The 144,179-nt window shown below is 38.9% G+C and overlaps 2 protein-coding genes, 1 long non-coding RNA gene and 1 pseudogene across 7 annotated transcripts; 3 read left to right on the top strand and 1 right to left on the bottom strand.

Moving 5' to 3' along the window:
* Positions 1-9,194: 9,194 nt before the first annotated feature.
* LOC139030194 (uncharacterized) lies at positions 9,195-18,703 on the bottom strand. The gene is made up of 2 exons (XR_011482476.1): positions 18,585-18,703; positions 9,195-9,484 (listed from the first exon to the last, which is right to left on the bottom strand). It is a non-coding gene; the product is annotated as an uncharacterized lncRNA (long non-coding RNA).
* Positions 17,981-36,804, top strand: TMEM33 (transmembrane protein 33). The gene is made up of 7 exons (XM_070451960.1): positions 17,981-18,359; positions 20,635-20,729; positions 21,254-21,441; positions 25,093-25,160; positions 26,073-26,206; positions 30,071-30,154; positions 31,368-36,804. Exons 1-7 carry the CDS (start codon positions 18,315-18,317, stop codon positions 31,495-31,497), a joined length of 744 nt encoding a protein of 247 aa, XP_070308061.1. The 5' UTR covers positions 17,981-18,314; the 3' UTR covers positions 31,498-36,804.
* A 17,787-nt stretch (positions 36,805-54,591) lies between these two features.
* Positions 54,592-128,809, top strand: SLC30A9 (solute carrier family 30 member 9). 5 transcript variants are annotated; one of them, XM_070451959.1, is made up of 19 exons: positions 54,592-54,841; positions 64,909-65,061; positions 77,457-77,519; positions 79,650-79,749; positions 81,415-81,507; positions 82,169-82,251; positions 84,821-84,879; positions 88,426-88,493; positions 90,812-90,914; positions 98,372-98,427; positions 100,695-100,830; positions 103,915-103,954; positions 104,941-105,012; positions 105,553-105,660; positions 108,104-108,269; positions 114,651-114,780; positions 117,046-117,159; positions 117,266-117,306; positions 125,608-128,809. In XM_070451959.1, exons 1-18 carry the CDS (start codon positions 54,730-54,732, stop codon positions 117,266-117,268), a joined length of 1,659 nt encoding a protein of 552 aa, XP_070308060.1. In that variant the 5' UTR covers positions 54,592-54,729; the 3' UTR covers positions 117,269-117,306; positions 125,608-128,809. The 5 variants fall into 5 exon arrangements, with proteins under 5 accessions (XP_070308060.1, XP_070308058.1, XP_020743915.1 ...); XM_070451957.1 differs by lacking the exon at positions 117,266-117,306 and having other exon boundaries at positions 77,460-77,519; XM_020888256.2 differs by lacking the exon at positions 117,266-117,306.
* Positions 128,810-134,446: 5,637 nt separating this feature from the next.
* Positions 134,447-134,931, top strand: LOC110133995 (large ribosomal subunit protein uL14 pseudogene; annotated as a pseudogene).
* Positions 134,932-144,179: the final 9,248 nt, after the last annotated feature.

The raw sequence follows: 144,179 nt of genomic DNA, 5'->3' as shown, positions 1-144,179 counted from the left end.
CAAGCAGGGTCACGCAGTGTTTGTCTCTCTCTTACTTCGTTCTGTATGACAATCTCTCGGCCCAGCTGTGTCGCTGCAAATAGCATGATTTCATTCTTTTTTATGGCCGAGTAATAGCCAAATGTGTATATGCACCACATCTTCTTTATCCATTCCTTTGTCAATGGACATGTAGGTTGCTTCCGTGCCCTGGCAGTTGTAAACAGTGCTGCAACGAACATCAGAGTATGTGCATCCTTTGAATTATGGTTTTCTCTGAATATATGCCCAGGAGTGGGATTGCTGGGTCATACGGTAGCTCTATTTTTAGCTTTTAGATAATCTCTATATTGTTCTCCATAGTGGCTGTATCAACAGGATTCCTTTTATATAAGGTACATGTGCGTGCGCTCAAATGAGTCTGACTCTTTGTGACCCCATGGACTGTGGCCCACCAAGCTCCTCTGTCCACAGGATTTTCCTGGCAAGAACACTGCAGTGGGGTGCCGTCTCCTCCTTCAGGGGATCTTACCAGCCCGGGGATTGAATCCGGGTCTCCTACATCTCCTGCTTTGCTGGTGGATTTTTAACTGCTGCGCCACCGGGGAAGCCCCATTTAAGACACACAGAACAGTCAAAAGCATAGAGACAGAGAGGAATGATGGTTGCCAGTGGCTGAGGAGGAGGAATAGAGAGTTGTTTAGTGGGCACAGAGTTTCAGTTTGGGAAGGTGAAGAATTTTTGGAGATGGACGGTGGTAATGGTTATACAACAATGTGAATGTATTTAATGCCACTGAAGTGTATACTTTTAAATGGTAAATTTTATGTCATCTTTTTTAACACAAAAACATTTTTTTCTTAGGAAGAATCACCGAGACAGGAACTAGGATACAGTCTGTCTGACTCATACCCTTCGCCTTCAGGGGGAGAGTTCACTTGAGCAATCCTTAAAATCAAGGGTTTTTCTGGTTCATGAAAATTTGCCAGATGAGGATCTGTTGGCTTTGTTAACCCAGGATATTCTTCTAGAGAGCTAACTTAAACCTTTACAAACCGTTTCCTTTATTTCTTCTTTCCTTTTCCTTCCTTTCGAAAAGTGTTACTGAGGACCTCTGCTGTGTAGGGCGCTGTTTGGGAGAGATCACGGAGGCAAAAACGACATACAGGTAGCAAATACACAGGCTCTGGATTTCAGTGCCAGTTTTACCACCCACCGTCATTATCTAATGGGCACATTACTATGGATACATCAGTTCCCACCCCCTGGAGAAGGGAATGGCAATCCACTTCAGTATTCTTGCCTGGAAAATCCCATGGACAGAGGAGCCTGACAGGCTACAGTCCATGGGATTATAGGGTGTCAGACATGACTGAGCGACTAACACTTTCAGTTCCCACATCTGTAAAATGGGCACAATAATAGTGCCCATTTCACAGGGTTTGTGCTGAAAAGCTTTTGTTTGTCCCCCCAGATCCACTCTACTCTTCTCTGCTCAATTCCTGGACATGGGAATCTGACTACAGGAACTGCATCAACGATCACCCCCGCTCCCTAGCTTCAGTTTAGATTTGAGTAATCCAAATCCCTGGTAGGAGATCAGTGGGAAGTAGGAACGAGTCTTTTTTGTATTTTTTTAATCCCTGGCTTTCTCCCTGTGGGGTTGCTGCAGAATGGCTTCCTCTTAGACCAAAAGTTACAGCTGCTGCTAAGACAGTCTCTCCACATGTCTTTCTTTTCCTGAGCTTCCATAAACACTCCCTCCCTTTATAACGTCAAGCCCAGCAGTAGGAGTGGTCATGTTCATATTAACTAGCTGCCACAGAGGACACGAGTGCCAAGAAAGCGGCAGTGTCTTTTGAATAACTCAGCACAGTGTTCTGATTCTTCATCATTAGCAGCCAGATCCCAGAGGGCACGGAATATACCATGACAAGTGGTTTGAAGACGACCCAGCCAGCCCTAGAATGAAAGCCACAGAGGAGAGGGCCCTCATCTCTTAATATTAACTATTCCTATATGGAATTTAGAAAGATGGTAATGATAACCCTATATGCAAAACAGAAAAAGAGACACAGATCTACAGAACAGAATTTTGGACTCCGTGGGAGAAGGCGAGGGTGGGATGTTTTGAGAGAACAGCATCTAAACATGTATATTATCAAGGGTGAAACAGATCACCAGCCCAGGTTGGATGCATGAGACAAGTGCCTGGGCCTGGTGCACTGGGAAGACCCAGAGGGATGGGATGGGGAGGGAGGTGGGAGGGGGGATCGGGATGGGGAATACATGTAAATCCATGGCTGATTCATGTCAATGTATGGCAAAAACCACTACAATATTGTAAAGTAATTAGCCTCCAATGAATAAAAATAAATGGGGAAAAAAATTAAAAAATAAAAGCTAAAAAAAAATTTATTCTTTCTCCAATGTCTGGTACCTATTTACTGACCCTTCAGTATTTAATGAATAAATGAATGAATATTGAAAAAACAGCTCTGAATAAAATAGAAGGGACTGGTGCTTAACACTGACTTCCATTTTATTTTTGTATTGTGTGTTTACTGCCTACATTTACAAGCTGTTCTTACTAAGCTTATGGCCAGTGACTGCTATATGTCTATTATTATACAATATGTGTAACAATGACACCAGTGCCAAAGAGGAGAATTTCTTATTGTCTTGAAAACTGTAGATGAGTTCATGAACAAATAGTCTAGTGATTTGTGTTGAGTTTTAAAGGTTTTTTTTTTAAAGGTTCTGTTGGAGAATTTTTTAAATAAAAAATCTAAATTTTCTATTTTGAAAATGTAAACTACTGAATTTTGTTCTTCATAAAACTTTATTAATTATTTAATAATAAATAGTAATAAAACAGTGATAGAAAGTGAATAAATATCTTTTCAGCCACCTAAACAGTCAAATTCCTATTACAGCTGTAAAGATAACAAATATACCAATAATACCTAAACTATGGAATAAATAACTGGTGAAATACTATGTAGCCAATAAAACTTAAGTAACAATGACATGGACTGCTTATTATATTATGTGAAAAGAGTAATATAAAAAATTTTTATAGGGATGAATTTTACAATGTAAGAAAAAAGTCCAACAAAAACTTAGGCATTAATGAAAGCCAGCGGTGGTCTAGATGGCTGTTCTGTGAATAACTTTTCCTCTTACTTTAAAAATTCTTTTCCAAATTTTCTAATATAATTACATACTATTTTCATAATGAAAAATATTAAAGCATAATAAGTCCATCATCTAACATAACAAATTATTTTCTTCATTAATGAAGAGACAATATGTAGATTATAAAGAAATAAGTACAAAAATTATTATTCCTTTAGACGCTGATCAAAAGGATAAATACACTTAAATGCCATTTAGAACCCAAACTGATTTTTTCAGGTTTCTAACATGCATACAAATTCCATATTACTATCATTATCATTGTTTATTACTCATTTTTATTTTGCTAAAAATGTGTTATAATTAGACCACAGTTCCTCCATTGTAAGTGTCAAATGAAAAGGATTCGGAGTGATAATGTTAGCCTAAAACAATAAAACAGTCAGTTATTTCACCAGCAAAATGGGTTTATGCAGGAGCAGCAAAGAATTGTTACTGGGGACATGCAACTATGGTGAACCGCATGCAAGCCCTTTAAAACAAAGGAAGGGGAAACTCAAAGAGAAGGAGAGGTTGGGAGGGGCTGTTATGAACAAAAAGTCCATTGTGGGAAACTGAGAGTTGGAGGCACAGTGTCCTTTCACTGACTGAGTTGAGACAGTCCCTCACTGGCTGAGCTATTGCCAGGCAAGGAGAATATCTTTCTTCCTCTGAATGATGGTGGCAAAGCAGCGTCACATTCTGCTGGAGATGGAAAGTACATCGCTTCCTACTGGGGCATCCTGTTGAGTGGAGTGTGTATGAGAGCTCCCCCTTCTGGACTCACTTCCATTTCAGTGACGTTTCCTTTTATTAATTTTCAGATGGATAAAGATACATTGAATGTACTGTCTTGTATTTTCCTTGTTTCTTCTAGACTACTGGAAATTTTGATCTATTGAGATGCTGTGCTTCAATAGGTAGGGTAAAATTTAGAGTAACTTACCATGTCAAGGTGAGTTTAGGTGCTTGAGATGAAAGAAAACAGAGCTAGGGTAATTGCAGAACAGAGAACTCCCCAACATCCTGTGAAGAGTAATGGATATTTTACAGTCCTATGTAGAAATGTTTAAAATTTTCATCTAGTCTTGCCCAAAACATTATTTGTGGCTCAATGACTAGAGGTAGGGTGGTTAGCTAATTATCAATTTTCTCTTTAAGATGTAGACTGTAAAACTTCTGGGATCCAGCTAGGGTAATGAGCAGATAATCTGAAACAATTCTCTTGATTTGACTGTGATACAAATATGATTTTCAAATGTAGGGGTAAGTAACCTGATCTTTGACTTTGAACTAATACTGTCCCAGCCGGGTCCATCTCCTGCCGTGTTGAAATTGATAAACGACAGAAGAGAGTGGTAGACATCCTCATTTTCTAAAGCCCTTGAGTATATGTGTGATCAGACCACCCAAGATGGCTCTCCTCTTGCTTTCGATGCATCCCGGGCTTGCCCAGTGCCTGCTTCACCTACACCCTGCTCACCTGACTGACCTCCCTACATGCTTGCCTCAGGCCCCAGCAAAGGATTCTTCTAAGTTTAGCTACCAAGCTACCACATCAAAAGGATGGTGAAGGGTGTTCCTCTCTGCTAGTTTCCCTGGTAACGATGAACCAAGCTAAGCCAAGCTAAGCTAAGTCATTCAAGTCGTGTCCAACTCTGTACAACCCCATAAATGTCAGCCCACCAGGGTCCCCCGCCCCTGGGATTCTCCAGGCAAGAACACTGGAGTGGGTGGCCATTTCCTTTTCCAATGCATGAAAGAGAAAAGTGAAAGGGAAGTCGATCAGTCGTGTCCAACTCTTAGCGACCCCATGGACTGCAGCCCACTAGGCTTCTCCATCCATGGGATTTTCCAGGCAAGAGTACTGGAGTGGGGTGCCATTGCCTTCTACGACCAATAAACCAACCTAATGTCAACTCCCACCATGACAGGGAACAGCCCCACCCCACAACCCCCCACCCCCTGCCCATCGTCGGTGATGGGGGTCTTGCTCCAGCACCTCGTTTCCAACATGTAAAATCCCCCTTCTGTTAAAGCATTGATGTCTCCGTCACTGACTCCTGGCTACTCCTCAGTCATGAAGCTGGGCAAGTGCAGGGCTTGCAAGCCTGAGGGGGTGCAGCCCAGCAGTATGTAAGACGCAGGAGGAAGCGGGCAGAGCACAACCTATAAAAGAATAACTTAGCCCAAGGACACAGCACAAACTGATTGGAACCGAATAGGTCCAAGATGGTAGGCCTTGAGCCTCAGTAAACTCTTTGTTACACATTAGCAAGCTACACCCACAGGTGCCATGACAGCTTCAAGACTGACCGTTGAAGTTCAAAAAGTGGGCAGTGACCTAATTCCTGGAAATCCCCGCCCCTTCCCCAAAATAGCTGGAATACTCCTCCCACCTATTAGCCTATGGAATTACCCACCCTTGTAAGAGCTGACAACCCCATGCCCTGGGGCCGCTCTCCTCTTCTGAGATGGCCCACATTCTATCTGTGAAGGGTGTTTCTCTCTAAGTAAATGTCGGTCCTATCTATCACATTGTCTCTCACTGAATTCTTTCTGCAGTGAGATATGAAGAACCTAGTCTCATTAAGTCCTGAGACCAGGTGTGTGATTTTAGTTAAAAGAATATGGGTTTAAGTCGCAGTGTGGGTTTTGGCTGGATTGGAGTCCCAGTTTGAGCTGCATAGTTTCATATATAGGTTGCTGTTCAGTCACTCAGTCATGTCTGACTCTTTGTGACCCCACGGACTGCAGCACACCAGGCTTCCATGTCCATCACCAACTCCTGGAACTTGCTCAAACTCACGTCCACTGAGCCAGTGATGCCATCCAGCCATCTCATCCTCTGTCATCCCCTTCTCCTCCTGCCTTCAATCTCTCTCAGCATCAGAGTCTTTTCTAAGGAGTCAGTTCTTCGCATCAGGTGGCCAAGGTATTGGAGCTTCAGCTTCAGTATCAGTCCTTCCAATGCATATTCAGAACTGATTTCCTTTAGGATGGACTGGTTTGGTCTCCTTGTAGTCCAGGGGATTCTCAAGAGTCTTCTCCAACACCACAGTTCAAAAGCATCAATTCTTCGGTGCTCAGCTTTCTTTATGGTCCGACTCTCACATCTATACATGACCACTGGAAAAACCATAGCTTTGACAATACAGACCTTTGTTGGCATGTAGAGAAGACAATTCCATCTCCACCAGGCAAAATTATTTATGTGTTTGAGGATGTGAAAGGTACAATATTATGCTTTCTTCCCCCTACCTCCAAGATGTCCACAGAGCCACAGATGTCCTTCGAACGTGTAAATGGGTACAGTGGTGAAGTGGAATTAAGTTTGCAGACAGAATTAAGATTGCTAACCAGCTGACTTTAGTACAGAGAGAGTATCCTGGATTATCCAAGTAGGCCCAGTGTAATCACAAGGGTTCTTAAAAGTGGAAGAGGGTAAGCAAAACAGTCCGAAAGAAAGTGAAAGTAGCTCAATTATGTCCGACTCTTTGTGGCCCCATGGTCTATACAGTCCCTGGAATTCTCTAGGCCAGAATACTGGAGGGGGTAGCCTTGGGGGCACTGTTAACCACAGAAAGATGCTCAGAAAAACTGCAACATTGGTGCTGGCTTTAAAGGTGGGAAAAAGAAGATCAAGAAGCCAAAAATAGAGTGGGCTTTAAACTAGGAAAACCGAGGAAATAAATTCCCCCCTACAGCCTCCATAAAGGAATAAAGCCTTACAGATATCTTCATTTTGGCCCAGAGAAACCTATGTGGGATTTCTCTAGAACTGTATGACGGTAAATTTGCAATGTTTAAGGAACCATAGCAGTGGAAATTTCTTAAAGCAATAATAGAAAACTAAAGAATAAGTATTGCTGACTGCATTACTTATCAACTATCTACAATTTACAGAGCTTAAAAATAGCTTAGTCAAAGATGAAGACAGGCACATACACACAGACACACAGACACACACACACACACACACACACAAATTAAGACCTGATACTCACACTATAACTGCAGGGCTTATGGAACTACTTTGGGGCAGCAAGTAAAAGTAGGAATATATTTCTAATGAGATAAATGACTCAGCACTTAGCAACTGCAAAAATGCCCTATGCAACCACAGGATCATTAATCACTGATGGTAGCAGAAATGAGCAAATTGATGACTTGATGGTTCAGTAGACTCCCCCTTGAAAACTGGGGAGAGCCAAATCATCAATAATTCTGGAATCAATTCTTGCTCCATCAGCCAATTTCTAGCCAAAAGGAGTAATGGCCTCTTGGTAGCCAACTGCTTCAGCTATAGAGTTTGTTTTACAGCAGAATTTTCTTTTTCTCAATTAAAGTAAGCTGGGTAACACTTAGGACTTGACCCTCATCCCATGGAAAATTCTTATCAAGTAGAAACTGATTGAAAGGGATTTGGAAAAAATATATATATATGTACATAAAGCATCAGCTAAAAAAATTATGATTGAAGCAAATCATATTGTTTTTGCTTTCTTGGCATCCATACATCATTCTTTTCTTAGCAACACACTTAGGGTTTAAGATGAGGCTGAATCCACACATATTCCTCTTACCACTCCATTTAAACATGTGTGGGTGAATGACCCAAGCCTGGCCTTTCTGTCTTGCCAATTGGCTTAAGAATTTATGGGACCGGACTTGACCCATTGAGAATCAAGTTTGGACCATTATTTGAAAGTACCAGGCAAGAAGCACTTTCTATGGGCTGGTTTTGCTAACCTGGTGGAATATGAATAGGAGTTAAGAAAGGATCAGTTTGGCAAAGAAGTCAACTCAGAGGGAAGCAGAAACCAGAACATTTGTACTCTTAAGTCCTATCATGCCTGTTATAAGATCATTTACCTCTGGTCTCTTCAAAGTAGCCTTTTTGTCTCTTTTCCCCTTGAAACCTGTTTGGGTTTAATTTCTGTTACTTGCAATCAAGACAGCCCTGACTAAGAAAACCATGTAGATTTGGGAAGCTAACTCACTACTGAGGTACACTGAAAATGTTAACAGTGTATTTGAGCAAAAGTCAATTATAATCACTACCAAACCAGAATTAGTAGGAGTTCCACTAACGAGTTAGGGGAAAGGCTTTTATAGAGAAAAAAAGGCAGAAGCAAAGCAATAAAGCTATTTTGTTGGCTATAGCTTAAATATTTGCCTTATCTGGAAAAGTTCAGTTGGCTGTTTGTAATTGGTTGTCCTTAGGTTTTGATTTCTTAACCTTGAGGTATTAATAGGCTTAGGTTTTGGTTTACTTAGTAGGTTAATAAGGTATTAGAACCACCTTGGTCTCATGGCCTTCTTATTTAATTAACTTAACATTATGAAACAGACTAATCAAAGAAGAAAGTAAATGAATACACTAGGGGAAAAAGGGCTTCCCTGATAGCTCAGGTGGTTAAGAATCCATGTGCAATGCAGGAGATCCCAATTTGATTCCTGAGTCGGGAAGTTCCCCTGGAGAAGGGACAGGCTCCCCACTCCAGTTTTCTTGGGTTTCCCTGGTGGCTCAGAGAGTAAAGAATCCGCCTGCAATGTGGGAGACCTGGATCCGATCCCTAGGTTGGGAAGATCCCCTGGAGGAGGGCATGGCAACCCACTCCAGCATTCTTGCCTAGAGAATCCCATGGACAGAGGAGTCTGGCGGGCTACAGTCCATGGGGTCGCAGAATCAGACACAACTCAGGGATTAAACACAGCATAGCACTATAAGGGGAAAAGACAATCTCCAATTGTTAGAAAACAGAAACAGGACTTCCCTGGTGATCCTTCAATTAGGAGTCCACCTGCCAATGCAGGGGACCTGGGTTCGGTTCTTCGCGTGGGAAGGTGCCACGTGCTGCGGGGCAATGCAGCCCTGTGTCATGAGCAGTGAGTCCGCGCACTCCGGCAACCATGCACCGCAGGCAGAGCAAGCCTGTGCAGCCATGCAGAGCCAGAGTAGCCTCCCCCAAAAAAAGTAATTAAAAAAACAAAGGGGTTAACTAGCATTCATACATTAAACATAACACCAATCATAAGACTATTCACAACAGCTTTATTTCCACAGCTTTCTTCCCACAGAGGAAAAATGATAGATGTCATGGCATTCCACAGTCAACACTAACCACCGAAGCTCTTACACAAACCAAATGTCTTGACAAAGTGGCTTCAACTTCTCCCGTTACAGCCTCAGTACATTTTATGCTGTCCCTGAAGCTCCTCAAACACTGTCCTGGGATCCACGTCAGCATCTATACTTTGTGTGAAGTCTGGAGAAAGACACAGGAATGGAGAAAATACACTCTGTCTTTCAGAGGCTTATGCTCTAGGGACAGGCAACACAAAAAGAAAATCTACTGTCACTAACAGTGAGCAGCATTTGTGAGAAAGGCAGTTACCCCCTTATTTTTATGTATTCAAAACACTTTAGTTCTTCTTCGAAATCTTTCTAGAACCTCCCTTGTAGGCCTACGTCTGCAGTCCTTTTTAGTCTATTTTTAGCACATCTGAGAGTGCAGAAGAAGCAAAGAGATTGAAATCAAAATAGCTCAGTTCTCAGAATAATATGACTAAGTTGATTCAGTCAGGAAAACAAAGTCAACCTATAGAAAGAGTGTTGATGGGGAATATCATCTTTCATAAATCAACAAGATTTGGAAAGCAACCTGGTGTGTGCTCCTTTTTCATTTATCTTAAGTGAGCAGCTTCACAGACCCAAGCCTGGCAGTCTCTAGCTCAGCTTGGGGTCTAGGATTGTGGGACAGCCTGTTTCTCCATCTGTGCCCAATGTATTCACTTAATATTTTGATTCAGCTTTAAAAGGGAGCAGAAAACTTCCAACTCATAACAAAGGACTACTTAACAAAACATAATTTTAACATTTACACATGTGTTTTCAAAATTCAAACAATAAATAATAATGACTATTAATAAAAACAATAGAGTACAAAATGCAGTACTTGGATGCAATCTCAAAAATGACAGAATGATCTCTGTTTGTTTCCAAGGCAAACCATTCAATATCACAGTAATCTAAGCCTATGCCCCGACCAGTAATGCTGAAGAAGCTGAAGTTGAACGGGTCTATGAAGACCTACAAGACCTTCTAGAACTAACACAAAAAAAGATGTCCTCTCCATTATAGGGGAGTGGAATGCAAAAGTAGGAAGTCAAGTGATACTTGGAGTAACAGGCAAATTTGGCCTTGGAGTACAAAGCAAAGCAGATCAAAGACTAACAGAGTTTTGCCAAGAGAACTCACTGGTCACAGCAAACACCCTTTTCCAACAACACAAAAGAAAACTCTACACATGGACATCACCAGATGGTCAATACCGAAATCAGATTGATTATATTCTTTGCAGCCAAAGATGGAGAAGCTCTATACAGTCAGCAAAAACAAGATGGGGAGCTGACTGTGGTTCAGATCATGAACACCTCATTGCCAAATTCAGACTTAAATTTGAGAAAGTAGGGGAAACTACTAGACCATTTAGGTATGACCTAAATCAAATTCCTCATGATTATACAGTGAAAGTGACAAATAGGTTCAAGGGGTTAGATCTGATAGAGTGCCTGAAGAACTATGGACGGAGGTTTGTGACATTGTACAGGAGGCAGTGATCAAGACCATCGCCAAGAAAAAGAAATGAAAAAGGCAAAATGGCTGTCTGGGGAGGCCTTACAAATAGCTGAGAAAAGAAGAGAAGCTACAGACAAAGGAGAAAAGGAAAAGTTTACCCATTTGAATGCAGAGTTCCAAAGAATAGCAAGGAGAAAAAAGAAAGCCTTCCTCAGTGATCAATGCAATGAAATAGAGGAAAACAACAGAATGGGAAAGACTGGAGATCTCTTCAAGAAAATTAGAGACACCAAGGGAACATTTCATGGAAAGATGGGCACAATAAAGGACAGAAATGGTATGGACCTAACAGAAGCAGATGATATTAAGAAGAGATGGCAAGAATACACAGAACTGTACAAAAAAGATCTTCATGACCCAGATAACCTAGAGCCAGACATCCTGGAATGCAAAGTCAAGTGGGCCTAGGGAGCATCACTATGAATAAAACTAGTGGAGGTGATGGAATTCCAGTTGAGCTATTTCAAATCCTAAAAGACGATGAGTGAAAGTGCTGCACTCAATACGCCAACAAATTTGGAAAACTCAGCAGTGGCCACAGGACTGGAAAAGGTCAGTTTTCATTCCAATCCCAAAGAAAGGCAATGCCAAATATGTTATTGTTCAAACTACTGCACAATTGCACCCATCTCACACCTTAGTAAAGTAATGCTCAAAATTCTCCAAGCCAGGCTTCAGCAACACATTAACCGAGAAACTTTCAGATGTTCAAGCTGGATTTAGAAAAGGCAGAGGAATCAGAGATCAAATTGCCAACATCCGTTGGATCATCGAAAAAGCAAGAGAGTTACAGAAAACATCTGCTTTTGCTTTATTGACTACACCAAAGCCTTTGACTGTGCGGATCACAACAAGCTGTGGAAAATTCTTAAAGAGCTGGGAATACCAGACCACCTGACCTGCCTCCTGAGAAATCTGTATGCAGGTCAGGAAGCAACAGATAGAACTGGACATGGAACAACAGACTGGTTCCAAATCAGGAAAGGAGTATGTCAAGGCTGTATATTGTCAGCCTGCTTATTTAACTTACATGCAGAGTACATCATGAGAAACGCTGGGCTGGATGAAGCACAAGCCAGAATCAAGATTGCCAGGACAAATATCAATAACCTCAGATGTGCAGATGACACCATCCCTACGGCAGAAAGTGAAGAAGAACTAAAGAGCCTCTTGATGAAAGTGAAAGAGGAGAGTGAACAAGTTGGCTTAAAGCTCAACATTCAGAAAACTAAGATCATGGCATCTGGTCCCATCACTTCATGGCAAATAGATGGGGAAACAATGGAAACAGTGAGATTCTATTTTGGGGGGCCCCAAAATCACTGCAGATGGTGATTTCAGCCATGAAAGTAAAAGACACTTACTCCTTGGAAGGAAAGTTATCACCTACCCAGACAGCATATTAAAAAACAGAGACATTACTTTACCAACAAGGTCCATCTAGGCAAAGCTATGGTTTTTCCAGGAGTCATATATGGATGTGAGAGTTGGACCATAAAGAAAGCTGAGCACCAAAGAATTGATGCTTTTGAACTGCAGTGTTGGAGAAGACTCTTGAGAATCCCTTGGACTGCAAGGAGATCCAACCAGTCCATTTTAAAGGAGATCAGTCCTGAATATTCACTGGAAGGACTGATGCTGAAACTCCAGTACTTTGGCCACCTCATTTGAAGATCTGACTCATTGGAAAATACCCTGATGCTGGGAAAGATTGAAGGCCAGAGGAGAAGGGGGCAACAGAGGATGAGAAGGTTGGATGGCATCACTGACGCAATGGACATGAGTAGGCGCCCAGAGTTGATGATGGACAGGGAAGCCTGGCATGCTGCAATCTATGGGGTCGCAAAGAGTCGGACACTACTGAGCAACTGAACTGAATTGATGAATAATAAAAGACAACACAATAGAAAGAGAGGCAAAAAAAAGAGAAGACTCCTGAATGGCCAATAAAGTTGTGAAAAGATGCTCAACCTCATGGCTACTTAGGAAAATGCAAATGATATGTAATGCAAAAAAGACAATGATATGCCATTTCACACATATAAGCTCAGTGAAAATTGAAAATAACAAGCGTTGCCAGGGATTAAGAATTTTCTCATATACTAAATACAGCCACCTGGGGGAGTAAATTTGCAACTATTTTAATGTGCAAGGTTGAATAAACCCTATGGCTTACCCATTCCACATCAAATATTTATTCTAGATACATGCTCAAAACTATTCACTATAGAATTGATTTTAAAAGTGAAAAACTAAATGTGCATCATTAAGATTAATTTTGGTAATTCAAAAATTTAAAAGTACTATAAGATATAGTACTTATCACTAGAATAAATAAACTGAGCCTAGGTATACTAACGTGCACATAGCTTAAACACTGAAAAAAGCAGGTTCCAAGAGGATTCATGAAGTATGGTACCATCTATTAAAAATGTTAAAGCTGTACTGTATATAGTTTATTCTCCATGTACCTAGGAAATAAGTATGTATGTAATAAAACAATAAAAACATGAACAGAAAGAATACAGTAACTTCCATGAAGAGGTAGCTCTGGGTAACTGGGATAATGGGTTAGGGATGATTTTCAACTGTATATATATTGCTTTATAAAGAAGAAAATATATAAAGTAAATATGGCAAGAGATTAATTTCTGTGACACATGGACTCCCGGAAGTAAAAAAAAAGGTTTTCTGAAAGATCTGCTGGCACTGATAATTTTAATGAAATTGACCAAACCATAAACTCCACTGCAGGTGGTGCCAGTTTGATCCTGGTCAGAAAACTAAGACCTGGCATGCCACCAGGTATGACCAAAAAAAAAGTTTAAAAATAAACAAACAGTAAATCATAAATAAGTGTACAAGGCTATTCACCAAAAGTCCTCCACCTTCTTCTACTTTCCATTTTCTCAAGTTTCCTTTCTCAAATGTAAGACCTTTGGTAAGGATATAAAAGTTATCTCTCTGAGAACCTGTCACACTAGTTCTTTCCCAACCTCTTTTTCTTTCTGTAAGAAAGGCATCTTACTCAATCTTCTGAGTCTTAGTAGCTGTCAAATTTTCTAGGGCACTGAACAAAGAGACAATTTAAAATACCAGGCTAGATGTTAGGAAAAAATTCGACTCAATAACCAATTGAGTTTACACAACTCCTTTTGCAACCTCAGTGTCTTTTGCACGGGAGGAAAAAAGTTTTCCCCTAACCCTTCTTAGTTTCACTGGCTGCGGTCCTGTAAACGAGACTGACAAAAAGAGTGACAAGAGAAAATCAAAGTGTATTAACCTGGAAAGTTTATAACGTGCATGATTCATACACGTGGGAGTAACCCACAGAGGGTGGTTAAAACTCTGGTGTATGCAGCATCTTAACAGAAGTGACAAGACAAAGGAAAAGGACTTTCGAGTTTCTAGAGTGGCAAACTGTGGGAAGGCAACTATACAGAGGAACCAATGGAAAATGAGGGCTGGTTAGGAAAGTTTGTTACATAGATTGCTTTGGTGCCACGTCTGTGCTGATGCGGGTAACCTTTGTTCTTCCCGATAGAGAGAGGAGGAGGCAGAACTTCACAAATTTATGTCCTGTTTTTAGGCAAATGGAGGGGAGAACGGATTCTCAATTGCTGCTTCTCAATTGCCTTCAGCCTAAAATAACCCTTATGCCAAAGTGACATATCCTGCTGCTGTTCGCTTTTAATTGTTTATTTTCAATACCACTGGAAAAACAAACTGAGTTGTCAGTTGATTGAATATTATATATAATACCTGATAATAAATTACCATATGATTTTGGGCATACTAAAACTCAGAAGGCATTACATTGCTGTAACAAAATTCCTTTTAGTTTCTTCCAAGCTTTTTAATGTGGAAAATTTTAACGCAGATGAAATCAGAGAATAATACAATATCTTTCATCTTGACTGAACAATTATTAACATTTTGTTGTATTTGCTTTTGCTCTATCTGTCCACCCATCTACTTAGGTTTTTTTTTTTTTTTTTTTTGCTGACACTGTTGAATATAAGTTGCAGACATCCTGAAACTTCACCTCTAAATCATATATCCCTCAAAAAAATTAACAACATGTCATCTAATATTCACTCTACAATCAAGTGTCCAAAATTTATAATTGTCCCCAAGTTTCTTTTATTACTCTCTCCCCACCCATAACCCAGACAATCAAACCATGCCCTTGGCTGTTACAACTTTGCATGTGTGTGTGCTCGAGTGTGCTCAGTTGTATCTGACTCTTCGTGACCCTGTGGACTGTGGTCCCCTAGGCTCCTCTGTCCATGGAATTTTCCAGGCAAGAACACTGGAGTGGGTTGCCATTTCCTGCTCCAGGGCATCTTCCGCACCCAGGGATCAAACCTGTGTCTCTTGCATCTCTTGCATGGCAGGCAGATTCTTTACCACTAGAGCCACCTGGGAAACCCTGCTATGGCTTTGGACACGCTTTTAATTTGGAACAATTCTTTCACCTTTTGTAATGATACTTATATTTTGAAGGATCCTGGCCAGTTATTTTGTAGAAATCAAAACTGCATTTTGATTTTTGTCTCATGCTGTTGTTTAAGTTGTTACTCTGTCTTGTTACATTTCCTGTAGCCTGGAAGTTAGGTCTAGATGGGCTGGATTGAATTTGGAGTAAATATTCTGCCAAGAATTTCTTTAGAGAATATTGTAAATATTATGTCACATCAGGAGACAGTGTCAGGATAACCCAGTTTATTTATGGTGCTAAATTTGATCTCTTGATTAAGGCTTAATTGGCATGTTTCTCCATGGAAAAGATTCATTTTTTTTTAAACTACAAATCTCTGGAGTGATACTTTAGAATTGTGTCAGTATTGTGCCATCAACATTTCTCTCAACGGTTTTAGCATTCACTGATGGGTCTTTCTATTATTAGTGGATATTAGTCCATTAGTGGACTAATTCCACATTAGTATTATTTTATGGCCATTTCTAATGTATTTATTTTTAATATAATCATACATACAGGGATTTCCCTGGCAGTCCAGTGGTTAAGAATCTGTGCTTTCACTGCAAGGGGGTCCCAGTTTGATCCCTGGTCAGAAAACTAAGATCCCACATCTCACCGGGTGGGGCCAAAAAAACCAATAATGTTTAAAAATAAATAAATAAATTATAAATACAGTGTATAAGGCCATTCACTGAAAGTCCTCTACCTTCTTCTACTTTCCATGTTCTCATGTTTCCTTTCTGAAATGTAAGACCTTTAATAAGAATATAGAATTATCAGGTTATAATACAAGAGAATCAAATAAATTCTCCAATCAAACAGGAATATATTGGGACTTCCCTGGCTGTCCAGTGGTTAGGACTCTGAGCTTTCACGACCACCGACATGGATTTGATCCCTGGTCAGGGAACTAAGGGCTTCCCAGTTGCCTACACTAGTAAAGAATCTTCCTGCCAATGCAGGAGACATAAGAGACGTAGGTTTGATCCTTGGGTTGGGAAGATCCCCTACAGTAGGAAATGGCAAGCTACTCCAGTATTCTTGCCTGGAAAATCCCACGGACAGAGGAGCCTGGTGGGCCACACTCCAAGGGGCAGCAGAGAGTTGGACACAACTGGAGCAGCAGGCCTGGCAAGGCAGGGAACGAAGATTCCACAAGCCAGGAAAAAAAAAAAGGAGTCATGCTTTTCAAGTGTGGTACCAGCTGCTTGTGTATCTCTAGTCAGCTTCCTCCTTCCAAAACCCTCAGGTTTTTATTCTCAGTCTCCAGATCTTCTAAGTCTTCCTTCTCTACAGCTCTTCTCTAGGTCTTGGAAGATGACCTTCCCTCTCCAGCCTACTCATACCTAGTCAGCCACCAATCTTGAATAGCCTCTTCAAGTCATCTTTCCTCCTCTCTTCCCCCACAACAGTGCTTTGGTTCAGAAACCCATCACTTTTCCCCTTGTATATGCAATGGCCTCCCTATAAAGCCCCTGGATTTGTGTGTGTGTGTGTGTGTGTTTATGTCTTTGGCTGTGCTGGATCTTATTTGAGGCATGCAGGATCATTATTTGTGGCATGAGAACTGTTAACTGTGGCCTGTGGGGTCTGGCTCTCCTACGAGGGATTGAACCCAGGCCTCCTGCACTTGAGCTCAGAGTCTTGGCCACTGGACCACCAGGGAAGTCCGCAAGTCCCTGGTGTTTTAAAATGTTTATTTATTTATTTATTTTTGGCTGTGCTGAGTCTTCATCGCTGCTGGCGGTATGGGCTTTCTCTAGTTGCGGTGAGCGGGGCCTACTCTGTAGCCGCGATTCACGTGCTTCTCATTGCAGTGGCTTCTCTTGTTGAGCACAGGTTTGAGGGCAGGAGGGCTTCCGTAGTTGCTGCGCTCCGGCTCAGGGGTTGCAAGGCACAGGCTTAGCTGCCCACTTGCTCCTGGGATCTTCTCAGGTCAGGGGTCAAACCTGCGTCCCCTGCATTGCAAGAAGGGCTCTTGACCACTGGACCACCAGGGAAGCCTGCCCCCGGGCTTATGGGTTTGCCCCCTCTGATCGTCCCCTTATCCTGTTTCCAGAGTGATCTTTGTGGTTATACTCAACTGTCCAGTTGCTTCATGCACGTTCTGTTGCTGTCTGCATTCCCCTTCCCCATTTAGCCAACTTCTCCTTGTACGTCAAAACTTTGCGCCAGAATTAGGTTTCCTGGGAACGCTTCCGGGACCCCTCTGATTCTGACCCCCACCTATATGCCGCCTGTGACTAACTCCGCCTCTGCACGCATTACAGAAAGCACTGGGCTCTGACTGCCGTTTCTCCTCTCTCTCCCGCAGCCTGTGTCATAACCATCTTTGAAATATTCCTTGCCAAGTACGGAGCCTGTCACATAGCAGCTCTCATTTAAGTGCTTGTTGAAATAACTCATTTTAGAGGTAGCATCAAAGAGCTTCGTGGGCTTCTGAAAGAAACCGGCAAAGAAAACATTTCCGAGGCTTCTGTGTCAGGGAGTAGAGAGCCTTTGCCGTTTGGCCACGGGTAGAGTGGACCAGTTGTGAGTGGACGATGAGAGAAAAGCTGCTTCGGCTGCCCGGCTTCTTTGCTTACAGAGCAATGGGCGCGCACAAACCGGGAAGGCAAAGCAAGAAAAACGACACTTCCCGTCATGCCTCGGGGCACCGCGCCGCAGTCCCTCCTGCGTCACCGTCTCTTCCCCACGGAAGCAAAGCGAGCACTTCCGGGTTCGGCAATAACCTGGAGCCGGTGGCGTTAGGTCGGTCCTGCTGGGCCCTGTTCCGAAGCTCCGCCTTCGTCTCGGTCTTTCTAGAAACCCAGCTTTGCTCTTGGCCCGTGCCAAGCGGCTATTTCCCGGCCGTTGCGGCTGCCCTTGGGACAGTCCGCTGCACTGAAGCGGCGAGAGCTTTGCTCTGTGGAGGTTCGGAAGCTCGCGCAAATAGGAAAGCCGGTTCCCGGAGTTGCGGCCCCGGCGCTGACCTTCCTTCTTTTTTCCCTTCCCGAGTGCAGCGTCTCAGACGCTAGTGTGAGCGCCCCCATGGCGGATACGGCCCCCAACGGCCCCCAAGGGGCGGGCGCAGTGGTAAGTGAGCGGACAGGATCGTTTGGCTTGATCTGCAAGTTAGGAAGGAGCTGGGAGTGTTGGAAGTTGGGTCCCGGGCGTTCCGCCGGCTTATTGCTTTCGGGACTGGGATTAGTGGCTGGGGTGGGGGTGGGGAGAGAGCCGATCGTGAGCTAAGACGTTAGACGGAGCTAAAGTTTCCCTTTCGGCAGCGACAACAGGCGGGCCTCCCCCAGTGGCCCTCACCTGTATGCCCACCTGCATGCTGAGGACGGAGGAGCGGGCCTTCTCGTCTCTTCCCACCCGTCGATCTCTGTCCTAGGTTCCACGGTTGAAGATGCGACCTGAGATTGTGCTGTGACACTCGCCTCATTCCGCACATGCGTGCTGGCAGAGAGCAGGCCTGCCCCTTTTTAAGCAAAAGAAAGAGCGGTTTTTTCTCTTTTCCCCCTTCGTCATTTTACGAAGAGAAATATTAAGCTTATGTAAACTTTTATTCTTAGGATGCATATCAGCTGCTTACTTTTTTTTTTTTTGTACCAGAAGCATAATTGTACTTAAACACTAGGCATGTGAATTCAGCGAATCACTTTTTTAAAAAAAATTTGCAGCATCTCTTCTCTGTGCACACCTTTTTATTTTGCTGAACCATTTCAGAGTTACATGCGTCATTATAATTAGTACTTATGTACTAATGTAATAATGTACCATAATGTAGTACTTAGTAGAATATTTTTGTGTAGACCACAATGCAGTTAATTCAAAAATTTTTATAGTTCATTTTGCAGATTTAACGTTGCTACTTGTTACCACCTAATATACAATTCATATTCAAATTTCCTCAATTGTCCTTTAAATTGCTTCTTTATCCAAACTCAGTCAAAAAGCTTGCAATGTGTTTACTGGCCTTTGGTCCCTTTTAGTCTGGAATAATACCCTTGTTCTTCTCTTACCATTTTTGTCTTACCAGAGTCCAGACCTGTTATTTTGCAGAATGCTCCTTAAATTGGAATTGTCTAATTTTTTGTCTCACCCCCTCTCCCCCACTAGATTCAGGTTAAATGCTTGGCAGAAATAGTAAATAAGAGATTTCATTCTTCTCAGGGCATTTCATATATATATCAGGAAGCATTTTATGTTGATTTATCCCATCACTGGAGTTTGGTCATTTGGTTTTGGTGGTGTCCACCAGATTTCTCTATTGTAAAGATAACTTACTCTCTTTGTGAATAAAAAGTATTGTGTCATGATACTTTAAGATTATGTGAATAACTTTTCACCTCAATATTTTTTTCACCCAAAGATCCATTGATATTTTTTGCCTGAATTATTTGTCATAGTTCACTCTTAAAATGTAAACCAATACATTTTCTTAGATCTTTTTTTTAACTGTGTAGTAAAAAATGCACATGCATAATGTTCTAAAATTAAATTTCAGACAGTTGCGTAGAGTCCGAATATTTGTAGATAAACTGAGCACTGTAAGCTGGATTCATCTTTCCACTTGACTTACTGGTGAACATTTAAATTTACAAGAGTAAACATGTAGTAGGTTTGGATAGAATAAACCCAGAGTCATATATCTGAAATTACCTGCATACTGTTAGAAAGCCTGCAGTAAAATTAAAAACATCCTTGAATTTTAAAATACACTTGTATTTTTTCCCCAAAGTTTTTTATATCTTCTTTTGAAAGAGAAAGTTAGATTGCTTCCAGCAGTGTTTGAGACTCCAGGTTAAAACCTATTAGGTTTGAAATCCTTTTTGTGTAAACATTGTTTCTAAAACATTAAATAGAACACAAAATAGCAGAATCCATCACACAGAGTAAAAGTAAGCTTGTTTTTGTGAAACTTGTTTTTGTTTTATATACTCACATGTTTATTTGGGTCTTGATGTAAAAATTGTTTATGTAGATTCTATCAAAAATGTAAAAGCCGCTTGAGGATTTGACTATGAAATGCAGTTTGAAAAAATCAGTTTTAAGTTACGGAGTTTGTGTGATGGACACATCTTTTAGCAAAATGCAGCAAAAGAAAAGATAGAATGAAGAAAAAGTGGAGAAGAAAGTGATACGTGGCTCGGGCCACAGAAATCGGTGAAAGACTTGGCAGGGAGCTTTCAGAAGGAAGAAACTCACTGATGAAGAACAATTGCGCTAAGAGTTATGCCTAGAAAAACAGTTGCTACAGGAGCATTGAGACATTTTGAATAGGGATAAAATTGCAAAATAGTCATCCTTTAGAACATAATTTGCAAGCTTCATTGACCTACAGTATTTTTCCTTTTAAATTCAGCAATTCATGATGGCCAACAAACTGGACACAGCGATGTGGCTTTCTCGCTTGTTCACAGTTTACTGCTCAGCTCTGTTCGTTCTGCCTCTGCTTGGGTGCGTATTACGGTGTTCCTGCTGTTGGTAGTCACCTGTTCAGTCATTTTTTTCTGGAATACCTTTTTAGATGTCACACTTTGTTAAATAGCCAGGGGGTTGATAAATAATAAAACAGATGTCTCACCCTTAAAGGTACTAATATTCTAGTAATAGTACCAACAGGAGGTATATTTTATGTGCTTTGTGAAAAGTAACACCACATTGAAAATCTGAGAGAAAATGAATGTGGGGATGAGGTCATGTTTTTTCGCTGTTTTGAGTGTTTAAGAGGAAGAGTGACTGCTTTGGAAAATGCAGTAGGATATTGTGCATCAGTTATACTTCAGTAGAAATGGATATTCAGTTGGGTATATGTATACAACGATGCTTCTGAAAAGCTTCAGTTGAATCACATACTTTTTTTTCTATGCTCAAGTCATAGATTTAGGTATTAGGTGTTGTGCAACTATGATGCAATTCACAAAGGAGGAAGAGGTATGGTAGCTGTTTACTCTCCTGATGAGCTCCCCTCTAATTCACAGGTTGCATGAAGCAGCGAGCTTTTACCAGCGTGCTTTGCTGGCAAATGCTCTCACCAGCGCTCTGAGGCTGCACCAGAGGCTGCCGCACTTCCAGCTAAGCAGAGCGTTCCTGGCCCAGGCTTTGTTGGAGGACAGCTGCCACTACCTGTTGTACTCACTCATCTTTGTCAATTCCTACCCTGTTACAAGTATCCTTTTGTACCGTTTTGATAGTGCAGTTGCCTACTGAATGTAGGGAGGTCACTTTTGATTATTTTTTGCTACTGGAAGGATTCAGCAATGAGGGTGTTCCATGAAGCCTGGGTTGGTTGGTTTGTTGGCACTTCATTTGAAAGAAGATAACGTTGAGTATAAGAGTTTCTGACTCCAAGTCCAAATTTTGAAAAGGTGATTGGGAATTTTAAACTTTTTATATTTGATCTTACAAACTTCTCTGTTAGCAATGGATGTTGCAAAATTCAGATTCAAAGCACAAGCCCATGGAGGACTTATTTTAATATGTAAGTTTTTTTCATTTAATTCACACCTTCTTTGGGAAGATGCCCAGATGTCTTGCTTTAAGAAAAGAGAAATCCTTAGCTCTATCTTTTAACTTTCAGTAAGCTAGAAACAAAAGGAAATTAATCAAGAAATACCTTATATTTAAGCCGAGAATGAGGTAATTAATAAAGTAAAAAGAAGTTAGTATTTGCTTTGACTAGCCTGTAGTGCAGGAGATGCTGGTTCGATTCCTGGGCTGGAACGATCCTCTGGAGAAGGGATAGGCCCCCCGATGGCTCAGATGGTAAAGAATCAGCCTTCAGTGCAGGGGACCTGAGTTTGATCCCTTGGTTGGGAAGATCCCCTGGAGGATGACATAGCAACCCACTCCAGCATTGTTGCCTGGAGAATCCCCATGGACAGAGGAGCCTGGCAGGCTGCAGTCCACGGGGTCAAAGAGAGTCAGACGCAACTGAGCCACTCAGCACAGCACAAAGTAGAAAATAAGGACAGACTCTGGATATTTGGAATTTGTATGTTTATACATTTCAGAAATGTGGGATAATAGGTATATTTTAAATGGAGGGGAAGAGATTCTGCAGTTTGTTTGGGAAGCAATAGGTTTAACATCGTTAAACAGATTTTTTACTGTGGGACCTTTGATATGGTAATGTGCATTGTGACACTAAGAGTTTCCAGTCTTTCCTAAACTTTCATTTTAATCGGTTGTCCACCCCCCTACCCAACTCCCCTTGAATCATCCCTCAGGAAAATATTCTGTACTTTAAGAAGTGCTGCTCTTAAGTGTTCTTGAATATTTATGATACAACTGTACATAATGGAAAGCAAATAAAATATGTCTCTAACACAAGTCTTAAGGAAAAGAGAATGGAAGGAAAATTTTTTTGAGCACCTACTTTGCCAGTGTATATGAACTTGACATATTTAATCCTTGCAACATTCTAAAGAAAACTATTATGAGCATTATGTTATTGATAAGTATACTGAGGCTCAAGGAGTTTAAAATAACCTGCCTGATATCACATTGGCAAGTGAATAGTAATGTAGGTAAAGCTCACTAGATAATCCTTGTACTACAGCCGTAAGCGATAAGCACATTTGTTGACATATCATTGGATTGACCTTTTATCAGCCACATTCATTGAGTTTCTCTACAATCAGCAATACTAAAATTCTTGCTTTTCTGAGATATAATGGAAAATTATTTAGAGATTCTTGTTTCTGCCCTTAGTAGTTTAAAGTTTCTTTGAAGAGAAGAATAGAAATAGTAGAAACTGTTTTTTCTAGATATTAATGTAGAGCAAATTGAACACATCAATTACGACCTCTGGGACAGTTTTACTGAGTGAATCTTGAGATGCTGTCAAATGACTCCTTGACAGTGAGGACAAACTCGCTGCCTTTTCTGTCCAGTTATTTGCTATGCCTTCTGTAGGGAATGTTGAAGATTAAGGATTTAGTGTTCTTTAAATTCTTAGTAGGAGGGGAGCATGTAGTGGGAATAACATAAGCTATTAATTGGCAAGAAATACTAATCTGATTCCTAAAGTAGTTCGATATTAACATTAGTAAAAGTGAGCCCAAAGTCATGTTGTGATCTTTGCTCTTAGAAAGGTGATATATTGTCCTTTTCCTGTTACACACTCTTTGTCCCTTGGAGAAGGCAATGGCACCCCACTCCAGTGCTCTTGCCTGGAAAATCCCATGGGCGGAGGAGCCTGGTAGGTTGCAGTCTGTGGGGTCACGAAGAGTCAGACACGACTGAGCGACTTCACTTTCACTTTTCACTTTCATGCATTGGAGAAGGAAATGGCGACCCACTCCAGTGCTCTTGCCTGGAGAATCCCAGGGACGGGGGAGCCTGGTGGGCTGCCGTCCATGGGGTCACACAGAGTCAGACACGACTGAAGCGACTTGCAGCAGCAGCAGCAGCTTTGTCCGTTGAATTTTCTAAATAGTTTAACAATGAATGCTAAGATTATGAATCTCTTATCAAGAATTTCTGAACTATAGAATGTTAGAGATGGGACATATTAGAAACCCCTAGCTTTGATCACTGCAAATTCGTACAACAGAAGATGGAACTTGGCCTAGGGAAATGAAGTTAGTGTCAGAGCCAAGAATGAGACCCAGATATCTTGACTCTGAATTTAGGATCCTGTTAAAAGTGTAAAGCTATTTTTATTTATGTATGGTCTCTTCTCAGGAAATTGACATTTTATTCTTATAAGTGACAGGGAAGATTTGGTCAGGATATTAATCAGAGAACTTTTATGTTAGAGAGTTAGAATTCTCACAGCACTCGGCTGTGGGCCAGTGTTTTACTCGCCAGTGGGAACCTAGGAACCTTTGGGTCCTGGATGATGAGTTTTGGTTATAATGAATTTAATACTCAGATTGTGTCGTAGTGGTCATCAGTTCCCTCACACCAAGCTTCCAGTTGGTGTAGAAAAATGTCATGGGCTATTTTTTAGAAATTACTACTGTTTTGAGGACAAGTGTTTTTGCCATTCATGATTAACAGTCTATATCATTTCATGGAATTAACTTGGACAAGTGGGGGTTTTTTGTGATCAACCTAGCAGAAGTTGGGATAAATAGAGTATTTTGAGCAATTTCCATTTTTTAAAAAAGCTAAAAGAAAATTGTATATAATAGCTATCACAAAAAGCCGAATAATGAAAGTTAACGATTCTTTGCTCATGTCTATAATTAAAACTGATGAGATTCTCAATTGAGTATATATATAAACCAGGTATACAATGTCTTTTTTATTTGTACAGATTGAGAATACCTTAACCATGAAAGCTTGACTTTATAGTCAAGCTTTTATAAGCTTGATTGAACAGTATCTCAAAATAATGAAGTCCTTGTAGGAAAAAATGAATTAAAGATCTATAGTTGAAGAAAATTTGGGAACTACTTTTTAAACCATTACGCTATATTAAGTTGATGAAAGCAGTACAAAGACTGTGTTGATACTTGATGGCTAAGGTATTCTGTCCAGAATAACCATTGTGGGGTTAAAAGCCATATTACTTATCACTTTGAGGTGGCCTAGATCTTAATTTAGCAAATGTTCACAATATTTTATATACTAGAAATAGGTGAAAAAACTTTTTCACTATTCATAAGAAGAACTATGGGTTTAAAAAAAATGACTTTCTTTACAGATTAAAAAAAAAACTTCATTTTATAAAGTATCAGTGAAACAGAAGCCATCACTGAACTCATTTTAGCAGATGCCATTTCAGATCTGTATACTTGAACATAATACATACCCTATTGTGCAAAGTACTTGATGAATTTGTAATGTTTTCCTTAATTATTTTCTTCAGTGAGTATTTTCCCAGTCTTGTTATTTTCTTTGCTTCATGCTGCCACGTACACAAAAAAGATCCTTGATGTAAGTAAAACATTGTTGGCCTTGCCTTTTGACTCCCGGATTTACATGTAGTTGACACAAATTTGAGTTCTAAGACACTTGGGCATGTCTCAGAAAGTTCCTATGTTCCTTACAGACTTACTCTGAATTAGTGATTTGAAAATTTTGGCATTTTTTATTGTTTCAATAAACTAGTACATTTTGTCTTAATGGATTCTATCTAGAATCACTGCCCAGTTCCTGGACGAGTTTCTGAAGTTTGAAATATATTTGATAAGTTGTCAGAAGTCTCTTGTTCTGTCAGTGAGTTTAACACACTAGATGAGTAGAGTGTACTGAATTTCTTTACACTGATGTTCAAAACTACTGCTTTTCTAAAACATTTTCTTATTCCTGAGTCAGAACATTTAACCTAATAACTTCCATGTGCCAGGCAGATTGACTGCATGTGCACTCAAGTTTAAATTAAAATACCCAGAAATTTGCCTTGTGTTGGCCTTTTTCTTTATCTCCATAGTTCTTGGGTTACAGCAGTAATTGAACTTTGTGATTTCTATCTTTAATTAACTAAGGAATCTCAGATACTTTATATTTCTGCATAGCCAGATTTTGTTATGGTTGAGAGAAATCACCACCACTTTTAGTGGAAAAATCTAATCTTTCTTAAGGAAAACAAAGCATCAGTGACTGAAAAGGGCTTTCATTAAAGTTCTCTATTTAATTCTTCAAAGATAGAAAATACAGTAAAGCAGGAAAATATGTTAACTTTTGTCCCTAAATGTATAGTTTGTAAATTTTTATATCATCATTTTCAAATAATTGTCTTTTGGTTGTTATTGCATGTTACATATGCCATTTATCTAAGGAAAGAAAATAATTGAGTGATCAAAAATGCTTTTATGACTTCTAATATTTGTTTTCTTATGTTTTAAGGCAAAGGGTTCAAATAGTTTACCCCTGCTGAGATCTCTCTTGGATAAATTAAGCGCTAATCAACAGAATATTCTTAAATTCATTGCATGTAATGAAATATTCTTGATGCCTGCTACAGTTTTTATGCTTTTCAGGTAAGAATAAAGATACATTTGTTTTAGGAGGCTGGTGTCTAAGTGAGTATAATAAGTGTATCAACTCAAATTTTATGCTGCCTAAATCTGCTGAAGTAAATCCTGACATGTAGAGCTAGGTGAATCTTAGCGGTCATCTTCTCACGTGATAGTATAGAGCTACCACGCTAGTCCTGCTACTGTAGTTGACTGTAGTAAACCTAGGAATTTGTCGTCTGTATTATTCCTTATGAGTTATTTAACATTTTGAAAAGGTGAAGTCGCTTAGTCGTGTCCGACTCTTTGTGACCTGTTTATTTTGACATTCACAGCTCCAGGTTTGGTTTGTTTAGTGGCTGTGGAGTATTCCATCATATTATCATGTCACATTTTATTATCCATTGCCCTGTTGATGGTCATTTGTTTTCAGATTTTTACTTTCCCAAATATTGCTGCAGTAAACATTTTTTTTACTTGTCTGCTTATACTTTTGTGTGAATCTATATATACTTTTACTGAGTCTAAGTTGGTTACATTTTATATTTAATAGACCAGGTACCAAATTGCCCTCTAATAGATTGGTATTACCTATTTTCCATAATCTCATTAGTTTGTAACAAACATTTTTGTCTATGAAATATTTTAATGTTCATTGCCTTGATTAACTAGTGAGGTTTTTATATACCAGCAGTTACTCCTTTCCTTAGCAGTTTCTTAAAGCTGGTAAGAGAATTTTCTAGATTTCCTCATAAATGCATCTGTACCATTGTTGTAAATGATATTTTCCTCTGAAAATTCCAGGATCACCACATGTTGTTAAGCTGTGGGGTTCCAAACTAGATAATATAATTTAAATAGGGTCCTAGAATGGCACAATGGAAAAACTTCTTAGTGAGTGTCAGGGAGCTGGATTCTGGTTGATTTGACCATTAACTAGGCCTTCTGGGCCTTGGTTTTCTACATTTAAAAAACTAATAGTAGTTGAAATTAGTAACTGCCAAAATCCTTCCAGTTGTAACATTCTGTGAATATTGAGTATGGAATTTGATGCAACTGTATTTGTCTGTTATTCAACTTTGGAATTTTCACCCTAGAAGTTAGTTCATCTTTTTTGTAATCTTCATCATACACTTAAACATTTTAATTGGTGAAGGGAACTTTTTGCCCTCTTACTTTCTTGCTCATTTTTCTGTTTTTTGGGTCACCTGGTCTTGGGTGTCCCCAGGTTCTGTGATTTGTTTTATGTACCTGAGTGAAAGTTAAAATGTAGCTACCAAAACTAACTCTACATGTGGAGATAACTGGTGTCTATTCAGGTTAATAAACAGAACAGTTTGTTCTCCTTTCAAGTAAGCTGAAAAGAGTTATTATGAAATGCTGAGATGCCAAGCTCACTTAAAAAAACGTCATTATTGGAACTGTAGGGAATTTTTTGTTGGCATACCAAGTTTTTACTATATTGGTATATTAAGTCAGTTGTGGTACTTAGTCCTTTATTTAAACACTTACAATGTACAAATTGATTTTAATTTTTAAGACTACTGTAAAGGAAATGAGAATTTACCAAAATATTAAAATAGAAGAATTGTGTTGTTATTTTAAAAAAGTAATATTTAAAAATAAAAATATTTTAATAAAGTATTATTCAATTCCCTAACAAGAGAAGCTATTAATGGTTTAAGTATGTCACTTTAATATAACACATTATAAAATTAAACATTTCAAGTCGTCATTCCTTAAATGCTACCTTTCATGGTAGAAGCACAGTCTAATATTAGAAGGCATTGTTATTAAGTTAAATTTGTAGCAATAGTGCATAAAACTGTGTATTTAGAAGTGAACAGTTTATGAGTTTATCTTATGTGGTCTGTGAGTTAGTTTATCTTACATAATACATACGCATGTGCAATGACAGATAAAAGGATGATCATTTTGGGTTTGTTCATTAGTAGAGAGCTTGTTAGTACATGCATAAAACGGAATATTTCAGGTTGTAAAGATAATTTGTGTGTTGTGGTAGAGGATGGTCGCTAAGATACAATAAATTTTAAATTGGTTGAGAACTGTGTAGGGTATTCCCCATGTGTGCTCTCCCTCCTGACGCTGCCCCCGCGTGCCCGCCCCAGCCCTCCCGGTCCTCACCAGCGCTGAGCTGAGCGGAGAGCTCCTGCCAGCCGTCCGTCTACACGTGGTGATGCGTCCATGTGTGCTCTCCCTCCTGACGCTGCCCCCGCGTGCCCGCCCCAGCCCTCCCGGTCCTCACCAGCGCTGAGCTGGGTCTCTGAGCCGAGCGGAGAGCTCCCGCCAGCGGTCACACGTGCTGGTGCGTGTCAGCGCTGCGCTCCGCTTGCTCCACCCTCTTCTCCCCGCCTGTGTTCACATGTCCGTCCTCTGCCTTCTCCATTCCTGCCCTGCGAGTACGTCCATCAGTACCATTGTTCTAGATAACGTATGTGTGCGTCAATAGGTGATACTTATTTTTCTCTTGCTGACTTATTCCCTCTGTATGACAGACTCTAGGTACATCCACAGGGTTCTTCATCTTTAAAATAGGAATGATAATACCACTTCCTTCCTAGAGTTAACTGGGTTCAGTGCATTTCAGAGTGAGCACTGCATGTTAGCCATTGTATACACTTATTTACATAAATTTCTGGAAGGATATATTAGAGACTGCTATAACTTTGAGGAAGGAACTAAGTTGGAGATGGAAATTTTGTGTTTCATTGAATATTCTTTTCTACTTAATGTGTTCTGTAATGCCTCTGTTTTTTAATTTACAGAGTTAAAGTTTTATCACATGATTTATTGGAGAGAGTAGATATATTTAGTTATAAATTTATAATCATGTAAATTTTTATTATGAAAGTAATACACTTGGGGGGCAGGGAGGCTAAAAAGGAGGATTGCCTGGCAGTCTCGTGGTTAGGACCCGGTGCTTTTGCTGCAGGGGGCTGGGATTTGATCCCTGCTCAGGGACCTGAGATCCCACAAGCTATGTGGCTCTGCCAGGGGTGAGTGGGGAGGCTTAAAAAATTTAACCTAAAAATCAAACCACATTCAGCATCTTGATGCATTCATTCTTCTCCAGATTTTTAAAATATAGTTGTAATAATATGTGTAGCTTTATATCCTGCTTTCTTCAGAGTCCCTGTATAGTTTTCAGTAGTCAAGATTTTAAGTAATTGCATACTGAATCCATCAAATATACATATCATTTACTTAGCCCTGCTACCCAACTGGGCTTCCCTGGTGCTTCAAATGGTGAAGAACCTGCCTGCAAGGCAGGAGACCAGGTTCAGTCCCTGGCTGCAGAAGAGCCGCTGCAGAAGGCTGCCCACTTCAGTATTCCTGCCTGGAGACTGCTAGTTTGTCGCTGTGTTTTATTTGTGGTGGTTTCAGTGAACATCTTAAGATAGTTCTTCCTAGGAAAGGATTCCAGACTTAGAATTTCATGAACATGTATATGACTCTTGGGGTATTATGATTGTGATTTTAACCAAGAAAAATAAATAGTGTAGGCTATGTTCAGCCTATACTCACATTTACTAGTGAGCCTATATGGTTTTATTAATTTTCTTATTTGTTTATATACCAAATAAACTACTTTTCATTTTAAATATTTTATTAAAAGTTTTAAAACTTGATTACCAATTATTAGTGGCAGTTTTTGAAGCATTTATATAACATTTTCTGATTTATTTAGTAGCTTTAAAAAATTTAACAATACCTACATGAATAACTTGGACTTAGATAAGATAGATATTATTATGATCATTTGATGAATGTAAACACATACATTGTCCAGTTAAGTTGCCTTTAAATTTTGAGTATACATATGAATTGATAGTGTGTATTTATTTCCCTTGTATTTGTTTATTTCAGTGGTCAAGGAAGTTTGTTCCAGCCTTTTATATACTATAGATTCCTTACTCTTCGATACTCCTCTCGAAGAAATCCATATTGTCGGTAAGCTTGTGATTGGTTTAAATCTGTTTTATTTATTAATTGTATTGTGAAATATACCATTTGTAACTTTTAAGACTTGTTTAACTTTTATGTTAGAATTTAGAAGCAAGCAATGGTTTTGTGAATCTTAAGTTCTAGGATTGATGAGGAGGTGCTTGCTTTTCAGCCATTAAGACTGACGTTTTCTTGACCACATCTAAAACAGTGCTAAAGTGTAAGGAATTTAAAACTGTGTGGGACAAAAGTCTCCCTCTCCTGGTACTGTCCTAGTTGAGGAAACACATCGCAGATAAGAAAGGAAACAGTAATGCAGGATGTGGTATTCACATGTTAACGTGTGGTGAATTGTCGTGGTTATTCTATCAGTACTGTAGTCCACGAGAGGGAGGAGATCATTGAGCCAGAAGAGAGAAGAGCCCAGGAAAGTTTCACAAAGTGTTTTAATTTGTTCTGGAAGGACTAAAGACTTCCAGTGGACAGTGAGAATAAGGAACAGCGTTTTAGGGAGAACAATAGGAGCACGAGTTCAGAGGCCCGTGTGTAAACCTGTTTGACCGTAAGGGAAATTCTGAGTGGTGAGTGGTTAGAGCAGAGATTTAAGAGGTGTATTGGAACCATATCGTAAAACTTCTTGAGCCTCAGGGTAAGAAGTTTGGAACTTAGTACTTTTTAGATGTAGAGGAGTGATGGTGGGCTGCCGCCCGTGGGGTCCAGTCTAGCACGACTCGGCAGCTGAACACCAGCAGCGTTTATAGAGCATCTTCTGTGTTGCCTCCTTGGAACGTCACTGTGACTCCAATAAGTACATATTCCCATCTTTCGGATGAGGAAAGCTCTCAGAGGCAGTATGTTCTTTTAAGGAAATGGTAGGAGGGATTGCTCATATTAGATAACTTTCACATTCTTGCTCTCTTTTTTTTAGACCTAGTTGAATTTGCCTAAGTCAGATGTGAAGATTATGTGACTCAACTGTGAAGGAAATACAAATCATCCCTAATCTCAGCCCTTAGAGAGCCATTTATTAAATGAGTATTTTCCCTAAAAAGGACACAGGTGTTGATTTGGGGAATTTTAATTCTGTATGTTGCCTGAAGTACATCCTGATTATTACTACTTCAGATTCTTTAGTGGGAAAGTCCTTTATCAGCATTTACTCTTGAATCACATTGCTTTTTCATTGAATTTCTTAAAGAAAAACTATTTTATGTTGCAGGACCTTGTTTAATGAACTGAGGATTGTTGTTGAGCACCTTATAATGAAGCCTGCTTGCCCACTCTTTGTGAGAAGACTCTGTCTCCAGAGCATCGCCTTTATAAGCAGACTGGCACCAACAGTTGCATAGTGTGACGTCTAGCTAAGTTACATATAATACAAATAAGCATTGTTAGCTGCTGGTACTTCTGCTAGGGATGGTTAATTCCAGGTGTAAAACTGACCTCAATGCAATTTACATAATTTACATAAATGCATCTCAAAAGTAATCATTTTCCTGGCATGTTAAATCAAGCCTTTCAAACACTTGCTGAGAAACTTTATTGTGATGTGTTAATAGTTAAGAAAGTTTGAATCTTGTGATAAATGTATCAAGAATTCTTTAGATGCTGCTGTGCCTTTATCATGAAGTACATTTGTCTGGTAAAAATAGCTCTAAAAGTTCGTTTTCATCTAATTGGTAACCTGAATTTACATCTGGCATGAGTTCGTTATGGTAATATTAACATGTAAATTCAGTATACTTTGAGACAGTATTCTTTTGCCATTCAGTAATTTTGGTTGATGGTTGTAACAAAAACACACCCCTCCTCCTGTGTTTAATTTCAAAGTGCTTGTATGTAGATTTTGGACTGCTTCATTAGGACACGTTTATTTTGGATTTCTTTATGTATCTTATACTATGACCTTCCAAAATTTTGTTTCATATTTACTTCTACTTGGTTTTTTTTTTTCTTAAAGGCCCAACTGAAAGGTCGTTAACCAGCTGGGTAAACACTTGGGGGTCACCGGAGCATTTTACATCAGGGAGCAGTAGTCTTGCAGTTTTCCTCTCAGAGTCAGGTTGGGTAACATTTCTCAGATAGTAAATCCTCCTTTCAGGATTGTGGATACAATTACTTCGATCAGATGCTTGACTGCCTGTTTTCTCCGTTTCTTAGACTTGAATTTTCATAGACAGTTGCACCAGTTCAGATGCCCTTTGAAAGGAATGTCAGTGAAGATTGAGCTGTGACTGAATTTTGTATCTATTCTGAAATAATAATGAAGATCATACATGCTTACCCATCAAATTTCATTTAAAAGATTAAATAGGAAGGTTTATAGGTAAGGTTATTGATTGGGAATGGGGCCAGAGGAGTTGTGGGGGAAATCGTGTGCATTTCAGTCTTGTGATGCATGGATAAATGTAGAGAAATTGGATGTATTATGCAACTGTGATTTGAGTTGTTTAACATGTGAAACAGGTTTGTTGAGCTTCCATCAACTCCTTTTTAAAATTCATTCTGGCCTTTATTTATTATTGCATGATTGGAAATGTTTAAAATGTTGCAAAATGTTAATACAGCGTAATGTAATGGTTTTTGTAACCAGTTTTCTTCTATGTGCATGTAATTTGGATTTCTCAAATATACTCAGTGACTTAGCAGTAACATCAGTTTTCTTTTTATGCAACTTTTTGATCTATAGAAATGTGATACCTACTTGATAGCTCAACTGTAACCAGCTATTTTTGTAATTTTGTAATATTATCTACAAAATTAGAGAAGCCTCATTAATACACAGTGGATTGTTGGGGGGCACTCTCATTATCACTATGTATGTAATCTGATGGTTTTAAAAACTAAATTTTCTAGAGCAATAAAGTAACTTTAATGTTAAGTAAACAATATATTATTTCTAATGATGTTTTTAAAAATTTGAATTATATCAAGAAATTATGGCAGCTGAAGGCATATTTATATTTTAAGTTACTAAGTTTCTTTGTTTTCTACAGTTTTTTTAATCTTGAGATAATTTTAGATTTGTAGAAAAGTTGTAAAAAATAGTAGAGTTTCTGTATATCCTTTACTTAGCTTCCCCTCATATTAACAGATTCTATAACTATACAAGATTTATCAGAACTAAGAAATTAACCCTGGGACAATACTATTAACTACTAAGATGTGGAGCTTACATTTTACCAGTTTTTCCATTTATTGATTTTCTTTTTCTGTGTTCTCTTTTAACCATGATTGTTTCTTTTAATGATATGTTAAGTATGCCTCTGTTTTTATTTTTTCTTCCTTTATTTTGAAAATTATTATTGATCAAAAAGATTTTCCTAAAGGAAATAATTTAGGTGGGTTTTAACAAAAAGAATTTAACATTAATACTATTAAAATTTAAAACTCTGTGCTTCAGAAGTTGAGGCTTTTATCATATAATGGGATTATACTTCTGATGTATTTTTTAAAGAAAAGTTTGGTTTATAAATAAGCTTCCCTGGTGGCTCAGAGGGTAATGAATCTGCCTGCAGTGCAGGAGACCCAAGTTCAGTCCCTGGGTCTGGAAGATACCCTGGAGAAGGAAATGGCAACCCACTCCATTGTTCTTGCCTGGAGTATTTCATGGACAGAAGGGCCTGGTGGGTTACAGTCCATGAGGTTGCGAAGAGTGGGACACAACTGAGCAACTAACACTTTCACTTTCCTCTCACTAAACTCCTGAAAAACTCTACAATTTGAGCATTACCAGATGTTTAGTTTGCGTGAACTTGTAGTTAGGAATTTTGCAGTATGAATATGTACAGTCAGCTAATTTGACATTTGAAAGTACAGTGTAACTTAATCAGGTTTAGATTAAGGAAATACAGGAACTTCCTTGGTAATCCAGTGGTTAAGACTCCACCTTTCCAATGCAGAGTGTGCGAGTTCAAGCCCCGGTCAGGGAACTAAGATCTCACATGCAAACGAGGTCAAAAAAAATAAAATTGTATGTCTTGGATGTCATTTACACAATGCAAAATGTTTAACGAAAAAGGAAATTATTATAATAGAGTATATAGAATGAGTGTACTAGGAAAAGTTACAGCTGCATAGCTGAATTTATTTTTATGTGTTTAAAAAAAGTTGATTTAATATCTAGAATATCTGATTGTTAGGAAGTTGTATAGTGCTGCTGTCCTAGCGCTTTTAAATATTAAATCTTGGACAGGTGTAGGCCTCATACAGAATCTACTTTATTCTAACAAAGATTCTGTATTCCTTTTGTATACTTGATTCCTCATGAATTTTAAATATTTAACATCAGTCCAAAGAGAATTTCTTAAATAAAGTTTTGAGATCAGAATGAATGAAACTTAATTTTGAGGGATGTGGTAAAGATCCTTATGTAATGCTAATGAATGTGTTTTACTTAACATAGGTCTGAAGCTCCTTGCCACCCCCTACCCAAAGCCCTTTTTGATCTGCTAGCTTAATGCTGTCACCCAAATTGAGGCTGATTTTCATTCTGTGATGAAAACCTCAAGGGAGAAAGTAACCGGTTATGCTGATGAGCAGTAGGTGGCGCTCTCCTCAAGTAGTCCATAGCTGTCTATCATGCCCTGTTGGAAGGTTAAATGCCACTAAATCCTGAGTCAGCCATGCAGCTAATAAGGACCTGAATTCCATGATTCTCTTTAATATGTAATTATTCAGCATTCAGTAAATATTTAGTAGGCATTTACTCGAGTACATTTTTAAATACAAAAATGTTCAAAAGCTGGAATAAGTCCCCTGTTAATACCTGCTTCCCAGGTAAATAGCATAGGCCGCAGTTGGTGGTGGTACTCAGATCATGGTCTCGCTGCTGTTTTTGTTTCCCTAAGTGCCTAAGTTACCTAAACACGTCATTATAAAATTGTTCTTTCACCTTCATTTTCAGGTATATAGGAAATGGTACTTAATTTTTTTCACGGTCATTTCTTTGGTAAACAAGGTACACCCAGTTCCACCTCTTAAAATTAAGACTTCACAGTAATACAAAAGCATGTCAGTAATTTTGGATGTTAGGAATGCTGCCTAGATTTGTAAATTCAGTTTGAGTTAGAGACAGCTAATTTCATTTAACACCTCACTGGAATTTTTCTAGAATTAAGAGAATTCTGAGAGGCTATAGATAGCATAGTTCAGTGGATTTAGTGTATACCAAAGGCACATATGTTTTGTAAATCCAGGAGTTATTTCCAGAAATTATTTTAATGAGCAGTCCTCTTCTAGTATTCTGGGTGGAAAGTTGTAATTGGATCTGGTATTAAGGATGGGAAAGAAGCTGCTCAATGTTTGGGAAGTTTCCTGGTGGTAGTTATTCGGTGATGTGTATCTTCTAAGCTGGTGTTCAGGAGGGTACTTAGAAGGAACACATCTCTGTGTGAGGGGTTAATTCTAGAGTAGTCTTTCTGCTCTTAGGCAGTGCACATAGGAAAACCGACCTGCATTGAATATGCGTTGATGTGACCAGAGATAAAGTACAGTATTTTTTTGGTCTATAACAGTTTTTTTTTCTTAGAAAATGATAGAAAAAAAAATTGTTGCTAGATATCTTTGCTAGAATCTGAAAATTAGCTTATATTCCAGGAGAAGGAAAGGCCCAAGAATCATTTTACTTTTTCCATCATAGTTTTCTGAAACTACTTTTTTTTAATACATATATATGCTCAGTACATTTGAACTAACTTTTTTTCCCTTGGTTCATAACAGTTTAAATTCCAAACTTTGACTATTTTCTTTTGTAATTTTAAGATAAATGCTTTTGACATGGATTTTTGCTTACGTTTTTATTTGTAAGTTGAGACCAAATGGGCAAAGTCTTAGGCAGGCAACATTTGTGATATGTATATATTGGAACAAATGTAAAAGGGCCACAAAGATTAGAGAGTCATAGAAAATTGCTTGATTATAATAAATGCATTGCTTCTGGTGCTCTATATAATGGGATATATTGAACTAAATTTGTATATACAGTATGTCAGCATTTCTTAGTAACTTCTCTTGAATCCATTTTTAATATCTAATATTATACAGGTTGGGGAGTTATATACTCTTCAGGCCAATACTATCCAGATTATATAAATTTATAAAATAAATTGAAAAATTCATCATTACTGTGTATTCAAGACCAAAGCACATAAATGCTAATGTAGGGCTCAGAGGGGAAATATACTGCTCCTGAATATTTGAGAAAATGTGAAGTCCTTTCAAGAAAATCTAATAAACATAATAATCATAGCCTGCTGACACTAAGGAAAAAGGACCTCATTCACTCTTTCTTTTATGCAGTGATTTACTGGTCCCCACTGATTTCCAAATTGGATCACTGTAGTAAATTATCTATGCTGGTACCTGTGAAAGTAAGCCCTGGGATCCATATTTGTTTTGTGTTCTGCTTAAATCAGCAAGAATGATAAATTTGATGGTGTGAAATTGGAAGTGTCAAGGGCTTTCTCTGGTGATTGAGCAAAATAATGTCTCCACTTATAACTTATTGTGACCTTTTTCCACTGTATGTGCTTTGTGTATCTCATATTTATTTCAATACAAATTAGATTGTTGTTCCTTCATCTGTATTGTTATATCTAAGATTTTATTGATGTAAAAATCAAATTGTGTAATAAAAAAAATCTCTCTGGGTTTAAGCTGATTTGAAAATGTTTTGTTGCAAAAAAACATTTACAATTAGAATTTAGTTTTCTATTGTGCTTCATGGCCTTGTTGTTAGAATAAGGTGAATTTGCACTCTTCTGTTTTCTTCAGCTCATCACAAATAAGAAGATGTATAATTTCATGATCTAGTATGAAACTGAAAAAAAAATGTGGCCTAAGGTGAGACTGGAAAAAAAAGAAAAATTATATCTCTTAGCCTATTGGCTTGCTCACTCCCCTGTACTTTTTTTATCAAGTGAAATTTATAGGCTAATGGATGAGTTATTTGTAACCCTAAAATGATTCACAGTATACAATATATTCAGAGTCATAAGTCAACACAGGATAACATAGAAGAACATATTCAATATTTCCCTTTGAGGGAAGTATTTAGAGTTGGCAGATATTTTCTGTGGCAATTTTAATAACTTACCAGCAAAACACTGCAAAGATGAGTTAAATCTTTGTCCACTTAGAGATTATAATCTAAGAGGCATAATGGAAATCAGCTGTATAAAGGTAATTTTGATAGGTAAATAGTTTTAGGAGAATTGATTTCCTCAAGATTTAGTGATATAAGGTCTTAGAAACGAAAACATTGTTAGTTCATGATGCTCTTTCCCTTAGCATATGGGAATATTTGCAACTGTTTAAGAATTTTGAGCTTTGGGAAGGGGAAGATCATCTCATTCCTCAAGCTTGGTTGAATGAAGAGACTCCTCAAAGAAATGGTCATCCAAGATCCTTGAGAGTCACCAGTCTATAAACAGATGATTTGTCAGCAAGATTTTGTCTTTTTTTTTTTTTTTTAACCTTTTATGGTGAGGTGTTTTTTTGTTCATTCTGGGGAGAGTTTTGGCCTTGCTTCAAGATGCATGGGGATCTTAGTTTCCCAACCGGGGATCAACCTGTGCCCCCCTGCAAGGAAGCTTGGAGACTTAACCAGTGGACCGGCAGGGAAGTAAGTCCCTGGTGAGTTTTGGACACACATAAAATTAGAACAGTGTGGTGAGCTTCCATATCATCGTCCAGCCCTCAGAGTCCTCTACCCTGGTCGTCCTTGTCTATTTTTACCTCTGTTTACTTTTTCTTCTAGTTTAAACAACTCACTATTCTTTTTCACTTAGTAAAAATTGTGTTTCTAAAAGATAAGGATCCTTTTAAAGATCAGTATTAAGTTAACAATAGTTAAATTAACATAGGTCTTTTCGACTGAGTGACTAGAAATGGTTGACTAACAGTAAGGCCTGGACATTTAAGGCTTAACAGTTTTATAACAATAAATGTAACATGACAGGAAGGGAAAGTTCTAGTGTCTTTCTGTAAAAGGAAGACTTTTCCCCCTGAATTGTCCTCAGAGAAAGAAAGACCACCACGGTTAAAGGAAAGTGGTAAGGAAGATTCTGCTTTCCCACTCCACTTTCCCTCCTAAAGGAGACCATGTATCCAAAGGTTTTTTCCTTGAACACAGAGTGTGGGGCTTTGGTGGGCTTCCTGGAAACGGGCTAGGTCAGCGCTTCAAATGAAGAGAGTACTGTTAACTGAATATGGAGGTAAATAACTTGGGATTAAATTCTTTCAATTTAGAACTCGAATCATTCCTAGACTTGCAAGAGTAACAGGCCATTTCATTAAAGTAATAAACCCTGAAGACAAAGACATGAAATGCATGCGTGCTCATTTCTAGATCTCATTCTAGGAATCACATATATACATATGTACATACATAATATGTAATTGATTATATAATTATGATTGTGTGTGTGCTCAGTAGCTCAGCTGTGTTTGACTCTTTACGACCCCGTGGACCGTAGCCCGCCAGGCTCCTCCATCCATGGAATTTCCCAGGCAAGGATACTGGAGTGCTTTGCCTTTTCCTTCTCCAAGGGATCTTCCCGACTTAGGGATCGAAACCGGAGATCGTCTCCTGCATCTCCTGCTTTGGCAGGCGGATTCTTTACCACTGAGCCACCTGCAAAGCCCCAAAACCTGTAGTGATCCATATAAAATGGTATCTTTTTTTTGTCATTAAAAAAATATAGTTGTATTACAGTTATATATGCAGGTTTCTCTGATCTGAAACAATTGACCCTGATGGCTGAGAATTATCAAGTTCATGTTTTACAATTCAGTTTAGTAATATCCAAAGTATATAGTTCATCTTTTGAAGTGTTTAGAAATTACCCTTTTTACCACTTTATCTGAAAAACTAAAGTTCCTTTTAGGACTTAAGCGTATTATTGGGCCTGTTTTGAACTGATGTTTATAATATGAACTTTATGTTTTCCTTTCTTGAGGACAGTCTTCAATTTAAAAATGAAAGCAGAACATTCCTTACAAAAATATTGGAATAGTTTTTAGAAAAATATTTTAATTTGGGCACTTGGAGGTAGTTTATAACTTTAGTTATACATTATATAAACTATAACTTTAGTTATATAGATATATTGCTGAGAGTAAAATATTCTTTCAAAGTGAGTAGTTAAACATTTACCCTTATAATTAGAACCCACCAGAGGACTTTCTTTCTTTGTTTCTTAATAGAAAAAATACTAACATCTTAAAGATTTCTATGCTCCATCTCTGTCACAGACCTTGTTCTGGCTCAGATGCCTTTTGTGCAAGAAAATACCTAAGTTTTAACCCCACAGTGCTTCAGTTTTAGTCATCCTCTCTTGCCAACAATTTTCAGTTTTTACCAGAGAGAGCAGAGGAAGGGAAAGGAAAGCAGGCATGTCTCAAGGAATGGGAATCCTCAGGTCCCTGCGGCCTAAGGCTTAGCTGCGTGGCTGCCTGGCAAACTTGCCCTCTGCTCTGAGGTGTTGAAAGGCAAGTCTCAAGGTTGACTTGAGAACCAGTCAGCATTAACAAGAGAAGGGTTCCCTTGGTGGTAGTTTCGTTCTGAAAAATCTGAAGGACCCAGAGCCTCCATCCCAGATAGATGGGAACTAAAGGATCCTTTATTGCCAATTCAAGATAACAGGAGGCAGGAGACAGGGAAAGACTTGGGAGAAGGGATGAATAGAGGGAAAGAGATGGTGGGGTGGTGGAATCTGTGATACAATAGGATAAATGACTCCATGGGAGAAGTAAATAAATGTTTTGCTGTATATTCTGGGCTCTTTTTTATAAAGGATTTCTCTTGGTTTTCTTTTTGGTGATGGATTCAGATGATATGCTAGCTCACGTTAAAATATGATCAAGGAGTTTTATACACATAACATCAGGAATCTTGTTAAAAAGTCCATAAACAGTAGTTCCAATCTTTATAGACATTCTTTTAATTTCCTTGGCCCCCAGTTTCCTCGTTTGTAGAATGTGGCCAGTTGAGAATTATTTTGAGGACTGTTCAACATATTTGTACACTGAAATTTTGTACAGATAGCTACATTTTATATTATGCTTCTCATTTTATTGTACCTTAGGAGATTCTGGGGCTCCTAGAAATAAAGAACTTCCTTCAAAATTCTACTTGATGGGTCAGTAATGGTTAAAACTTTTGTTGCCATGTTTTAAGTCAACACCTTTCAGGGCAAAAAAGATACTTGGGACCCTTTAAAAGAATGTTTTTCTTTTTCCCTTATTAAAGTACAAAGCCTTATGTATGTGACAGGTGGATTTTATAATTCTCGTAATTCTAGGGACATAAAGGTGCTATTACTTGGCAAAATCAGATCAGCCTCTCTAATTGCAAGAGCTCTCTCCAGAAGTACTTCTTCAAAATCAGTAAATGATTGAAAGTCCTCTCCAAAACATGCTCTATCCCAAATGAATTCATAAGAAGGATGCAAAAATAGCCTAAGAAATGCTCAGAACTAAATTTATCTGCAGTGTACAGAGACTGACACTCAGAATTAACAATTCTCTCTTGAGGGGGTCTGGCAGAAATTGGGTATGACCTGAGACATGTAGGGAGTAACAGGGACAAGATCACTGGGGGCTTCCCTGATGGTTCAGCGATAAGGAACCCACCTGCTCATGCAGGAGACATGAGTTCAGTCCCTGGGTTGGGAAGACCCCTGGAGAGGAGATGGCAACCCACTCTAATATTCTTGCCTGGGAAATCCCATGAACATAGGAGCCTGGCAGGCTACAGTCCATGGGGCCACAAAGAGTCGGACGTGACTTACCGACCAAACAACCCTAAATAAAGCTAAGCTCTGATTTATTTTCTATAACAACATCAACAAAAAATGTATATTAAAATTTTTTTTAAATATCATTAGAAGGCAGTAGAACACAGCCAGGTTCCTAGGACTCTGAAGTCTTAACAGACCTGGCTTCAGTCACTTCTGAGCTGTGTGATCTCTGCTTCTCCCTGTAAAATGGGGATAATAATACCCTATCAACTGTGAAATGATAAAATGAGCTCAAACATATAGAGTATTTAGCATAGTGCTTCACATAAAGGGCTCAAAACATTTTGGCTGTCATCATCTTCATCATCTATAATTTAGAACAATTCTATGGAGTGCTTATATTGAATAAATTGAGTAGTTGTTAACATAATTTACCAGTTATTTTTATCACAAATAGCCAGACAATAACTGTAATTATTTTTCAGGTACTCTTTAGTAATAATTGATGTTTGTAACAATGACCACCTCCCATTTTCTCCCCTACCCAGGTACTGTAAAATTTAGAATTGTCAAAGAAAGTTTAAATTTTGGAGATTACATGGTATTGTGATATAACAGAGAACAGAATAAGGATCAGAACCAGGTTTCAGTAATAACTGCTTCATACAGATCTGTGGCCTTGGGTAATCTGTTTAACCACTCCTCACATGTGTTCCTGTTTTGAAGAATAAAGAGTAATATCGGATCCATGGGACTTCCCTGGGGGTCCAATGATTAAGAATGTGCCTTCCGAAGCAGGGGATATGGGTTCAGTCCCTGGTTGGGCAAGTAGGCCTGTGGAGCAACCAGAGAGCCTGTTGCACCACAGCTAAGGAAAGTTCGAGTGCTGCGAGGAAGGCCCAGTGCAGCCAAACTTTTTTAAGAAAAAGAGTAATATAGGATCCAGATTGCTAATGTATGTATGATGGAATGGGGTTTTCTTCCCTACCACTTCTTTCCATTTTCTAGAATGTTGCACTCTAAAAGCTCCATTAATAGAAGGGTCAGGAGTTTTTTGTTAGTTTATTTTCCTAAATAAAATTCACCATTTCTTCTTCTATAAAAGGGTGTGTTTAAAACAATATTACTTAATACAGTGAAGGAGAAAAAGCATCAGTGCAATGAGGAAAGATCTAATTGCATTAGATATTCTATCTGGGGGTCAGACTCCCATGAGGAGTTTCCCCCCACTGCCTCAAGCATACTCAAGTTTTGAAACCTGCTCACTATCAAAAGTAGAACCAGTCGGAGCAGAGAAAGACTGACAGCATCATTTGGAAGCAAGACCCAGGAAGAACAGGCTGAGACTTTCCGGGAAGGAAAGAGTGTATCAAAAGGATGAAGGGACTGCATATGTCTATAGGGCAGCAATGTCCAACAGTAACATAATGTAAGGCACACGTGTGATCACATAATTTAAAATGTTCTGGTAGCTTGTTTAAAACAGCAAAAACAGGGACTTGCCTGTGGTCCAGTGCCTAAGACTCCAAGCTCCCAATGCAGGGGGCCCAGGTTCAATCCCCGGTCATATCCCACATGCCACAACTAAGAGCTCGCATTGTTGTTTAGTCGCTAAGTCGTGTCTGACTCTTTGCAAACTGTAGCCCGCCAGGCTCCTCTGTCCATGGGATTCTCCAGGCAAGAATACTGGAATGGACTGCTATTTCCTCCTCCAGGGGATTTTCCAGGCCCAGGGCTCAAACCCACATCTCCTGCATTGGCAGGCGGGTTCTATACTGCTGAGCTACAGGGAAGCCCCAAGAACTTGAAAGCTACAAATAAAAAAAGATTCCATATGCCGCAACTAAAAAATCCTGCATCCCGCAAGAAAGACGGAAGATCCCACATGCAGCAATAAGATCCAGTGCAGCCAGGTGAATAAATAAATATTTTTTAAAAAGCAAAAAGCAACAGGTGAAGTTAATTTTGGTAATATGTTTTATGTAACCCACTATCAATGTTTATTAACTATTAATAATTTTACATTCTTTTTTATATCAAGCCTTCAATATATATTTTATTCTTCCAGCACATCTCAATTCAGAATTGCCATATATCAAATGCTCACTCTTCACGTACGGTTAGTGGCTAATGTGTTGAACAACACAGATACGGAAGGTATGAAGGAGACTGTCTGAGAGTCTCTGGTGACACTGGCATTATCACATGCTGTTCCCCGGGCGTCTGGGACTAAGACTCCATGGCTGTGAATGGAGCTTAGAAGCAACTTGAATAGAATAAAATACTCTCCGCTGTCTGATGGACTTGTGGACTTCGTGTAGTTTGGATGACATGGCCTGAAAATGAAGCTGCAATTGAACATTCTTTGCAGTTTTGTATGTGTATTAAATTGTCTAACATTAAGACTGCTTTATTATAGAGTAAGGGCTTCTCAGGGGGCGCTAGTGGTAAAGAACCTGCCTGCAAATACAGGAGACTTATGAGACACAGGTTCAGTCCCTGGGTCGGAAAGATACCCTGAAGAAGGAAATGGCAACCCACTCCAGTATTCTTGCCTGGAGAATCCCATGGACCGAGGAGCCTGGTAGGCTACAGTCCATGGGGTTGCAAAGAGTCGGACATGACTGAAATGACTTATTGCACATGCTCACTGTATTATAAACCACCTTTTGCTTCTATTATATGGTGTATTATTCTGCTCAGGTTGCCATAACAAAATATTGTAAATTGGGTAACTTAAACAACAGGAATTTCATTTTCTCACAGTTCTGGAGGTTGAGAATTCTAAGGTCAAGATGCCAGCACAGTAGATTTCATTCTGAGGACTCTTGGCTTATAAGTAGTTGCCATCTCACTTTATGGTCAGGTGGCCTTTCTTTGAGGTGTGTACTTGGAGAGAGAGATTTCTCTCTTCCTCCTCTTATAAAACCACATATTGGCTTAGGACTCTACCCTATGACTTCATGTAACCTTAATTATCTCCCTATCTCCACAGTCACAGTAAGGGTAGGACTTTAATATAAAAATTTGAATACAATCCAGTCTAGTTAATTAAGCAGACAAGGACTTGGCTAACAACCATTAGCCTGGCTCAGAACACTTTTTAAAAGGTGGGAAGGTTCTGGCTTGGAAGCTCTGGGACAGAGACTGGAGCAGCTTCCTGTTGTCACTCCTGCTGGGACACTCTCCTGGACTCCTGTCCCTCCTGCCTCTGAGTTGGTGTATCTAGGTGTCACATCTCTTTCCTCGTCAAAATATGTTCCATGAGATGCCTTGCTTTTCCCATTCTTTTCTTGCACATTGAGGCCTTTCACGGATTTCTGATGGTTGATTGGAGCTCCTGTCGCATCTATGGGCCCTCACTGGAAAAGAGCCTGAGAATCAAGAAGGGTCAGTCTTCTACCTTGGGGAGATAAATCCACAAGGTGGGAGATTCTCCAGACACTGGAAGTATTCAAAATATGCTGGGCGGCCACAAAATATAAATGTCCTTCTCTGGCACTGAGTTCTATTACTGTTTGAGAAAAAAAAAATCCAGTTCAGGAGACATAAATTTAGCTCAAAAACAACTTTGTTTAATCTAGAATTTGTTTCCAAAAACAACTGTTAAACAGTCTGCCTGCTTTCAAATTTACTTTTCTTTATACCTTACCTTGCTTCTAACCTTTTCAGTTGCATCATATTTTTACATCCTGGTAAATAATAGCCAAGATCTACTGGCTGGAGTATGGTTGTATCAGGGACTTGTATTCCCTTGGCTGGGAGGTGGAGTGAGTGAACAATGATGCTTCACTTATGGCAAATGAATAAGGAATAAGTGTGACCCCATTATTGAAGAAACAGCACGGGTGTAAAACATTAGGCCACCTCGGGGCTCCTCACCTGTTCTTTGTGCACACAGAACTTTTACATACTGTTGTCGGAGTGTGTATTAGTACAACTACCACTTTGGGAAACTTCTAGGAACACCTAAAGCTGGAAGTTTGCATATCCTATAACCAAGTACTTTCAATCCTAGGAATATATCTATCAGAAATGCATACACATGTCCACATAATTTGTAATAGTCCCTAGCTGGAACCCAAATATTCAGCAGTGGAACGGATAAACTATGGATACTCACAGCAGTGGGATACTATATAGTGACAGGAATGAACACAGCAACATGGATGAATCCTACAAACATAATATTGAGATAAAGAAGCCAGACTCTTGCATACGTATCACGAAAGAGTCCATCATATACAATCCATGCATACAGAGTCCCCAAACAGTCAAAATTAACCTATGTTGTAATAAGGCAGGATTACACTTGATGACTTGATCACACTTGATCACACTTGATGGTTGGGAGGATCCTGATGAGAAGAGAGGTCTCCGGGAAGCCGCTCACGCTGGGTACTGGTTACCGTTTTGCTCACTGCTTAGAATTCTTAGAGCTGTGCCCTCAAGACTTGTGCTGTTTTCTGTGCACTATACTTCCATAGAAAGCTAAATTTTGAAAAACTTAAGGAGAATTCCTTTGGTGTCACCACTTGTGGCTTTGGGGAAGAAATGAACTCTTCATAAAGGCTGCTCTCCCCCAGAACATCACATCTACAGTCCACACGCTTTCGGCCCACAGCTTATTTCTCTCAAGGATACAAGTTCCACAGCTTATTTCTCTCAAGGATACAAGTTAACCACACATTTCATTCTCTGTTGCCCTCTGGAGTATTTGGTTGCTTGACTTTCCCTACTGTAATAACTGTAATCCCAATCTTGTTCACTGACCTCTCAGGAAAGGAGGTGGCGGGGTGGAATGTGTACCCGTCAATTCCACATTTCATTTCCTTCGCTTCGGCAGGATGGTTTTGCCAGGACACCCAATGCGTCTGTGCTCACCCACACTGCTTCTGACGTTGGTTGTACAGCAGGTGACGACACCCGTGGTGTGGCCCTTTTCTTTTTGAAGTGCTCAGGTGGGCAAGCTCTCTCCTTTTCTAATCCCACAGAGGAAAAGCAATGTGATGCCAACAAATATATCTGTGATCAAAATTAAATTTGTGTTCTTGGTAAGACTCATGATAAAGCCACCGACTATCCCATAAAAGATTATCTAAGTTCGTTTTTCAAATAAGCAGCCAAGTTTGTCTCGTGATCAGAATTACTATTTTCCCAAAGCTGAAACTGAAGAACAGTCAGTTCAACTACAGAGGCAAATTTCTGCAAGATGTCGAACTTCTTCAGAGTTATTGGAAAATGTGGCAGGAGTTGTGGTTAATGGTAATAATCACGACACTTTACCCGTTACCTACTTCTATTTCTATCTGTTTGACTTAATATTCCCTGTGTGCGCTTAGTCACTCAGTCGTGTCAGACTGTTTGCGACCCCATGGACTGTAGCCTGCCAGGATCGTCTGTCCATGGGGATTCTCCAGGCATGAATACTGGAGTGGGTTGCCATTCCCTTCTCCAGGGGATCTTCCCAACCTAGGGGTCGAACCCAGGTCTCCCACATTGCAGGCAGATTCTTTACCATTTGAGTCATAGGAGAAGCCCTAATATTCCCTTTATTTGGACATTTATTTATATAAAATTTTTTGGAGAATTTCTGGTGGTCCAGTGGTTAAGATTCCATGTTTTCAATCCAAGGGGAGTGGGTTCAATCCCTGGTCAGGGAACTAAAATCCCACAGGCTGAGCAGTGCAGCAAAAAAAAAAAAAAAAAAAAAAACCTCATGAAACAGACAAATTAATATCATGTTGCTCACACAAAATAGTGGGATATAAAATCTGGGGAAATGATCTCTTGACCTACATTTCAGAAAACAGTGGGAAGAAAAGAAGAAAATGAGATAATGATTTTTTTTAAAAAAGAAAGAAAACAGTGAAAGACCTTATATATTTCTTCCAAAGGACAAAGTGGTTGAGATATATTTGTGCCTCAGTTTCTTCATCTATAACTTGCTAAGGTATTACGAATGACATAATGTGCATAGAGGGCATGGCAATTAGTGTAAATAATCAGTATTACTACTATGACTATCATCATTTGAAATTATATGTGTTTATTTTTTAATTTTCTGTCTCCTCCAATAAAAAATAAGCTCCATGATGCTGGAATCTTACCTGTTTAGTACACACAGGCATCTGCTGAATGTATTTGAGCCATAAAGTAAAGGAAGGGTGAGATTTCTCAGAGAATTTAAGGTCAATGGAATTTTCCCCTAAGAAACACTAAAACTGATGCTGTGACCCCAAAACCGCGTTTGCTTCTTGGTGAGTGTCCACCCAAGAGATACAACCAAGCCAAAGAGGACAAGAGAGAAGGATTTTTTACCTGCAGCAAGTAAGGAGAACACCAGGGATCATTTCCAAAGCAGTGTCTCCCTGAACTGCAAAATTGGGGAATTGTTTTAGCTAATGGCACATGCATATTGGGAAGGGGCTTGAGCAGAGGAGAATTCAGCATTGAATTGGGGCAAAGGTCCACAGAGTCCAGACTTTAGTTGATTGAAGTTATGAGGGTCAGGAAAGTTCAACATCATCATCCCATCCTACATCTGGGTGGAGGCCTTTGTGCATGGAGAACTCAGATATGTATCAGGTTGCTGTGTATCTCCCTTGAGGGGGAACTAGGATTCTGTTTTATCACTGAACTACTGTTTTTTGATTACTTTTGTTTTGTTTCTGCATTTCCTCAAGATCATTCATTACAGAGACCTGTTCAAGTGAAAGAGGAGAGTGAAAAAGTTGGCTTAAAGCTCAACATTCAGAAAACTAAGATCATGGCATCCAGTCTCATCACTTCATGGGAAATAGATGGGGAGACAGTGAAAACAGTGTCAGACTTTATTTTTGGGGGCTCCAAAATTACTGCAGATGGTGACTGCAGCCATGAAATTAAAAGACGCTTACTCCTTGGAAGGAAAGTTATGACCAACCTAGACAGCATATTTAAAAGCAGAGACATTACTTCGCCAACAAAGGTCCCGTCTGGTCAAGGCTATGGTTTTTCCAGTGGTCATGTATGGATGTGAGAGTTGGACTATAAAGAAAGTTGAGCACCAAAAAATTGATGGTTTTGAACTGTGGCATTGGAGAAGACTCTTGAGAGTCCCTTGGACTGCAAGGAGATCCAACCAGTCCATCCTCAAGGAGATCAGTCCTGGGTGTTCATTGGAAGGACTGATGTTGAAGCTGAAACTCCAATATTTTGGCCACCTCATGTGAAGAGCTGACTCATTGGAAAAGACCCTGATTCTGGGAGGGATTGGGGGCAGGAGAGGAAGGAGACGACAGAGGATGAGATGGCTGGATGGCATCACTGACTCAGTGGACATGAGTTTAAGTAAACTCCGGGAGTTGGTGATTGGACAGGGAGGCCTGGCATGCTGCAATTCATGGGGTTGCAGAGTTGGACATGACTGAGCAACTGAACTGAACTGAACTGTTCAAGGGCATGCATTGTGGCCAGACTTAGAGCACAAGATGGCTTTAGGCCAAAAATAGCTTATCTTATATCAAGAAAGCCATGCCTGGCTCACTTTCTCTGAGGTGGGGGGTCTACCCTATGTGCTTACAACATTGCTTCAATTTTCAGCACTTGGGGAAATTTTGGAGCACATCCACCCACCAGGACAAATATATGATGACAATATAGGTATAAACACCAAGACAACTGCAGAAGTATTTTAACCCAAGTCCATGGAGAACTTATTATGTGATACAGCATTGTGAGGGTTAAAAAAGACAAAACAGCATGATTTATCTTATTTAAACTTTTAGGCAAGTCAAGGCTTTTGTAGGCTTATTAAAATTAATGCAGTGTCTAAGTCAATTTATACAGTGCTATGAAGTTTTGACTTGTTTTTAAATTTAATGATGGAAACTTTTAATTTTTTATTTATTTATTTTTTTAACTTTTTATTTTTTAAAATACTATTTTTGTTTATTTTTGGCTGTGTTGGATGTAAGATGTGGCATATGGGATCTTTGTTACAGTGTTTGGGTTCCAGAGCAAATCGGATCTTAGTTACCTGACCAGGGATCTAACCCATGTCCCTTGCATTTGAAGGCAGGTTCTTAACCACTGGACTTTGACCAGTCTTGATTAAAATGATGGTTGAAACTAGGGGTCAACTTTAAGAATCCAAAACATTTAAGTTAGCAGTATAATAAAGATTCATGAATATTTACGTGTAGTTACCAGAAAAATTAGAGTTAAATCTTTAGGTGTTTTAGATCATAAAGCTGGATTACTGCTAAAATCTATTTACACGGAAAGGATAAAAAACTTTACAGTAATATTCAGATTTCTGAGTAATCTTGAGGTTGTAAATATTTATGGAGCAGCATTTTTTAATGTTTAACCACTTAATGTTTTAATCTATATTTATCATAGGAAGTTAAATTTGCTTACTATTCTTATGATAATTTAATCACTATGACCTCACTAATTTGGTTGTACTTTCTCAATTAGCATAAAAGACTGTTGATTCTCTTAAAATTGGTAACATACTAATTTATTCCCCCTTGAATTAGTTATGTTGTAGTGAAACTGAGAACACTGTTGGGCCCTTCAGTATTCCCGTTTCTCATTTGTAGGAAAAAGGCTGCAGTGGGCTTAGTCACTCAGTCGTGTCTGCTCTTTGCAACCCCATGGACTGTAGCCCGCCAGGCTCCTCTGTCCATGGGGATTCTTCAGGCAAGAATGCTGGGTTGGGTTGCCATGCCCTCTCCAGGGAATCTTCCCAACGCAGGGATCAAACACAGTCTCCCATATTGCAGGCAGATTCTTTACATTCTGAGCCACCAGAGAAGCCCCGGAAAAAGGCTACAGCCTCTAAAACCTTCCCTGTACATGGGATTCTCCAGGCTAGATTACTAGAGTGGATTGCCATGGAATGGTTGCCATGCCCTCCTCCAGGGGATCTTCCTCACCCAGGGACTGAACCAGTGTCTCTTACTTGTCCTGCATTAACAGGTGAGTTATTTACCACTGGCACCGCCCTGGGAGCCCCAGGATACACATAACAATGTATCTCTTCAGATATTTACAATAGGACAAACATAACAATAGAGCTCTTTGTTCTTTTACAGGAATTAAGGCCTCCACCAGGCGAAGGAAGGTAACTGCAGGCTGGGCACAAGCTTGTGAACCCCAGACTGGTTGGAACTAAAAGGCTGATGATTGAGATTCAGGGAACATCACACTGTTTCCTTACCATCAACCAGTCAGAGAAAGGTCACAACCCTGTACTTTTCTCCAAATTTTGCCCATAAAAACTCTTCCTTGAAACCCTCCCGAGAGTTTGAGCTTACTGATCATGAACCCCCGGTTGCCCTTGTTTGGCCCTGCAATAAGTCTGCTCTGAACGCTGATGTTTTGGTTTGTTAGGACTCACAATGCATCAGGCACATGAACTTGGATTCAACAACAGTAGTGACCTCTGAGAGGTAGAGGTGATCAGTGACATGAAGCAAGATCTTAATTCCCTGCCCAGGAATTGAAGCTGGGTAGCCTGGATGAAAACACAGGAATCCTAGCCACCAGACTAGCAAGGGCTAGAGACTAGAAGCTGTTTTTCACTGGCTCTTACCCCCAGTGAAAAATTCATTTCTCACAGAGGCAAAAACTGTAAATGCAGGTACAAAGTTTATTATTAGAGCATTACGACAAGAGGGAGCACACACAAAGAAACAGTTTTTTAGTTAAGACAGGAGCAAGGCAGAGACGCACACTTGGAGAGGAAGGGTGTGGGCATCCCCCTGAGCGAGGAGAAGGGCAGTAAAGAGGCAGTTAAGTCATTTATATAGGATAGTTCTTCTTTGTTTTCCTTTGGCGAATTGTCTGGTTTCTTTTTCCACACCTGACCTGCCCTAGGACCCTCCCTAACATGCGTGTGCAACTTTCCAAGATGGGCTTCAGCCCAGAGGCCTATGGAATCACATGTTCTGGGGCTGTGCCCCTCCTTTCTATCCCCCAGGAGGGGAAATACATGTCCTCTTGATCCTTTACTCAAACAATGTCTAGCCCCTCTCTGCTCCTGTCATGACTGTCATCTGAAGGTGTCCACAGGAGACAAAGTCTGACTAATTACCCTGTTTCAGCTGTTACTTCCATTTTGGAGAGCAAACAGGAGGCTGGTTGTAAATAACTAAACTGGAGCTCACCTATCCCTGCCTCAGTAGCACTATAGTCAAATGACTCATTAATTTTAAAATAAACCATCATGTGTTCCATTCAATTAATTTATTTGTGTCAGGCACTGTTTTATCCCTGGGAACCTGCAATGGGCAAGACACAAGCCTCCAGCATCATGATACTTATGTTTCATTCTGAGAGACAGAAAATTATAAAAAATGCATAGATAATTTCAAGTATATACAAGCATTTTGAAGAAAACCATACAGGGCAAAGGGGGTAGAGAATAAACAGGCCTATTATAGCATCAGGGAGGAAGAAAATTTTCCTCTACTCTTTGAGAAACGGAATATTTCCTGCCATACCAGTAAACAAAGGGTATCACAGTCATCAGCAATTGCAGTCACCATCAGTGGTGAGCTGGTGAGCCCTGAGGAATCTCAGCATTCCTCAGGACATACAGGACAGTGTATGAAAATGTAGGACACTGGCCCCAGATAGCTGAGGCACGTATCGAAGGAATAATTTCAGTGAGCACAGACTCTTGCATCTTCCCATACATAGACAGGTGCTAAATGAGGTATCTGGTATCCCTTTAATTAACAATAATCTTCTGATGTTCAAACTACTTGCCCTTTGTTGCAAAACTATATAACCTGATTCTCCCCTCACCTCCTCGGAGCAGTTCTCTTCGGGTTACTTGAGATGCTGCTTCCCTGGCTTGAAGTCCTAAAAATTCCTGCCGAATAAAATGTAACTCTCAATATTTTTTAAGTCTACACCTTCTAAGTTCTAGCTGGTCTAAGAGTTAAACTTACATCAGACGGATGAACAGGATAAAATCAAACAAAAGTTCAACAACATGTCTACATAGGAAAGATCCAGGAAAACTGAGTAACTCTCCAAAATGGCCAACTTGAATACCATCTTCAGTTAAAGAAAAAAAAGAGATGTTAGGGGTGGTAGTTTGGGACTTCCAAGGGGAGGAAGGCAACTGAAAAGGAGATAGAACAGCAGACGTTTGGTAAACAAATATTTGATGGGTCAGCAAACACAATGGGACACAGAGGGGAATTTTAGCAGACTTTGCTAGGTTCCTCTGAGTCTACACATCTAGTTTGTACTATGGTTATCTATGGTGGTATCATCCTTGGCAGAACATGTCCTCCACATTCTTTTAAGCAGGTAGGGGAAAGGTCAAAGGTAATGAGTCTTTGACCTTAAAAAACATCAGCCCAAACTAATCCACATGCCAAACAAACTCACTCTGGATGGCAAATCTCGCTCCGCTACAATAGTTAGGGCGGTCATGGCAGGCATCGCTTGTTTGAGCTAAGACCTGAGAACATGTCAGAGAAACATCACAGCTAATGCTTGGTGAACACTGTTCTGATTGCTTTCTCCCTGGGACCACACTGACTCCTATTTACTTGTCTGCACACCTGCTCTACCCAGATAAATCCTGAGCATGTAAGTCTTATGTTATAGACAGGAGTCTGAGGTTCAGAGCTTAGTAAGGCAAGTTCTGATTCTGTGGGTACTTGCCTTCCTGGTCATGGCTACACAGTGGTGTAGTGACATACTGGGGTACAGGTTCTGAGAGCACTGAGGACAAATTAGCCTAGTCTTGGGCTTATTCAGTAAGGCTCAGCAGAAGGAGAGGCTCAGAAGGCCACTGTCCTTCCTTCCCAACTTCCATCCCGTTCCAACAGAATGGCCCAGGATCTGAGCCCAGAAAAAAGGAGAGTAGGCAGAGCCCCCCAAAGCTGTCACTTCTGCCAAAGTTTTCACGGGCTGTTAAGAAGCAAATAATTCATGTGTAGACATCCAAGCAAAGTGCCACAGTAGAAGTGAGGAAGACAGTCAGTTCAGTTTAGTTGCTCAGTCGTGTCTGACGCTTTGTGACGCCATGGACTGCAGCACACCAGGCCTCCCTGTCCATCACCAACTCTCAGAGCTTACTTAAACTCATGTCCATCAAATCAGGACACAATTTAAGTGACTGAACCACCACAACCATATTAGTCAGGGATGTTTTCACCCAGAAGTGTAGGCAAAATGTGGCTTCTTGGTTTGAAAGACTTATATAATTCAAAAACATGAGATAATTCAGTCTATTAATGATTCCAGTTCAGTTCAACTGCTCAGAAGTGTCCAACTCTTTGAGACCCCATGGACTGCAGCATGCCAGGCTTCCCTGTTCATCACCAACTCCCAGAGCTTGCTGAAACTCATGTCCTTCAAGCTGGTGATGCCATCTCATCCTCTGTCGTCCCCCTCTCCTCCTGCCTTCAATCTTTCCCAGCATCAGGCTCTTTTCCAATGAGTCAGTTCTTTACATCAAGAAGCACACTAATTGAAGCTGCCCACCCTGGCCAGGCACCATAGTAACTATTTGCATGAGTTGTTTTATGACAGGAGATCCTGGTAAGGAATACGGAACTAATAAGCCACCACCAGCCGGAAGAGTTCGGGAAAGGTCGACAGGAGACACTGCCTGTCCATCCACTTCCCAGAAGCCCTCTCGCTAGCATCCGTTGTTGGCTGAGCGCTGCGTGCGCCACCAGGAAAGACTCTGAATTAGAATGATTGGCCAAAGACCACCCGGAAACTAATCCCATCACCATAAAACCCAAGACTGCGAGCCACACGGCAGAGCAGTTCTCCTGGGTTCCCTTACCTACTGCTCTCCACCTGGGTGCCCTTTCCAATAAAATCTCTTGCTTTGTCAGCATGTGTCTCCTCGGACAATTCCTTTCCAAGTGTTAGACAAGAGCCCAGTTTCGCGCCCTGGCAGGGGTCCCCCTTTCTGCAACAAAAGTATTAGAGCTTCAGCCCTTCCAAAGAATATTCAGGACTGATTTCCTTTAGGATTGAACGGTTTCATCTCCTTGCTGTCCAAGGGACTCTCAAGAGTCTTCTCCAACTCCACAGCTCAAAAGCATCAACTTTTCAGCACTCAGCTTTCTTTATAGTCCAACTCTCACATCCATATGTGACTATTGGAAACACTATAGCTTTGACTAGATGGACCTTTGTTGGCAAAATAATGTCTCTGCTTTTTAATATGCTGTCTAGGTTGGTCATAGTTTTTCTTCCAAGGAGTAAGCGTCTTTTAATTTCATGGCTGCAGTCACCATCTGCAGTGACTTTGGGGCTCCCCAAAATAGTCTATCACTCTTTCCATTGTTTCCCCATCTATCTGCCAGGAAGTGATGGGACCAGATGCCATGATCTTCGTTTTCTGAATGTTGAGCTTTAAGCCAACTTTTTCACTCTCCTCTTTCACTTTCATCAAGAGGCTCTTTAGCTAGTCTTCGCTTTCTGCCATAAGGGTGGTGTCATCTGCATATCTGAGGTTATTGATATTTCTCCCGGCAATCTTGATTCCAGCTTGACTCCACACATCCAAACAAAGCGCCACGGTAGAAGCGCGGAAGACGGAAGACACCAAACGTCCTGCGCCGCCACGCCCTCCCCAGGTGGTTAGGGTCTGGCAAGGTCTCGCGATTGGCCTTGCTCACGCACGCCACTTCCGCTGCCTCCGCAGCCAGGTCTCTAAATGATGTTACCATTTCCGGGTTCGCTGAAGCCGCCTGAGGCGGCGCAGGCGTCGGTGTTCGGTAGTGTCCGGTCTATGGAGTCAGTTGGTGGCGGCGGCGGCGCGGAGGCAGCAGGCGGTGTCCGAGTGGGGGCCTTTGCCCCGCCAGGATGTTACCGGGCTTGGCCGCCGCCGCTGCGGCCCACAGATGTAGCTGGTCTTCCCTGTGCCGGCTTCGTCTGCGCTGCAGGGCGGCGGCCCGCGGCTCCAGCGACCGCCAGGGTGAGTGTGCCGCGCCGACCACTGACTCCGCGGAAGCCGGACTTGAAGACAAGGCCGGGCTCGGAGCCGGGTGCCTCGCCTCGGGCAGTACGCCGCCTTGCCCTTCCCCAGTCAAAGAAGCTTCCGTTCGGGCCTCCGCCTTTGCAGTTCAGGCTACCCACCCAGCGGGGGCCCCTGCAGGCCTCCTTGATCTGGTCTCGGGTACAGTTCTAGCACGGCCCCCGCGGGAACTTGGGGCCAGTTCGCGTTCCCGGTGGCATCCATGAAACCGACTGCTTCGTTTCGTGAGCATCTTGGTGCCTGGCGGTGACCGCCCGCCTCCTCCCCCAGTCAGTAGGAAATTGCTGACTCCAAATTCCAGGGTCTTTGCAGCTCACCGCCTTCCCTTTATTGAGCACTTGTGACTCAGTAGATTTTCTTACCGTGCAGCTTTTCTCATATAACTAGCTTGTTTTATTAAATTTTCTGAGAAGAAGTTGGGAGTTACTGCCTAACATTTACGAGTAATTATTTAATGAGAGACTCTTGACAGTCCCGCAATTAATGGATGAACTCAGTTCAGTTGAAAACACTTTTTGGTGAAGAAATGTTTACTGTTTTACTGTTTTCATAATTCTTTTCCAACAATCTTTTCTGACTCAAAGTTCAGTTGGCAGTTTACAAAATATCATTGAACTTGCAAGTCTGAGTCAGGCTTACCTCCTTTTTTGCCATACCAATAGTCACTTGCAGACCGAGAGGAACAGTGAGGGAGAGACAGAATCAAATCCACCCCTAACCTAATCCCCCAGATTCTTGTGGGTGAAAAGAGAATTTAAAGAAACATTTCCCCAAAGTTTATGTTTGAAAAATCTTGTAGCATGTTTGTGACTTTGCAATAAAAGTTGGAAGTTGTAGTTATTCAAGTTTATAAGTAACACAAGCTTTAGAAACCCTTTACTGTGCAGTTATTTTAGAATATGGTCCTATTTTTTATTTGTAATAAATGTAGAAACTGACTCTTCAAATTTCAGAAGGGTTCATTTTAACAGAGCTGTTTTGGGAGACTTTTTGGTAGTGATAACGTGTAGCTGTGGAGTTTTCCTGTAATGGGAAATACACCTGATTCTCTAGTAAACAAAATGAATCATCCGGTTGTACCGTACTCCAAAATCCTCAGCTAAACTTTCTAGCATGGTTGCTTCTATTGACCAAGTAATTTCAGCCTTTTACACTTAAATAAGGTGGAGTGGCTGTTTGTTGTTGTTTGGTCGCTAAGTCATGTCCCACTCTGCAACCCAGTGGACTGTAGCCTAAATTTAGTCTAAACTGCCTTTAAGTTGGTAAAAGGAGGTGAAATAATGTAATTTGTAATTCATTATTCTCTGTTGAAATTTATGTGCTCTTGTCTTAACCCTCTGTGATAAGAATCGCCTGTCTCACCAGTCAGAATGACTGCAAAGTTGTTTATTACCAAAAAATTAAAATGTGTTCTCATAGTTAAAAATAGTAGATTGAAAAATAAGCTTGTTGGTGCAAATTTAGTTTCAATAATGCCCAAACAATTTTTAAAAGGGCAACAATAATTGTTATAAAACTTCAAAAGGATTGTTTAGAAAAAGTACTAATTAAGTTGGATTTCTTTCTTAAGAAAGAAATATTGGAAGAACTTTTGGGGAGAAATTTCTAGGAATAAATGTTTTTACTTTGTCAAGAAATAAAGTTTAGTGTGTGCTTCTAAAACCCCTGTGTAAATTTAAAGAGTAGTAGAGGAAGAATCTTAAGGGAAACAACTGCTTCTTGCTGCTGTTGCAAAGTTGCTTCAGTCGTGTCTGACTCTGTGCGACCCCATAGACGGCAGCCCACCAGGCTCCTCTGTCCACGGGATTCTCCAGGCAAGAATGCTGGAGTGGGTTGCTATTTCCTTCTCCAATGCGTGCATGCATGCTCAGGTGCTTCAGTCGTGTCCAACTCTGTGCAACTCTGTGGACAGCAGCCCACCAGACTCCTCTGTCCACGGGATTCTCTAGGCAAGAATAGTGGAGTGGGTTGCCATTTCCTTCTCCAAACTGCTGCTTATGCATGCTCAAAGATGAGAAATGCTGGTGGGTCAGATTAACACTGTAAACATTTAAAGGCAACAAGGAAAACAATATTCGAGGGCAGTTCTGTCTGAAAGAAAGATAATGTATATCATGTAGGTAATTTTGATTTGTCTGATAGCCATGTTTTAAAAAGTAAAAACAGATGAAATTGATTTTGTTAATATAGTTTACCCAGTATATTCAAAGTATTTCAATATTATGATCAATATAAAAATTGCTGAGTATTTCACTTGGTCTTTTTGACCTGTTTCTGGAGCCCAGTGTGTATTTTACACTTAGAGCACATGTTCAGACTATCCACATTTAAGGTGCTCAGTGAACAGTGACTACTGTACTGGACAGTGCAGTCATAGAATTAGTATTCTAATTTATAAAAAATTTTTACAAGCCAAAGTACATTCCAGTAGAAAAATGGGCGAAGGAGATGAATGCATTCATAAGGGCATTCGAGTGACCAATCAAATGCAAAAATGTTCCATACTTACTAATAAGTATAGAAATATAAATCTAAAGGATTTACTGCTAATAGCTTTCATATTAACTAAGTTTTTCATAGTAATACTCCATATTGAGGGTGCAGGGAAGCAGAAACTCTTACTATTGACTGGGACATATAGTTAGTTCGTCAGTGTTTTGAAGGTCAGTTATTCCTTGTACTAAAATGAACCTTTAAGGTCTATGCCTTCTCACCTAGCAGTTCTACTTAAAGGGATGTGCTTTCAAGAAATAACCAGCTACATACTAAAGTGTGCATACAAGTTTATTATTAATAGTAATAAATAGGTAACATTTACAGTTATGAAGAGTGTATTACAGTTATGAAAAGTATATGGTATAATATACCATATTATGGTATATTTATTAAGGGCTGGTGATAGATGCAGCCTTAAAAAAATATAGTTTAGAAGAATATTTAGTGACCTGGGAAAATGTTCTTGATGTATATGTCTCACTTATTTTTCATGTATTTGTACCTTGCCTCGTTGACAAGGATTTGAGGTGGGGGATGCTCCCTTACAGACTACAAATCAACAGATACAAGCTTTTGCTGAAATCCAAGATTAATAAAAGTATAGTTTTTACATAAGAAGATAGAAATTAACCTTTGTATTTTTAAATTCCAGTCTGTAACGTGCTGGTACTACCATATGAAAAGTAGAGTGGGGGGCTAATCCCTTAAATAACTAACAGAAGCATTGACAGTTGTAAAAGACCGTTTTGGCAGAGTGACAGCAGGATTCTGTGTAGTTCAGGTTAGTGATAAGGTCCCCTGTAAAGTGAGGTTAACCACAATATACGTTTCATGTAAAGGGTTGTTGTGAGTGAGGATCATTCAGGAAGACGTATCAGGCATTGTAGTTGCTGATTGCATTGTACTGAACAAGACAGAATTTCCACCTTTTTTGGAAATGAGGAATGAGAAAACATACCTAAACACTAAAAGAAATAAGCTGAGTGGTAGCCTAGAAGCCTGCAGGGGCCATTTTATTAGGTATGCTGGCCTGGGACTCCAGCCTTTCTAAGGAGGTGGTGACTGAGGCAAGTCATGACAAATGAAAATGAGCAAGCCAGGTGAAGATCTGGGGCAAAGAGCAATCCAGGCAGAGCAAATAGAAACCCTGAAGATGAGACTTGCAGTGTTCAGGAGCAGAAACATGCTGTGGCTGGGGTATGCTTGGAAGGAGACAGATGTGTGAAGTGAGATTTGAGAGGTCTCAAGGAGACCCTGGTTCGATTCCTGGGTCAGGAAGATCCGCTGGGGAAGGGATCGGCTACCTACTCCAGTATTCTTGGGTGTCACTGATGGCTCAGCTGGTAAAGAATCTGCCTGCATTGCTGGAGACCTGGGTTCAATGCCTGGGTTGGGAAGATCCCCTGGAGAAGGGAAAGGCTACCCACTCCAGTATTCTGGACTGGAGAAGTTCATGGACTATAATCCATGGGGTCGCAAGAGTTGGACACGACTGAGCAACTTTCACTTTCATAGCCTTTTGGGCCGTAGGTTTCAGGGGCCAAAAAAGGAAATGTTTTAAAAATATCATTCTGACTACTGTGTAGAGAATGGATTGGAAAGGGGAAAGTGTAAATAAGGAGCTCAGTAGGGGGCTGTTAGAGTTAGTCACACAAAGAAGATTGTAGCTGGGCCGTGGTACTCAGCAGTGGAGATCAGTGCGCTCGCTCAGTTGTGTCTGACTCTCTGCGACCCCATGGTCTGCAGCATGCCAGGCTTTCCTGTACATCACCAGCTCCTGGAGCTTGCTTAAACTCCTGTTCATCAAGTCGGTGATGCCATCCAACCGTCTCTTCCTCTGTCGTCCCCTTCTCCTTCCGCCTTCAGTCTTTCCCAGCATCAGGGTCTTTTCCAGTGAGTCAGCTCTTCACATCAGGTGGCCAAAGTATTGGAGTTTCAGCTTCAGCATCAGTCCTTCCAGTGAACATCCTGAGAGTCCCATGAACAGTGTGAAAAGGGGCTGGAGATGGAGAGGTGCAGGTGATTTTGAGGCGTGCTTTGGGATATAAATTATAGTGTGATAATACAGGTAGAGCATTTAGAACAGTGGCACTTGGTGAATCTGTAATATATTAAATATCTCCCCCCCCCTTTTCTAAGGAAATATTAAGAATTAAGTAAGGAAGTAGAGTTGTATGCCAAGATGCAGTGCAGAAAGTTGCATATTCCTTACATACTCAAAAAGATTCCTTGTTGCTTAGTCTGTTCTGGTGAAAAATCACATCAGCAGTAGTCCTGAAGGTTGAGCTGCTTGGTGTAAGTCACCAGGCAATCCTTTTGCTTGCCTGATGATTAGGCCTGAAAGGGATTTTCTTGCATTTTTTTTTTTTTGCTTGCTGAAAGTATAAAAGTAAGCTAGAGACAGTCAGTGTGCTCTTATTAGCAGAAATAATGTTAGAAGTAATTTAACAATGGATATATTTTTAATTTAAAATTTTAGGCATTGGGGAAAATACAGAAAAGTATTAAGATACAGAGTAAAAATTACGCATAATCCAGATATGTTACCAGAGTCACATTTAATAGTTGAAATCAACCTGTATTTTGCTTTTGTTTTCCCTCGAATGAGAAGCTGTTTCTTTTGTGAGATGTCAGGAATATAAAGAGATCATATTCTTGTATTAAAGTGTTAAAGTAAGAATAATTCTGTATATATCATCTTTTTTAAAATCGTGCTGATAAAATTATTAGTGAATTTGTGATTCATAAATTAAACAGAAATGTATTTGAAAAAAAAATGCAACATCATGGTTTAGTTATACATATTATCAGATTCTTTTCCATTGTATGTTATTACAAGTTATTAAATATAGTTCCCTGTCCTATACGGTAGGTCCTTGTTTATCTATTTTATGTATAAAAAGTTAGTTGCTCAGTCGTGTCCGACTGTTTGTGACCCCATGGACTGTGGCCCACCAGGCTTCTCTGTCTGTGGGAATCTCCATGCAGGATTACTGGAGTGGGTTGTCATTTCCAGGGGATCTTCCTGACCCAGGGATCGAACCTGGGTGGGTCACCTGCTTTGCAGGCAGATTCTTTACTGTCTGAGCCACCAGGTGTGTATGTTAATCCCAAGGTCCTAATTTACCTCTCCTTTGGTAACTAGAGCTTCCCTTGTGGCTCAGCTGGTAAAGAATCCGTCTGCAGTGCGGGAGACCTGGGTTTGATCCCTGGGTTGGGAAGATCTCCTGGAGAAGGGAAAGGATTCCCACTCCAGTATTCTGGCCTGGAGAATTCCATGGACTGTATAGTCCATGGGGTCACAAAGAGTCGGATACAATTGAGCGGCTTTCACTTCATTTTGGTAACTACAGGTTTGTTTTCTACATCTGTGAGTCTGTTTCTGCTTTGTAAGTAAGTTTATTTTTGTCATCTTTTTAGATTCCAAACGTAAGTAATATGATATTTGTCTTTCTCTGTTTGACTTACTTCACTCAGTATGATAATGTCTGGTCCATCCATCTGCAGTGGTCTCAAGTAGAGAGACTGATCTCTGAGAGACTTAGGTACGTGTTTATCTTTTGTCCTGAAACTAGCCTAAAGTGAAACATTTCAAACCGTTAAGAAATCTTTTTGTTTGTTTTTTAGTTATTGTTATTGCAGAAGCACCATACATAGTAGACAGAATTGTCAGTTTGCCTGGCAGAAAGAGAGTTTTTTGTATTGTTGTAGTCTGAAAAAAAAAGGCCAAATTTCCTCTAAAAGCCAGAGTAAGTGGTAGGTGACAAACCAGATTGGAGAGGACAAGGGGTGATCAGTAGCAATGTCATTATGAGCTGCAGAGACAGTAACAGTGAAATAAAAGCAGAGAAGAGTGATTGTTGGCTTAGACTGATAAGAACTAGCTCTGCAGTCGTGATGAAAAAGCAGCACTTGTATTCACAGCAATGAGCAGTTCCTTGTGCAAGTCCATAGAGTGGTGAGCACCGAACTAAAGACTCATCTGTAGCTTAACATAGCTTATTTTAGAAGTCACCTTGAAGAGAGGGTATAAATGATGGGTAATATTTTTTTTTACTATCTTTTTGCCCCTCAGAATTAATTAACAAATTCAGTAATTTATTCAACAAACAGTTGAGTTTCTACTGCTGTGTTTTAGGTATTCTGTGTATTTTATTGAGTCAAATGTTGTCCTGTATATTCTGCAATTTCCTTGAAGTTTTGGCTTGTATTCATGCCAAATATGTACTTTCAAAGTTGCTGATATCTGAAATTCCTCTAAAGTTAAAATTTAATAACTTTTTGAAACAGTGAGCAAGGAATCTAACAAGATTACTAGGGTAGTATCACAAGGACACAGGAGTTGGGAATTCCCTGGTGGTCCAGAGGCCAGGATTATTCACTTTAATTATCGAGAGTCAGGGTCTGATCCCTGGTGAAACTAAGATCCCCATACCTTGGAGCAAGTAAGCCGGTGAGCTCTGGAGCCCGTGTGCCCAACTCGAGAGCCCACGTGTGGCAGTGAAAGACCCTGTGTGATGCAGCTAAGACCCAACACAGCCAAATAAATAAATACTTTAAAAATACCTCGGTTATGGTTCATTTCAGTCGCTCTGTCTTGTCCGACTCTGCGACCCATGGACTGCAGCATGCCAGGCCTCCCTGTTCATCACCAACTCGCAGAGTTTACCCAAATTCATGTCCAATTAGTCAGTAGTGCCATCCAGCCATCTCATCCTGTGTCATCCCTTCTCTTCCTGCCCTCAGTCTTTCCCAGCATCAGGGAACGAGTCAACTCTTCGCATCAGGTGGCCAAAGTACTGGAGTTTCAGCTTCAGCATCAGTCCTTCCAATGAACACCTAGGACTGATCTCCTTTAGGATGGACTGGTTGGATCTCCTTGCAGTCCAAGGGACTCTCAAGAGTCTTCTCCAACACCACAGTTCAAAAGCATCAATTCTTCAGTGCTCAGCTTTCTTTATAGTCCAACTGTCACATCCATACATGACCACTGGAAAAACCATAGCCTTGACCAGATAGACCTTTGTTGGCGTAGTAATGTCTCTGCTTTTTAATGTGCTATCTAGGTTGGTCATAACTTTCCTTCCAAGGAGTAAGCGTCTTTTAATTTCATGACTGCAATCACCATCTGCAGTGATTTTGGAGCCCAAAATATAAAGTCTGACACTGTTTCCACTGTTCCCCGTCTATTTCCCATGAAGTGATGGGACCAGATGCCATGATCTTAGTTTTCTGAATGTTGAGCTTTAAGCCAACTTTTTCACTGTCCTCTTTCACTCTCATCAAGAGGCTTTTTAGTTCCTCTTCACTTTCTGCCATAAGGGTGGTGTCATCTGCATATCTGAGGTTATTGATATTTCTCCCAGCAATCTTAATTCCAGCTTGTGCTTCCCCCACCCAGCATTTCTCATGATGTACTCTGCATATAAGTTAAATAAGCAGGGTGACAATATACAGCCTTGATGTACTCCTTTTCCTATTTGGAACCAGTCTGTTGTTCCATGTCCAGTTCTAACTATTCCTTTCTAACCTGCACACAGGTTTCTCAAGAAGCAGGTCAGGTGGTCTGTTATTCCCATCTCTTTCAGAATTTTCCACAGTTTATTGTGATCCACACAAAGGCTTTGGCATAGTCAATAAAGCAGAAATAGATGTTTTTCTGGAACTCTCTTGCTTTTTCAATGATCCAGCATTAGCTGTGTTTTAAAAAGTTCTTATCTTTTAGAATGCATACTGAAATTTTTATGAATGAAATTATTTTATGTCTGAGATTTGCATCAAATTAATATGTAGATGAGATACTGGTGAGGTAGAGATACAACAGAGTTGTCCACAAGTTGATAATTGTTGAAGTCAGGTAATAAGTACATGTATGTTTATTGTACTGTTTTTTCTACATTTGTATATATTTAAAATTTTCTGTAATAAAATATTTTTAAAGTTAAGGAGAACTTTGAACAAGATCGAGGATCAAGTTACGAATATATTGTCATCTTCTGAGGCAAGATTTTTAGATGGTAGTAATCCCTCTTTAAACACCTTAAAACACAGTCTCTATAGAAGTGTTTCATCAGTGGGTTAAAAAAATGGTAGTGGTATATTGTTTTTGTTTGGTAATAGTCACAGAAGATACTTTGAGCAGGGCTGACAAGCAAGAACACCAGTGGTGGTGGTGAAGAAGATGCTTTCCTGGAGGATGGTTTTCCAGGGAGAGATTGCTTTAGCCTTTGTGTCACTAGTTTTGCTAGTGATGTATTTATTTTCATATGCAAGGATATATTGTTATATTTGCTTTACTCAGCCTTTAATAAGTAGCGGCAAATGACCAAAAATAAAGACCATACGGAGCCTTCAACAAGTATTTGCCAAATGAAAGATTTAAGTTGGCGTCATGAAGTTTTTCAGGAAAACAAGTTTTAAGCCTGAAATCTGAGTGACTGCTTAAGGCTGCCTTATGTCCCTCATGCATTTCAGATCACCTTCGGTATTCACAGTAGTTGACGTTCCTGATGAATTCTCTGAGCCATTAAAAAATATTTATTTTCTTTGATTTCAGAAGGCAATCTACACATGCAAATACATGAATTAACGTTTTAGGAAGATCATTGTTAAGCAGTTAGAGAAGTTTCAACTGTTAAATGCTTAACTTGACTGTTTCTAATGGTATAATTTCACTATTTTACCTACATTTTAGAAAATGTATAAATTGCACCTAAGCAACGTTTTCAAGTTTCAGTCCTCAGCATAAAAAATAACAGGGAGACAGGGTCACACAAGAGTAGAGACAGATTTACTTTTCTACCACTTCGATGCAAATGTGGACTACAGTTTTCTATTTCAGCCCTCCAAAGCCCACAATCAGCCCAGATGCAGCAGCTAAGGTGCTTTGTAGTTAGACTTCTATTCTTCCCTCAATTAGAATTCCCGTATACTGAGGAATCTCACCAAATGTTGATTTATTTATCTGATTTTAAAAAATCAGTGACAGTATGAATGACTGATTAGTATAATTCACGTATTGGTTGTGAAATGGAAGAGGACCGAGCTTCAGCTAGCAGAAGGAAGACGCAGTGTGATTTTGAGTAGAAAGCCGTCATGACCTTTCTCCTTTTAGAGTTCTTATTCTGAAAGGTATATTATGCCATTTTCTTTTCTCATGCAACCAACATAGAAAATAAAGAGTACCTTTTATATGCCAGAGACCTTTCAGAATAGCTGAATAATATAAATGCTCTATTTGACTTTATGTAATTAAAAAAATTTCTATATAAATTTGCAAATGAGAAAGAAGGAATATTATCTTTATGTTTCCTTTACAGAATATAGACGCTGTAACCTAAGGGCCGATGAGACACCTGTATGAAAAGGGTGGCTTAACATTGTGCATTTGGGTGTTTATCAGAGTTATGATTTTACTGTTATTTTGTTCTCTTTCTAATCATAGGTAGGCTTTATTGGGTATAAAAATCCTTATTACTACTTTGTTTGAAATTTAAATTTTTTTCTTTTAGAATGGCAGAATTTAGTGACATTTGGAAGCTTTTCAAACAGCGTTTCATGCTGTACACTGAATCAAGTAAAGTTGTATTCCACAAATGTTCAGAAAGAAGGACAGGGATCACAGACTCAGAAAATGGAGAAAGTACCTTCATTTGATGAAGCCGGTATGTATAGATCTTTTAAAATAGTTTTTTTTTCCCCCCCTGTATACAGGAATAGTTTGCATGAGATTGTTCCTTGAATGTTTGATAGAACTTATAAGTAAAACCATCTGAGCTAGTGTGTTTTTCATGAGAGCTGACTTAATTTCTTTTAACTTTTCTATTTCTTTTTGACTCAATTTTGGTAAGTTCCATTTTTTTCCCAGGAATTTATCCACTTCAACTAAATTTAATATAGTGATATAAAGTTCATGGTATTTTCTGTATACATTTTTAAATAGCACATGTACTCTTTTTTTCATTCCTAGTGGTTGTTTACTTTATTAATTTTGCCTGAGCTTTGTCAGTTTTATTATTTTTACTAAGTGGTGATTTTTTTACTTTCAATCTTTATGTTGTATTTTTGTTTCCTATTTCATTAATTTCTACCCTTACCTAATTATATTCTCCTTTCTGCTCCCTTTGTATTTATTGTTACTCATGTTTTAAAAGCAGTATTTATGTGGCTGGGCTGGGTCCTGGTGTGGCATGCGAGATTGCTAGCTGCAGCACGTGTCTTAGTTGCTGCTCGCAGGCTCTTAGTGTGACCTGGGTCAGACCTGGGCCCTGCCTTGGCGCTTGGAGGCTTAGTCACTGACCTCCAGGGAAGTCCCCTGGTAATCATTCTTCAGTGACCAGTTAGCTGTTTCGCTCATTCATCTTTAATTGTTTAACTGTTTTAGATGCTCATTAGTTACCTAATGTAGTATTATATGTAATACTATATAGTAATATATATATGTCAATTCCAGTCTTCCAGTTTTCCTGTCCTTTGACTTTAAGCTTTTTTGTCCTAGTTTGATAATTTTTGTCTTTTAATGGAAAGTTTAGCCTGATTACATTTACTACAATCATTGATATATTTGGACATATTTGTCTCATTATATCATGTGCTTCCCTGTGTGTGTGTGTGTGTAAGTGTTTAATTACTTTTTTTTGCCTCCTAATAAAATCTTATTTTTCTTATTCCATTATCCCCGTTCCCTCATATACACAAACATACACATACTTGCTTGGGAGGTATATGCTTTATGTATCTGTTAAGTCTAAGGGTAATTGAAAAGTTTACTTTCCTTCTGACCAGAATGTTCACTCTGGTCACCCACTCTGAACTTAACGTGTTATTTGTTGGCTAGTATCTTGTATCTGTTCTACTCTCTTTTCCTTCTCTAAAATTTATATCATTATTTAAATTTTTAATCTAAAATCTTCGTTAACCATCTTTTCTTATGTCTCTGCTTTTCTATCTGATGTGTCGATACATCCTATAGAAATTTGTTAGATCACCAGCCCGGGTTGGATGCATGAGACAAGTGCTCGGGCCTGGTGCACTGGGAAGACCCAGAGGGAGCGGGTAGAGAGGGAGGTGGGAGGAGGGATCGGGATGGGGAATACATGTAAATCCATGGCTAATTCATTTCAATGTATAACAAAAACTACTGTAATGATGTAAAGTAATTAGCCTCCAACTAATAAAAATAAATGAAAAAAAAAGAAATTAAAAAAAAAAAAAAAAGAAATTTGTTTAGGTGAGACTCTTTCACGGTAAAGGCACATTTAATACATAGCTTATTCCATTGTCTTTTGGCTGACACTGTTACTGCTGAGAAGTCAGATATCATGCCTTTGTTTTCATGTCTTTTCTGTTTACTTTTAAAATTTAACTTTATTTTGAAAGTCTTTTTCTTTGGTGTAAAATTTAGTTTTACTATGACATGAGTAAAATGAGTACCTTGCCTGAGATTTGTTGGGCTTCTGGATCCGAGAATTGTCATTTTTCTACAATTCTGGAATTCTGCAGTTCTCTGTCACTGCCCCTGGGCTTCTCCAGTGGCTCAGCAGTAAAGAATCTGCCTGCATGTTATAAGAGCCTCAGGAGACCTGGGTTCCATTCCTGTGTCAGGAAGATTCCCCTGGAGGAGGGCATGGCAGCCCACTCCAGCACTCTTTCTTGGAGAATGCCATGGAGAGAGGAGCCTGGCGGGCCGCAGTCCACGGGGTTGCAGACAGCCTGACACAGAAGAGCTGACGTAGCCTGCATCCCTTGAAGTGTGTATTAGCACTTCTCAATTCTCTCTTCTCCTTTGGAACTCTGTTCAGAAATCTAAATATTTACTGCGTCATTTTCCATGTCTCTAAACTCTCTGACATACTTTGTCTGTCTTTATCTTTCTGGCCTGACTCCTGGACTATTTTCTTAGGTCTGCGTAGTTTACTAATTCTCTCTTAGTAGTTGCCTCTAATCTGCTGGTTGGTACCTTGTTGGGTTTTTAATTTCAGTGATTATATTTTTCATGTCTAGAAATTGTGTATTTTTATTTTTCAGCTTGCTTGGTTGGTCTCTTGTGTGTTTTCAAGCTTCTCTTTTATTAGACATTAAACATAGCTGTTTTATATTCTGTGACTGAAAATTTTACTATCTGAAATCTTTTGGTTTTTGCTGTATTACCTTTTTCTTTCATTTCCTGCTTTCATTCATGATGATCTGTTTTTAAACTGAGAATTGTTCGTTTTCCATTTAGTTTCATATCTTTGAACTATTTGATGTCTCTGACCGAGGATGTGTTCCTGCATAGGGAGTTTGCATTTGCCTCTCTCAGCTGCTGGGGATACAGATTGGGACCACATTACACTAAATGATCAGCTGAAGACTTTTGGGCCACAGGAGCAGCATGAGCTCAGACTGTGAATTTGTGTGCGCTGCCTTACCCCTAGGGTGTTCAGGGGGGTTTTTTCTTCTCCACCACTTAACACAAAAGTTGGGGCAGGCTTGCTTCTTTGCTGACTCCTTTCCTGTGTTTTTTCTTGTTGATGTGTAATTGCTTAGTTGTGTCTGATTCTTGGCCACCCCATGGAATGTAGCCTGCCAGCCTCCTCTGTTCATGAGATTTTCCAGGCAAGAACACTGGAGTGGGTTGCCATTTCCTTCTCCAGGGGATCTTCCCAACCAGGGGATCAACCAAACCCTGGGCATCTACATTGGCAGGCAGGTTCTTTACCACTGAGCCGTCAGGGAAGCCCCATGTGTTTTTTCTAGGTCACAGTTATGCCGTGTCCACCTTTGTTTCTGGGTATCTCCTGTTACCAGAATTCTAGAGAATTCTACTAGAGATGTAGAGCCTAACAGGAGATACCCAGAAACAAAGCTGGACACTTGGCATAACTGTAGAAATAGAACCTCAAAGAGTGTAAGGTTCAACAGAAATCACCAGGGCAACAACTGACCTTGGTGTGCTCTCTTATTCTGTAGTGGTCCTGCTTTCCCTTCATATTTGCCCCCTTCAGATCACTTTGCTAGCTTAGCAATGCATTTGAAAAGATATTTTTTCAGGATATCTAGTCCACTGTGAGCATTAAAAAGAAGTCTTTTTATTTATTCATTAATTTATTGAAGTATTTATTGAGCACTTTTTATATGGCAGTACATGAGAATGAGTTTATATTTTTTATTAACTGAAACAGAAAATTAAGCAAAAAAAAGTATAGTAAGTACTATGGTGGAAGAAATACTGTGTGCTGGAGGGACACCTGGGCCTTGAGCGGCTGGGAGAGGTTTCCATAAGGAAATGCTATCTAATTGGTGACCTGACAGTAGGTACTGATGTGATGAATGGTGGAAAGAAAGACAATGCTGCAAGTAACCCACTGTGAGCAGACCAGCGAGCAGAGCACGTCCTGGTGGGGTTGGTGGTTCTGCAAGGGGTGAAACTGGAGAGAGAAACAGTGGGCAGATCAGGGTTTGTTCAGGAGTTTGGACTGTTTTGTAGGCAGTGGGAATCTGTTGGAATATTTTGAGTAGAGGAAGGGCTTAATCATAGTTAAGATCTTAGAAAGCTGACTCGATGCAGACTGGAGAACAGACGGCAAAGGAAGGCGACTGCAAACTGGCGAGGAGGCCCTGGACCGGGCAATGGCAGCGGCTTCCCTAGGGAGAAGGCGAGCGCGAGGAGCCTAGGAGCTGCAGAGCTGGCTTGGCTGAATGTGGTGGGCTGAGGAAGTCAGCAAGGACGGTGCGCGGTTACTGGGATTGACTGGGCTGCTGCGTTGGTGATGTCTCTGACTTCTGACAGTAGAAATGCCAAAGCTGGAATGTGTATTACTGAGGAGTTGAGGCTTCAGTCTTGGACATCTGGACTGTAGGTGCCTCTGGGGCGTTTTAGCCGATGACGACTAGTAGGCAGTTGGCTGTGCTACTTTTCTACCGTGAGACATCATCGCTTTGGCTGGATTGCTTCCACTCTCACTTTCTCATTGTATTTCAGCCAAACCATTTTCCTTTTGGTTCTTAGAAAATAAGAAAATGCCAAGCTTGTTCTTGTTATAGGGTGTTTGTTCTAGTTGTTTTAACTTTCCAAGACGCCCTTCTTCATCTGGCTGACCCCTTTTGATAATTTACGTCTTACATGACATGTCAGCTCTGCACACCCAGGCAGTCCTTGATGTTACTCTAATTTTAATTCTCTGTGTGGACATCACTTGTTACTAACTGATATTTTCAGTATCTGTTTTATTTATTTTTTTCCCCTTGTATCGATACCTCATCATAGCAGGAACTTCAGTGCTTAGAGCAGTGGTTTGCATGTAGCAGGGGTTTAATAAACTTTGTAAAGGAGTGAGTGCATAGAGTTCTAACCTGGGGATAAAGATGTAGGAGTTTTTAGCTGTTCCCAGGTGGTAACTGAAGTCATGAGTGTGTTTTTGACAGTACGGGGCAGGGTTTAGATTGGGGAGGTAAGAGCTAGTCCGAAATCCCCGGCGAGTGCGGGATGGAAGAGGAGAAGCTTGCGGAGAAGAGTTTAGGAGCAGCCTGCAGAGGTAGGAGAAGAGCCAAGCAGAGGGTGGTGGTAGGAGAGTGTTGGAAGAATAAGAAACATTTCAAGACCATCTTTCCTTTAGTTGGATGTCTTTCACAGGGAAGATTTCAGATTCCTTGAGAAACCTGTGTCACGTTTATCTAGGGAAAGAGCAAATTAGCCAAGATGGCGGTGGCCAGGCTCTCTGGCCCCGCACCCTCTCGCTCTTGCCCCGCGTTTTGTAAATGATGATTATATAACAGCCGAGATCGCTATGCCGCTGTGCACGCACGAGACGAGGCAATCACTTGGCCACGGCCGCCATGCTTTTGTACGCATGTATCTATAAGCCCCACCTGAAAAAGCCCGTGGGGCCGCGTTACGGTCGCATTACGGTGGTGAGGCTGTGTTACGGCAGAGTCCGCCGGGTCAGCCACGAGAGCGGAGAATACAGCATGCGTGCTGCTGCTGCGGCCTCTGCGCCAGCCCGGGGCGAACACGGATGTCTGCGGCTTCTGCGGCCCTTCTCGCTTCCTGCCAGCCTCTTCGCTCGCCCCTCGCCTGCCCTGGGTTCAGTGGTCACTGTGCGCAGTGAGATACTGCGGACAGTGTATCATGCCTGCTTTTCATCCTTTTCCCGAGGCCGCACCCTCTCTTTGCGCTTATTATCCAGTTTTAGTGAGTCTCTTCTCTTTTCCTTGTGGTGATGGAGAACTGCTGGGGTTAATATTGAGAGTTTGATATTAGAGGATGAAGGAATGGACAGTAGTATCATGAGTCCCTAAGTTCCAGAAATAGGCATATTTATTTTAGAACGTTGAGATGGGAGAAGAAACAGGTCTTAGAATAATGTAAAGGTGAAACATTTATATTACAGTGCTATTGTGAGGTGAACATTGACTCAGGCAAAGATATTTAATGTTGGTTCCACTTTACAGAATGCTTGAAATTGAAATCTGTGACTCAGTTTCTTTTTTCTCTGCTGACTTGTGAAATTAAAATATTAGTATATTCTATTATATTAGAACTACATTGTTTACTGATGGTTTTATTTTGGGCTCAATTTTTCAGAATTTTCTTAGGCCAAATTACACTTTGTCAGCCATCAGATTGGAGAAGGAAATGGCAACCCAGTCCAGTATTCTTACCCAGAGAATCCCGTGGACAGAGAAGCCTGGCAGGCTAAGTCCATGGGGTTGCAAGAGTCGGACACAACTTTGCGACTAAACCATCAGCCATCAGATAGACAGCGAGTAACTGTGTGATTGAAAGATAATTTGTATGTTTAAGAGATTGACTTCTGAATAATTCAGATCACATGGTGAAGTCAGAAACAGCTCATTAAGAGGCAGAGACTTGCTAAGGAATCGTTAAGTTTTTAAGGAGCATTCAGATGTTTTAAATTTTAGTAAAATCAGTTTTAATTTTGCTAATGACAGCAGATGTGTGGCAAACAGCCAGGGCTTGAGCTTAAAACAAAATGTCTGGAGATATTCAGGATAGAATGTCTGGTTGCTTATTGAAATCATCAAGATTCTACTCCAGTGATCCAGTGTAAATTTATTAAGATGGTGGTATGTAAAAAAAGTATTCTTACATGTGTTTGAGCCTTTTACTAGCATTTCTTGTTTGTGAGTCTTAACACTATATATTTAGTAATATCTAGACAATTTGTGGTAAGAATATCCAAAAATATCAGTATTAGAGCACCTCATTTTATGTGATTTGTTTGAATGACTTTGATCATTGTAGAAAGAAGGGCTGTCTGTGAAATTTTAGATAGTACATTTCAGTTGTTCACAAACTAAATGAGTGTTCAGAGCTTAATATTCTACCATCCCATGCCTTCACTTTTGTCTGCCCAGGGCTCTATTCCCCAAAACAAAATTTTAAAGTAATTGATACATAGATTCTATAGATAAAGATGCTTTAGAATTTGTTTGCTGTATAGCCAGACAAATAAAACATCAGTCATTTAACTGACCAGTGTCAAATGTTGGAAGCCGCAGTTGCTAATTAAATAGAAGTGGTTTTAGGCTCTTGTTTGTTTGTTTTTAGCCAGTGTGTCATCATAACTTACTTAGAATCCGATGAATAGTGAAAATAAAGCCTTTTTGGATTTTCTGTACGTGTTTTAGTTATGAAAACATACCATGTTAAGTCATTTCCCCAGTGGCTTTCCCTGAAAAATTAATTGAGAAATATACTAAATATTACAGGTAAGATTTTTTTGCTTGTATTTTGAAGAGAGTTTTGTTTTTGTTATGTGCCTATTCTGTTGATATTTAATTTATACACAAGAGCGTTAAAAGAAGGTAAATCAACGGATTGGCAGAAATCTGGATCAGATAGCAATAACCTTGTTGAAGGAATGCTCTGAGGTAACCATTCAACTTCTCACTCACTGGTGTGATAGACTGAATATACAAAGTGAAAACTGAAGAAGTAACTGGACTCAAAAAAGGATGTGTCCAGGAATTGAAACAGAAGATCCTGGCCTCTGGGTTTGTAAGCAGGCACTGGCATCCAGGAGTTGGCTCATTTGGGGTAATGGACCTGTCAGTGCCACATACCTAGCCAGACTCACTGTGTGAATTTACCCATCCACTCTCCCATAGGAGGCTGAGCTAGCCTCTTCCATTTGTTATCTGGGGCTCTGTGTTACAGGAGGCTGTAGGGTAGGTGGAGGCAGCAGAAAGAACAGGAACTTCAACCTTTTTGCTGGCTGGCAGACTAAACTGGAGCATAGTTATTTCAAACTGGCAGTGTGAGATCTGGTTCAGGACAGAAGGGTTGGATTGAGTTCTCGGCAATAGATCAGTGAAAAGGAGAGTGAAACAATATATCCTATTCAGAATAAAACTGCAAATTCTAAAATTTAGAAGTACATGAAGGATCATATTGTAATATATAAATTAATCAAATCAATATATTATACACCTTAACCTTATGTCAATTATATCTCAGTAAAAAATACACAAAGAATTCTAGCACAAGAAAGCCAACAAAATCAACAGTCAAATATGAATTAATTTTAAACTAACAGCCCAGGGGAGGGAGGTGGAAGGAGGGTTCAGGATGGGGAACACATGTAAATCCATGGCTGATTCATATCAATGTATGGCAAAAACCACTACAGTATTGTAAAGTAATTAGCCCACAACTAATATAAATAAATGAAAAAAAAAAAAACCAGCCCAGATTGCTTCAAATAAGTTTAATATCCTGAAAAGAATAAAGTACTCATAGTTTGAAATACAAACTGGCAGAAATAAAAGCATAACAAGTAGATCTGGAAGAGCCAGTGAGAATGCCTGGAAATGAAAGTTTGGTCGTTAAAATAAGAATACAATATATTGAGTAGCCATAGTCAAGTAGAGAACTAGTAAATTGAAATTCATTCTAGATGTGCATAAGAAAGTAAAAAGATTTAAAAAAAAAAAAAAAGCTTTTGAAAGGCATGAAGCTTTAGCCTATATTTAACAGGCATTTCAGAGAGAGAGGATGGAGAAATTATATATAAAGAGATAATGGATGAGAATTTTCCAGAATTTGAGAAAATCAATCTTCAGATCAAAAGTACACTTTTAGTACTAAACAGGATAAATGAAAAGAAATCCATAGATTTCAAAGAAACAACCCAACTTAGCTTCCAAAAAGTCAGGCGGCTGTTAGTACAATTGTTATTACTCTTTTGAAGTAGACTTTTTATCTGCAACAATATGTAGAAAATAAAGGAGGAATGATTTGAAGTACTGTCCATGAAATGGTCAGAGGAAAAATAGGTGTTCCCTAGAATTTTACATAGTCTAAATAATCATGGGGTTTTAAAAGGATTATATCATCTAATAAGTACAATCTTATGAGCTCTTGGGCTTCCCAGGTAGCACTGGTGGTAAAGAATCCGCCTGCCAATGCAGGAGGTGAAGGTTCAGTCCCTGGGTTGGGAAGATCCCCTGGGGAAGGAAATGGCTACCCACTCCAGTATTCTTGCCTGGGGAATTCCACAGACAGAAAAGCCTGGCGCAGTACAGTCCGCGGGGTCGCAAAGAGTTGGACACACCTGAGCGCGCAAATAATCATTTCAGGGGAAAGGCAAAATAACATTTCACATGTAAAAATGACTTATCATTTACTACTAAACTACCCATATTAAAAAAAACAACTACTCAAATACCTGTTTCAAGCTAATCAAATACCTGTAAGAAAGATGCAGAGTAAACTCAGGGAAAGAAGAGTTGGGACAGTGAAGAGCAAGAAAGAGTTTAAATGTGTTAGTAAAGTTATTGATAGTAAAAGTAAACTGTAGAGTAGTAAGATAAGTTTCAGTGGTTAAAGATATTTTTCTTGTTCAGAGGAAGGTAGAGATGGTGAATAACCTTACAGATGATTAGAAAGATTTAGAGGAAAGCATGTATGTTAAATTTCTAAATGGAATCATGAAAACATTAGAACTTGAATCTTGTAAATTCAAACACCAGCATGGAGGTGGGGTGAGAGGAGAATATAGAAAATTTTATCACTCTTAACTGATGGCCAGAAAGGCAAAAGCAAGAAAAAAAAAAGGATGGTAAACCAAAGACAGACAGTAAGGTGGCAGAAGTCTAAATCAGGTAACCAGGTTAGGTTTCATGGTGTTGCCTATCATCTATATAGATGCATATTCTAAATATGTAGAAATGATTATTTTCCCTTTTTCATTACTTCCTCCTCCATAAAAATAAGATCATTATTTTATTTTTGATAAATAATGATTCCTTGATTCCATTCTCTCTTCCAGCTCTTGCTGAAAGTCCAGATATTGCTTTCACTGTCTCATCTCGTTTTCTCACCTCCACCTGTTGCTTCCATCACTACTCTTTCTGCTGAAACTGCTGTTGTCCAAAGTTACCAGTGATCTCCACATGGCTGATCCAGTTTTCACTCCTGTCCTCATTTCCTGTAAACCTACAAATATCAACTTACAAACCAACATTATTTTAAATACAGAGGCATTGTAGGAAAGTTGTTGAAAGAGTAGACTGATAAAATGCCTTGGGTTTTAATCCTGACTGTACTTCCATGTTTAAAAGACTAACTCTGTGACCTTGAGGGAAGTTCCAAATAAGATGAAGATAATAGTACTTACCTCAGAGCAGCTTTGTGAGGATTAAACGAAATAGTGCATATAAAGGACATAGTACTGTATGTGGCACATGGTAAATAGTAAATGTAAGCTATTATTAATAGGCTCAAAAATGTTATTATTTTTTAAAAGATTTAAGAAATATATTGAATATTTGATACATAAAGAGATAAAAAAACATTACCACAATAAGTGCATAATTTCAACAACTTAGTTCAGTTCAGTTATTATTGCATAAGGATATAATAAGGGAAGATACTTTAAGGATGAGGTTTTTATTACAAAATACTTAATACATGTATAAGAATATATGTAATCAACACCTATAATTTACCACCTAACCTTGTAATTTACCACCTAACCTAACCTTGCAATCTTGATCACATTTTTGTTATCCTTAATACTTCTTTTCATAGTTCCTTTCACCCTTTGTATCCATGTGACTGTCTTGAATTTTGTGTTTCAATCTCTTGAGTTAAAAAAAAAAGGGATAGGTTTAGACAATTGTATATGTCCTTAATTGTTTAGCTTATTTTTCTACTTTATTGTGATAGTTTATTGTATGTATTCTTCTGTGATTTACTTTTCCATTAAAATTTTTTGCCATGATTTATCTTAATTGTATGTGTGTCTAGTTCATTAATTTTCATTGAGGTAGTTACAGCATGTACTTTTGGGGGCTGTTGTGTGAATTAAATGAGTCGATGCACGCTGAGTGCTCACATAGTGCTTGCGGTTACCTTAACAGTAAAGGTGCACAGAACGATAGCCATCATGCAGTTCGCTCCTCTTTACTGGTGCACAGAATGCTGCTGGATGAATGTAACGTGGCTTCTTTGCTCTCATGCCTCTGGACATTCGGGCTCTTTGCAGTTTGATACAACAGAACGCAGTACTGCTTCGAATGTTCATCTTTTTATACCCTTGTACAAGTTTCTATGTGTCAAGTATGTTGACCTAGAAATAGAATTGCTAAGTTGTAGGTCATGCTACATTAGATAATGCCAGTTTGTTTATCAAGATTATTGTGCCTGTTTGTATTTCAGCCAGTAGTGTATGCGTTACCATTTCTCTATACCCTTGCCAACACTAGGTGTTATCATATGTCTCATGCTTCATAATCCCATGGTTGCTAAATGGCATCTTGTGATTTCATTTGGATTCTGTTAATAACGAGGCCGCCATCTCCTCATATGTTTATTGGTTATTTGTATTTCCTTTCCAGTGGAAGTCTGTTCTTGTATTTTGCCCTTTTCTGTTTTTCTAATGGGCTGTCTTTTTCTTAAGACATTTGGAGGAATTCTTAAATATTCTTCATACTTAGCCTTTGTTGATTGTATTTGTTGGAAATACAGTCGCCCAGTCTGAAGCTTCCTTTTCTGTATATTGTTGCCTATTAATCTTGCGTGAGTGCTAAGTTACCTCAGTTGTGTCCCACTCTTTGCAACCCTGTGGACTGTAGCCCACCAGGCTCTTCTGTCCGTGGGATTTCCCAGGCAAGAATACTGGAGTGGGTTGCCATGTCCTCCAGGGCATCTTCCCAACCCAGAAATTGAACCTTCATCCCTTGCGTCTCCAGCATTGGCAGGTGGGTTCTTTACCACTAGTGCCACCGAATCATATAAATGCCTTAGTCTTTAATCATTAATTTTTCTGTAATTGATTGTTTACGGTATGGGGAGATTACAGTTTCATTTTATTAAATGTTTTTTGAAGTGGGGGAGAGTTGTGCCGTTTTCCAATAACCATTTAGTACTCATCCTTTCTTCATTGAATAGCATCTCTAGAACAGTTTGGGGGTGGAAAAATCAACATGTGCCCTTGTTTTGTTCCTTGTTTTAAAGGGATGCATCTAAATTTTTACCATTGAATATGGTGTTTGTTACAGGTTAGCTTTACCCTGTAATGAAATTCCTTTTGTCCTAATTTTTCTTAAAAAGGTTTGAAACTTGCATGGTGCTGAATTTTATTAAGTGCTTTTTGGTTAGCTCCTGAAATGATTCTATAGTTATTTTCCTTCAATCTGTTAATGAGAGGAATTAATAGATTTTCTGATGTTTAACTGGGCTTCCCTCGGAGCTCAGTGGTTAAGAACCTTCCCTGCCAATGCAGAAGATGCAGGTTCAATCCCTGGGTCAGGAAGACCCTCAGGCGAAGGAAAAGGCAATCTGCTCCAGAATTCTTGCCTGGGAGATCCCGTGGACAGAGGAGCCTGGCGGGCTACAGTCCATGGGGTTGCAGAAGAGTCAGACGTGACTTAGCAACTAAACAACAGCAACAGTGTTTAACTGCTCTTTCATCCTAAGGTAAATCCTAGGATTCGTCTTGGTCTGTGGTATGTTATCTTTCTTACACATTGCCAGATTGTTTTAGCAAATGTTCATTAAGTTTATAAGGTTTATATGAAAACAACTACTTAAAATAACTTTTAATCTTCACAGCAGAAAATATGGGTGCAGAACTGAAAGCTCCAATTATTAAGCAAGAACCTCTCCAAGTAAGAGGTAAATATATTTTATTCTATTTTTTATTATAATGGTGTTTTGAATTAAATATATAAAATTAGTTTGTATAGATATCTTTATAGTTATAAAGGTATATTCATTTTTACTTTTTAAAAAATATATTGACCATAAGGATTTATTCTATTTATAAACTAATTTTCTACTGAAATGTGCATTCTAATCATAAATTTTGTGGTAATTGTTATTTCAAAAGCCCAAAGGAATAAAGGCAAATAAAAATTATCATTTTTAGAAAAGTAATTCTGTACATTTTAGAAAAGTAAAGAACTAGAAGCTAATACCATATTGAAATCGAGATAGTTTGGACATTCTTGATTTCCATTTCTAGGAGTGATTAAGTAATGGAGGAATTCTTGTTTGCACTTCTCGTCTTTATAATTGGGCTATGGCTCCCATGTCCAAAGTAGCATATTTCATGGAGGTGCTAATTCTGTGAGTAGGATCACCATGGCTTCAGTGTCAGACAAAAGTAAATTCAGTTTGTAGCTTTAGCGTGTGCCAGCTTTATGGCTTTGGGCAGTTTACTTGATTTTTCTGAGTCGTAGTTTTCTCCTCTCTGGTGGTGCTGAGAATGGGACTTCTTTTTTGTAGGGTAACTGTGGAGATGATACATACTGTACAGTCACAGTTAAGATTACTTAATGTTGTGTTGCCATTAATAATCTGGGCCGGGGGGATTTCTAGATACTTAAAAGAAATTATTAAAAAGTAATTAAAAAAAACTAATCTTTTTGAAGAGAGATGTATTTCTCCTCTCTGAGAAGCTTATTTGAATTTAATATTTTAGGATTATTTAGAATAAGGTAGTTTAGAGACTTAAACTTAATGCAAAAGGAAACCTGAACTTCCTTATATTCTTTTTTCAAATAAAGTTTTGATTTTTATATTGAACTTTAGTTTTGAAATGTTCTTATTAACTATGATTTGTGAATTTTGACTTTCACAGTTTTTGTTTTAAGAGTCTTTTTACCTTCTTCAGTGGTGAATAATTTAGTCTTCATTTATTCTTTCAATCTGCAAGTACAACAGAAGACTTAGTAGTTACTAGATAGGAGAATAGAATGTGCAGTAACTTGGCAACAACTTGAAACAGAACACAGGAGTTCCTGCTGTTTTTCTCCTGCTTTTCCAAGATATGCCTATGTTATTCATCTATATCATGTGACTGAAAGTCTAACTTTATAAAAATGAACAAACCAACGTTGGCTGTAATTTATTTTTTTTTGGCTGTAATTTTTAATCCACAGAGTGTAACTGATGCCAAGTTGGTATTTTGTTATTGCTGTCTCATTTTTTATGAACAGTTTGATACTTGATAATAGGGGAATAATTTAATAGAAGGCAGTGTTTTGCCTATAATCTATAATTAACTTCCTATAACTTTTAACTGATAAAAATGTTCCTTATATATATTTCAGCTTTGTTACTTTATGTGAAATCGTTCAGTGAATTTCAGACTTTTTTGACTGCAATCCACATAGGAAGTACTAATGATTTAGTATATATATAGATTATTATATGTAGCTGAAACAAGTCTTCACAAAAAGTGCTGATTCTTCAAGGCTGGTTTCACCAGGGTTTGTAAAACACTGAACCTGCATGTGATTTTTTAATTGAAACTTCAGTTCATTTTCACTTAGACTTTCCAGGCAATTTAAATTGTACTAGTATGATTTAACAGACCAGCAATACCTTTGCACGGTGTCCTTAGACAAAGAATTGATCTTTGGCATCAGTCGGGAAGATCCCCTGGAGGAGAGCATGGCTACCCACTCTAGTATTCTTGTCTGAAGAATCCCAGGGACAGAGGAATCTGGTGGGCTGCAGTTCATAGGGTCACAAAGAGTCAGACATGACTGAAGAGACTTAGCATGCAAGCACGCACTGATGAACTCTGGAGTTAAAAGCTGGGTGGTTGCAAGTTTAATTCTGTCCTATTCTTTACTTGAAGTAGACTTTGTTTTCCCCGATGCCCTCCAGTGCATCAGGAAAAACCTGTTTTCTATGGAACTCACTAGTGACCCCACTTAAAAAGTAGCACATGTTCATCTTCAAATGTGACTTCCAGTGTGCATATTTAGTATGTTTTCCTTTTTTTTTTGGTTTTAGTCAAAGCAGTTCTTAAAAAGAGGGAATATGGACCAAAGTATACTCAGAATAATTTCATCACTGGAGTCAGAGCAATGAATGAGTTCTGCCTCAAATCCAGGTACGGTAATTTTTTTTTTTAATTTAGTGGTTTGTTCTATCTAATCTAAATAACCAGTTACTTCCTAGAATTTGTTAACAGCTACCATCCATGTGGAAACTTTACTATGGTTCCTTCCTAAATTGAAGAAATAGTTTTATTCAGTTAAGAATATTTTTTAAAAATGTTAAAATTGTTAGCTTATTAAACCGAAGACTGCTCCAGCTTGAGCAATTCACTCTTTCTTGGCTCCTTTAACTCAAAAAAGCAGGTTCTTCAAAAATCTATGTGTCATACAAGAACCTTAGGAGTTCTATTGTTAATATGTAGCAGAATTATCAATAAGAGTATTTGTATGTTAATATAGCTTTAAAATTTGGGGGTTTTTTGGTAGAGCAGTTTTATGTTTATGTTCACATTTCAGCTGTGGTTTGTGTTGAGTGTAAATTATTTTGCTTCTTTCTGGTATCTTATTATTTTCTTCTAACTGAAGAGATTTATTGAGGTATATTTTTTACAAATTTAAATGTTTTCCCCTCTTTTGTGTGTTTATCTAGGAAGGCTATATATTTAAGTGGAAGATTTCTTGGCAATTTAGACATCAGATGATCTAGGCTCTCCCTCCACCACCCCCACCATGGTACACCTTCTAGAGTATAAAGTTAAAGTCCCTTAGTCGTGTCTGACTCTTTGCAATCCCATGGACGAGTAAAGTAGGTTAGGTATAGCTATCTCCATATTATAGGCCAGGAAATATGGAAAGATATTAGCAATGACCTGGTTCATTTAGCGAGTCAGTGACAGAGCGGGAACCAGAATACGTATCTTTTGCTACCTGATCTAGACTTTTATCTTTTTATTTTTTGGCTGCAGCACGCGGCTTACAACATTTTAGTTCCCTGGCCAGGGATTGATCCTAGGCCACAGCAAGAAAGCTGGGATCCTAACCACTAGGCCACTAGGGAATCCCTCAAATTTTTGTTTATAGGTCTTTTGTTGCTATTACAAAATTTCCTTAGGAAGACCAGTGATCAAATTTAGAAAGACTTTAGCAGAGTGACTTGATGCACGTATCAGCCTTTCAGAATTTAAGAGAAAGGAAAATAGTTAAATAGCATGAAATTGACATATACTCTTTATAAATTGATACCTATGAATGATATTACCACTTAGTATTAGTCTGGACATGAGTTTGAGTAAACTCAGGGAGATAGTGAAGGACAGGGAAGCCTGGCATGCTGCAGTTCATGGGCTTGCAAAGAGTTGGATACGACTTAGTGGCTGAACAATGACAATTAATATGGATGCAAACAAATGACTATAAATATTAAGTTTACATTCTCAAATAGAGGAGTAATACTCTAATCTGTGTTCTTTCTACTTTTTTTTTCTTCATACATCAGATATTGCAGTGGTGTATCCATAGCAGATAAAGAACAAGCACTGAAAGCATTTGACTCACTACATACTATATTATGGTATCTATATTGAGTCAAGAGTAATTCTTGGTTTTTCAACTCTTTCTAAACCACTTTTACGTACAAAATGTCATCTTTAAATTGATTTTTACAGGCTATCCAGCTTTAGCTATTAAAATAAGGCTTAGTTAGTGGTTTTTATCTGCCCTTAATAATCCTGAACTATAGGAACCTTCTCTGAATAAATTCAACATATCTCTTTCTTCAGTGATCTGGAACAACTAAGAAAAATCAGACGACGAAGTCCTCATGAAGATACTGAGTCCTTTACTGTATACTTGAGATCAGATGTGGAGGCAAAGTAAGAACATAGTTCTTTTAGGATAAAATACAAGCTGAATTTGGAATTAATAGAAACCCATTTAGACAGACTCAGAATTTTTAAAATGATATGTTTTAAAAGCAGAATATATATGTATTTTTTAAAGTATTTACTTTTATTTATTTATTTGGCCGTACCAGGTCTTAATTGTGACACGCAGGATCTTTGATTTGCTTTGCGACATGTGGGTTCTTTAGTTGTAGCATCCAGAATCTTTAGTTGCAGCATGTGAACTCTTTAGTTGTGGCATATGAGCTCTTTGTTGTAGCATAAGGGATCTAGTTCCCCAACCAGGGATCAAACGTAGGCCCCCTGCATTGGGAGCACACGGAGTCTTAGCTACTGGACCACCAGGAAAATCCAAAAGCAGAATATTTTTACATTTGCAGATTGGTTTGAGAGTTACTAGTATGTATTAATTAGAAAAAAAATATCAGTTTTTTTTTAGAAAATTTGCTGTTGAATTTATTCTTATTGTGTAGATTTAATTTAGAAAAGTTTCTTAAGTGCTTTATATTTTTCCTAAAGGACCTATGGTTTGTTAAATTTTCATATAGTTTTAGTTATCTAGATTTAAATATGATTTTCATGAAGTCATTAAAATTGTATTACTGAATGGTGGCCATGTGTATGTACATAGATCTTTGGAAGTTTGGGGAAGCCCTGAAGCTCTTGCCAGAGAGAAAAAACTTCGTAAGGAAGCAGAAATAGAATATAGAGAAAGTAAGTATATTCAGTTTAAAGCTGAGTTAACTGAAAAGCAACTTGTAAATGAGATCTGTGTCTATAATAACGGTATCCTCACCTAGTGGTTGCCTACCTCTTGTGTTTGGCTTTGTTGGTTCTAGCAAATGCCAGTTTTCATTTTGGGTTTAATTATTTTATAAGAACAGTATCTATTTGTTTTCCTCTCTATAGCTTTTTAAAGATCGTGAGAGCAAGCAAAGCTAATTTGTCATTTCTGTAAGACATATGAATATTAAAACAGGGTCTGATTTGAAGATTGTACCTGTTCTAAAAGTGAATCCTAGTTTCTAAGGGGTTTTGGCCTCTCAGAAGAAGCAAACAGCTGTTTAGTATCTTTATATTCACAGATAAGCTAAAGAGAGCTGTACTTAAATCTACAGGAATGAAATATTTACTTTCTTTTTTTTTTTAATTTACTTTTTACTGAGGTCACATTGGTTTATGTAACATTATATGTTCTATTTCTGTTTACCCTACAACTTGATCACCACCAAAAATTTAGTTTCCGTCTGGTACCACACAGTTGATCCATTTTACTCATTTTTCCCTCAACCCTGCCCCTTCCCCTCCAGTAACCACTACCCTGCCCCAGATTAGTAATCAGCATTTATAGTAGGAGCCCCTTTTCCTCTTAACAGGAAATAAAATTTAGAGACCTGTGGGCATTAGGGGTACTCAGTTTTTTTTAATAGGTTGATATGTTTTTGAGGTATTTTCAGTAGACAGAGTTAGGAAATACTTTTTTGTTTCTTAAGAGAATATATGTAGGTTATTTTGATAAGCTTACTCCCCCCGCCCCCCCCCCCCGCCTTTTTTCCTTTTGTATGTCTTACTCTGAAAATCTTATTTCTTAATTCATTAACATCATTAATTACATTTTTTATTTGTTCTTATATGTATGTACACACACATATAGAGAGAATACAGTGTTGTCTCAAACTATCAGTCTCAGTATTCCTGCTAGTAAGGTGATTTAAGATTTCTGTTTTTCTTTTTGTCTTTACTGAATATCTCACTGGGGATATACAGTCAAATGCCTACGTTTTAAAGTCACTTGTAAAAAAAAAATAAAGTCACTTGTAATTTCTCACTGTATGGATAAACCATCTACTAGATATAAAAACAGGTTCGTTTGTTTCGTTTTGCTTCTGATTTTAAGAAATTTGATTTTATTTTATAATTTTGTAAAACATTTATATGGTTCCAAAGTCACCTCAAATACTTTAAAGACAAAATACTTTAGAGAAGTTTAGTTTCCATCCCTGTCTTCCCACCCTTCTCCCTCCCTCTAGCATAGGTGATTGTTTAAAAAACTAGTTTGAGTGTTATTTTTACTAAAGTAGCATATATACTGGTAGTTTAGACCCTCCTTTTCATAAATAAGGCATAGTCTATGTCTGTCTGTGCTTGTGTTTTTAGCTTGATTATATGTCCCAGAGAACATTCCATAGCAGGAAATAGAGAGGTTTCTTCATTTCTTTTATAATACTCCCATTTTGGTGGGTGCACCATAGTTTATTCAGTCATTTTCACCTAGGTCATTTCCAGTTTTTTACTGTTAAAATGATGATGCTGTGAATAGCCTTGTACATATATTAGAGGACATACTTAAAGTACAGAATTTGAGAAAGCACACTAATAAAATATTTTTTCCTTATTTTTAAACTTTGAGCTGAAGGTGGAGGATTGGTTCTTTTATCAGGCTTAAATAACTCATCTTGCCGACCTGAAACTGCACTTGTCTGACAGTTCTCCTGTCCCTCTAGCCCCTGGTAACTGCTCTTCTGTTTCTGTGAATCTGCCTCCTGTAGATACCACGAGTCATACAGTGTTTGTCTCTTTGACTGAGTTACCTCACTTAGCATAATGTCCTCAAGGTTCATCCGTGTGACAGTATTTCCACTGTATTTATATACCACATTGTTCAGCATTTATTTGTCCATGGAGTTTTGGTTGCTTTCACTTGCCCATTGTGAATGGTGCTACTATAAATTAGGGTGTGAAAATAACCTCTTTGAGACAGTGCCTTCATTTTTTTTTTGATATATACCCAGAAGTGGTATTACTAAATCATATGATAGTTTTTAATTTTTTGAGGAACTTCTATATTATTTTCCATAGCAGTTGCAATATTTTATAATCCTACCAGTATAGTCAACATCTCCAATTTTTCTGCATTCCTTGCTTACACTTGTTATTTTCTTTTTCTCTTTGTTTTTGTTTTGTGATAGTAGCCATTCTAATGGCTGTGAAGTGATACCTCATTGTGGTTTTGATTTGCATTTCTCTGATGATTAGTGATCTGAGCATCTTTTCATATGCTTATTGGCTAGCTGTATATCATCTTTGGAGAAAAGTCTATCCACGTCCTTAGCCCATTTTTTAATCAAGTTGCAAATTCAGATTTCTTACCATCACCTGATATTTTTGTTTGTATCTGGGAGAAGACTGTTTAACATAGTCTTAGAATAATTGTGTTAATCTAAAATGTGAAAGGATAAGAATATGTATGAGCTAAATGTATTGCATAATTCTTTTTTTATAGGGCTATTTAGAAACCAAAAAATACTGAGAGAATATAGAGACTTTCTGGGAAATACTAAGGTAAGAATATTTTTCTTTTAATGTTATGTTGAGTATGTGTTTCACAGAAAATCCTAGTATCTGCCCATGATGAAAATCTAGCATGTCTGTGATCCTATTCCAAGGTAGATCTAATCTGCTAAAAAAATACCTTATCTTTCCGTTACCAAATTTACTACCTTATCTTCAAGTGTGCCAGAATACTCTTATTTTCCTTCCTACCAGAAGGAAATTAATATTGGGACCAGTATAGGAAGCGTACCTTTACTGTCCACTTCTTATTTTCTCCTAAGTCCTTCATTGGACTTGGATTCCCAAGAGCTCTTATCAAAGCCACCGACACTTCCATGATGCCACATAGTCATGTTCAGAGTCCACCTTGCATTTAAATTGAGCTGGAGGTGTCTCCTGTCAAGAAGTGAGCACCATACCTGGAGAAAGGGCTAGCTTTGCAAATTGTCTCTTTTCTTCTGACTTAAATTTGAGTCTCTTGCTTCCTTCTTGGAAAATTTAGAAATTAGCAATGATGACAACTCTAGTCATACCTTATTTGATGTGCTTTTCTTTCCCATTCATCTTATTAAAAGCCTCTTAATTTCCGTTTCCCTTGTGAGCCCTGCATTTCTGGCACCCTAGTGCTGCACTGAAGACCTGGATTCTCTTCAGTGGTGGGGCTTTTGTATGTCGTGTGAGTCACTTCTATGCCTTGACAGCCTCTGCCTCTGCCCCTGCCTCTTGCTGTGGAGTAATTTAGGCTGGTGAGATCTGCCTCCTAGGAAGACTTACTGCTAGCTTTATACCTTTTTTGCATGGAGGATCATCAGCACCAGATTTTTGAATAGCAGCTGTTTGACTTCTGAAATCTGTGTCTCTTAGAGCCCTTTTGAGGATTAATACTCATCAGCCTTGAAATGTTATAGATTTTGTATAAAATTTCTAAATTTCTATTATACTTTTTTAAAAAATAGTAATAGAATAAGACTTTACTGTTTTAATTTCCTACTGTTTCCGTATTCCTCCTAGGAACACTCACTCTCTCACTAAAGATGGCTGGTTTCCTTCTCTAAAACGTAACAGGATTATTCATGTTTCCTGGAGTAAAAATACCTTGTTTACTTTTTTTTGGTCTTTTTATTATTTATTATTTTTTATTGGAGTATGATTGCTGCTCAGTGTGTCAGCTTCTGCTGTACAGCAGTGAATCAGCCATGTGTGTAAACACAGCCCCTCCCTCGTGAGCCTCCTCCTCACCCGCCTACTTTGGACCCTTGTTTCTCTCTGATCCAGACACTTCTTACTCTGTTATGTTCTTCATTTTATGGCAGCTCCAATAGTGAAATATATGAGCTCACTATATTTTAGGTTTGGCACAAGCACTCTCTCAATGTTCAGTGTTCTAATTGATACCATTTCTTATCCCTTTAATACATTTTCCCTTTAATAATATTTCTACTTTTTTGTGCCTTTCCTTCTAATCCTAATTCTCTGAATTTCTTGGGATAGTCTTTCAGCTTACTGGAGTGGGTGGCCAATTTCCTCTTCCAGGGGATCTTCCCGAGCTAGGGATCGAACCCAAGTTTCTTGCATCTCCTGCATTGGCAAGTGAATTCTTTACCACTTGCACCACCTGGGATTGAAATGATAGTGTCAGTTTGAAATCACCTGTAACCCTTTGAATATTTTATGCTGATTTTCCTCCTAGTCCTCTGAAATCTCTCCATCTATCTACTATGGATCTGTTGCTTTTTGAGATTTTGCTTCTCTTGCTTCTAGATTTCCTTGGACCTTGTCGGTATTTCTGACCTAATTTTACCAACACATTTTCACCTTTTCTACAACTTTCTTTCTCTCTTTTTTTTTGGCTGTGCCATGAAGCTTACATAATCTTAGTTTTCCAGGACTCCAGCAGTGGAAGAGCCCAGTCCTAACCATTGAACTGTCAGGGAATTCTCTCTGCAACCTTCTTTCAGAGCAATTTGAGCTCAGTGAATCTCTCTTTCCTTATTATAACATTCTGTTATGGTTTAAAAATAACATTTTCCTTCCCTATCTGTCTTGTTTATTCCATATATTTTCAAAACTTTCTTCTAAAGAAATCTTTCTCACCTTCTACCTTAAGTAGCATGTTTTCATATTCTACTGTTCCTATAACAATTTCATTTTTTTCTTTTTCCTGTACTAGCCAAAGGATATGGTATATTCTCATTGTAGTAAAGTGCACAGACACGGGTTTTTGTTTATCAGTAAATGGCATAACTCAGAAATCTGGAGCCACGGTCAGACTTGATGTGTCACTTTAGAGCTTGCAGCTCCCTCTTTTGTCCTGTTGTCCACAGGAGCTTAGTAGGTGCTTTTTAAACCCTAACCTGCAGACCTGACTGCAAAGCATTATCAGAGTGCAAAATAAAAAGAAAAGCATTTTGCTCCCCTAATGCCACATCAGCCTTGTTTTTATCCTTTGTTCACATAAAACTTACTTCCGTCAGAATGTTGGAATGTGCTGTGTACTCTGCCGAAAACTCTCCCAGGTTTCCGCTGGCTGCTTCCTCCCATCGCGGAGCTCCTTTCCCTAGTGCTCTAGTCAGGCAGCCCTCCCGTCGCGCCCCAGCGCTGCTCTCCCCGTCTCTGTCTCAGTTTCTGAGTGGTGTCTGCCACTCCCAGGGGTGGCGGGTCTCCTCCCCTCTCCCTGTGCTAGACAGTGAGGTCTGCGAAGGCAGGGACTCTGTTCTTCCTCTTGTGCTCCGGCATCTAGAACTGAGCCAGGCATGCAGTGCTTGCACAGTAAGTATGTCGTGAATAAACTACATGAGGCAGAATACATGACTCGCTTTAACGGAAAAGTGAAGTACAGCAGTAAGGGTGGAGCAGCCTGAGTATTCTCGGGGGATCGAGGAAGGCTACATAGAAGGGCAGCCCTCGGCCAGATACGGAAGGAGGTGAGGGAAGCTTAGAGAGCTTACAGTGACGTGTGAGAGCCTTACGGGCGAGGAAAGAGCGGGAAAGAAACACAGAAAGTGTAAATTCAAGCAGTAGCCGAAGAGGACTTGACCGAAGGAAAATATTCTCCTGAATACCTTCTCTCCCTGTTTGATTTCCTTTTGTTTTGTTCAGTTCAGGGACTAAACACGGTGTTACCATTTGAGGGCTTCAGTCCTCAGAGAATAGTCAGGAGTTAAAGAGGGCAACAGGCTTACTGGCTTTGGCTGTTCTTGTTTTAAACGTTAAGAAGTTGCTCAACAAATGCAAAATTTTAGGTTATTTCAGTTCAGTATATTTTTATCACTTTATTTCTGTTTTTTAATGTAACCAACTCATAATTTTTCTGGGAGTAGACAGGAAATGAATTACAAGGAAATAAACAGCATTCTGGAAAAGGATCTACATGCACTTTCAATTTCCATCTTCACACAATTTAAAGAGAAAAGTCTAGAGAAAAAGAAATAAGTAAATCTAGTTGTGAAGAGGCATTGATAGACAAGATATTTTCTGGTGTGTCAGAGTCGCATATATATCATCATAGTGCCTTTTTGGAAAATGTTAAGAGTTTTTCTGTTTTTGTTTTTATAGCCACGCTCTAGAACAGCATCAATTTTTTTAAAGGGGCCAGGCAAAGTGGTGATGGTTGCCATTTGCATGTAAGTACTGAAAAATGAACCTTTAAAAATCGAATTCTTTTTAAATAATTAAATAAATAATTAAAATTTAATTCTAAATTTTTAAATTTAGTTATGTTTTTAATGTATATATATAAATGTATAAATTTATTACTTCGTATCTAGATAAAGATAAAAGTGCTATCTGAAATTTTTTCTTCTATTTTCATTGGTGTTTATAGAAATCTTTTTTAAAAGTTGAGTTGGCCAAAGTTACATTCAGAGCAAACCAGGCTGCACTGTGGCTACTGAAGAGCATCTGCCCTCTTTATTTTTCTCCCATTTAACCCTGGTAGAGCATAACTGATACGTTTGCCTGTTTCTTTTCTCCTCTGTCGTCTTGATCTCTATTATTTTGCCTACGTTTTAACCTATTGTACTGAGTGATCTATTTTAGGATGATTATTTAAGAGCATTAATTTGTAGTTCATTAGTTTGTGCTTTTATTTCTAAGATACATATACTACCTGTGTCTGGAATTTTGATGTGGTCTGGAAACAAAGATAAAATACGTAGTTCTTATCGTCAAGGACTGGAGGGGCCCTAGACTTAGAGTCATTTATGATAACACAGATAGTGGCAGTAGGGGTGGAGAGACGTGGCTAGGTTCAGAAAGCATTTAGGAGCACTGGTCAGTGATGCTGCCCAGGTCTCTGGCTTGGACACTCGGGTCGATGCTGTGCTGTCGCTGAGGAGAATGGAGCGCTGGGAGGAAGAGTCAGGGCGGGAGCGAAGAAAGTAATGGGTTCCTTTTTGAATCTGAGGTATTTATAGGGCACCCAAGTAGAGCTGGTCAACAGAAATAATTTTTTTGTCTGTAAAGTGGGATTAGCAGCTAAAGCTTTTTGTATTGGAGGAAAGTAATGTAGGGTATGTATACTGCCTAGCATCGTTTCTGTTACATAATATGCACTTGATGATTATTATTGTTAATATATATTGGTTTGAAGCTCAGGAAGGAGATCTGAATTTGAGATAAAGAATAGAGAGTTATTAGTATATAGGTAATAATTAAAGCCATAGGAATACTTAGGATCACCTGGAGAATGTATGTGTATATACATTATAATGTATGAGGAAGGAAAAGCACTCCTGAATAAGCCTTGAAGAATGCTCACATTTAAGAAATTGGTAGAAGGAAAAAAAAAAGCCTTCAAAAGAGACTGAGGAAGAGTAAAGAGAAAGGTAGGAAGAAAACCAGGAGTCTGGTATAAATCAAGAAGGACAGTATTGTAAAAAGATAGTGGCAAATGCTTCTGTAAGATTAAAGAAAATATTAAAAATGTTTTCAGGAATTTAATAGCAAGAAACAGTATATGGTTAAGAACAATCTTATGAGGTGTTGGTGGCAGAAGCCATTGTTTAGTGGGTTGAAGACCAAATACAGAATGAGGAAAACTGAGACAGCAAGAGCAGATACAATTCTTTTAAGAAATTATATGAAGAGGAGAGGAGTAAAGGGTAGCTGGAAGGGGATGTATAGATCCTCATTTATTTCTTTTTATTTACTTGAAAATTATTTATTTATTTGGCTGCACTGCATTTATTTAGTTGCAGCAGTGGGACCTTTTAGTCGCAGCTTGAAAACTCTTAGTTGCTGCACATAGGAGTCTCTGACCAGGGGTCAAAGCCAGGTCTCCTGCATTGGGAGTGCAGAGTCTCAGCCACTGGGGCACCAGGGAAGCCCCCTGCCCCTGTTTGCTCATTTATAAAATGAGGATGTTATTACATATTAATATTTGTATAATAGTTACAGTAAAACATAATAAGTAACTTAGTGTCTGAGATAAATGCTACTAGTTGTTATTGTTAGAATCTGAGCACAGCTAGCTTCCTCAGGAGATAACCATGTTTGTTTTAGCATTATGATCTTCCAGTATGACCCAGGCTATTTTGTCTGGCCTTGTTTTCACCTCTCGCATCTGCCTGATTAAATAACCTGACCTTCACCAGCGTCATGTCTTTGACAGTGACCTGCTGAACAATATCACGTGTGATCCTCTTTCACCTACCTAAGACACAGCTTCCTTTCTAATTCAATTTCTAATTCCTCTTTTCTCATCAGTTCTTAAAATGTACTTAAGTAATTTGTTTGCACATATCATGCCCCTTTCATTTAAATATTTAGTGAAACCATAATCTATATTCTTCAAATTTATACTCTTGCCTAAAGCATAGTAAACTAGAAATCTGTTTTAACTTACTTTGAACAAAATCGTGTGTGTGAGTATGTATAAATAAACTTTTGGTGGGAATTTTTATCTAAACCTGTGCTAAATTATCTTTTCTTTCTCTCCTAGCAATGGATTAAACTGCTTCTTCAAATTTCTTGCTTGGATTTATACGGGTTCAGCAAGCATGTTTTCAGAAGCAATACACTCTTTATCTGATACTTGTAACCAGGTGAGGGGTAAAAGCTTTCTTATTAATTTAAAGTAACATTTTTTGATATTTTAGTCTAAAAGTTGACATTTTAAAAACTGAATGATTCCTACAGTTGGGTTGTAAAAGAAAATGAAAGGTGTTTTACTTTTGAATGATGACATACAAAGAAGTATGATCATAGTCTTTGAAAACTGATTGTAATGCTTTAAAAGCTTTTAACAATGAAGTATGAGATCATCAGATACTAGATGTTTGGGCAGAGGCTTTTGCAAAAGTGATTCTTACATTAAATAGAAATTTGATTTAAGAATATGAGTTCTTTAACTGTAAGAGCCAGTGGATTTGAGTAAACATATAAAATAGTCACGTGATTGATGAATTAAAATGATCTTCACAATAAACTAGTATTTTGATTTTTTTCCTTGAATTTACAAATGAAAAATAATTTTTATAAAATTAAAATAACTTCTTAGACTCCCTTTAATTCAAATTTTGAGTACTACAAATCTTAGGCCTTTTTTAAGAATACAACATTTCTACTTGTATATCATTTCACATTTTAAAAAACATGGCCTGTTAAAACCTTTTTAGTTTTTATTTGTTTATCCGCCTGTTATATAAGAATGATTTGGGAAAACTTATAACAAAAGACATAGGTACATACAGTAAGAATATTTAAGACAAAGTTAAAAATAATAATAAAATGGTAAGGAGCAGGGAGAGCAATTTTAATAGAAATTAAGTCTGAGAACTCATATAACTCACTGTCAGATAGATTAAAACCTTTTGTAAAAGTAGAGAAAAAAGTAGGGACTTTCCTGGTGGTCCAGTGGCTAAGACTCCACACTCTCAATGCATGGGGCTCAGGTTCAATCCCTAGTCAGGAAACCAGATCCCGCTTGCCACAACTAAGAGCTATCATACTGCAGCTAAAGATCCCACATGCTGCAAAGAAGATCAAGGATCCCATGAGTGGCGCCCAAGACCTGGTGCAGCCAAATAAATATTTTTTTAAAAATTTGTTTTAAGATAAGGAAAAAGTACAGACACTTGGTATTAGTACTAACAATCATTTTCTTAAATTTTTATACTCAGTAATTAATAACTACTATTTATACAATATTTTGCCTGTTGAGTGGAGAGGTGGGTGAGAGAGAAATATATAACACACAGTACCTCTTTTGTTTTCAGTTTGTGTGAACATAAGAAAATTAAAATGTAAAAATAGTACATATTATTAACTTTAGTTATTAGTTGTTACTTAAAACATTGAAGACAATTTTTAAGTGTCCATACTCTGAAATACTATTTAGGGGTTTAAAAGCATGCAGAAGGGGGACTTGCATTGCATTCCAGTGGTTAAAACTTCATGCTTTCACTACAAGAGTCACGGATTTGATCCCTGGTTGGGGAACCAAGATCCCACATGTCAAGTGGCACAGCCAATAGATAAATAAAAGCATGTGGTAGATAGCTATGTATTGATCTGGAATAATAATCATATGACTGAAAAATCAAGTTGCAGAACATATGTACATAACTTATGTTTCCAGCCATGATGGACACATGGGGGTAGACTTAGTCTTTTGCTATAAACAGCTAAAAAACTATACAAAGTATATTTAACAATATTTTCAAACATTGGACATTAGCAGTGCAAGACTGTGATACCTGAGGAAGGGGAACAGGTGAATTAAACTCTATGATCTCTCTGATTTTTTGCTTGGAGGCACTTTTGGGATAACGGAGCAGGGTGGGTTACCCATCATTGAGTTGAGAAGGTAGAAATTAGGGTTCAGTGAGTCTGAGGTGGCTAGAAATTACAAGGCAGATTACACAGAGGAGGGAGCCATGCAGAGAAGAAGCTGCAGGAGTCTACGTAGGGTTTTCCTTGAGTTGAATCTTTGCTGAGGTTTTGTTGCACATGTATCAGGTAAAGCACCATGAGACTAGGCAGAGAGCCAGCAGGGAACATTAACCTGAGTAATCCCTGGAGCTCACAAAGGGCTTGGATTAAGTGCTGACATTCTAAGGTTGAAAGTTCTGACTGATTACCCAGGCCAACAGAAGGCTTAGACTTTGGTAGTAGGGCTAAATTATCTTAGTTGTAAAGTTTTAGTAGAACCTTTCTAACAAAGCTCTAGAGGATCATGCTGATTTGCAAGTAACTTAATTACGTGCCAGAATGAAGCCCTACACTTATTAAAAGGAAGACAACAAATTCCAGACATGCAGTATAACGTTCATGGTGTTCAGCACCTAATAAAAAAAATTTGTATTAGACAACCAGGAAGCAAAAAATTTGACATTTAACCAGGAGAAAAATCAGTCAATAGAAACAGACTCAATTGACATATGCTAGAATTAGCACACAAGGATAAATGGCCATTAAAGATACATTCATATTATGTATCAAAAAGAAAATATGAATATGGTAGATGCCCAGTATGCTATGAGATAGCTGGATGGCATCACTGACTTGATGGACATGGGTTTGAGTAAACTCCAGGAGTTGGTGATTGACAGGGAGGCCTGGCGTGCTGCGATTCATGGGATTGCAGAGTGGGACACAACTGAGCGACTGAACGGAACTGAATGGAAAGAGAAATGGAAGACAGAAAGAAGAACCAGATGGAAATTTTAGAGCTGAAAAATATATCTGATGTGAAAAATCCAATGCATAGAATTAAGAGCAGATTAAACTTTGTGGAAAGCATGATCAGTAAACTCAAGTAAACATATGACTGCAGAAAGCATACATACTAACACTAGAGTGAAAAAAGACTTAAAAAAAAATGAAGGGAGCCTTAGACATGTGGGACATTATCAAGAGAATTATATCAAACATGTAAGGAAGAAATAATAACCAGTAGTATACAGACTTTCAAATACAGAGGAGAAGGAAACACTTTTCATTCCCTCTAATAAGGCTAGCATAACCCTGATTGTTTGCTGTTTAATTGCTAAGTTGTATCTGACTATCTTGCAACCCCAAGGACTGTGGCCTGCCAGATTCCTCTGTCGTGGGATTTTCCAGGCAAGAATACTGGAATGGGTTGCCCTTTCCTTCTGTAGGAGATCTTCCTGACCGAGGGTCCAATCTCCTGCATTGGCAGGTGAATTCTTTACCACTAGGCCACTAGGGAAGACCACCTTAACCCTGATGTAAAACCTTAAAGATACTGCAAGAAAAAAATATGGACCCATATCTCTCATTAACATAGATGTAGATATCCTTTAGATATAATCAAATTGAATCTAGCAATATATAAAAATGATAATACATCATGATCAAGTGAGTATTCTAGGAATGCAAAGTTAGTTTGATATTCAGAATCAGTAGAAGATTAATATACAAAAATCTGTTGCATTTCTACTGTCAACAAACAAATGGAGAATGAAATTTTTAGTAAATTCCATTTATAATATTAAATACATAGGAGTAAATTTAGCAAAAGATGTGTAAGATTTTAACACTGAAAACTTAAAATATAACTGGAGGAAGTTAAGACCTAAGGAAATTGATAGAGATACTATGATCATGGATTGGATTACTGCATTAACATGTCTGATTGCCCTAAATTAATTTACAGATTTAATATAATCCAGCAGACTTTTTTTTTTCGGTAGAAATTGACAAACTGATTAAATTCTAAAATTTATATGCAAATGTAAAGAACCTGGAATATTCAAAGCAATCTAAAAAAGTTTTTTGGAGGATTTTAAGACTTATTTCAGAGCACAATAATTAAGACAGTAGGGAATTCCCTGGTGGCTCAGACTGTAAGAATCCGCCTGCAGTCAGGAGAGACAGGTTCCATCCCTGGGTCGAGGAGATCCCCTGGAGAAGGAAATGGCTACCCACTCCAGAATTCTTGCCTGGAGAATTCCATGGGCAGAGGAGCCTGGCGGGATACAGTCCATGGGATCACAGAGTCGGACACGACTGAAGAACTAACACTTTGAAGGTCTTGGCATAAGGACTGACAGATCAGGAGAACAGAGGAGAGGGTCCAGCAGTTACCTCGTCAGTTGATTTTTGACAAAGGCACCAAAGCTGAAGAAAAGAAACTCTTCAACAAATGGTATATGGGGGAAATGGGTATTCACATGAGTGAAAAACAGAGGACCTCGGCTTATACAAATGCCTTCATGCTTTATACAAATTTAAGGTGGACCCAAAAGTACCAGCTAAAACTATGAAAATACTAGAAGAAAACCTAGGAGAATATCTTCTAGACCTTTGGCTAAGCAGAGATTTCTTAAACAGGACACAGAAGTAGAACCATAAGATAAGAAAAACTTCATTAGAATTAAAAACTCTTACTAAGGACGCTTTTAAGACAATAAACAGGCAAGTTGCAGATAGGGAGAAAATACTGGTGAAGCTTATAATATGACAAAAGACTGGCATCCAGGATAAATAAAGAACTTCTGTTTTGTTGTTCAGTTGCTAAGTCACGTGTGACTTTGCGAGCCCACGGACTGTAGCGCACCAGGCTTCCCTGTCCTTCACCAGCTCCCGGAGTTGCTAACATTCACGTCCACTGAGTCAGTGATGCCATCCAGCCATCTCACCGGCTGCTGCCCTCTTTTGTCTTTACTCTTTCCCAGCATCAGGGGCTTTTCCAGTGAGTCAGCTCTTCACATCAGGTGACCAAAGTATTGGAGCTTCAGCTATAACTCAGTATTAAAAAGAAAATCTGATTTTTTTTAAAGGCTGAAGATTTGAAAGGTACTTCACAAAGATACATGCATGTAGTTGATGGACACAAGGAGGTGTTCAGCACTATTCATCATCAGGAAATGGATACTGACACCCAGACAGGACCTCTCTACACATCCACTATAATGATTAAAATTTAAACGCCTGACAGGCAGATGTTGGGTTAAGCTGTAGAGCACCCAGACCTTTTAGATATTGCTGGTGGAGTGTAAAATGTTACACAGATACAAACCGTACAGTCGTGTCTGACTCTTGGCAACCCCGTGGACTGTGGCCCACCAGACTCCTCCGTCCATGGGATTCTCCAGGCAAGAATACTGGAGTGGGGTGCCATTTCCTTCTCCAGGGGATCTTCCCAACCCAGGGATCGAACCCAGGTCTCCCGCATTGCAGGCAGACGCTTTAACCTCTGAGCCACCAGGGAAGCCCGTAAAATGTTACAACCACTCTTAAATTAGTCAGCTTCTTGTAAACATATGTCTATTGTTGGACGCAGCAGTTCCCCTCCTAAATATTTAACCAGGAGAAATGGGAACAAAGGTCCACAAAGACTTGTGTAAGAATGTTTATAGCACTGTAAAGGTGCTGTAGTGGACAGAAAATTGGGATCAGCACGAATGTTCATCAACAGTGGAATAAACAAATTGTGGTGTACTCATACAATGGAATATTATCTAGCAATAAAAAGAAAAAAATGAAATTCTTGTCTGTAACAGCATATTTGCATCGCCAACAGTATGTTAAATAAAAGATGGCAAATACAAAAGAGTAGTAATTGCATGATTCCATTTACATTAAGTTTTAGAACTTTGACTTTAATTTTTGGAGAACAGGATTAGTGATATCTTATTTTTATAAGAATAAATACGGCCCATATTAAATTTATAGAACTTCTGATATCTCACACTTCATTGCACAGCCAACCTGAACATTAACTATTTTAAAAATAATTGAACACTCACTGACTATTTTGTAAACATTATAAACACACACATATATAGTGTGAATTGATAATGAGTATTTCAATTTTAGTATACCAGTTTTTAAATTATATATTCTTAATTTACTCTCATTCTCTTAGTTTAATTTATTGAAAAGCCGTCATTTGTTTTAAGTAGTTTAACCCTGTTTTCCTTTAGAATCAAGTAGAAAAAAAATTTGTAATATTCTTTGTTTTTAGGATAGAATTTCCAGTATCAAAACTTAAATCTGGTATTTATTTGTTTTAGTCATTTTCAGGGTGGTAAAATCTCCATATATTTTACAAAAGAAAATGTTTCTATTAAATGCATGGTAACCTACAGAGAAACCTCAACTGTGAAGAATTTGGTTATCTTAAAAGTTTACCTATTTGCTACCATGCTGAAAAAATGAAAAACCCCCCAGCTTAGTCGAATAAAATTACATATTCACTCAGAGGTTTTGTATTTTTATTAGATAAATAATTTTAATAAGGTAATCTTCAGATTTCTAAATTTACATCAAATTAATAGAAAAGATACTTAGTGTAAACATGATACTGAGCAGTTCCAGTGAATCAGTCTTTTTTAACAAAAGATATGATCAAAAAAAGATATAATCAAACATATCAAATAAACAAAGGAAGAAAAGATGAAGGCAAGGGAGGAAGGAGAGAAAGATGGTAACCAATATAAAAGACATTTTTTTCATGCAAAATTTTGTCATTTTGTCATGACTTTTTTTCCGTAAAGAAATAAAATTTTTGTTGTAATTAGTCTTCCGTCTTTATTTCCTCCTTCCGTACTCCGGACAGTCACTGCAGTGTGTACACTGATACCTGTACTTCATGCACATAGTTTTGGAGCTTTACTGAAAATGTAAATGTGTCATAGAATAGAATAGTCCCTCAGTCATGTCTGATTCTTTGCGAACCCATATCTGTAGCCTGCCAGGCTCGTCTGCCCATGGAATTCTCCAGGCAAGAAAATGAGTGGGTAGCCATTCCCTTCTCCAGGGGATCTTCTCCACCCAGAGATCAAACCCAGGTCTCCTACATTGCAGGCAGATTCTTCACCTTCCAAGCCACCAGGGAAGCCCAAATGTATCATGTGTATACACAAATTGTACTCTTTAAATGTTTTATTTGTTCAGCTTATACAAGTTATTCTTCCTGTAAAACATTAGGTATTACAGGCTACCCTAACCCTGCTTAGACATGAGTTCTTTCAGGCTTTTCCCTGTGCTTTACATTGTATGTTGTTACAAACAATTACAAAGCACGAGTTCTTTTGTACATTGTTTCTAAACTTGCTTTTTTTCCTTTCACTGAATGTTACGTGTTGGAGCTTTCAGCATGTCAGCATAGAGAGCTCTATCCCAACGCTATTCTTTTACACTGAGGTGGAGGAAGTCTACTGTTTGGTTGTACCATGATTTATTTTGCCATTCCTCATTGAAGAAATTTTAGGTTGCTCTCTTATTTCTCATCTTTATAAGCAGTGGTGGTTTTTTTTTTGGTGTCAGACTTTTTTTTCCCCATTTATTTTTATTAGTTGGAGGCTGACTACAATATTGTAGTGGTTTTTGCCGTACGTTGACATAAGCAGTGTTTTTTAAAGCCCTTTCTGTTCATCGTTATGGCTCAGCGGTAGGCACTGGAAACCAGAATTGCTGGGTCAGGGGCCTGCGTGTGCTCAGCGTCTGTTCTCAGCCTGTGTCCTCCAGGCTGGCTTAACCTCATCACACTCCCTGTCTTGCTAATGACCATTCGCTTTTCTTCCTTCCATAGGCCTTACTCGCATTGGGCATCAGTAAGTCTGTTCAGACACCAGATCCTACTCATCCGTAAGGACTCTGTCTTTATTATGTTTTCATTTGTTTTGCCAGTAAGTCATTGAATTATAGATAATGTCCTGAAGTTTTATGTACCTGCAGCTTTGTGTTAAAGATTTGGTCCTTTCTTCTGCTGTAGTATCTAAATTGCAGGATTCAGCTGTTGTGTCAAATTCAAGATCTAATTTGAAAATGGAGTTCAAATTATTTTTATTCTTTGTAATGTAACATAAGGATCTTGTCCACTTTGTATTTGATAATTAATAACAAAGCACATATTTTGATCTTGGAGTTGTTTTAGTTGGTCAAAGGAAATACATATATTTCATGAACTAATAGGCCACTCTTAAATTTTAGTGATAATTTCTATTAAATTTCTATTAAATTACATTAAATGTGCTTAATGTATTTTAATCCCCTTATTGTCATTTGGAGGTAGTATTGTTAATGTTTCAAAATGACTTATTTTTAAAGGAAATGTGCTCTAGCACATATTGTTTTGAATTATATTAGTTATTTGATACAAAGACTTGCTACTGCTTCTACTAATATAACCAGTTAAAATTTTTGGATTCTACATGTGTTTTTTTCTTTTTTTAATAAGCTTCAGTAATAGAATTTGAGAAATCAAATTTGCCTTAAGGCAAAAGAAGTACACTTTTATTTCTGTATAGGAATCTGCCTCTGTGCTTTATACATCTTGAAATCCAGACACTCCTGTTTTCTTATAAATAATAGCATATTTTGAATATCCTGTAACTGTCAGTAAGGTTGTATAGGGAACAGCTAGCTTTTGAGTCTGCTAATTACACATGATTACATGATTATAGCATTTTACTATGTCAAAAAAATTTTTTTCCGACCAGTTTTATATACCAAAAATTGTAAAACAGGGTGAAATTGAAAATTTTTAGGTGTGTAGATTTCATAAGATATTTTCAACAATCTACTTTAGTGCTGCCTGATAGAATTTTCTACAATAATAGGGATAGTTTTGCATGTCTGTTCAGTATGCTCGTCACTAAGCTGCATGGGGCTGTTGAGCACTGGAAATGTGGCAGGTGCAATCGAAGAGTTATGTTAAAATTTTAGTTAGTTTTACTTAATTTACATTTAAATAGTCTTATGTAGCTAGTGACATATTGGATAGTGCACATCTACATAATTAAAAATTTCAGTAAGAATATACAAATTCCTTGAAACACATAAAATGAAAGTAATGCTATTTATTTTAGATTTTAAATTATATTAAATATTTATAGTTTATGTGGGGAAAGCTTTAAGAGAATGTTAATTTTTCTAAATCAAGCTTACAGAACACTGTCACATCTATAAACTGTTAATTTCCTATGGTAAGATTACATATTTGCAAAAGGAATTAAATAAAAACAATTCTAATTAGGATTCCCAGCAAGAATGCTGGAGTGGGTCACCGTATCCCACTCAGAGGGTCTCCCCACCCCAGGGGCTGAGCCCGTGTCTCTCACGCCTCCTGTTGACAGCAGATCCGTTACCACCGCGCCGCCTGGGGAGCCTTTACATTAAGGCTCTGGTTCAAGTTTGCATCTGCTCTAGGGGTGCCATGTTTGAATTTGGGGGTAAATTCCCAGAAACTTGTGTTATCAGTGAGTGATTCTTTCCCTCTTACATTATCTCATATTTTTAAATTTATTACTCATTATTGTATTGGTAGATACAGTAATACAAAGTAATGCACATGTTGACCAAAGACTCTTAAAAAAATAATTGAGATTTAACAAAAAAGTTGTCATCAAATATCGAGAAAACTGAATGTCTTAGTCTTTTAATAATAGTAGTGAGTTACTGTGTGTAAATTCTACAGAATTGGCAAAAAGTATCTAGCATCAAATTATAGGTGATATAAATTATGTAAGGCAGTATTGAATTAGAAACTTCATTACAAGGAAATTGAAATGTTATCCTCTTCATTAAACATCTGAATACATTTTAAAAATAAATTTTATCTGTTTGCGGTATTTAAAATTGCTGTAGTAAATCAAAGCAAATTATAAGAAAGAGGGATTAGCAAATACCTGAATTAAATCACATGCACTTTATTTTTATATAGTTTCAAAGATCATGCAGTTTTTTCCACTTTATATTTTACTTTCTGATTAGATTTGAGTTTAGCACTTACCTTTTACTTACCTATAAAATCATAACATCTTGATACTGTAACAGGTTTTTCTTCATTGAACTATTAAACATTTTGGATGGAAATCATTTATATTTCTTGTAAACTATTTTTTATTTTTCAGGTATGGATTTTCAAATATGCGCTATATTGCTTCACTAATTAGTGGTGTTGGTATTTTCATGATGGGTGCAGGATTATCTTGGTACCATGGAATCATGGGACTGCTCAATCCTCAACCAATAGAATCTCTTCTATGGGTAATTTTCTCCTTCCCTTCCCCCTCAGTTTTAAAGTAGTATAAAGTAACAAGTACAGTAGAATGCCTTTGTTATATTAATGTTAAAGATTGGGACTAAATATACCGTCTTGACTGTAATATAGGATTATGTACCTGTGTGTGTTGTTTAGGATGTGACTGAACCTGACCTCTAAATCCCTGTGATGTTGAGCAAGAGTATCTGTTTAGGTACAGTCGTTAAGCACTGCATCCTTGGTTAAAACTTTGGACAGTTCTATTAATTTCTTCCGTTACTAAAAGCAGAAAAACTAGACGACCTCTGTTGCGTTTTAGTACTGAGCATAATCTGTCAGTAGTTAAAATATCCCTTCCCTTGTAGTAGTCACATGTGAGAATTTCTCCTAAAGCGTCTTCTTCCCCACATTCCGGTGGAGCCTCCCCTGGGGGAGTGGGTGTGTGGCTGCCTTCTCTATGTTCGCCCCTGAGGGCTTCGGTTCCTCTCTCCTGCCCCCGGGCGCCTCTGGCAGCGCTGAAGGTAGAGACGGGCACCGGCTTCATCTGGCACTGGCGTCTGCTGGCCTTCGTAGAGACCTGTGGCTGTCTGTTTTCTTCTCATGGGAACTTCCTGGAGGTTACCCTGCTTGGCAGCTGAGACAACAGCTCCCGCGACAAGTGCAGATTGGTCCTGTGGCACCCCTGTCGGCTTTTGTATCTCACGGTGTAGTTCCAGGCTGTTTCTGCTGATGTTGCCAGTAAGATTCAGTGGAAGGAGCCTAAAATTGAGATAGGAAAACCTGTATTCTAGTTCTTATTCCAATATTCTTTCCATGTACTCAAGCAAATCACATAGCTTTGGGAAATCTTACTTTCCTTAACAGAATGAGGAGAATGTTGAAGGGGGTTCAAAATTTTTAAACCTCTATTTCAGGGAAGGCTGGGGTTCCAGAAATTCTATATTTGAATTTTTAAATTTCATATAAAATTTTTCATTTGAATTTCATATAAAACTTTAAAAAAATCTTGTCTTTTTTTTTCTGCATGTCTTGGACTAAAGCACAAAGCTGTTCTTGATCGTTCAGTTCAGTCGCTCAGTTGTGTCCGACTCTTTGCCACCCCATGAACCACAGCACACCAGGTCTCCCTGTCCATCACCAGCTCCCGGAGTCCACCCAAACCCATCTCCATTGAGTTGGTGTTGCCATCCAGTCATCTCATCCTCTGTCGTCCCCTTCTCCTCCTGCCCTCAATCTTTCCCAGCATCAGGGTCTTTTCAAATCAGTCAGCTCTTCGCATGAGGTGGCCAGAGTATTGGATTTTTGGCTTCAACATCAGTCCTTCCAATATGAACACCCAGGACTGATCTTCCTCATGATGGACTGGTTGGATCTCCTTGCAGTCCAAGGGACTCTTAAGAGTCTTCTCCAGCACCACAGTTTAAAAGCATGAATTCTTCAGCGCTCAGCTTTCTTTATAGTTCAACTCTCACGTCCATACATGACTACTAGAAAAACCATAGCCTTGACTAGACGGACCTTTGTTGGCAAGGTAATGTCTCTGCTTTTTAATATGTTATCTAGGTTGGTCATAACTTTCCTTCTAAGGAGTAAGCGTCTTTTAATTTCATGGCTGCAGTTACCATCTGCAGTGATTTTGGAGACCAAAAATGTCTGCCACTCTTTCCCCATCTGTTTGCCATGAAGTCATGGGACCAGATGCCATGATCTTAGTTTTCTGAATGTTGAGCTTTAAACCAACTTTTTCACTCTCCTCTTTCACTTTCATCAAGAAGCTCTTTAGTTCTTCACTTTCTGCCACAAGGGTGGTGTCATCTGCATATCTGAGGTTACTGATATTTCTCCCGGCAATCTTGATTCCAGCTTGTGCTTCCTCCAGCCCAGCATTTCTCATGATGTATTCTGCATATAAGTTAAATAAGCAGGGTGACAACATACAGCCTTGACGTACTCCTTTTCCTACTTGGAACCAGTCTGTTGTTCCATGCCCAGTTCTAACTGTTGCTTCCTGACCTGCATACAGATTTCTCAAGAGGCATATCAGGTGGTCTGGTATTCCCATCTCTTGAAGAATTTTCCACGACTTATTGTGATCCACATAGTCAAAGGCTTTGGCATAGTCAATAAAGCAGAAATCGATGTTTTTCTGGAACTGTCTTGCTTCTTCGATGATCCAGCAGATGTTGGCAATTTGAACTCTGGTTCCTCTGCCTTTTCTAAAATCAGCTTGAAGATCTGGATGTTCACGGTTCACATGTTGCTGAAGCCTGGCTTGGAGAATTTTGAGTATTACTTTACCAGCATGTGAGATGAATGCAATTGTGCAGTAGTTTGAGCATTTTTTGGCATTGCCTTTCTTTGGGATTGGAATGAAAACTGACCTTTTCCAGTCCTGTGGCCACTGCTGAGCTTTCCAAATATGCTGGCATATTGAGTGCAGCACTTTCACAACATCATCTTTTAGGGTTTGAAATAGCTCAGCTAGAATTCTGTCACCTCCACTAGCTTTGTTCGTAGTCATGCTTCTTGATATCTTTATCTAATTCAAGAGTGTCTGCGATTGTAAGGAAAATGGTATTATTTTCCTCCCCCAAATTGATTACTGTGTATAACTGCTGATGCATCTGAATCAGGACTGAGAAAGAATTCTCTTGATACTGGGCATCCAAACAAAATTGAGAATTAACTGGGTATGGTTGGGGATCTTACTGTACCCACAACCCTAGATTTCAAATGTTTGTGTTCATTTTGAAGTTAAAAACTTTTTTTACCAATTAAGTAATAATTCTTTTATATCATGAATTAACTTAGGTCATGGTATAACATTCTACTCTGTGTGTGTGTATATGTGTGTGTATATTACTCTTCCAGGTATTAAAAAGTGAGATGGTCATCAAATTTTAACTCTCGTTTCTTCTTATGAGACACCATGTATCTCATTGTCCTCATTTGAACTATTTCCCATCAAAATCCTTATCTGATTGGGATTGAATTGATGTTTCCATCCATTAAGCTTATTACACATGGACTGTTATATAATTCTTTAGTGAAATGTTAACTTTTGCTTTATTTTAATATTTATTTCCTAGGCATACTGTATTTTAGCGGGATCATTAGTATCTGAAGGAGGTACGTACTATCCCAGAATTTTGTTATTCTTAATAATCTACAGTCCATTTTTATAGTTTGCTATTAATAATAAGTTCTCTTGGTTAAAGAAAACTGTAGAAATAGGAATAAAGTTTTGTCTCCTTTGAGGGAGGAAATTCTTTGTATAATGTACTATGTTGATTCCTATAATGGATGGGGCCAAATTTGGAAAAGCTGTTTTTGTTCTTGTTCTTAAGTATCATATCATGCTCAGAACATTTGAAATGGAGTATAAAAACATAACTATATACTGAGTTTTTAAGAATCAGGCTTTAGTAATGTTAACCAGGGAAGACTGTCCCTTTTTGTGGTATGAGTATTTTTAAGCTTTTGAAAGTTTGAGCTATAGCAGTAATATGACAGGGAAGTGCTAATACCATTCATGAAACTGCCTAATCTGCTGCTCTACTTAAAGTATGTTTACTTCTGAAACATTGTCATTTTCTATGCATTATCCCTTCATCTTTGACATTCTTGTAAAATGTTGATAATACCACCTGCCTCAAAAGGTTGGGGGTCTCAAAAGTGATTGTGCTTAGCGTGGTACCTGACAACTAACCCCATAGACAGTAACCTGCACCAGGCTCCTCCATCCATGGGATTTTCCAGGCAAGAGTACTGGAGTGGGTTGCCATTTCCTTCTCCAGGGAATCTTCCCGACCCAGGGATCGAACCCAGGTCTCCCGCATTGCAGACAGATGCTTTACCGTCTCAGCCACCAGGGAAGTCCTAATAAATTAAGGTTCTTGTGACAGTAATGATATTTAAATTATGGTAGCTGAAATTTTATTATAAATGATTAACTGGCAGTCTTGATAATGGCTAGTTTAATATAGAACTTCTCCTATTGATAGCTCTTAGATAGCATTAAAGCATTGTGCCTATTTATTTATCTTTTGAGATGCCATCTTTAAAGTTTGGAGGCATGAAGTTTCTTCCATCTGATATGAGTGCTTTTCTTTCAGCAACACTTCTTGTTGCTGTAAATGAGCTTCGTAGGAGTGCTCGGGCCAAAGGAACGTCATTTTACAAGTATGGTATGTACTTTAGAAATGTAGGTGTATTATATCATCATCTTTATTTGCCTAAAATCACCAAGTACTGTTGCTTTGTTCCACATAGATGTGCACAAAATATGTCTCAATGTCTTCCCTATGTGGCTTGTAGTGTAATTTGAATAGGAGTGCTTTATATTTGGTTTTAACTTACGTGGACTACAGTATTTCTGTATATGCTTATGTAACTTGAGAAAGTAATTTGACTCTAAATATCAGTTATTGTTAACATTTAAATCAAGTAATTATGTTTATATTGAACAGTTTTAAAAGTCAGGATCTCATGCATTTTTAATTTTTTTTTTTTATGGCCATTGTGCACAACCTGTGGGATTTCAGTTCCCCAGCAAGGGATTTAACCTGGGCCATAGCAAGTGAAAGCCTATAATCCTAACTGCTAAGCCACTAGGGAACTCCCTTTTAATTCAAATTAAATTAAGTTAATGGACATTTTATGTTGCCTGATAATATCAAATTAAAATTTCAAAAGTTTCTTTTCTTGTCTCTACCACAATGATTAAGTAATGGAGAGTCGTGATCCTAGTACAAATGTCATATTACTGGAGGACACTGCAGCGGTGTTGGGAGTGACAATAGCAGCCACTTGCATGGGCCTTACCTCCATAACAGGTAAATATTTCTCGGATTACGAGTGATTTGTTTGTACTACTTAAATAATCCTTTAATATGTGGGAATTTTCCTTTATATCATTGAAAAAGTTTAAACCAGTAGATTGTTAAATGTGAATTTCATACTAACCGTTTGTTTTTATAAGACAAGTAAGACAGTAAAAGTATTCAGATTTCTGAGTTAGAAATTTCTCTTAGAAATAAAGAAAACTGCTAATAGAGCATTTCTATAATGCTCTAAACCTTTCTAGCTGTGACTTAGTAAATTACACAACTATTCAGAGCTTTAAGTTCTTTATGTGTAGAGATATTGGTAATACTTGTGCTAGTGACCTTACAGGTTTGAGATAATATATGAGAAAGAACTTTAATAAACTCTAAAGTTTAAAATAAATACACATTGTGGCTTACCCCTTTGTCTTTTTCCGCTATTAGTGCCAATAATAACTGCTCTTGCTCTGCCGTCTCCTTGATTCTTCAGTTTCCTCCATCCTCACTCTGGCAGCTAGTTAAATGTTTTTAAGGCCAGTGCAGCACAGGTGAATAAGAAGACAGAAAAACCATTTTATTTTTATTTTCTAAAATAAATGAATCAATTATTATGAAGAAACTCAATTTCTGAGGTTGGAATTCTCTTGGAACGGTATTTCCATTCATACCTGTTTGTCCTAGCATATTTAAAATATTTTAGGTGATGAGCTTCCACTGTTCTGCAGCGTTAACATAGTCTGAAGTATGAATAGATTTTTCTCATTTTGAATGTGCATATTGAGACTAAACCAGCATTTTATGATGTTCACTATGATCCAAAATATTCCTAAATGTTTTGATTGTTTTTCTAGTTGACCTTACCATTTTAGACACTTTTTAGACATAAATAATTTCTTAGCAAAATGTAAGGCTTAAGGAAAGTATGACTTGATGAATAGGTCAACTTTTAATAGAGGGATAGGATGGGATCAGGGGTGGGAGGGAGGTTCATAGGGAAGGCATATACATACTTACGGCTAATTCATGTTGTTGTATGGCAGAAACCAGTACAATATTGTAAAGCAATTTTCCTCCAGTTAAAAGTAAATTTAAAAAAATCAAGATAAAGGAAGATCTCTTTCTACCAAGTATGTTTTATTATATCCTTCATTAAAAAGTTTCACAATAATTTTTATTTAATTACTTAAGTCATTTACATTAAGTGACATGCCCGGAAATAAAATATTTTCCAGCTAATAATTCTGTTTATTATTATTGTCATTCAGTTATTAATACTGTATATTTGAAAATAAAAATAATTAAGTTTATATTTCTAAAGAAGAGCAGTATTTAATTTGAAACTCTATAATTACAAACTTCCTAATGGATTATGTTTTACAAGTGGATCATATTTGTACACTTTAGTAGTACAAAATAAGTCATGCCTTTTTAGTGTTATATTTTGACTACATGTTAATAAAACTAATGTAAATTGAGGGGTTTTTTTTTAGTAAAGCATGTATATTAAGCATTAAGGTAGTTAAATTTAATACTGACATTTGATCTATGGAATAAAAGGCTTAATTTATAAAAACCTTGCATGTAAAATTTATTATAGAGATTTAAAGTATAATATTTATTGATGTCTGTTAATAAATATTAACCTATACATTCAAAGATACTAAGTCACCTCTTCTTATTGGTTCTGGAAGAGAATAAAGTCCTAATAACCTAGTGCAAACTTTACAATTAGAATCATCTGGAGGGACTGGGAACGCATAGAATGCTAGACCTCTGCTCCAGAGTTCTGATTTAGAAGGTCTTGAGCGAGACCTGACAGTTTGCATTACTGCCAGGTCATCTAGTGATGCTGATGCTACTACTGGTCTTAGGACTGCATTTTGAGAACCGCTGCTTTAAGGTAGCCAGCAGATGAAATGAACTTCCATTTTCTTTCTGCTTTCTTTTTGTGTATCTAAGAACGTTACTACCTATGTATCATTCTTGGTTGAAAGAGATAAAAGTGCCTGGTACATATTTTTTTATATGGCTTAAATCTTTCATAGAACCTTTGTAAGACAAAACACAGAAATTTTTTTTTAGCTGTTGGTCCTACAGTTATTTTGTCAACTAGGAAAAGTGCTACCGACATACCAAAAAAGAAATGGACTCTTATTACTTTAGTATATATATATCATGTCTCTAATTTGAAAATGCTCTGAACCCTAACCCATGTGACCTGGTGCAAAGAATGGATCATAAGTAATTAAACTGCATAATACTCTTTTATGTAATATGTGGCAAGTTGTAGCATTCTTCTTTTGTAGAATAGTAAAACTATTAGAAGAAAGTCATTAAAGGAATTAGGAATGAATTTCAAGTCCCTTGACTTACTAATTTAGGTTCTTTGCTCCCTAAAGCTCATTGAAATAGAACATGTTAATTTACTGACTTCTTACGTGCTTTTGTTTAGGCAACCCAGTGTATGACAGCCTAGGCTCTTTGGGTGTGGGCACCCTGCTGGGCGTGGTCTCAGCGTTCCTCATCTACACCAACACAGAGGCGCTCTTGGGGCGATCCATCCAGCCAGAACAAGTACAGCGGCTTACTGAACTCCTGGAGAACGATCCGTCAGTAAGGTCAGCTTATTCCAGTGATGCTGTTAAAGTTTAGAGAAATATATTAAGAAATAGAAATGCTTGTTTTATAAGTTCTTCCAAAAGAAGTTTTGCATCCCTAGCTTTCAGAACTTTTTAATCTACTAATTTGCAGCATTGCAACCTTACAAGAAAGCAAGTGAAAGCATTTAGCAAACTCCCCGAGTTTCCTTTTAAATCTTATCTTTAATTTTTCTAATAAGGAACAGTTAGATGATTTAATGGGAACAGAAGTTTGCAAAGTATTTGACTGTTTAATGTGGAACCACTTATATGAAATCTTCATATTTATATGTGCCTTATATTTTTATAATGATTACAAATTGAATATGTATTTTTAAAAACTTATTTGACTGCACTGGGTCTTAGCTACAGCATGTGATGTCTAGTTCCCAGACCAGGACTGCATTGGGAGCTTGGAGTCTTTAGCCACTGGACCACAGGGAAGTCCCCGCAAATTGAATATACTGAAGTTAAAAAATTTTTATTCATTGGGATATGACTACCAAATTGAATATAATTTATTTTTTTTTAGTATATAGACATTTTAGCTTATTTTAAGTGTTTTTCCTTATAATCTTTATCTTTGAATGATAAAGAGTTGAAGATTTAAGAGATAATCAGAAGAGATAAAGTGTTCTGATAGACCTTAGTGAACTTAAGCAGTAGTATAGTTTCAGAGTGAAGGGGAAGGAACAATCCTTTAAAATTCTAATTTTCTACTACTTACCTACACACACACACACACACATATATATATATATATATATATATTTAACTTTAAGAATGTGTTTTTCTTGTGTTATAATTAAAATCTTTAAGTTCAGTCTTTTAAGAATGACCTCTATATCTGCATCACTAAAACAAATGAGTATGTGATTATTGTATTTATATTCTACGCCCTGCATGTTTATTCTTAAAAAGTAGTTCCCTACTAGATCAAGATCAGAAGTAGAGCATGTTTAGAATCAATACTAGGCTTAGTGGCTTCATGTGAGACTCTCCATATTAATGTCCTTTTCTTGTGGTGCTTTTGTCTACTTTTAGTATCATGGTAACATTGACTTTATAAAGTGAGTTGGGAAGTGTTTCCTCTCCTCTTCTAATTTTTTTAAATGAGTTTGTAAAACAAATTATTATGATTTCTTCTTTAAACGTTTGGTACAGGTCAGCAGCGATGCCATCTGGGGACGGGCTCTCTGCGTGGTCCCTGTTGATTACTTGCTCTGTCTCTGGTTCCACATTTATTTGGATTGTCTATTTTGTCTTGTGTCAGTTTCAGCAGTTTGTGTCTTTCTAGAAATTTGTCCATTATTTCTAAGTTATCTAATGTGTTGGTACAGCTGTTCGTGACTTTCCTTTGTATTTTTATTTCTTTAGGATTGGTAGTAATGTCTCCTCTTTCATTTCCGATTCTGGTAATTTAAGTATTGTTTATTTTTTTTTCTTGGTCACTCCAGCTAAAGATTTATCAATTTTGTTCATCTTTTCAGAGGACTAACTTTTGGTTTAATTGATCTTATGTAGTTTTTTCTATTTCTTGAATCCTGCTCTAATCTATATTATTTCCTTCCTTCTGCTTGATTTACATTTAGTATTGATTTAGGTTTGCTCTTTTTTCAATGTCTTAAGAGGGTACGTTAAGTTTTTTTATGTGATATACATCTTCTTTTTTTAATATAGGCTTTTACACTTATAAATTTCCTTCTAAGTACTGCTTTCACTTCATCCTATAAATTTTATTATATTGTGTCTTCATTTGCGTCAAAGTATTTTCTGATTTCACTTTAGATTTCTTCTTTAACCATCGGTTGGTTAGCAATGTGTGGTTTAATTTCTCAAATGTCTTTGTTACTTCTTATTTCATTCCATTGTGGTTGTCAAGCACTTTTTATTATTTCTGCCCTTTTAAATTTACTGACTTTTATTTTATAGCCTAACATATGATCAGTCTTGGATAATGTTCCATGTGTACTTGAGGATGTTTATTCTGCTATTGTAAGGAGTGTTGTGTAGATGTCTGTTAGATTTGGTTGGTTTATAGTGCTCAAGTTTTCTGTTTCCCTATTGATCCTCATGCCTCATTGTTCTCTCCATTATTGAAAGTAGGATATTGACGTCACCTATTATTGTTGAATTGCCTATTTCTCCTTTCATTTCTGTCAGTTTTTACTTCCTGTATTTTGGCACCCATTTGTTAGGAATAATGTGTTTATAATTTGCATATGTTGTTTATAATCAAAGTCTACAAAAGAACTGTAAATGGAAAGATTGTGACAAATCTGAAATTTCCTGAAATAGTGAAGATCTGTAGATTAAATTGTTGGAAAAATAAATGTTAGTATTTCAGAAAGTTTATACAGTTTTTAAAGCGGTGTATTAGTTACCTATATTGCTCTGTGACAAATTAACCCACATCTTTGTGATTTAATCCACCATTTACTGCCTCACAGCTTCTCTGGGTCAGGAATCTGAGCACGGTTTACCTGGGTCTCTACTCTAGTATTTCTCACATATTGCAGTTAAGGTGTTGACTGAGACTTCAGTCATCTCTCGGGAGGGATCAGCTTCTAAGCTTACTGCCACGGTTATCAACAGAACTCAGTTCCCTTGCCCTGTGGAGCTCTCCCACATGGTGGTTTGCTTAATCAGAGTATGCAAATGGAGAAGACCACAGATGTTGAGTGTGGACAAGATAAAAGTCACAGATCAGTCATCTAATCTTGAAATGACACCTCATCATCTTGCCATATTCTTTTGGTTAGGAGCAAATCACTAGGGGTAGCCTGCATTGAAAGAGAGAGGGTTGCCCACGGGTCTGAACACAAGAGGAGAGGATCACTGGAACCATGGTAGACACTGCCTATCACAGTTTTCTATCTGCAATTAGTCATGTGTAAGAATATAAGGGAGAAGTATATCAGAATATTTTTACTAACTGCTGTTTAATATTAGTAAAGTCATGAATATTTTAAATCATTTGTTAAGACTGAGTTAGATACGCTTTTCTAAAATGAATAAATTTTATCAGTTCAGTTCAATCGCTCAGTCACATCCAACTCTTTGCGACCCCATGAATCGCAGCACGCCAGGCCTCCCTGTCCATCACCAGCTCCCGAAGTTTACTCAAACTCATGCCCATCGAGTCAGTGATGCCATCCAGCCATCTCATCCTCTGTCTTCCCCTTCTCCTCCTGCCCCCAGTCCCTCCCATCATAAGGGTCTTTTCCAATGAGTCAACTCTTCGCATGAGGTGGCCAAAGTACTGGAGTTTCAGCTTTAGCATCAGTCCTTCCAATTAACACCCAGGACTGATCTCCTTGAGGATGGACTGGTTGGATCTCCTTGCAGTCCAAGGGACTCTCAAGAGTCTGCTCCAACACCTTGAATTCCAACAGTTGAAAAGCATGAATTCTTCTGCGCTCAGCTTTCTTTATAGTCCAACTCTCACATCCATACATGACCACTGGAAAAACCATAGCCTTGACTAGACGAACCTTTGTTGGCAAAGTAATGTCTCTGCTTTTTAATATGCTGTCTAGGTTGGTCATAACTTTCCTTCCAAGGAGTAAGTGTCTCTTAATTTCATGGCTGCAATCACCATCTGCAGTGATTTTGGAGCCTGGAAAAAAAAAAAAAGTCTGACACTGTTTCCACTATTTCCCCATCTATTTGCCATGAAGTAATGGGACCGGATGCCACAATCTTAGTTTTCTGAATGTTGAGCTTTAAGCCAACTTTTTCACTCTCCTCTTTCACTTTCAACAAGTGGCTCTTTAGTTGTTCTTCACTTTCTGCCATAAGGGTGGTGTCATCTGCATATCTGAGGTTACTGATATTTCTCCCAGCAATCTTGATTCCAGCTTGTGCTTCTTCCAGCCCAGCGTTTCTCATGATGTACTCTGCATATAAGTTAAATAAGCAGGGTGACCATATACAGTCTTGACGTACTCCTTTCCTGATTTGGAACCAGTCTGTTGTTCCATGTCCAGTTCTATCTGTTGCTTCCTGACCTGCATACAGGTTTCTCAAGAGGCATATCAGGTGGTTTGGTATTCCCAGCTCTTTCAGAACTTTGCACAGTTTATTGTGATCCACACAAAGGCTTTGGCATAGTCAATAAAGCAGAACTAGATGTTTTTCTGGAACTCTCTTGCTTTTTCGATGATCCAGTGTATGTTGACAATTTGATCTCTGATTCCTCTGCCTTTTCTAAAACCCACTTGAACATCTGGAAGTTCACAGTTCACGTATTGCTGAAGCCTGGCTTGGAGAATTTTGAGCATTACTTTGCTAGCGTGTGAGATGAGTGCAATCGTCTGTTAGTTTGAGCATTCTTTGGCATTGCCTTTCTTTGGGATTGGAATGAAAACTGACCTTTTCCAGTCCTGTGGCCACTGCTGAGTTTTCCAAATTTGCTGACATATTGAGTGCAGCACTTTCACAGCATCATCTTTCAGGATTTGAAATAGCTCAACTGGAATTCCATCACCTCCACTAGCTTTGTTCATAGTGAAACTTCCTAAGGCCCACTTGACTTCACATTCCAGGATGTCTGGCTCTAGGTGAGTGATCACACCATCGTATTTATCTGAGTCATGAAGATCTTTTTTGTGCAGTTATTCTTTTTATTCTTGCCACCTCTTCTTAATATCTTCTGTTTCTATTAGGTCCATACCATTTCTGTCCTTTATTGATCCCATCTTTGCATGAAATGTTCCCTTGGTATCTCTAATTTTCTTGAAGAGATCTCTAGTCTTTCCCATTCTGTTGTTTTCCTCTATTTCTTTGCATTGATCGCTGAGGAAGGCTTTCTTATCTCTCCTGGCTATTCTTTGGAACTCTGCATTCAAATGGGAATATCTTTCCTTTTCTCCTTTGCTTTTTGCTTATCTTCTTTTCACAGCTATTTGTAAGACCTCCTCAGATAGCCATTTTGCTTTTTTGCATTTAGTTTTCTTGGGGATGGTCTTGATCCCTGTCTCCTATACAATGTCATGAACCTCCATCCATAGTTCATCAGGCACTCTGTCTATCAGATCTAGTCCCTTAAATCTATTTCTCACTTCCACTGTATAATCATAAGGAATTTGATTTAGGTCATACCTGAATGGTCTAGTGGTTTTCCCCACTTTCTTCAAGTTAAATCTGAATTTGGCAATAAGGAGTTCAGGATCTGAGCCACAGTCAGCTCCTTGTCTTGTTTTTGCTGACTGTACAGAGCTTTTCCATCTTTGGCTGCAAAGAATATAATCAGTCTGATTTTGGTGTTGGCCATCTGGTGATGTCCATGTGTAGAGTCTTCTCTTGTGTTGTTGCAAGAGGGTGTTTGCTATGACCAGTGCGTTCTCTTGGCAAAACTCTATAATTCATCCTGTTAGGTAGTTATTATTAACCTCATTCTAATACAGTACTTCTCAGCATTGTGTGAAGAAGGAGCTATTGAAAAAGAGAGTATGAGATAAAATGACAGTATTGTAAAAAGCAGTTTAGAGTTGATTTTTTAATCCCCTAACTATGTGATTAATGTATATAAAAATTACCATAAAATAGTATTGTTTGCACCTTTGTATGGCATTATTTTTTGGGCTCCAGAATCACTCCAGATGGTGACTGCAGCCATGAAATTAAAAGACGCTTACTCCTTGGAAGGGAAGTTATGACCAACCTAGACAGCATATTAAAAAGCAGAGGTATTACTTTGCCAACAAAGGTTCGTCTGGTCAAGGCTATGGTTTTTCCAGTGGTCATGTATGGATGTGAGAGTTGGACGGTGAAGAAAGCTGAGTGCTGGAAAATTGATGCTTTTGAACTGTGGTGTTGGAGAAGACTCTTGAGGGTCCCTTGGACTGCAAGGAGATCCAACCAGTCCATTCTAAAGGAGATCAGTCCTGGGTGTTTATTGGAAGGACTGATATTAAAGCTGAAACTCCAATACTTTCGCTACCTCATGCAAAGAGTTGACTCGTTGGAAAAGACCCTGATGATGGGAGGGATTGGGGGCAGGAGGAGAAGGGGAAGACAGAGGATGAGATGGCTGGATGGCATCACCGACTTGATGGACATGAGTTTGAGCAAACTCTGGGAGCTGGTGATGGACAGGGAGGCCTGGCGTGCTGCGATTCATGGTGTCGCAGAGAGTCAGACACCACTGAGCGACTGAACTGAACAGATGGCATTATACAAAAAAAAAAAAGCTAAACAAGCAGTTTGTTTGGAAAATGGTCGGTGGTGCTTAATGCCGAACACTCTGGAAGTTGTCTTAGTCCATTTTCATCACTGGTGGAAAAAAGAATTGTAGACTTTTCACACTAAAACGTATGTGTGTGTATATAAATTTGTACACATTATTGTTGATTGCAGGGCGATTCATGATGTTAAAGCCACAGACCTGGGCTTAGGGAAAGTGAGATTTAAGGCAGAAGTAGATTTTGATGGACGAGTTGTTACGAGATCATATTTGGAAAAACAAGATTTTGACCAAATGCTACAAGTAAGTTTATGTATTTATTGATTTTTTTCTTAATATAGCCAAGGGTTGAAGAGTTACTTCCTGAATAAATAAAATAAAAGCTTTTCTTTGTAAGTCTTAAAGTCACTTCAGGTTTCAGCTTCTTAGGGCTCTAAAATTTGACGAAGACCTTTTTATTTACTGTAAGAGTGATTCAAAGGAGACAGCTAAAAGGTAATTTATTACTAAAGGGCTCGTTAGTGCCAGACATTGTATATATGTTATTTTATTTACTCTCAACAAGCTGTGAGGTAAAGAAATAATACTTGCGTTTTTGTCTTGTTTGTTTCTAATAATTTTCTATTTAATTTCGGCTGTGCTGGGTCTTTGTTGCTCCGGGGCCCTCCTCTGGCTGCAGCGTCAGGGCCTCCGCCCTGGTGGCGGGCTTCTCGTTGCGGTGGCTTCTCTCGTGGAGCACGGGCTCTGAGCTGTGGTCTTCGGCTGTTGCAGCGCGTGGCTCAGCCATTGCAGCTCCTGGGCTGCAGCGCGCAGGCTTCATGGCTGTGGCCCAGCGGCCTGGTTGCCCCGAGTCGTGTGGGACCCTCCGGGACCAGGGATCAAACCCACGTCTCCTGCTTTGGCAGGCAGGTTCTTTACCACTGAGCCACGAAGGAAGCCCTTTAATTTTTATATATAGGCAAATTCAGGCACAGAAGGATTAGATCATTTGCCTGAATTTCAGAGCCATGATATGGAATCAGATATTAATTTAGATTTCTGTAACTCCAGAATCCGTGCTTTTTTATTAAGAGTTCTTTAACAGAAGATGAACAGAGGAGAGTGTAACGACTGGAGCAGAGGGTCCCACCTGCCTTTGTCTAATACTGACATTTACCATGTGCTGTATTTGCCTAAGGTCTCAAAATGAAATCATTACAAAAATAGTTTTAACCCTTGTTTCTCCTCCTAGCGCCCATTCTCTTTTTCCCATCCCAAGAACTAACAATTATCTTGAATTTAGTACTTGTCATTTCCATTCAGATTTTTATACTTTTCAACACATTTTTCTTAGTACAAGATATAATAATACTTTAGGCATTTAAAAATTGTTATAAATTGTACAATATGGTTTTCTGTATAATTTGTTTAGCAGTGTGTTTTATGTTAATATATACCCTAATTAATTTACTTTTACTTTGTATATAATATTTCATCTTATGAATGAACATACTGCAGTTTATTTATCCAGTCCCCATTTGATGAACAGTTATATTGGCCCCAGTGTTAAACTATTGGAAACAATACCACAATGGCATTTTTATACATGTTTTCTTGTTTGCATGTGCAAAAATTTAGGGCACATGTGCAAGAAATTTATGGCATTATTACATAGCTCTATTTAAAATAGGTGAGCCACTGGCTGAACATATCTTCAGCTTCCTTAGATGTTGACAAATTGTTCTCCAGATTATGTCAGTTTAACTTCCATCATCAATGTATCAAAGTTTCTCTTGCTTCACATTTTCATTAGACTGTATTGACAGTTTTAAAACTTTTGTCATTATGATAGATATAAAATACTATCCTGTTGATTCAGTTGATATTTCCCTGATAGTAGTAAGGATAATAAGCATAGAAATTTATTGACCATTGGCATTTCCTCTACTTACTTCTTTGTTCATTTGCTTTCTCTTATTTATTTTGACACATTTGTAAATGTTTTATTTTTAATATGCTGAGTACTAATCATTCCTCAGTTGTATATGCAGATAACTTCCTAGTTAGTAATTTATCATTCCACTTTGTTGTTTTACAGAAGATTTAATGCAGTTTTAAATTTTATGTCAAATTTGAAATGCTTTTTATTATCTTGATTGAGAAACCCTTCCGTATCCCATTATCATAAAATATTCTTTTTTTTCTTCTAAAAATTTTATGGTTTGCTTTTATACCTTCGGTTTTCAGTCCACTTGGAATTATTTGTTTATTAATCTAAGGTAGGGATTTAGTTTTTTTTCTTATTAAAAAATAATTTTCTCAGCACTACTTACTGATTTGTCCATTCTTTTCCCACTGATTTTGCAATGCTACCTCTGTGGGGCGTTATACTCAATTTTTTTCTGAAATTGCTTATTTTTTTTTTTTTAGAAAATAGGTGGCCCATTCATTGCTTATGACTTGAAAGTTTTCCATATTTCATAAAACTCAATGGTATTTGTTATAATTTTTTAAAGAAATTATCAATGTATGAGTATGCTTTTTTTTAAAGAATTTGTTATTTTTTTATGCTATCATTTTCTTTTATAGGAAATTCAAGAAGTGAAGACTCCTGAAGATCTAGAGACCTTCATGCTTAAACATGGAGAAAACATTATTGATACTTTAGGAGCTGAAGTAGACAGACTTGAGAAGGAGCTGAAAGTAAGATATAAATCGTAACATGCCGGCAGCGCCGCCTGTTCTTTGAATATTCATCTGTGTCGGGCACTCTGCTAATCGCATTACTTGTCTGCTTTTACCTTCTCAGTAACCTCAGTGTATCGGTAGTTACGTCAGCAAGACGACCAGGTTAGAGAAGTTATGTAATACACTCAAGGAAGCAGGGGACTTGGGATCTGAACCTTTATTATTTAATTTAAGATTCAGTCTCTTTAACCCCTGTTCTATACTGCTTGCTTAGTTTCTAAAATAGAGGTTTGTTTGTCTTTAGGTAAGACGTGGTCTCTAGTATTTCTAGAGAAAGGTAAAGGGGAAACCTTAGATTCTGTTCAAAAGTAAAAACAAAACAAAACAAAAGACCTTGCCGGGGTCCAGCCCCAGCAGGATCCAGGGGAACCCTCAGGATGAACGGCGTCGGCGAGAGAGAGAGAGAGAGAGAGAGAGAGAGAGAGAGACCAGACTGGGGCATGTGCAGCAGGGTCTGGCCTGCGCTTTATTTTTTACCATAGCCTTTATGCCCTAAGTTGGTACATTTCTAAGGGGAGATAAGCGCAGACTTAGTTTAACATCAGCTTGTCCTATAGGAAGCCAGGTGTGCTCTGTACAGGTTTGTTTATGAGTCTCTCCCACAGACTTTTGTACATGGTCTCCTGGCCTGAGCTCAGCAGCAAGCGGAGAAGGGGCAGTCTCACGGCACAGCAGGTTGCAACATAGTAGAAACACAACCCTGTTAGCACAGAAGTCAGTCCTTTTGCAGAAGTTACCAGCTAAATGTGTCTAAAAGTTTAGCACACAAAGACTGCAGCTCTGGTGAGGCAGCCTCTGTTTTAGCACTCCTGGTTAAAATGAACAGTGATCTTGTTTTTACACTAGGGCTAAACTCTTATTTTTCTAAAGCCTTAACTGTAACCACTTTTAGAAAAATATTTTTGTGTTCTCTAATAGGGCTTCCTCACCCCCTGGAGGGCTCTGTGCCTACTAGGGCCTTTTTTATGGTTAATCTCTGTGTATGATATCTTTTGCCCTTCAGGCCTGTTGACATTTTATGGCTTGCACCTGGTGTAACTTTAAGCAACTTCAGTAGCTGACCCTGTCTTTCTTGTGGTTAATCTATTTTTTTTCTATTAGGCGTCATCTCTATGGGAACTAGATAGGATTGCATTTTTACAGAACAGAAATGCGAAGGACTGCAAAAACAGAGCACAAAACAGGCTCTTAGTCTAAAAGTTAACTACCTGCAAGAAGTCACCAGCTCATCTCTATTTAAAGTATTTTCTATTAGGCACATTTGTGGCTATTTTATTTGTGGAGCCTTTCTCACCCCGCAGAAGGACCTATGCTTAATGGTTTATTTTGTTAGCGTACTGTGCTTAGGATGTTTAGAACAATCATGAGTATTCTTTGCAATAGGAGCACACATATTCCAGACAAGCCAGAGTGCCAGCAAAAGGGTTTGAATTGAAGCATTTTCTTCATCTTTGGCCCCTTCATAGGGTACCAGCGTCTAGGAGATTTCTTAATTAGGGTTTTAAGTTGGTCCTCGTTCAGTGAAAGAGGAGCGGGAGAGCTCTCGGCAGGCAGCACAAGAATCTGCAGCAGGGCGAACAGAACAACAGAAAAGGGGGGAGGATGCAGGGCGGGCAGAGGCCGGGGCCAGCCTGAGGGCCCCTTGTGTCCTGAACGGCCTTGCGTGTCAGGTCTTTCACGACCTCGCCACGGGTGGGATCTCTCACAGCGGCTCCCGGTAAGACTTTAAATATATACATCTTTCTTTAATCTGTCTGACATTAATTTATATTTTCTGTTTGTTTCTGTTCATTTGGATAGCATTACAACCTATTTTTTTTTTTACTAAAATATTACATAACCAGACTGCCTTTAAATACCTCTCTGTTCTCAAATTGTCATTTGTTGATACTTGAGTTCTAATCATTTGCAGTGAAGAAAACTTGTAAATGATTTTTAACATCTATAGCTTGTTGAAGGCAGTGAATTTTCTTTAGTTGATGTTGATCAAGCTTTAGTATTGTTAAAAATTGATGAGAAATGACAAATTGAAGGGAAAGATTTCTGTCACTATTTTACTATCTTTTAGAATCTACGTATATGATCAGATTAATAGAAGCACTTCAAAAAAAGATGATTTTGTTAATGTATTTGTTTTAATTTTGATGATTTTGTTAATGTTAATATTATAGTTCGTGCACTTTATCAGTCATGATTTTCAGAACTTCTAGATGAGTAATTGTCACATATTTTGATATTAGGATTCTACAGTCTTAAATATTATTGAGGACTTGAGCCTTTTTTGGTGGGTTATATTTATTGATACTTATCAAATTATAAATTACAATTGAGAAATTTAAGAATATTTATTCATTTAAAAAACTAACTTGTTTTATTTTCTCTTAATATTATATAAAAGCCTGGCAATTGGTAACCTCTTAAAGCTTAGTTGTGATGCGGAATATGAAACCATTCAGTGAACTTTTCATACAGTGTTTGAAGTCAGAGAGCGCACTCCACAAGACCATCTTCATTTGTGACACCAGTTGCAAAGTTCAGGGAGTTTTAAGACTATCCTCAGGTTTGATAATTCACTAGGAGGACTCCCAGAACTCACTGAATGGTTTGTTACAGTGAAAGGATACAGATTAAAGTTAGCCAAAGGAAGAGTGTAGAGAGCAGAGTTCTGAACCTGGAGTTTCACTGCCCTCTCCCCATGGAGTCACGGACAGTGTCAGGTTCATGGTAATGAGGTTGACAGTGTGCGTGGAGTGCTGCCAGCCAGAGACGCTCAGCTGAGCCTTGGTTTCCAGCAGTTTTCTTGGGGCCCTGTAGTTGGCTGCTTCAGCAGCCGCTCCCTCATCTCCAGCCCCTCTAAGGAAGAGCTGACACCTTTAGTCTCCACCTTTCTGGAGATAGAGCAGCCAAAGATAAACAAAAACATAATTATCAGGCAGGATTTCCAGCGCCTAAAGATTACCTCCCAGTAGCCAAGAGCAGCTGTCAGACCTCTCTTTGGGTACAATAGCTTCTCTCCTATACACTATCATATTAAAATCTGTTAGCCTATCTTTGTTCTCTGTCTGATGGGATCTTTTAACCCATGCATGATTCTTTAGTATTCTGAATTGGTCATTTGGAAAATACTGGCTCATTGAATTTATGCACATCATTCAAATGTTGATACATTTCTAAATATTGGGAAGCTGTCAGACTCATCATGGTGGATATGAGTTTTTCGACATCCTAATTTTGACCTGAAAGCTTGCATTTTATTATTAGCAACAAAATGCTCTTAGTTGTTTTTCTTGAAGTAGCCTCATTTTGTTTATTTCGTAAGAGAGTGCCTACCACATAACCAGATCTGAATAACCATGGTTTGTTAGTTATTCGTCCAAGTAAAAATGGTGTTCAGATAAAAAGTGTCTGATTGAGCTCGTAATTCAGGCAGTCACGGGGGTTCCTTTCCTTGTGATGTCAGGCTTCAGTGTGGAACATGAGGGCTTTATACATACTTCCATTTTGTCACAAAACATTTTTTAAAAATTGTATTCAAGGATTTCAGTTGAATAAATCAGTATTTTTTACTGCTTCATGAAGAACATTTCAAAGTGAAACTGGCTTTAAAAAAAAAAAACAATGGGGTGGCAGTAAAGAAGCAAAATGAATGTCAGTATAGTTTGGTGTCAGTTGTCTTGAGTTGTGTGAAGGTCCCAGCAGTTTTATCACCATTGCTTTTATGCCATTGGAGGAAATGTCAGCATAGTACAAAAGGCAAAAAGCATTTTACTGTAATTAGGAAAATAGTTTGACCTTGGAGTCACCCCTGAAAATATCTCAGTAACCCAGTAATCCTTGGACCAAACTTTGAAAACCATTGTTCTTAATAAAATGTGAGATGATTGTTTTTATGCCGGGTAATTGGTGAATGAATATATGTTACATTTCCATTCTATCTGTTTTTATTTCCCTGTCAAGGGAAATAATGGACTTTTAAAACTAATTCTTTATTTTGGCTCTACTCTTACAAGAAACAAACGTCACAGTACTGACTGGAGAGTAATTAACAAGTTGGCCATTCTTAAGTGTATTTATTCTTATCATAATCAAATAAGCTTATTACTTTTTAAGCTTATTTTGTGTTTTAATTGGGACATCCCAGGTGGCTCAGTGGTAAAGAATCCCACCCGCCAGCGCAGGAGATGCAGTTTTAATCCCTGTGTCAGGAGGACCCCCGGAGCAGGAAATGACAACTGCTCCAGTGCTCTTGCCTGGAACACGGCATGGACAGAGGGCCTGATGGGCTGCAGTCCACGGGGTCACGAAGAGTCGGATGCAACTGACCATGACCATGTGCGTGGTTTAATTAGAGGCCATTAAATTATTGATTATATTCTTTGCGGCCAAAGATGGAGAAGCTCTATACAGTCAGCAAAAACAAGACCGGGAGCTGACTGTGGCTCAGATCGTGAACTCCTTATTGCCAAATTCAGACTGAAATTGAAGAAAGTAGGGAAAACCACTAGACGGTTCAGACATGACCTAAATAAAATCCCTTAGGATTATACAGCAGAAGTGACAAATAGATTCAAGGGATTAGATCTGATAGAGGGCCTGAAGAACTATGATGGAGGTTCATGACATTGTACAGGAGGCAGTGATCAAGACCATCCCCAAGAAAAAGAAATGCAAGAAGGCAAAATGGTTGTCTGAGGAGGCTTTCCAAATAGCTGAAAAAAGAAGAGAAGCTAAAGGCAAAGCAGAAAAGAAAAGATGTACCCATCTGAATGCAGAGTTCCAAAGAATAGCAAGGAGAGATAAGAAAGCCTTCCTCAGTGGTGAATGCAAAAAACAGAGGAAAACAATAGAATGGGAAATTCTAGAGATCTCTTCAAGAAAATTAGAGATTACCAAGGGAACATTTCATGCAAAGATGGGCACAATAAGGAAAAAACGGTGTGGACCTAACAGAAGCAGAAGATATTAAGAAGAGGTGGCAAAAATACACAGAAGAACTGTACAAAAAAGATTTCATGACCCAGATAACCACAATGGTGTGATCACTCACCTAGAACCAGACATCCTGGAATGCAAAGTCAAGTGAGCCTTAGGAAGTATCACTACGAACAAAGCTAGTGGAGGTGATGGAATTCCAGTTAAGCTATTTCAAACCCTCAAAGATGATGCTGTGAAAGTGCCGCACTTACTATGCCAGCAATTTGGAAAACTCAGCAGTGGCTACAGGACTGGAAAAGGTCCGTTTTTCATTCCAGTCCCAAAGAAAGGCAATGCTAAAGAATGCTCAGACTAACGGATGATTGCACTCATCTCACACGCCAGTAAAGTAATGCTCAAAATTCTCCAAGCCAGGCTTCAACAGTACATGAACGATGAACTTCCAGATGTTCAAGCTGGACTTAGAAAAGGCAGAGGAACCAGAGATCAAATTGCCAACATCTGCTAGATCATCAAAAAAGCAAGAGAGTTCCAGAAAAACATATTCTTCTGCTTTATTGACTACACCAAAGCCTTTGGCTGTGTGGATCACAACAAATTTTGGAAAATTCTTCAAGAAATGGGAATACCAGATCACCTGACCTGCCTCCTTAGAAATCTGTACGCAGGTCAGGAAGCAACAGTTAGAACTGCACATGGAACAAGAGACTGGTTCCAAATTGGGAAAGGAGTACGTCAAGGGTGTATATTATTACCCTGCTTATTTAACTTATATGCAGAGTACATCATGCAAAATGCAGGACTGGATGAAGCACAAGCTGGAATCAAGATTGCTGGGAGAAATATCTATAATCCCAGATATGCAGATGACACCACCCTTATGGCAGAAAGTGAAGAACTAAAGAGCCTTTTGTTGAAAGTGAAAGAGGAGAGTCAAAAAGTTGGTTTGAAACTCAACATTCAGAAAACTAAGATCATGGCATCTGGTCCCGTCACTTCATGGCAGATAGATGGGGAAACAATGGAAACAGTGTCAGACTTTATTTTGGGGGGCTCCAGAATCACTACAAATGGTGACTACAGCCATGAAATTAAAAGACCCTTGCTCCTTGGAGGAAAAACTGACCAAGCTAGACAGCATATTAAAAAGCAGAGACATTACTTTGCTGACAAAGGTCTGTCTAGTCAAAGCTATCGTTTTTCCAATAGTCGGGTATGGATGTGAAAGTTGGACTATAGAGAAAGCTGAGCACCAGAGAATTGATAGTTTTGAACTATGGTGTTGAAGAAGACTCTTGAAAGTCCCTTGGAATGCAAGGAGATCAAACCAGTCAATCTTGAAAGAAATCAGTCCTGAATATTCTTTGGAAGGACTGATGCTGAAGCTGCAACTCCAATACTTTGACCACCTGATGTGAAGAACTGACTCATTTGAAAAAACCCTGATGCTGGGAAAGATTGAAGGCAGAAGGAGAAGGGGACGACAGAGGACGAGACAGTTGGATGGCATCACCAGCACAATGGAACTGAGTTTGAGCAAGCTCCGGGAGCTGGTGATGGACAGGGAAGACTGGCGTGCTGCAGTCCATGGGGTCTCAAAGAGTTGGACACTCTGAGCGACTGAACTGAACTAAAATCATCAATAGACTGAATTATCTCATGTTTTTGAGTTATATAAGTCTTTCAAACCAAGAAGCCACATTTTGCCTACACTTTTAGGTGAAAACATCCCTGACTAATGTGGTTGTGGTGGTTTAGTCACTTAAATTGTGTCTTACTCTTGCCAACCCATGGACTGTAGCCTCCTAGGCACCTTTGTTCATGGGATTCTCCAGGCAAGAATAAATTGGAGTGGGTTGCCATTTCCTTCTCCAGGGGATCTTCCTGACCCTGAAACCGAACCCAGGTCTCCTGCAGTGCAGGCAGATTCTTTACAGACTGAGCTATGAGGGGAGCATAGCTAAGGTGGTTATCAGTTCAGTTCAGTCGTGTCCAACTCTTTGTGACACCATGGACTGCAGCATGCCAGGCCTCCCTGTCCATCATCAACTCCTGGAGTTTACTCAAAGTCATGTCCATTGAGTTGGTGGTGCCATCCAAACATCTCATCCTGTATCGTCCCCTTCTCCTTCTATAGGAGGAGAGGAGGAGAAGGTGGTCATAAGGTACAGTTAATCCCAAATCAAAGGAAAGTTCTTGTGTTATGTATCATATCCATAGTGGGAAAATCCTCCCAAATCTTAACTTGCCCTGTAGTAGCGTAACATCATAATGTCTGCTCACTCAACATGTGTTTCCTCACTAAAGATAAGTTCTTTCAGGTCAAGTGCCATTTGTTTCTTGTTCATTGTTGTATACTTCAGTGCTTGCTACAGTCTAGGCATATAATAATTTTTGTTGTTGAAATTTCTTTAGATTTTTCTACAATCTGACTTCTGCTATCTTTCCAGCCTTATCACTAACCCTCCCTTTTTGCAGTTTCTATGCTGATTATACCATATTGCCAGTGCATACGTCGCAGGCTCTCTGACTTTGCTCATGTTCTTTCTTCTCTCTAGACCCTTTTCCTCCTCTGTCTGGAAAATTCACTGTATTCAAACCTTGGTTAGATATTATATCCTCAGTGAATTCTTTGTGGATCTCATGAACGAAAATAATGGATCTCATGTTATTGTAACCAGAATCATTAATGGAAGTAATTGGGTTATTATGACAGTTTTAAAGCACACACTATTCTGTGAAGCCTCTTACACAGTGTTTGACACAAGAGTCACTGCTCATTAAATGTTAACCGATTATTATTATTAGTTATAAAGCTTCAACTCATCAAGGTTATTCATATACTCGCCTCTGACTAAACTGAGTGTCTCAGGGTCGGAAGCAGAGCCTCATGTAATAACCACAGCTCTACTTTCTAGAACAGTCTTAGATCAAGACTGTATGGACTGTGACCGGAGTATGTAAAATACGTTAGTATCAGCTTAGTTCTGATTATTATTGTTCTGCAGCGGTCTTCACCACAAATGAGAGTATTTGCACTGCTTTGCAATTCTTTCCACCTACTAGATTCTTAATTCATTACTGTGTTAATGAACATGTGGACAAACTCAGGGAGGTTGGACTACTTACTGTTACTGTTTACAGTGTATAATTGGTCATTACCTATTGATCTTGTGTTTTTCCCTATGTAAGTATTTCTCCTGATACTATGCTACAGTGAAATAGTTTGACCAAATCTTTTCATGGGAGCAAAAGGAATAAAAAGAGCAATTCTCCTGGCAGTCCAGTGGTTCAGACTCTGAGCTTCCAGTGCTGGAGGCACATGGGTATGATCCCTGGTCGGGGAACTAAGATCCCACGCCATGCGGTGCAGCTCAGTGAATAAAGTAAAATTGATAACAAGGAATAAAGGAAATGGAGGATCGTCTTTTGCTATTAACACTGTCACGGTGATTTTTTTCCTTCCAGAAACGAAATCCTGAAGTTCGACACGTAGACTTAGAGATACTGTAGGCTTGGTGGGATGAATCACCTTGGAGGGAGCCTTGGAACCAAGTTTACGAAGACTGCTTTCCCACGCTGAGGGGGTCAGTGCCGTTCAGAGCCGTGTGCTTGAAGATGGAGGAAGTATTTATATGAAGAGGGCGATGCAACAGTCCACGGAGCTAAAACAGCTTCTTCTAAGAGACGTATTACAAGTTGAATCAATTTGGAAATCATGTTTTTATGTTTCAGTGGGAAACGTTTTAGTTACTTAAATTGTTCATAATTTCTTATTTTAGCCTGTCTGTGTGTATTGTACCTGCAATCATGTTTCCTTCCTTCACTTGGGTAAAAATAAGCAGCATCCATAAGATTATGATTCTTTATTTTGTTGCCAGTGAAGATTTCACTCCATCAAAACCTGTCAATCTTGAACATTCTGGCTAAATCTTGTATTCTGGTTTTTAAAACAGTCACTCGTTTCCAGAGTCTGTCTTTCCTTACAGAATGTAGAAATTATTTCGACATGGCTTGTATTTCTGCCCTGAGCACTACGGTGAACACTGTGCTAGTAACTTAGTTATCCATAAATGTCCATTCCAGTAGGACTTTGTTACTCAATTGAAGGAAGATAACTTCAGTGCACTCTTTTAGGTCATGCTAGTTGCCGTTGTGTAAAATTTCTTTTCTCTCCTTTGTTTTTTTTTCTTATTTAGTTTAATTTTTCTAATGGTAGGAAATATAACCCTGGAGGTTTCCATGGGCCAGTGTGATGACTGGTTTTTAGTTTTTGTTTTTTTAACTGGCTCCAATGCTGCCATGTGTATTTACTAGGAGATAATGCATTTATAAGCATTTTAACATTCTGTAAAGTGGACTAGAAATATTTATGATTTTACAGACACCACAGCATTTTATTTTTAATTTATTGTAAAAGAGGCACTACTTATGTAAATCTGAACTGTGATGTTTCTCGCTTTAAGAGATAGAGACATAAGCCTCTTATGCAGAGACTTGTGACCATGACTTTGTTTAATGTCATAGTCAATAGTATGACATGAGTTTCTTGCAGTTACAAATGGGCATTTAGCATAAAGTATGATTATAACATTATGTAAGTAGCTTTCTAATGATCATAAAGTATCAAGGTGAAAAAACATGCAATTCAGTAATTGAAAACTTAGTGCAGAACTACAGCTGTGTCTCTCCATCCGTCAGACTCGTTCACATGCACTTTAAATTGTTCAGGTTCGGGTGAGCATTGTCCATGCAAGCGTGATGGCTGCGTGAGTAATCTCTTTGCTGCAAAAGGGGGTGTTTAAGGACCTAGGTCAGTGTCTATAAACTTAGATTGAAGTTTATCAATTATAGCAAATTGTAATGCCAGAAACAAAAAAATAAACATTTGATTAAAGGGTTTGTAGTGGTATTTTTTTGACCCAGAACTGTCATTTACTGCAGAGTTGTGAAAGTCTAGTTTGGTGTACATTTTTTACCATTACAAAGCATTTTGCATGCTGTACATTTTAAGTGAAATAACATTCCAATTTTATTTTTTAAGATATAGAACTCCTTTATACATATACCTGTATACACCCACAGTTTGTTCTTATGGTTTCAAATTCTTCACCCTTTTTAAGAAACCTTTTTTACCCATTATAATTCACTCTATTTTCTATATCTTCCTCCCTCCCCTTTCCCACCTGCCATTTTGTTATTCCATGTCAGTGTCATATGGGAAGGTACCAAATTATATCCAATTTCCTCCTAGTAAAATTACTCTGAAAAATATCACCTGGCTAGACAAGAATATTAACTTATTAAAAAAAAAATCTCAAGTTGATGTGCAATAGTTATTCCAGATGGTACATTTTGTTTAAAGGACTCCTGACAGAAGCCAATTCCTGATACCACTTTGACTTTTCTAATCTGATTTTGATTGAAGTAATACCTATTCTTAAATCATAATTGAAGGTTATGTTTCTGTCCTTTCTTCCCAGTCTTGTCCTGCACTGATACTTTAAAGTTTAAGTGAAATTTGACATAAAGAAGTACAGCCTATCTAGGAATTTAATGTATAACAACCCTGGTCCTTTTTTTCTTTTTTTTTTTTTAATGAGAGTCAAATTGGAATTTTGAAATCAGGAAATTTGATCCCCTTTCTTTAAGATAATATCTAATGTTGGACAGAGACGAGGTCAGTTAAGGCCATTACTTCTCTTTGTATTAAGCTGAAATCTGGAGACTAACAAAGGTGAAATATACTTGTTTTCAGCCCTGGCCGTATGGAAGGTGGCATGTCTCTCAGACCACAGCAGAGGATGAGGAGTAGGGATCTATTTTTAAGTGGACTATGTTAGTGGCCAGTAATATTCAATTCCAAAGAGGGAGATTCCTGAACATATACTTAGGAAACTGTAAGATAGAATCAGATTGGAAAACCTTCATGTTTTTTAAAAAATAAACTTATATCCACATACATCCTCCTACACACCAAATAACCCAGAACAACAAAATGGCATTAGATTTGAATTTTGGGTGTATGACTTCAGTGTGTTACCTTAATTATCCTGTACTTTGGGTAATGCTTTTTGGTAAAATTATACTATCTAAAGGAAATGGCTTAAGTTTTAAATCTGATAACTTTTGAGAATGCTGGAAACTACAGAAAATTGCACAGGCATTTGGAATTTATACTATTTTTCTTAGATTGCATTTGTCAAGCTTTGGCATTTCTTTTAAATGTGATGACCCCCAATTTGCCAAACTGTCAGAAGTCAGTGAAGCAAAGAATTGAAGGTAAAATGTTGATTCAAAGATTGTCCCCCCTAAATCCCTCATCTTTGTCTCTGAAATGGAACTTTGGAAAGCGTTTATATAGAAGATTGGTCTGGCAGCCTTTATATTTGCATTTAAGTTTACTAGCATCTCTAGACTTGGTTTTATGGAAAAGAAAAAATTTTTGTTTCTGTTACATTGTATTTCATCTGTTTGATCTCTGTGGCAGGTTAGATTTCCCTGGTCCCTCAGGATGCATTCTTCCTTAATAATTGTTGTATGTAAATAAGAATGTTTTACTTCTTAGTTTGGGATTCCCCCCCCCCCCCCCATAAATAAATGTTTGTTAAACAAATACTACTTTACCTCATGTGCTAACCTTAAATATCATGCCTTTGTTTCCAAACAATTTATTATTTCTTGAGCATAGTTAATTTGTGGGTGTCCTCAGTTTTACAAAACTAAGATATAAAAACCCTTAAATGTTTTATAATCCATTTTCAACATAAAGAGAACTATTATTAATATACTGTTAGGATATCATGTGCTTGATAAAGTGGAAATTAAAAAGTGTATATTCCTGAGTGGCACATACTGTATCACTACACTTGACAAAATAAGATTATTGGAACATGTTAGTTGGGTTATGTCTTTTGTATAGTATATTTGGGGGGGGGGGAGTACAAAAATGAAAACAACAAAAGATTGAGTCTAGAGCCAGCCTGCAGTGGGGTCCAGGTTGAATTCTGTACTAATCCTGCAGGAAGCCCGGCTGTGTTTCCTTTTTCACAAGAAACTGAGCCACATTAGTTATTCAGAGTAATTCGGTATTTTGACAGGGCATATCTTCCCTCCTCCAAATCAAAACATATTGAAAATAAAAGCAGTACAGTTTAGAATTTGTGAAGCAAAATACAAAATATGTGTGTGTCTTTAAGAGCTTGTAGAAGTTTTAAAATAGACAAAAGTAAAAAAAAAAAAATCCGTTGTATATAATGGCTATCAACAGGGTAATTTGAGCTGTTTATGCCAAGTTCCGTTTTTTATGTACACGCGTCCCTCAGAGAGAGTGCAGGTTCTGTCCCAAACCACTGCAATGAAGCAAACATTAAAGCAAGTCATACAAATTCTCTGGCTTCCCATTGCGTATGGAAGTTATGTTGGACTCCGTGGTGGTTCAGTGGCTGACTCCATGCTCCCAGTGCAGGGGCCTGGGCTCGATCCCACACGCCACAACTTAAAAGAGTTTGCATGCTGCAACTAAAGTTCCTCAATGCCGCAGCAAAAAAAAAATTTAAAGATCGCACATGCCAAAAATGAAGACCTAGCACAGCCAAGTAAATGTTTAGAGTTATGTTTAGCATATACTGTAGTCTGTAAGCGTGCAATAGCATTGTGCCTAAAAGCACGATGTAAATACCTTAATGTAAAAGTACTTTATTGCCAAAAATTGCTAACCATCATCTGGGCCTTTTGAGAGGCTTCTTCCTGATGGAGAGTCTTGTCTTCACGTTGATGGCTGCTGGCTGACCAGGGTGCTGGCAGTTGCTGAAGGTTGAGTTACTGTGGCAATTTCTTAAGATAATGAAGTTTCCCTACGTCATTGGACTTGCTTTCTTGAACAGTTTCTCTGTAGCATGCTATGTCATTTGATAGCATTTTACCCACAGCAGAACTTTGTAGATTCTCCTCCAATGTTCTATACAGTAGAAAATTGAAGTTAATCCTCCCAAACCCTGCCCTGCTTTATCAAGTAAATTTACATTATATTTTCAGTACTTCATTGTCATTTCAATATTCTTCACAGCATCTTCACCAGGAGTCAGTCCAGCCCAGGAAACCACTTTCTTTGCTTATTCATAAAAAGCAACTTCTCATCTATTACAGTTTTATCATGGGATTGAAATAATTCAGTCACATCTTTAGGCTCCACTTCAAATTCCAGTTTCCTTGCTATTTCCACCGCATCTGCAGTTACTCCCTCCACTGAAGTTCTTGAACACCTCAAAGTCATCTATGAGGGTTGGAAGCAACATCTTCCAACCTGCTGTTAATGTTGATAATTTGTCCTCTTTCTGTGAACCACTGCTGTTCTTAATGACATCTACAACGGCGAATCCTTTCCAGGTTTTCAATCGACTTTATCCAGATCCATCAGAGGAATCACTATAGCTTTATGAGATACATTTCTTAAACAATTAGATTTGAAAGCCTTGGTCCATGGGCTCCAGAATGGATGTTGTATTAGCAAGCATGAAGACATTAGTTTTGTGGTACATCTCCATCAGAGTTCTGGGGTGACCAGGTACATTGTCAATACTGGAGAAGCTCCATGCAGTCAGCAGAAATAAGTCCTGTATCTGACTGTGGCTCAGATCATGAGCTCATTGCAATATTCAGAGTTAAATTGAAGAAAGTAGGGAAAACTCCTAGGCCAAATAGGTATGACCTAAATCAAATCCCTTAACGATTATACAGTGGAAGTGACAAATAGATTCAAGGGACTAGATCTGATAGAGTGCCTGAAGAACTATGGATGGAGGTTTGTAACATTGTACAGGGAGGAGGTAACCAAAATCATCCCAAAGATAAAGAAATGCAAGAAGGCAAAATGGTTGTCTGAGGAGGCCTTACGAATAGCTGAGAGAAGAGAAGCGAAAGGCAAAGTAGAAAGGGAAAGATATGTAGTGTTCCAAAGAATAGCAAGGAGAGATAAGAAAGCCTTCTTAAGTGAATGGTGCAAAGACATAGAGAAAAACAATAGGCAAGACCAGAGGTCTCTTAAAGAAAAGTAGAGATACCAAGGAAACACTTCATGTAAAGATGGGCACAACAAAGGACAGAAAACCCTAAGAGCCTAACAGAAGAAGAGATTAAGATGAGGTGGCGAAATTATACAGAACTGTACAAAAAAGATGTTAATGACCCAGGTGACCACAATGGTGTGATCACTTACCTAGATCCAGACACTGGAGTGTGAAGTCAGGTGGGCCTTAGGAAGTATTACTTCGAACAAAGCTAACGGAGGTGATGGAATTCCAACTGAGCTATTTCAAATTGTAAAAACAATGCTGTTAAAATGCTGCGTTCAACATGCCAACAAGTTTGGAAAACTCAGCAGTGGCCACAGGACTGGAAAAAGTCAGCTTTCATTCCATTTGCAAAGAAAGGCAATGCCAAAGAATGCTCAAACTACTGCACAATTGTGCTCATTTCACATGCTAGAAAAGTAATGGTCAAAATCCTTCAGACTAGGTGTCAGCAATACATGAACTGAGAACTTCCAGATATAAAAGCTGGATTTAGAAAAGGCGGAGGAACCAGAGATCAAATTGCCAACATCCATTGGATCACAGAGCAAGAGCAATATTTTGAAAGGGATTTTTTTTTTTTTTTTTTGAGCTGTTGAGTTTCAACAGTTGTCTTAAAACATTCAGTAAACCTTGTGAACAGATACGTTGTCTTCTGAAGGCTTTGTTCTTCCACTCATAGTGCCCAGGTGGAGTAGATTGAGCCTAGCTTGTAAGGGCCCTAGGATTTTTGGAATATTTTGGTAAAAGCATTGGCTTCGTAAAAGCATTGGCTGCCTTAGCCCCCAACAAAAGAGTCAGTCTGCCCCTTGAAGCTTTGAAGCCAGGCATTCACTTCTCTTTAGCTGTGAAAGTTCTAGAGGGCATCTTCCAATATAAGGCTGTTTTGTCAACATTGAAAATCTGTTAAACGGTGTAGCCACCTTCATTTATCATCTGAGCTAGATCTTCTAGATGACTTGTGGCAGCTTCTATATTAGCACTTGCAGCTTCTCCATTACACTTGCTCATGTAAAGTTCTGTATTAGCTCTTTTATATTATGGAAATGGCTTCTTACCTTAAACTTCATGAAGCAACCTTTGCTAGCTTCAAACTTTTCTTCTGCAGCCGCCTCATCTCTCTCAGCCTTCAGTGAGTTGGAGAGAGGTAGGGCTTTGCACTGGATTAGGCTTAAGGAATGTTGTGGCTTATTTGTCTGCCAGACTACTAAAACTTTCTCCATATAAGCAGTAAGACTTTTGTTTTCTTATCATTCATCTGTTCATTGAAGTAGCACTTAAAACTTCCTTCAAGAACTTTTCCTTTGCATTCACAACCTGGCTAGTCGGTGCAAACTTTTGGCCAGTCTTGCTAAGTCTGACAATGTATGAAATCTTCACGAAATTTCTGGATATTTATCAATATGCTCTTATTTCTCCCATCATAAAAAATGACCTAAAACAATCAATCACACACACACTCATGAATTCCTAAAAACAACAAAAAAAAATCCTTCAACTACTTTCCCAATTTTCTGTTTCCCTTTACAGGAAAAAAGCTCAAAGGAGTCATCTATATTTGCTGCTCTTCTTTTCTCCCATTTTCATTCTCTCTCTGCTAACCCCGTCCTTGACCTCCATACTACTAAATACGATGGTCAATTTTAATGATCATTTGACTTGACCTACCAGCAACATGTGACGCTCAATCTTTGACTTTCTGAGCCCCACTCTCGAGTTCTCCTCCTAGCTTGATGGCCTCTCTTTTCCAGTCTCTTCTGCAAGTTATTCCTCATTTCCCTTACCTCCAAGAATTGGCGTGTCGCAGGGTCACATCTCTTCTCTGGCCACACTCATTCACTGGGTGACTCAATTCTATGCCTTCAAAAACCACTATTTATTGAAATCTATATTTTCTATCTTGAACCCTAGGTTCATACACCCAGTTGCCAACTTGACATTCCACTTGGGTAAATTAGGTGATTGGTCCTGATTATTCACTGCCCTTATGAAAGAACATTACACGTCCCTGTTGAATAATTATCCCATTGCCATAAGACCTACAGTACTTACCATTAATATCAGGCTTTGTCATGCAACAGGCTTTGGCCAATATATTGTGAGCAGGAGTGGTATATGCCATGTCTGAGCAGATGTCTTGTCTATTTCTTAAAATTGAAGTATAGTTGATTTACAGTGTTGTGTTAATAGAGCAGATACTTTAAGAGCTATTGCATGATTCTACTATAGCTGTTTTCCCTCTTTTCTTGAGAATGGCATGTTCCAGGTAGGGGCTGTTTTATTTTAATGTGGTTTCCTGAATAAAAAAGGCACATGGAACAGAAAGACAACCAACCCATAACCATTGCAATGTGAGCATTACTGAGATTTTGGAGATCACTAATATCTCAAACTCAACATATCAAAAAAGAAAACTCCCGGTTTCTTTGTCTCACCTTCAAAACAATTCACTTGCAGTCTTTCCCTCCTCATTAAATGACATCTTCATCCTTTCAGTTGCCCTAAACTTTGCTTTATGCCTGGCTCCTCTTTATTTTTCATACAATGAACATTCAACCCCTTAGCAAAGATCTACGGGCTCTAGCTCCAAAATATACTTAGAATCCACTTCTCAGAATCTCAGTTATTATCTTCATGTCGGCCATCATCGTATCTGGCTTGCATTTTCAAAGTAGACTCGTGATTTCCTCCTAATCCTAGCCCTCACATTGCTTCAACACAGCAGCTTGTGGTTTTTTGAAAATATATTAGATGGTGTCACTGCTCGAAGCACTCCCTGTAGTGTCTCATCTCATACAGACCAACAGAGTCTGGTCAGACAAAAGCTTACAAGTCCTCCAAGATGAGTTTCTCCACCATCTTTCAGGCCCCATTTTCTACTCTTTTCTCCCTCCCTCTTCGAGCTAGACTGGCCTCCTTTCTGGTTTTCACACATCCTAAGTATGCTCTCCACCTGGGCCTTTGTACTGCCTGAAATACTGTTTCCACCACGTGCTTGCACAGCTTGCCACTTTGCTTCTTCAAATATCTGTTCAAAGGCTGCCTTATCAGGGGCTTCCCTGGTGGTCCACCGGCTAAGACGCCATGCTCCCAAGGTAGGGGCGTGGGTTCAATCCCTGGTCAGGGAACTAGACCCACACGCCACAACTAAGAGTCTGCACACGCTGCAACAGAGATCGAAGATTCCACAATGGCGAACGAGACCTGGTACAGCCAAATAAATAAACAGTGATTTAGCATCGCTTTTTTGTCCCTTTCCGGCCTTCAAGATGTCGAAGCGAGGACGTGGTGGGTCCTCTGGTGCGAAATTCCGGATTTCCTTGGGTCTTCTGGTTGGAGCCGTGATCAACTGTGCTGACAACACAGGAGCCAAAAATCTGTATATCATCTCTGTGAAGGGGATCAAGGGACAATTGAATAGACTTCCTGCTGCTGGTGTGGGTGACATGGTGATGGCTACAGTCAAGAAAGGCAAACCAGAGCTCAGAAAGAAGGTACATCCAGCGGTGGTAATTCGACAACGAAAGTCATACCAGAGAAAAGATGGTGTGTTTCTTTATTTTGAAGATAATGCAGGGGTCATAGTAAACAATAAAGGCGAGATGAAAGGTTCTGCCATCACAGGACCAGTTGCAAAGGAATGTGCAGACTTGTGGCCCAGGATTGCATCCAATGCTGGCAGCATTGCATGATTCTTTGGTGTATTTGTAAAAAATAAAAATTATTTGCTCCCCCCCCAAAATAAATAAATAAATAAAAAAGCATCGATTAAAGTATACTTTATCAGTGAGGCCTTTCCTCACCACCCTTTATAAAGGAGCAAACCCTCTCCATTTCTCTCCCCACACCTCTAATTTTTCCTTGTTTTATTTTTGACAATAGCATTTATTACCTGCATACTGTAATTTTATTTTGTTTATTGTCTATCTCTACTAACATGTAACATCCATGGGAGCTGGATCTCCAGAAACTAGATTGGCATCTAGATTGGCATAGTAGGCTCAATAAATATATGTTGACAAGTGAATATTTCATGCATGATGCTATCTCTAGAGGTAATAAGATTTTTAAAAAATAGACTCACAGTCTAGTTAAATGACTGGCGCCGTGCACCTACATGGTGCTGGAGTGACTGTGAGGAGATCCCCCACGTCCAAGGGCAAAGGAGAAGCCCCAGAAAGATGGTGGGGGGGAAAGATTGTGTTTAGAATCAAACCCCATTCCCACCAGAGACTTTCAGAGGGCTCAAATACACCTTGTGCACACCAGGACCCAGAGACCCCACCGAGACTGAGACAGAACTGTGTCTGAGCGTCTCCTGCGGAGGTCCGGGTCAGCAGTGGTCTGCCGCAGGGACAGGGGCTCTGGATGCAGCAGACTTGGGTATGGCTTAAGCCCTCTTGGAGGAGGTTGCCATTAACCCCACCATAGAGCCGCCAGAACTTACACAGGGCTGGGAAATAGCCTCTTGGAGGGCACAGACAGAACCTTGTGCACCAGGACCCAGGAGAAAGGAGCAGTGATCCTACAAGCCACTGATCCACACTTGCCGTGAGTGTCCGGGAGCCTCCGGTGGAGATGTGGGTTCGCAGTGGCCTGCTGCAGGGTCGGGGGCACTGAGTGTAGTTGTGTATGCATGGGACCTTTTGAAAGAGGTCGTCATTATCTTCATCATCTCCACGATGGTTTGGCCTCAGGTCAAATAACAGGGAGCCCCACCCATCAACACAAAATTGGATTAAAGATTTACTGAGCATGGCCCCGCCCATCAGAACAAGACCCAGTTTCCCCCTCAGTCAGTCTCCCCCATCAGGAAGCTTCCATAAGACTCTTATCCTTCTCCATCAGAGGGCAGACAGACTGAAAACCACGATCACAGGAAACTAACCAATCTGATTACATGGGCCACAGCCTTGTCTAACTCAATGAAACTATGAGCCATGCTGTGTAGGGCCACCCAAAATGGACAGGTCATGGTGGAGAGTTCTGACAAAATGTGGTCCATTGGAGAAGGGAATGGCACACCACTTCAGTATTCTTGCCTTGAGAACCCCATGAACAGTACGAAAAGGCAAAAACATAGGACACTGAAATAGGAACTCCCCAAGTCGGTAGGTGCCCAATATGCCACTGAAGATCAGTGGAAAAATAACTCCAGAAAGAATGAAGGGATGAAGCCAAAGCAAAAACAATACCCAGTTGTGGATGTGACTGGTGATGGAAGCGAAGTCTGATGTTGTAAAGAGCAATATTGCATAGGAACCTGGAATATTATTATTAGGTCCATGAATCAAAGCAAATTGGAAGTTGTCGAACAGGAGATGTCAAGAGTGAACATCGACATTTTAGGAATCAGCGAACTAAAATGGACTGGAATGGGTGAATTTAACTCAGATAACCATTATATCTACTACTGTGGGCAGGAATCCCTTAGAAGAAATGGAGTAGCAATCATAGTCAACAAAAGAGTCTGAAATGGAGTACTTGGATGCAATCTCAAAAACGAGAGAATGATCTCTGTTTGTTTCCAAGGCAAATCATTCAATATCATGGCACTACAAGTCTATGCCCCAACCAGTAATGCTGAAGAAGCTGAAGTTGAATGGTTCTATGAAGACCAAAAGACCTTCTAGAACTAACACCCCTAAATGATGTCCTTTTCATTAAAGGGTACTGGAATGCCAAAGTAGGAAGTCAAGAAATACATGGAGTAACAGGCAAATTTGGCCTTGGAGTACAGAATGAAGCAGGGCAAAGGCTAACAGAGTTCTGCCAAGAGAACTCACAGGTCATAGCAAACACCCTCTTCCAACAACACAAGAGAAGACTCTACACATGGACATCACCAGATGGTCAATACTGAAATCAGGTTGATTATATTCTTTGCAGCCAAAGATGGAGAAGCTCTATACAGTCAGCAAAAACAAGACTGGGAGCTGACTGTGGCTCAGATCATAAAATCCTTATTATCAAATTCAGACATAAATTGAAGAAAGTAGGGAAAACCATTAGACCATTCCAGTATGACCTAAATCAAATCCCTTACAACTATACAGTAGAAGTGACAAATAGATTCAAGGGATTAGATCTAATAGAAAGAGTTCCTGAAGAACTATGGACAGAGGTTATGACTTTGTACAGGAGACAGGGATCAAGACCATCCCCAAGAAAAAGAAATGTAAAAAGGCAAAATGGTTGTCTGAGGAGGCCTTACAAACAGCTATGAAAAGAAGAGATGTGAAAAGCAAAGGAGAAAAGAAAAGATATACCATTTGAATGCAGAGTTCCAAGGAATAGCAAGGAGAGATAAGAAAGCCTTCCTCAGTGATCAATGCAAAGAAATAGAGGAAAACAACAGAATGGGAAAGACTAGAGATCTCTTCAACAAAATTAGAGATACCAAGGGAAATTTTCATGCCAAGATAGGTACAATAAAGGACAAAAATGGTATGGGCCTAACTGAAGCAGAATATATTAAGAAGAGGTGGCAAAATACACAGAAGGACTATACAAAAAAGATCTTCATGACTCAGATAATCACGATGGTGTGATCACTCACCTAGAGCCAGACATCCTGGAATGTGAAGTCAAGTGGGCCTTAGGAAGCATCACTAGAAACAAAGCTAGTGCAGGTGATGGAATTCCAGTTGAGCTATTTCAAATCCTAAAAGATGATGAGTGAAAGTGCTGCACTCAATATGCCAGCAAATTTGGAAAACTCAGCAGTGGCCACAGGACTGGAAAAGGTCCATTTTCATTCCAATCCCAAAGAAAGGCAATGCCAAAGAATGCTCAAACTACTGCACAATTGCATTCACCTCACACGCCAGCAAAGTAATGCTCAAAAGTCTCCAAGCCAGGCATCAACAGTACGTGAACTGAGAAACTTCCAGATGTTCAAGCTGAATTTAGAAAAGGCAGAGGAACCAGAGATCAAATTGCCAACATCTGCTGGATCATCGAAAAAGCAAGAGAGTTCTTAAAAAAACATCTACTTCTGCTTTATTGACTATGCCAAAGTCTTTCACTGTGTGTATCACAATGAACTGTGGAAAGTTCTGAAAGAGATGGGAATACTAGACCACCTGATCTGCCTCCTTAGAAATCTGTATGCAAGTCAGGAAGCAACAGTTAGAACTGGCCATGGAACAACAGGCTGGTTCCAAATAGGAAAAGGAGTACGTCAAGGCTGTATCTTGTCACCCTGCTTATATAACTTATATGCAGAGTACATCATGAGAAATGCTAGGCTGGAAGAAGGACAAGCTGGAATCAAGATTGCCAGGAAAAATATCAATCACCTCAGATATGCAGATGACACCACCCTTATGGCAGAAAGTGAAGAGGAACTAAAGAGCTTCTTGATGAAAGTTAAAGAGGAGAGTGAAAAAGTTGACTTATAACTCAATATTCAGAAAACTAAGATCATGGCATCTGGTCCCATCACCTCATGGCAAGTAGATGGGGAAACAGTGGAAACAGTGGCTGACTTTATTTTTCAGGGCTCCAAAATCACTGCAGATGGTGACTGCAGCCATGAAATTAAAAGACGCTTACTCCTTGGAAGGAAAGTTATGACCAACCTAGACAGCATATTAAAATGCAGAGACATTAAAAAATAAATAAAATAAAATGCAGTGACATTACTTTGTCAACAAAGGTCCATCTGGTCAAGGCAATGGTTTTTCCAGTGGTCATGTATGGATGTGAGAGTTGGACTGTGAAGACAGCTGAGCACTGAAGAATTGACGCTTTTGAATTGTGGTGTTGGAGAAGACTCTTGAAAGTCCCTTGGACTGCAAGGACATCCAATCAGTCCATCCTAAAGGAGATCAGTCCTGGGTGTTCATTGGAAGGACTGATGCTGAAGCTGAAACTCCAATAATTTGGCCACCTGATGTGAAGAGCTGACTCATTTGAAAAAACCCTGATGCTGGGAGGGATTGAAGGTGGGAGGAGAGGGGGACAACGGAGGATGAGATGGCTGGATGGCATCACTGACTCAATGGACATGAGTTTGGGTAAGACTCCGAGAATTGGTGATGGACAGGGAGGCCTAGCGTGCTGCAGTTCTTGGGGTCGCAAAGAGTCAGACATGACTGAGCAACTGAACTGAACTGAAGTGAACATGAGGCACCCACTTAAAGAGCTCTTTCACCTTTCTAATTTGCTTCAAATACCAAATGACCGTAACATGGTCGATGTTGAGTTCTTGGGCAACTTCTCAAGTAAGTGGATCAGCTTCAATGATGGCTCTTGATTGGTAGTTGTCAACTTCCAATGGCTGGCCATTGAGCTCCTCATCTTCAAGGTTCTAGTCTCATTTTCAAAACATCTTGAACCACCACTGCACTATACATTCATTAGCGGTCCCTGGGCCAAATGAGTTGTTGATGTTGTCAGTTGTCTCTGCTGCTTTATGACCAGTTTTGAACTGGAATAAGAATATTGCTCAAGTTTGCTTCTGTCTAGCATCATTTCCATAACTAAAACACATGTAAAATAAATAGCAAGTAATAATTCACTGGCAGAAAACATAAAGCGAGAAATGTGCACTAAAATGTTGTATAACATAACCACATTTATTTAAGAATGTATCCCAATATCAAATGGCAAATTTCAACAATGCAAAACTTGCACCAACCTAATACATATACTAAGCAGTAACAATGTTTAATATGACTTTTCTCTCTTTTTTTGTCACTTAGAGATTTCCAATGATGAATGTGTCTTTTATTGGGTTGATCAAAAAGCTTGTTCAGGTTTTTCAATAAGATGTTACAGAATATAACAAAAAGATAATTGAAAAGGACCGACAACTCTTCAATTGTCCTGATATAATTGAAAACATTATAGAGTATCATAAAACTAAGATGTGAGAATTTCTGAATTAGAATTCTAACTTTAATACTCCCTTTCAAAAGGAAGTTAAGAACCAAAAATTTTAAAGGGAAAAGGCTGAAGATAAGCTGGTTTCTTTCAATTATCTTTTAGCTTGAGTTTAATACCATTAGAGTTCAAATTTCCCATAGGGACTTCCAGCCCTAATAAGAGCGGTATACAGTGCTATATAACACAGGATGTCCAGCCTGGTGCTTTCTGATGATCTAGAGGGTGAGATGGGTGGGTGGGAGGGAGACTCAAGAGGGAGGGGGCATAAATATAGTTATGACTGATTTGCATTGTTGTATAGCACAAAGCAACACCACATTGTAAAGCAATCATCCTCCAATTTAAAAATAAATTTTAAAAAAGTTGTATTTCGAACTCAACATGGCCACATGCTTAATTCTTCATTTATATAATCTGTCATGCTCTTGGACCCCACTATGGGTTATTGTAAAAACAGATACTTCTCTGTCAGGGAAGCCTAGAGAAATTGTCTTATAAAATTGGAAAACTGGAAAAAAAATTGGAAAACTGAAAGAGAAATTTAAAAAACTGAGCCTTCAATTACTGCATTCACTCAATAGATATTTTGTGAGCACCCTGTGTCACTAGGCACTGTAGTACCTCATTCCTACCTAGGCAGTAGGGATAGGAAAGCCTCCTCCAGGCTGTGCCCTTTGAGGTCAGAGAGAGAGAGAGAGAAAGGGGTGGTGTGTTTCAGGAAAGAGGAAAGGAATGTGTACAAAAATATGGTATTAATCTTCAATTGGTAGCTCTGTCTAATTAGGCTCATGCGACCTCATTCTAATGGGAATATCAGAGTGCATTTTCATTCCTGACACCCTGTTCCTCAAGTGTTCTCGCAGATTGTCTCTGGCCGTCAATACTGAGTGAATTCCACTCTGCTACATCTCTGCTGGGTCTGGAGAGGCATAAAGGTTGAGAGCCTCACGCTTATTTTGAAATGGTAGATAGAGTGTCTCTGGTGGTTCAGTAGATTCAACTTGTTTCCTCATAAGTGTAGCTTCAAGGTATTGTTTCTTGCTGGAGTTCTGAATTGTGATTTATTTGTTCTCAGTAGAAATGTTGAATAAATCTGTGAGAACTCTAAAACCCATTTTTATTGTAATTTTTCCTGTTGGATTCTAGGTGTAGCTTTAAGATGATTTAGTAAGAGGGGGAGGGAGAGGGGGCTGTTAAATTCAGATTGAAGCCATTTGAAATTTTGCAGGCAGTTGTGTTTGGTATAAAATTTCTCAGTTTATTATAAATGGGGAAAAGTTTGGACCTCCAGAAGGGATGAAATAGATGTCACAGCTCTTTCCTTCATTGCCTGGGACTTCTTTTCTGCCCCAGCCTGCAAGGCTCCTTCTAGGTCTCTTAGCTCCTTCACATCACTGAAGCCCAAGGCCTTGCTGTGTCCTGAAGATGGGCTCAGTGCTGCAGTAGGACCACCCCTCCCAGCTTGGCACTCTGTTCAGATGAAGAGGCTTCAATTTTCCTACGAGTTATTTACTTAGTTAATTTTATTGAGGTATAACTGACATATTACATTATATAAGTTTCAGAAGCACAGCATTATAAGCCACTATTTGTACGCATTGTAAAATGATCACCCCAAGTTAACATCCATCACCAGTCATAGTTACAAACTTTTTTTCTTGTAATGAGAACTTTTAAGAACTACTCTGAGCAATTTTCAAACAGGCAAAATAGCATTGTTAACCAGTGCACGGGTGGGTCAGTAGCAGAATTCTTGCCTGCCAGGAAGGAGGCACAGATTTGATCCCCGGCCCATGCAGCCAGTGTCCCCTCTGGGGCTTCCCTGGTGGCTCAGATGTTAAAGAATCTGCCTGCAATGCAGGAGACCAGGGTTCGATCCCTGGGTCAGGAAGATCCCCTGGAAAAGGGCATGGCAACCCACTCCAGTATTCCTGGGCTTCCCTAGTGGCTTATGGCTCAATGGTAAAGAATCTGCCCGCAATGCAGGAGACCTGGGTTCAATGCCTGGGTTGGGAAGATCCCCTGGAGAAGGGAAGGACAACCCCCTCCAGTATTCTTGCCTGGAGAACCCCATGGACAGAGGAGCCTGGTGGGGACAGTCCACGGGGTCACAAAGAGTCGGACACGACTGAGCGACTAACGCTTTTCTTTCTGCTATAATCACCGTGCTGCAAGTTACATCCTCAGGACTTTTTATAACTGGAAGGATTGTACTTTTCGACTCCCTTCACCATTTTCATGCATTTCACAGCCCCTCCACCAATGTGCTCTCTGTTTCTGTAAGTTTTTTTTTTTTTAGACTCCATGTAGAAGTGATAGCATATGGTATTTGTGTTTCTCCGTCTGACTTACTCCACTGAGCATAATGCCTGTAAACATGGTTCGTACATGTTGCTGCAAACGGCAGGAGTTCTTTTCTTACGGCAGAATCAGTTCAGTTCAGTCACCCCATCGTGTCCGACTCCTTGCAACCCCACTAACCTCAGAATGCTAGGCCTTCCTGTCCATCACCAACTCCCAGAGTCCACCCAAACCCATGTCCACTGAGTTGGTGATGCCATCCAACTATTTCATCCTCTGTTGTCCCCTTCTTCTCCTGTCCTCAATCTTTCCCAGCATCAGAGTCTTTTCAAATGAATCAGCTCTTGGCATCAGGTGGCCAAAGTATTGGAGTTTCAGCTTCATCAGTCCTTCCAATGAACACCCAGGACTGATCTCCTCCAGGATGGACTGGTTGGATCTCCTTGTTGTCCAAGGCACTCAGGAGTCTTCTCCAACACCACAGTTCAAAAGCATCAATTCTTTGGCACTCAGCTTTTGTTATAGTCCAACTCTCACACCCATATATGACCACTGGAAAAACCATAGTCTTTTTTTTTTTTCATTTATTTTTATTAGTTGGAGGCTAATTACTTTACAATATTGTAGTGGGTTTTGTCATACATTGACATGAATCAGCCATGGAGTTACATGTATTCCCCATCCCGATCCCCCCTCCCACCTCCCTCTCCACCCGATTCCTCTGGGTCTTCCCAGTGCACCAGGCCCGAGCACTTGTCTCATGCATCCAACCTGGGCTGGTGATCTGTTTCACTAAAGATAATATACATGCTGTTTTCTCGAAACATCCCACCCTCGTCTTCTCCCACAGAGTCCACAAGTCTGTTCTGTACATCTGTGTCTCTTTTTCTGTTTTGCATATAGGGTTATCATTACCATCTTTCTAAATTTCATATATATGTGTTAGTATACTGTAATGGTCTTTATCTTTCTGGCTTACTTCACTCTGTATAATGGGCTCCAGTTTCATCCATCTCATTAGAACTGATTCAAATGAATTCTTTTTAATGGCTGAGTAATATTCCATGGTGTATATGTACCACAGCTTCCTTATCCATTCGTCTGCTGATGGGCATCTAGGTTGCTTCCATGTCCTGGCTATTATAAACAGTGCTGTGATGAACATTGGGGTGCACGTGTCTCTTTCAGATCTGGTTTCCTTGATGTGTATGCCCAGAAGTGGGATTGCTGGGTCATATGGCAGTTCTATTTCCAGTTTTTTAAGAAATCTCCACACTGTTCTCCATAGTGGCTGTACTAGTTTGCATTCCCACCAACAGAGTAAGAGGGTTCCCTTTTCTCCACACCCTCTCCAGCATTTATTGCTTGTAGACTTTTGGATAGCAGCCATCCTGACTGGCGTGTAATGGTACCTCATTGTGGTTTTGATTTGCATTTCTCTGATAATGAGTGATGTTGAGCATCTTTTCATGTGTTTGTTAGCCAACTGTATGTTTTCTTTGGAGAAATGTCTGTTGAGTTCTTTGGCCCATTTTTTGATTGGGTCATTTATTTTTCTGGAGTTGAGCTGGAGGAGTTGCTTGTATATTTTTGAGATTAATCCTTTGTTGCTTCGTTTGCTATTATTTTCTCCCAATCTGAGGGCTGTCTTTTCACCTTGCTTATAGTTTCCTTTGTTGTGCAAAAGCTTTTAAGTTTCATTAGGTCCCATTTGTTTTTTTTTTTTTTTTTCCATTTGTTTATTTTTGCTTTTATTTCCAATATTCTGGGAGGTGG

The sequence above is a fragment of the Odocoileus virginianus genome, chromosome 21 (genome assembly GCF_023699985.2).
Source record: "Odocoileus virginianus isolate 20LAN1187 ecotype Illinois chromosome 21, Ovbor_1.2, whole genome shotgun sequence".
NCBI lineage: Eukaryota > Metazoa > Chordata > Mammalia > Artiodactyla > Cervidae > Odocoileus > Odocoileus virginianus.
The sequence above is the reverse complement of the archived record's forward strand: the minus strand, read 5'-3'. Positions and strand labels throughout refer to the sequence as shown.

Coding starts and splice junctions, on each gene's coding strand:
- TMEM33 (XM_070451960.1), top strand. CDS start 18,315: ATGGCGGATACGGCCCCCAACGGCCCCCAAGGGGCGGGCGCAGTG. Junction 18,360..20,634: donor CCCAAGGGGCGGGCGCAGTG/GTAAGTGAGCGG, acceptor TTTTAAATTCAG/CAATTCATGATGGCCAACAA. Junction 21,442..25,092: donor CAATTCCTACCCTGTTACAA/GTATCCTTTTGT, acceptor TATTTTCTTCAG/TGAGTATTTTCCCAGTCTTG.
- SLC30A9 (XM_020888256.2), top strand. CDS start 54,730: ATGTTACCGGGCTTGGCCGCCGCCGCTGCGGCCCACAGATGTAGCTGG. Junction 88,494..90,811: donor GTGATGGTTGCCATTTGCAT/GTAAGTACTGAA, acceptor TTTCTCTCCTAG/CAATGGATTAAACTGCTTCT. Junction 98,428..100,694: donor ACACCAGATCCTACTCATCC/GTAAGGACTCTG, acceptor TTTATTTTTCAG/GTATGGATTTTCAAATATGC.